The sequence below is a fragment of the Plectropomus leopardus genome, chromosome 6 (assembly GCF_026936395.1).
Source record: "Plectropomus leopardus strain MGB_pleo_1.0 chromosome 6, ASM2693639v1, whole genome shotgun sequence".
NCBI classification, from domain to species: domain Eukaryota; kingdom Metazoa; phylum Chordata; class Actinopteri; order Perciformes; family Serranidae; genus Plectropomus; species Plectropomus leopardus.
This window is the reverse complement of record NC_142181.1, coordinates 20110223-20227495: the sequence shown is the minus strand read 5'-3', so window position 1 is coordinate 20227495 and position 117273 is coordinate 20110223. Positions and strand designations below refer to the sequence as shown.

General features: G+C 40.9%; 5 protein-coding genes across 7 annotated transcripts; 4 read left to right on the top strand and 1 right to left on the bottom strand.

The window, feature by feature from the left end:
- Positions 1 to 18515: 18515 nt before the first annotated feature.
- slc1a5 (solute carrier family 1 member 5) lies at positions 18516 to 29503 on the top strand. The gene is made up of 8 exons (XM_042486299.2): positions 18516 to 19194; positions 24098 to 24140; positions 24259 to 24327; positions 24446 to 24612; positions 25286 to 25519; positions 25702 to 25896; positions 26110 to 26244; positions 27466 to 29503. The coding sequence occupies exons 1-8, from the start codon at positions 18656 to 18658 to the stop codon at positions 27704 to 27706; spliced, it is 1623 nt and encodes a 540-aa protein (XP_042342233.2). The 5' UTR covers positions 18516 to 18655; the 3' UTR covers positions 27707 to 29503.
- A 1457-nt stretch (positions 29504 to 30960) lies between these two features.
- fkrp (fukutin related protein) lies at positions 30961 to 35083 on the bottom strand. Of its 2 annotated transcripts, XM_088078958.1 has the most exons (3): positions 34561 to 34612; positions 34220 to 34342; positions 30961 to 34030 (listed from the first exon to the last, which is right to left on the bottom strand). In XM_088078958.1, exon 3 carries the CDS (start codon positions 33916 to 33918, stop codon positions 32320 to 32322), a length of 1599 nt encoding a protein of 532 aa, XP_087935084.1. In that variant the 5' UTR covers positions 33919 to 34030; positions 34220 to 34342; positions 34561 to 34612; the 3' UTR covers positions 30961 to 32319. The 2 variants fall into 2 exon arrangements, with proteins under 2 accessions (XP_087935084.1, XP_042343046.1); XM_042487112.2 differs by having other exon boundaries at positions 34220 to 35083.
- An 841-nt stretch (positions 35084 to 35924) lies between these two features.
- strn4 (striatin, calmodulin binding protein 4) lies at positions 35925 to 56966 on the top strand. The gene is made up of 18 exons (XM_042486355.2): positions 35925 to 36559; positions 44677 to 44780; positions 44947 to 45023; positions 45149 to 45227; positions 45361 to 45546; positions 46744 to 46921; positions 48090 to 48246; positions 48803 to 48898; positions 49229 to 49347; positions 49435 to 49610; positions 49792 to 49839; positions 49932 to 50053; positions 50147 to 50314; positions 50397 to 50537; positions 50650 to 50748; positions 50837 to 50923; positions 51417 to 51605; positions 53004 to 56966. Exons 1-17 carry the CDS (start codon positions 36248 to 36250, stop codon positions 51584 to 51586), a joined length of 2319 nt encoding a protein of 772 aa, XP_042342289.2. The 5' UTR covers positions 35925 to 36247; the 3' UTR covers positions 51587 to 51605; positions 53004 to 56966.
- Positions 56967 to 58874: 1908 nt separating this feature from the next.
- prkd2 (protein kinase D2) lies at positions 58875 to 101800 on the top strand. Of its 2 annotated transcripts, XM_042486373.2 has the most exons (19): positions 58876 to 59920; positions 89792 to 89930; positions 90268 to 90399; positions 90556 to 90755; positions 92386 to 92569; positions 92679 to 92750; positions 92939 to 92956; positions 93113 to 93272; positions 93828 to 93939; positions 94718 to 94795; positions 94880 to 95198; positions 95548 to 95600; positions 95689 to 95761; positions 96200 to 96306; positions 97848 to 98009; positions 98280 to 98378; positions 98647 to 98914; positions 99446 to 99531; positions 100233 to 101800. In XM_042486373.2, exons 1-19 carry the CDS (start codon positions 59591 to 59593, stop codon positions 100455 to 100457), a joined length of 2817 nt encoding a protein of 938 aa, XP_042342307.2. In that variant the 5' UTR covers positions 58876 to 59590; the 3' UTR covers positions 100458 to 101800. The 2 variants fall into 2 exon arrangements, with proteins under 2 accessions (XP_042342308.2, XP_042342307.2); XM_042486374.2 differs by lacking the exon at positions 92939 to 92956 and having other exon boundaries at positions 58875 to 59920.
- Positions 101801 to 110635: 8835 nt separating this feature from the next.
- gpr184 (G protein-coupled receptor 184) lies at positions 110636 to 115171 on the top strand. The gene is made up of 2 exons (XM_042487281.2): positions 110636 to 111244; positions 113549 to 115171. The coding sequence occupies exon 2, from the start codon at positions 113591 to 113593 to the stop codon at positions 114623 to 114625; it is 1035 nt and encodes a 344-aa protein (XP_042343215.1). The 5' UTR covers positions 110636 to 111244; positions 113549 to 113590; the 3' UTR covers positions 114626 to 115171.
- The last annotated feature ends 2102 nt before the right edge of the window (positions 115172 to 117273 follow it).

Below are 117273 nucleotides of genomic sequence, written 5' to 3'. Positions count from 1 at the left end.
AGAATTTTGCCTTTAATTGCAAGAATCTGTGTCAAGATAAAGGCTATTAATGAAGCCAACTGATGATGATCATGTTCTCTTTGTCAAATGGAAAGTAAACTTGACCCAAGTGCAGTGTATTTTGCATGGAAAAAAAGTGTACTGCCGAATAGTACTTAACTATGTCCCAATAAAGCCAAAACGACATAATGAAACTTAGAAATTGAAAGTTAATGTGTTTTGGGTAAAAATGGCATGGGAGGGTACTGGAACATTTCTAAATTAAATAACTATGACTCTTGGGTTACAAGAAAATAGTGATGAGCCAAAAGATGACATTTTGAAGAGGAAGAAAATCAGAAATTTGTAGGAAAAGTGGCACAGAAAGCTGAAGCACTCATGCAAAACCTGCTTTATGGATCTGCAGAGCGAAGGACAGACACATGCACTAAACTCACAGTCAATATTTGCACATCCAACAGAATAGCTTCATCATATTTGTATACCATCAACTATTTGTAATAAAACAGTTTGAAAGAATTGCATCAGTGTGACTTGACTCTACTTTTAAGATTTGAAAAAGGAAAATGATCTGCTGCCATTTGATGTCATGATTTTTGAAGACAAGATGGAAGGAACTAAAATAATTGCATGGTAGCATTTCCTCAGTTCCTGGTTTTAATGAATACAATTAGTTCTACAGACATTCTCACCATGAATGATCTTTCTGCTCTGCTCAGCATTAGAGCTGCAATGATTCGTCTATTAATTGATCAGCTGAGTGACAGAAATCTTCAACTTCGATCTAATAATCGTTTTAGTAAGTTCCCTGGTTCCGTTATCTCAATTTAGGGATTTGGTGCTTTTCATTTTCTTATGACACAGTTACCAACAGAGACAAAAGTGCTTGTTTGACAGAATTGATGACAATCACACCGTGGCATGCTGACCCAAGTTTCAAATTAATCAGGCAGGGGAGCTAAACACAAACAAACCAAAGCCATACAAAAACAAACACAAGAGGAACAGACAAACAAACCAAAAACAAACAATAAATAAAGAAAGAAATGAGCTCCAGTGAATAATATGGCTGGTGGTTTCTGTACAATGATATAACAGAAATTGGCATTTGTATGTGTTTTCCTTGGCAGTTAAAGAATGCAGAATGGTGAACATTTGCACATCATTTGAGCTTGTGACAAATCTTTCCATCTTCTTAGAGTCTGTTGCAGTTAAATTAACGTAGCTGTTTGCTATGTTTTGTCTATATTGCTTATATTGTCTGTTGGGAGAATGACAGACACATTTAAGGGAAGGGTAAAGCTGAGAAGAGTTTTACTTTTAGTCAGAGAACAATGATATATGACTCATTATAAATGAGTCTTCCCGTAATAATTATGTCATTGGTTTCATTTTGAGACATCAGTGGCAATAGACATTGATAGAAATAGTGTTTTTCTTTGCTCTGCAGTTTTGTGTTAGGAACGTTGTGTTCCTCTGGCCCCAAAGCAAAAATGTGTTATTATGGCTGACTCTCGCCACTCTTAAAAAACCATGATGTGATCATATCCTCCTGTGGAAAGACAAACAGATCAGTAAATCAAGGCACAACAAAGTATTCATCAACCTGCAAAAATGTCAGGATTATGGCTGTCACGTTCAAAATATGTACAGCACTGCCCTTAACGTGTCCTCTAGCCTACTCCTTTAAGGTCACATCTATAGTTGCCATGGTGATGGATCTGCTAGTACGCATACCTCAGAATAATTAAGTGATTTCTGATGGTTGTTACCATCTCTCATAGGCTGTACGTTTGCTATGGTGAAATCAATAGGCTGTCTCTTCACATATCTGCATTAGTAGAGCACAAACAATATGGCGCAGTATTTAGTGTGTATGTATATGTTTTTGCATGCACATGTGCTTGTATGCATTTTAGATCTGACTAGGCACTTTTGTTGACATGCATTCACAAGAGTGTGTATGGTGTCCGTGTTTGTATGTGCATGTGTGCATGCAGAACGACATAGTTAAGGATGGTTGGCTACACACCCTTTATACATGGGTGTGTATGTGTCTCTGTGTCCCAGGGGAGCCGCACAGTGTGGCTGTTCTCACGGGATGGGGTGTGTCTGAACACCTATCCCAGGGGCATCTCCAACACAGGGGGAACAGGGGGCTTAGATCGTCTGACCCCTCTGTCTGACCTCTGCGTAGTCCTCCACCGGGCCCCACGAGCCCTGCCTCTGCTGGCGTCTGTCTGTGCAAGCACCCTCAGCGAGATTCTTTCAGGTCTGGGAGATAGTTATGTCACATGTGTGCCAATTTCTGAAAGACTGTAATATCAGCCGTGCAATATTGTACAGCCACCAGGACAGTCCAAGCTTAATCCTGGTGGGTGTAGTCTCAGACAGATGTTGCACAGGGCTCTCCATGTCAAAACCAGTAAACTCAGAGTTCTTTTTAAATGGGCCTGTAAGGTCCAGTGTGTAGGATTGAAGAGGATATATTGACTGAATGGAATTTAATGTAAAAAGTTAGTTTTCTTAGAATGAGTCACTTATATCTACATAGGGAGCATGAAGTCAATCATGTTGCACCACCATGTTTCTACAGTAGCCCAAAATGGACAACACTGGCTCTAGATAGGACCATTTATGTTTTTGCATCGGCCACAGTAGTACTTGTAGTATTGACCATGTCATCATCATTATGATGCTGATTAAGTAATATAATATATTGTACTTGTCTGCTATATTGCAGTATCATCCTTTATGGTTGTGGTCCTGATGCTGCATTATTGTGACTGTCATGACCTGTTAAAGGTGATACTTGAGATGGTCATGTTATTTGGATATGTTTTGTCATATTTAATTCTCACTGAATTATTACAGGCTCTATGGAATTATGTTGGACACTTATCATTCTGCTCCTGTGGAGCTTGAATGTGAATGTGCGTAGGGGCAAGTCACCTTGTGTGTAGATTAATGTCAGCTGTTGTATGTTTCTGTGTCATATTGTTTTTGCTTTTTTGTTGGTTTTTTTCCTATTTTTTTGCACTTGTTACAGAAATGCCCCTGTGGGATGAAAAAACTTAAATCACCATGTCTGTTTGTTTTGGAGAGAATAATTCTGCTCCAGTGAAAAACTCCTGAACATCTGGATCTGAAGTTCTCAGACAAAAAAGCATGAGCAAACATTAGCAGGTAATGGGGCTGCCGGCCCTTCTGTGATGAGCTGAACACCATAGGAGAAACACTGATTTGTCAGATGAAACTGCTTTTTCAACTGTTTCAATTATCTTAATGTTCTTATTAATTCAGCTTGCAGCCCTATGCATTCAAACTATGATGTTCTAGGCACCCCTCTACATGCAATGCATACATACATTACATACATTACATGCAATGTGGTGTCTTAAAATAAATGCTTGTGTTTACAGGAAACATGGGTGGTTAGGTAACAATACTACTTGGTTGGGTTTAGGAAAAGATCATGGTTTGGATTGAAATTATATTGACTTTTTTTTTTTTACACAGGACAAAAACAGCAGTGTCCTGGGAAAGTCTTGTGTCATTTTTTTTGCCTCTCCATCCACCCTGACCTCCTACTTATGCTGAATTTCTCACTCTTTATACTACATCAGTTGCTCTGGGCATCTTATATTAAAGTGGATGGGTTTACATTGGAGTTAGTTGACAGCCAGTGTGTCTTGTACAGACACCAAGGGGTGTGACAAAATGTTGGTATTTGATGGTCTGAGAGGGTTAAAATGATCATGAAAAAATTAAATTCCTGCTGCTTGAGCCTATGGCTCTTCTTAAGCCAGGCTAATGTTTGATTAGGCAGCAGTTTGCTGTGTAAGGCATGCAAAATAGGAGGATTAAGGCAGTAAGAAACTGGGGCAGAGGAAGGAGATAATGCAGACACGGTAGCCACCTTCACATGGCTATTAAATCTGAAGGCTAGTTACAGTTGGGAGAAGCTTTTTCGTGCCAGCTTTTCAGATCGGGCAAAAACACATTTGTCAGGTGACAGTAGGAAAGTGTGTCAGTGGGAACAAGAGCGGTTTATCTAACCAACATGGCAGCACTGTCTCATCCAATCTACTACTGCAGCTAACGGCAGGAGCCAACAGGCATTATCGGCTACAGTAAGGGGATTAGCCTCTAATGTGGGTGCAGAGTGAGGAGAGAGGTAGTGATATGAGGGAGGAATTGCGGTGAATGTGGACATTGAGCGAGCAGAGATTAAGAGATTTTTTTTTTCCTTTTGCACTGTACTTCCTATAATGATGAAATCCCAGTGAAAACAAGCAAAAGGTGAACCCAGCTTGGGAAAATGATAGCTAGTGTTTGTGTAGCATGCCAGCATATTACCTCCAACTGTGTTTTCATTTAGAGGAAAATCCTTAAAATAAACTGACTCAGCAGTCACCATCAGCATATTGGTTTACAGCCTTACATCCTCAATATTGAAGAGGTATCTGAGGGTGTACTGCAGGATTGAGAAGGGTATGAGCAAAATGAGAAAATATTTCAATTATTAGGGGGCAGGAGGAGAGGAGATAATCAAACATAAAACCTGACTGACCCCAGCCCTGGCTTATCCTATATGCAATGAAATAGAATGGAATAGGTTTTAAGGTAATGTAATCAACACACTCGGAGAATCCTTGGTTGTTATGGCAACACATAACGTCTTCCCTACAAACGCCAGCACTCCCAAGAGGTGTTGATGCTGTCGTCATTGTCATAGAAGCACCGACATTTTTACCTCAAGGGCAAACACTTCCCCTGTTAGAATTCTTTTCACTTTCCCGCTGAATAAGGGGTTAGTCAACACTGATTAAACTGGTTCCTCAAATTGTCATCATTTTCACTGTTTCAATTTGGCCTGTTATGTTACAGTATAAGCTGAAAGGTATTTTAATGCAGTAAGGCAAGGCAAGGCAGCTTTATTTGTATAGCACATTTCATACAACAGGGCAGTTCAAAGTGCTTTACAGAGCAGTAAAATGATATAAAATCCAGTTTAAAATAAGTTTGTAGTTATTAGCGGGTGGAGTAGGCAGTTCATAAAAGGAATGTTTTTAGCTTTGACTTAAAAGTGGTCAGAGTCAGGGCTTGTCTATCATAATTTTGGTAGGTTGTTCCAGGTCTGTGCTGCATGATAAAAAAAACGCTGCTTCACTATGTTTAGTTCTAACTCTTGGGACAGTCAGTAGGCCCCTGATGTCCTGACAGCTCTAGACGGTTCTTATGTCACAAGTATGTCAGAGATATATTTGGGCGTTGAGCCACACAATGATTTATAAACCAGCAGCAAGATTTTAAAATCAATTCTCTGGGTGATGGGTAGCCAGTGTAAGGATTTTAGAACTGGAGTAATGTGTTCATATTTCCTAGTTTTTATCTGCAGTATTAATGTGCCTTCATTTGTATTGTGTTACGTTAATACCTTTTGTGAAGGCCAGGCAACAGCTTGACCAAACACAACCCTTGTGAGAGGAAAAGTAAACAACAGGAACACACCTCCGACTCTTTCATATCTTAAATGTTCCCATGAAGTCTGAACCCTACTCTGGACAGGACCAGTCCCAACCAGCTACTTCTCATGTAAACAGAGCTATGAATATCCACAGTGCATGCTCTTATACCAACAAACAGGCATATAGTACACATGCTGTTCTCACAATGTACTTAAGCAGGCACATGCACAGTGCCAGACCAAGAATAGTCAATACCCTAGGCAAGCCCCCCTTCAATATATGTTATTATTATTATCATTGTAATATTTGTAATATTTATTACAAAAAAAGAGCTAACAAGTAGCTGAGATACAATGAAATAATGCTGTATGTGCAAATTTAATGTTTCTTTTGTCTTTCTCTTTTTTTCCGGTACTGCGACCTGCGACTTTTCGCATTGCATTAAAATTGCACGTTTGCAGCCACCAGGAGTTTTTTTTTTTTGGAGTATTATGCAAGTGGTGAAAATTCACCCAAAAGTGAAACCGATACCTGAAATATAGTGATGTGAACACGGAGGCTCCATGCTCTGAACCATCATGGAACAAAACAGCAATACTCTTTTTTTTTTTCTTTTTTTTTTCATACTGTCATGGAGGCTTATTGCTGCTTCACTCCTTCCATTGTTTACTTTCCAAAGTAAAAGACCAGCTTAAATAACTTAGAGCATTTTGCTAAGAAGCAACTCAACAAAAGAGCTTACATAAGTCATAAATACATATTTTCAGAAGGTACCATGTAGTCTTATGGCTTCTTTTCCTATTTTTGATCTGTCTCTGTGCAGTAGTCACTTGAAGTGGCAGAGGGAGGGATCACACAACCAGCCAGTGATTGTCCTCCATTTCTGCTTCTCAGTAACATTAAAAGGGTCTCAGTGCTGCTACTTGCTCAAGTTAAAATTTGCCTGAACAGTAAAATAGCATGAATTTCGAGACAAATTTTCGATTTGCCTTGCCCAACGTCGTTCACATCTATTCGCTCCTTTGCATTGACTTTGTATGTAAACTTCCAACACAGAATGCTTGTTGGGTGTGATCACACCATTACACTAATGCTCTCCATATACATCCCACTCCACCATGTACTATCAATGCTCTAACATGTTCTGACAATGATGATCCCCCACTGATAGACACATTAAGGTCAACCACATTGCCAGGACTAAACGTGGTGACCCAACTACTGACCTATCATTAGCACTAGATCTTTGGAGCATTTTCCACTTTGTTTGCTTTTGTTGAATGTCCAAATTGCATATGTTGTTTATTAGAAAATCGGCCCCTGCACATGCAGGCATGTAAATAGAGTTGATATGGGTCCAGAAGCCTTTTCATGTGAGCTGCACTCAGTGAACCCGATATGTTATTCAAACTAAAGTGCAGCTGGTTTCAAATCACTACACCTGGCATGTTTTTTCTAGAAGCCACATCATAGAGCATACAAGGAAATGACAGTTGAGCTACTGTACGGGGTGATCAAATAAAAAATCTGAGGTTAACTTATCCAATTATATATTGTGCTCACTGAATCCAGTTAGATATTGTTTTAGTTTTGTGTAGGCTTTTCTACATGTCATACTTTAATGTAAAACTGTCAATAATAAAAAATAATTAAAACTGCAACATTCTCATGCCAGCTACAGTCAGTCATTTTGGAGTCCTCTTCTTCACCAGCTGAGGTTGTTTTAGTTGTCTTGTTTTGAATGGATGAAGCATTGGGAAAACATTTGACCAGGCAGGAGTTTAGTCTTTCCCCTGACATGTACCAAATATTTCAGTTGGCCTCTAATAGCCCCCAGTTTTATGGGTAGAAAAGCAGGATCTGCAGAACACATGTTTTTGTGTTCTCAACTTGTAGACACACAAAACACTATTCATGGAGCAAGTAAACCCTGCAAGGGCAGAGAAGTACTGGTCTCTATTTCAATACTGTTTGCAACTCTCATAGTGAGTCAGCAAAATAGGCTCTTACTGTAACATGATTCATCACGAATAACAAATATGCTACCCATAGAGGGCACTGTCCATAGCAATAAAAACCTTAAAAGTACTATAAGGATACTTTTAATACTGACATTTAAGACTAAAAAGACGCCAAAACAGAACAATTGCGCCTTTTCCCTCGACTCTTTTTGTTCTTTTGGTCCGGTCCTTATCTACACAAAGAAAGCCAGTGAACGAGAACAGAGTAGGAGGTAGAAATCGAGAGACAGAGAGAGTAGGCTGGTGAAAAGAAGAAATTCTGAGCTCCTCCATGCCATAGAGGATCATATGACATCCAAAGCAGGACTTGTGGGTAAAGGAGACAGAACAGGGGGGAGGCGTGGTGAGAAGGGCGTGTTGTTCTCAGCAAATCAGAGCCCTCACTTCAGTCTGCCTTGTCCTGCCCAGGCCTGAATGTTCCCTGTAGACCTCCTGTGGTAAGATTGTGTTCGGTGTGTATGTTTATTCCACAGATTGTGTACCCCTCACATTTCACTCATTTTTATCAAGCTGCTCTGTGACATTACCTCTTCTGGTTCAGTGGCTAGAGATACTCTGGCAAATAAACTGGTTGTTCCAGAGGTAAACTATCTACAATCTGCTCATAAGTTTTCTTACCCTGGCAGAATTTATCATCTATATACCATTCTTTGAAGAATATATGAGTGATCAGGCAAAACACAGTTCTTTGATATTTATAGGAGTCAGGTTAAACTATGAGGTATAGCAGAAAAGCACAATCATTAAACAAAACATTGCAACAAGCAAATGCTGAGATTTTCCCTATTCAAAAGTTTCCATAACCTTACTTAACAGTATGTGTTGCCCTCTTTAGCATCCATGATAACTTTCAGTCTTTTGTAATAGTCTTGGACAATACCCTTAATCTTCTCAGGTGGCAAAGCTGCCCTCAACCAGACCTGAAGTGGCCGAGGCATTGCTCCACAATCCCCACACTGTGACCCGGAACAGCATAAATTCATAGAACAAAGATGGAAGAAACAAAAAGAAGAAGAAGGGAAAAAAATAAAGTGAGGGATAGAATGCGTATGAAATGTATAGCGCCAAGAATTTAACCATGTTTTGTTTAAACCATGTTTGCTACTGGCTAACTTATTTGGTATGTGACAGAAAGTTCATTTTTGGTCTCATCACTCCACTATCCAAATGACTTTATGGGCTGCATGACCGGTGACATTATCGGGAAAAAAATTCCAATTTTCATAAATTTTGTAAGGGGTATATAAATTTATGAGCACAATTTCATTTACACATGTAATTTGTACAGACACAGCAGAGGTAAGACACAAATAAAATTGTAGGAAAAAGAAAGCCAGACAGTTAATCAAAATGATGAAATATAAAATGGAGTTGCGACCATACTGGACTGCTCAACTAAACCAAATAACTCCCTGGGTGGGACAGTGCTACAGACTTGCCTGACTGGAAAGATACAAGCAGCAGTTGTTCATGACTGTAACAATGTCGTCCAGAGCCTTTCTCTTCCTGAGGCTCAGCATGGGAGAGGTGACACTTGAGCTTGGATCGATGCACTGTTTGTGTCCTTGTGTCCGTACATGTGAGGAATGTTAAATGTTGCGTGTATCTCATCCCTGGGTATGACCTTTAGTGTGGCCGTGTGTGTGTGTGTGGGGGGGGGGTTTGACTTACAGGGTGGAGATGAGTAAGGTAGTTGATTTGATTTTTTTCCAGTTCCATCTAAATGTCCACGCCTGATTTAGCTGAAAATGGATAGGATACAAACAGAAAGCAGTAAAGTCTTATTATGAGATGGACATGGAGGACAACAAGACCCAGCAGACTGCTCTGTTCTTCTCTCTGTGTGTTATTGATTGACCTCAGCCTAAAGCAGGTCATTTATTCAAACACACACAGACACAAACATGAGCATGTTTACTCAATGTGATAATTACATGCATGCGCATGTATTGTTTATTGTTCTCATTTAACAGTGTCACAGAGGGAAAGGTGATCTGTGTCCTTTTGAGGCGGAGGCAGGGTGCCAAGCCTTGGCTAAACAGACTAAACATGACCTCCACTAGGTAACACATTCCACCTATTGCAGACAGAGAGGGAGCATGCAGAAATATCAAATGATTAACTGTAAGGAGTGGCAGGGGAAAGGAGGAATTATTTCTGTTTGCATAGGTCTGTTATTTTGGCATAAAAAAGCAAAACTGAAAAATGAGAGGAGGATTTTCTATATATATGAAAATTGATTCAGAGGTCAGAAATAATGTGAAATTATACTGTGTTCCATATCTCATTACTTCTCTGTGTGTAAGGATTAACCAACATCCGCCAGACAAACTTAAAATACATCACTTATGGGTACAAAACACATTTTTAGCATTTCATTAACTGAGCTTTGGAGCAAAAACAAACCCTAGGAAAATGGTCTTGTGGTGGAAGGGGAGGAGCAGCAAGAGATAAACACTGAAAGCTAGAACACAAGGGATACAAAAACAGCTGTCTAACACATGGTTCAGTTCAGACAGGTTTCTCTTAAATAGATGCCTCGTGTGGATGTATGCAGTGTGTGGATAATTAACCTAAAAGTGTTTGACAATGGGGGATGGTCAAGTGAGACAGAATATGTGTCGGGCGTAGGGAGGATACAAAAAGATGCACTACTGTATTGCTGTATGAAGCTCTGCATCTAACTTGTTCTATAAATGATGAACAACAGGCCCTCATATATTTCATTAAGACATTGTGGGTGTGTAGGAATTTTATGTTTTTAAAGGTCCAATGTGCAGGATTTAAGGGGCATATATTGGCAGAAATGGAATGTAATATAACAGGTATGCTTTCTTTAGTGTGTAATCACTTGAAAATAAGAATTGTTATGATTTGATTGCCTTAGAGTGAGCCGTTTATATCTACATACAAAGTGGGTCCTCTGTTACAGATCTTGCCATGTTGTTTCTACAGTAGCCCAGAAAGGGCAAACTACACACTGGCTCTAGGTAGAGCCATTTGTACTTTCGTGTCAGCCATTGTTGTTCTCTGACACACTTGGCATATGAGAAATTTCAGATGATTTCAATGTGCAACCTCAGCCGCTAAATGCATGTGATTGATATGATTGATATTGGCATGTTGTATCTACTAGAATATATTTCTGCACATTCTTGCCGAGCTGTTTCATTTTAGCAAACCATTACATTGTACATATTCTAAACAGCATTTTTTTTTATTTGTTTTTATTGGACTTTTTTCTGCTCGATATGTAAGTTTCTTGTCTATGCACTAACACAAATTCCCTGTATGTGAAAACCTACTTGGTAATATATTGGATTCTGAATCTAATTATAATAATATGTTCTATGAGCTCAAGCGATACTAAAGGAAAAAGGTTGTATGTTATAAAGATAATTAAATGATCTACACTGAAATCATAGTTCATTTATATATGAAGTTAAACTGGTGAGGCAGGCTGGTTTCAGGCAGGGCATGTGAGTCTGATTACACAGTGTAAATCCGTAAATAATTTTGGGAGGCCCCTCCTTGTCAACAAAGGCTCTATGAGATCAGACAGGGTTTAGGGGCCTTCTTGTCACTTCTGGACAACAGGGATAACAGTGGTACTGAATGTAGACATGCTGTGTTTACATGACCCTGCATATTCTTCGTCAACCATGTGGTTTATATACCCGCATTTTTATGATTTTATCTTTTGGAGAAACTTTGTTTTTTGTGTTGATCTATATATCAGAGATCTACACGGTCCCTTAACGGTGACCTTGCAGTTACTGAGAGCCCTTTCGTATTGCACCTCGGTCCTGATAACAGTAGAATGTAGTTACTGGATGGCACCATTAAGATTATGTTTCATTTCTGTCCCTGCCCTTCTAATTTCTTTGTTATTGTTACCTTCCGTCTTTCACCTGTTGTTCTCATGATACCTGAGGCAGTTACATTTTCAATTTATTCAGACAATTTAATGTAGGTATGGCTCTAAAAAAAATGGCAAACAAACCAAACTTTACATTCCAGGTTTTTTAAGACACCACTTGGGGCCCTGGGTAATCAGATCTATTTTCCCCTCTCTACGATGTCCCTGGTGATCTGGTGGTCTGTAAAAGTTGGCGAACCCCAGGAACCGCTGCAGCTGCTTGTGTGAGTCAGGTACAGGCCAGGAGGTCACCACGGACACTTTGGTGGGGTCCATCTCCATGCGGTTGTATGTATGTATGATGTAACCCAGGAAGGTGACAGAAGGGGTGTGAAACTCACACTTTTCAGCCTTTACAAACAGTGAGTTCTCCAAAAGGCGCTGCAGGACTCTCTGAACATGATGAACGTGCTCTTGCTTTGACCGGGAAAAAATCAAAATATCGTCAAGATAGACGAAGACAAACTTGTTCAGCATGTCTCTGAGAACATCGTTATGAGGGCTTGGAAAACGGCTGGAGCGTTAGTGAGTCCAAATGGCATCACCAGATATTCATAGTGTCCAGTGGGAGTGTTAAACGCCGTTTTCCACTCATCCAGGTAGTACCAGGTAGTAAGCGTTGTGGAGATCCAGTTTGGTGAAGATTGTGGACCCCTGCAACAGCTCGAAGGCAGAGGCGATGAGGGGGAGAGGATAGCGGTTCTTTACCGTGATCTCATTCAGACCCCTATAGTCGATGCAAGGTCTGAGAGAACCGTCTTTCTTGCCCACGAAGAAAAATCCAGCCCCGGCAGGCGACGAGGAGGGTCGAATGATACCGGAAGCCAAGGACTCGGAGATGTAGGTATCCATAGCCTCCCTCTCAGGTGCGGACAGCGAGTAGAGGCGACCCTTGGGAGGAGCTGACCCAGGCAGGAGATCGATGACACAGTCATATGGTCGATGAGGCGGTAGAGAAGTGGCTCTAGACTTGTTGAACACCTCCCGAAAATCGTGGTAATCAGAAGGCACCCTGGAGAGGTCTGGAGAGGGACTGAAGTTAGCGGACGGCGTGGGCGTGACCTTCTGTTGGAGGCATATCTGCTGGCAAGACGGACTCCATGACAGAACCGATCCCATGGCCCAGACTATGTGCGGGTTGTGGCGTCGAAGCCAAGGATATCCGAGGATCAGCGGTAGGCTGGGAGACCTCAGGATGTGAAACCTGATGGTCTCTTGGTGTTCCCCTGCCAGGAGCATGGAGAGGGGGGTGGTCTGATGAGTAACTGTTCCCAGGAGATGTCCATCAAGGGCGCGGGCCGGGACAGGACGGGGAAGAGGGACTTGCTCAATCCCCAGCTGACGGGTGAGTTCTTCGTCGATGAGGTTTACATCGGCCCCAGAGTCAACGAAGGTAGCGAGGGTGTGTGATCCCTCTTTCAACAGGAGCTTGACGTGGAACAGAGGGCGAGGGTTAGGGACAGAGTTCTGGGAACGGCTCAGCAGGATGCCCCTCTCTACTGCTGAGCCCTCCCTTTTACCGGGCAGCTGGAGACAAAATGGCCGGCCTGGCCACAATAAAGGCAGAGGTTTCCCCGTTGTTGTCTCTCCCGCTCCTCAGGAGACAGCCGGGTATGGCCCACCTGCATGGGCTCCGACCCCCCTGGAGCGGAAACTGGAGGAAGACCGGGGACCACAGGAGAGCCCGGCTGACGAACCGGAAAGCGATGAGCCCCTCCCTCTTGGCGTCGCTCCTGTCTCCTCGCCTGGATGCGTCTGTCCAACCTCATGGTTATCTCGATGAGACCATCCAGAGAATGAGGTAGATCGAATGAAACCAGTTCATCTTTAATGTACGGGGCTAGCCCGTTGAGGAAGGCGTCGCACTGGGCGACCGAATTCCAATCACTCTGCCGAGCTCGGGTTCTGAACTCAATGGCAAAGTCTGCAACTTACCGATCCCCCTGCCGTTGATTCAGAAGTCCCCCTGTGGCATCGGGGCCCACAGGAACGGGCCCAAATACCTTGCGCAGCTCCTCTGCAAATGCCTGAAATGAAGCACAGGCTGGCGTGCCTCTCTCCCACTCCGCCGTCCCCCACAGGCGTGTTCTACCCGTGAGGTGGTTGATGGCGAAGGCAACTCGGGCTCCCTCTGTGGCAAATGTGTGGGGCTGCAGGGCAAACAGGATCGAGCAGTTCGTGAGGAATGGATTGCAACCCTCCGGATCCCCGGCATAGTGCTCTGGTGCCCCCACACGTGGTTCTGATGCCATGCTAGCGGAACGCCTCGGAGACGTCAGAAGGAGGCTCACTGTCGTCGGAAGGAGAATCATCCCTCGGAGGAGTCGCAGGAACCCCCTCGACGCCCCCAGAACCAGAAGCCCCGGAAGCAGGAGGAGGACGAGGAACAGAGCCGGACGAGCCCCGCCCCAAGGCGGCGCGGGAGGGCTGGTCAGGGTGCTGACGGTGAAACTCCTCCACCAGTTGCGCATCCAGCACCTGTCGGGCCGGCACCCACGACCGTTCCTCCGGGCCTTATCCCTCCCAGTCCACCAGGTACTGTAGGCCCCTTCCTCGGCGACGTGAGCGAAGCAGGCGACGCACGATGTACGCCGGAGCCCCATCGATGATCCGAGGGGGCGGAGGCGGCTGGGAGACAGGCTGTAGAGGGCTTTCTCTGACCGGCTTGATCCCAGAGACGTGGAACGTAGGGTGGATCCACATGGTGCGGGGCAACCGGAGCCGGACAGCCACCGGATTGACGATGCCGTCTATGGGAAACAGGCCCACAAATTTGGGAGCCAACTTCCGGGAGTCTACCCTAAGGGGGAGATCCCATGGTGGAGAGCCACACCTTCTGTCCCACCCGGTAGGAGGGAGCTTGGGAACGGTGGCGGTTGGCAGCAGTCGCATATCGACCCGTGGCCCGCAGCAGTGCAGTCCTGGCTCGTGACCAGGTTTGGTGGCAGCGCCGGATGAAAGCTTCCACCGACGGGTACGCAGTTTCTCTCTCCTGGGCAGGAAACGGGGGGGCTGGAAGCCGTAAGCACACTGGAATGGGGAGAGTCCTGTGGCAGAGCTGACAAGGGTGTTGTGTGCGTATTCGACCCACATGAGCTGTGAGGACCAGGAGGCAGGATGAGTAGAGGCCATGCATCTGAGCGCCGTCTCCATTTCCTGGTTCATTCTTTCCGATTGACCATTGGATTGGGGATGGTAACCAGAAGACAGGCTGGTGGAGGCTCCCAGGAGACGGCAAAATTCTCTCCAGAACGACGACGTGAACTGGGGTCCACGATCAGACACCACGTCGGTGGGAAGGCCATGGAGTCTGAATACGTGGTCCAGCAATAGTCCAGTGGTCTCTTTGATGGATGGGAGCTTAGGTAGGGGCACAAAATGTGCCATTTTACTGAATCGGTCTACCACTGTCAGGATGGTGGTGTTTCCTCCTGACAGTGGCAGACCAGTAACAAAGTCCAGGGAGATATGGGACCACGGACGATGAGGCACAGGAAGGGGTCGTAGGAGGCCCGGCAGGGGCTTGGCGAGGGGTCTTGTTCTGGTTGCAGATGGGACATGCATTCACAAAGTCTCTGGTGTCCTCGTCCAGGGTGGCCCACCAGAACAGTCGCTGTAGGACCTCCTTGGTCCGTGCTATCCCCGGGTGACAGGTGAGTCGGGAGTTGTGGGCCCACTGCAGAACATCCGACCGGAATTCCTGAGGGACGAACAGGCGGTCCTGAGGACATGAGCTGGGCCCCAGCTGGTCCTCCAGTGCAGATTTAATCCGCTCCTCGATCTCCCAGGTGAGGGCGGCCAGGAGATGGGAGGCGGGGAGAATATTGTCCGAGCGGGGGGAGTCCTCCTCCCCCATCAGAAACTGTCTGGATAAGGCATTGGGTTTGACATTGCGGGAGCCGGGGCGATAGCAGAGCGTGAAGTTGAATCGGGGGAAGAAGAGAGCCCACCGGGCCTGGCGAGAGTTCAATCTTTTGGCAGAGCGGATGTACTCGAGGTTCTTGTGATCTGTCCAGACGAGGAAGGGATCCCTGGTACCCTCCAGCCAGTGCCGCCACTCTTCCAATGCCAGTTTCACTGCTAGCAGTTCCGATTCCCAATGTCATAGTTTCTCTCAGCTGGAGACAAACATCGGGAGAAGAAGGCACAGGGGTGCAACTTTTCATCCTCCGCCGAGCGTTGGGAGAGCACAGACCCTACCCCCACATCCGAGGCATCGACCTCCACCACGAACTGCCTGTCCGGGTCAGGGATGAGTAAGATGGGAGCTGAGCTGAAGCGTTCTTTTAGATGCTAGAACGCATCTTCAGCAGCCGTGGTCCAGCGGAACTGGATCTTGGAGGAGGTGAGGGCAGTGAGAGGAGTGGCCACGGTGCTGTAGCCTTGAATGAAACGTCTGTAAAAGTTGGTGAACCCCAGGAACCGCTGCAGCTGCTTGCGTGAGTCAGGTACAGGCCAGGAGGTCACCGCGGACACTTTGGTGGGGTCCATCTCCATGCGGTTGTGGCCGATGATGTAACCCAGGAAGGTGACAGAAGGGGTGTGAAACTCACACTTTTCAGCCTTTACAAACAGTGAGTTCTCCAAAAGGCGCTGCAGGACTCTCTGAACATGATGAACGTGCTCTTGCTTTGACCGGGAAAAAATCAAAATATCGTCAAGATAGACGAAGACAAACTTGTTCAGCATGTCTCTGAGAACATCGTTATGAGGGCTTGGAAAACGGCTGGAGCATTAGTGAGTCCAAATGGCATCACCAGATATTCATAGTGTCCAGTGGGAGTGTTAAACACCGTTTTCCACTCATCCCCCTCTCGGATGCGGACCAGGTAGTAAGCGTTGTGGAGATCCAGTTTGGTGAAGATTGTGGACCCCTGCAACAGCTCGAAGGCAGAGGCGATGAGGGGGAGAGGATAGCGGTTCTTTACCGTGATCTCATTCAGACCCCTATAGTCGATGCAAGGTCTGAGAGAACCGTCTTTCTTGCCCACGAAGAAAAATCCAGCCCCGGCAGGCGACGAGGAGGGTCGAATGATACCGGAAGCCCCCTGGTCCCCCCCAGTGTTGAAAGACAACCTATGCCCCTGACAAAGCTAACATTTTGATGTCGAGAGAGTGCAGTGTTTATCATGTACACCATCTTCTTCTTCTTCTGGTGAGATTCGGGCAGGATGTACTCTAACACTATATTAGTTTTGCATGTTAGCATGCTTAAATGCGCATTAGCACTAAATGCAGAGAGGCTGGTGGGAATGTGATTTTGCAGATATTTGGACAGTCTGGACAAATTATTTCATGAAAAGTCAAAGGATTACCAATTCAGAGGGGGCTTTACAGCATACGATATAGTATGTCTGTTTTCCACATAGCTACTGAGTGGTCAGTTAGACTTCATAAATACGACTAGAGAATATTTAAACCAAAAGTCAAACTTGTTGACATGAGAATCTGTGCTCATATGCACAGCAGCCTCTGGTCAAGATAACTGATTAAGGACTCTTGTCGGTATTGTTTTGTCGTTCTTTTTGCAAGAGATCGGCATTAAGAAGAACAGTCAAATTGGGATTTTAAATAACAGCAAAAAACTCATCTCGTCAGCATGTGCAGCTTGTGTGTGTGTGTGTGTGTGTGTGTGTGTGTGCAGTGTGTGTTTTTATAGATGGGGCCTGCTCTAGAAAAACTCTTTCGGCTCTCATGTCATGTGCCTTCGAGTTAAGCTATTGTCCTTTCTCACAGAGTAATACACTATTTCACAGAATCACAGCAATTCCTCCAATCATTCACACAGTCACAGGGAACAAAGAACAAGAGCTTGAGATAACAAACTGAACAGTGAGAGGACAGCTTCCTACTGGCCTGAGCTCTGGTCCTGTGGGCATTATTTGGTTTTAAAGGTGCTTTTCCCACAAATTTCTACCAGTGGGAGTCTGTTTAAAAGGCGCTTTGATTGTTGTTTGAGTGTAAGCTAACCCCAGGCTTTCTTTGACCCCTACAGACACATTTTAAGCTATCAGACTGTAGTCCTCAGTATTTTGGACAATGAGAGTCTGTCTTTTGTTACAGTCTAATACACACCTTGCCAAAAACGGCAGGGTGGCAGCCAGGAAACCATGATTTTCTAGAAAATTTGAAACCACTCCTTTGTTGTTTGTACCCCAAACTTTCACTCTTAGTCACTTTCATTCTTATTTTTCCCTGAAATTATATCAGAATGAAGATTGTCATTCAAACACACCAGATGATTTATGATTTATTAAATTAATTGGATTGTTGGGCTTGTGGTTCCACATGCATTACCCTTTGATGATATAACTGCAATGGTATTTGTTGAATTGGTACTTGAGAAGCAGAGGGAGGTCTCATCAAATTCCAGTGGCAGCATCCACAGCTGTACAGCTAAAACCTCTGCTATTCAGGAAATGCAACCAGTTTAACCACTACTCTTAAAAAAAAAAGGGCGCAGTAGATCAGCGTTGACAGTGTTCGTTTTTCCCCCTTTATGGAATGAAAATGTTGATTTACTGGATTCTTCTGTGTCATTGTTTGTGTACAGAAGAAAACATCTTATTTGGATCAAGAATGATCCCTCTATGAACTGATGTTCACACGTTCAATATGATTATTTGCAAATTTTATTTATTGTGTACTTATATTTTGAGATTTTTAGCAACTAAATTTATTGATGTTTTGAGAGCTTGCGATTCACTTTTTTTAATGTGTTTTCAGGATGTGGTTTTTATGTAAGCCTGTATAGGTTTCTACTACATCTTTACATTTACTTTCTATATGTTTTAGCCCCATCCGTCTTTGTATTATGTGAAACAAATGAACTAAACTAAATGAGTAAAAGTATAAGTCGACAGAAATAGAAAAACTCAAGAACAGCTACTCCCAAAAATACTTACTTATTGTTACTTTGGTACTACATACTACTGGATGCAACCTAAAAGATGATATACAAACAGTGAAGTTTGAAAGAAGCATGCCTTATTGCATCTTGCGTTGTGCTTAAATGAGTGTAATGGAACATTTGATTTAATTCATGAAAACAAGCCCAGCCCATATGGCACATGGGGCGTGGCCAGGACGGTCGGATAAGTATACAGAGCCGAACAGAAGAGCCTAGCGTAGTAGTGTGAGGGAAGCTGTCAGTGTGCCAGGAATATCTAAAGTCATTCTCACCACAATAACACGCGGTTTTGAAACGAATATTTACACACCTAGGGTAACTCTAACAGCGCGCTATGGCAGAGAAGATGGACATGGAGGAAGGGAAGGCAACCAACGGAGAGGCGCACCTCGACGAGCCGCTGGCGAACGGCACCAACAGCCCCAAGCAGGGCAACCAAGTGCCGCTGTCCGAGCGGGTCAAGAAGATAGTGATGGCGAACCTGCTGGTTATTCTCACAGTAGCCGGTGTTATCATCGGTGTTTTTATTGGACTTGCCGTGCGTAACGCGGAACTTACCAGGACCCAGGTCATCTACATCGGTTTCCCTGGCGAGCTGCTTATCCGGCTATTGAAGATGATCATTATCCCTCTGGTGGTGTGCAGTCTGGTATCCGGCGCGGCCAGCATCGACCCCAAAGCCCTGGGCAAACTTGGTGGCTGGGCCATGCTGTTTTTCCTCGTCACCACTTTAATTGCGTCCTCCATCGGGGTTATAATGGCTTACATCCTGACGCCAGGTTCTGGATCCATAGCCAAACCAAAGGTGCAGGGCTTGGATGACGATGTGCCTGCTGCTAAAGAAGTGATAGACTCATTCTTGGACTTGATCAGGTGAGTGAAATCATCCACACCATCCCAACCACCACCGAGCCCCAAAAAACTCTTTAAAAGTAGTTTAAAGATGACGTGTATGTATGATGTGAGCGCCTTTATGCGAACACAAGCTTAACTAGTTGGATGCCAAAGTTAGACATAAAACATAAAGCCCCCTTTTTGACTTTTTTTTTTTTTTTTACGACAGCCTAAAAGGAGTTAAGTCTTGCTGTAGCAGCCATTTTAGACCTGTCTTAATTTACCTTCAGCTAGGTGTACTGAAGTGCTGTAACGACAACACGCAGTTGCATCAGATCAGGCGTGTCGGCGTATTGCCCGCGAGGCAGAGCGCCTGATGTCACAGCATGTTGCAATACAACCATCACAGCCCTCTTTATTTACTTTTTTTAGAAAAGCTACATTTGAATTACTCTTTATTTCACATTTTGTCCATATAACACGTGGAGTCTTTACTACACGTGCGGGACATTTCTCGGTGTGATGACTCTTCTTGCCCCTGGGACAGCCCTGTTTGTTTAAGTACAATCAGCACATCTCTGCCGCTTCTAATTTTCCTGTAACTGCGCTTTCTTATGACGTTAGAGGATGTTCACGTCATATGAGTAGATTCATACAGACTACAGGATGTACTACGTCCTATGCCGTAGTTTTTTTTTGTCTAAGCTGACACGTGGTAAAGAAAAATGTAGTCAAACATCTTAATAATGTCACACAGCTGACACGTTTCATTTCAGTGTTTACCTTTTTGCACTTAGAGCTAAGGGTGTTTTTTTTTTTCCCACCTGACTGCTCTAGGTTTGTCTATTTGGGAACCAGTAGCTCACACTATGTCTTTTTTTATCCATGTCACACTCATGGGATGTTCATGAGACATGTGCCACCTCATCTGCTTGAGGAGTAAAGGGAAACAGGGTTTTCACACTGGGCAAAGAATTGACTCAGAAACTAAAATGGTCAGATGTGAATATCTTCTGACACTTTGCATAAGATACGTGGTTTTTCTGTTAGACACGTCCTGTGTTACCCAAAAACGCAAAGATGACTTGCTTATCCGAGCAGCAATTCAGTAGATTAGTGTATCATGAAGTTTAATTGTATAGCATTTTTGTACAAACTTTGCCACGTGTGACGATGTGAGCTGAAGTGGCGTGTTTCCCTGACAAAGAGACTGTATTTACTATCAACAAACTCCTTTGAGTTTATGGGTATAACTCTTCAGTAGTCCATTATCGGGTAAGACATGTGCTTTACGTCTGTTTACTAAGAGATATAAACTTGCGTCAGTGTTTCACATTAACGGAGAGTCACTGTTCACAGGAAATCTTTATACTCATGGTACCCTGTTGCATAATTTTCTGGTTACTTTGAGCATTCTTCGGAGCGTTTAGGGCTGCTCTCCATGAATTATGAAACTGTGTTCTAAAAAAGCCAGAGTTTTCCACCCTCTCTCCTCCTCCAGCACTTTGACCCAGCCCTGGAAACACCTCCAAAAACATGTCACGCTGTCCACAGTCAGATTAGACATGCAAGAGCAGCAGGGCAAAACCTACCCACTCACACATGATCATTTACCCTGCATGGTTATTTTTGTTTTTGTTTGTGCTTTGTTTTTTGATCAGAGGCCCATCACATGGCAGTATTGAAGTAGGAACACAGTGTTCTGGTTTACATGATGAGCTATTTGGCATTTTGTCTGGATCATGTTGTTTAATGGCGAGGATGAAAGAGAGAACTCATAATAAAAGGGCAGATTTACTTCTAGAATCAGCACAGCGGTCCAGTTTATTGTTAACTTGATGCTCCTGAATGCAGCATCTAGAATGTATGTTTGTCTAGATTTGTTTATTGTAGCTCGCTGCTGTTTGAAAAAAAACAAAAAAAAACCAGTAAAATAATGTTTATCTCATACAGGACAAATAGCCCCATGTGCATGTACACACACACACACACACAATCCTAATAGGACACCAGGCATACCCTGTGCCTCTCATTAGAGCGAGCCCTCTCAGTTGGTGTCCTAGTTAGTTTTGATAACAAAGACAGTGTGGGACTTTGACTGAACAGCTGCTCATCAAAGCGTAAAACTGGCCCGCTAATTGTTCAAAGACACACTCGCTATTAAATACATATCCGTGGTTATCCACACAGAACACTAACAGACCACATGTTGGCATAGGGATGTATGCGATGGGTTAAACTCTAGCTGCAACCACTCCCACACATTTCTGTTGAAATTTCCTATCCGTCGCCTTTTTTGGTTTCTCTGTTTCACACTGTGGTTTACGTTCAAAAATGGCAGCTTTCAGTCATCACAGTTACTTGCGAATTATTACCTCATGTGGTGTTTCCCCTTAGTTACTGGAAAGTAGACAGAATGTACTAATAGCATGACACTAAGTAATTTCAAAAGAAATTCACATATTGCCTGTTTTTATCAGGTATTAGATAGCTCAGTAGACTGTATTTTATCATTTATTATCCTTCATTTTTAGCATTTTTGTTATTTTATTGATTCAAGCTCAACAAAGGGCAGATAATGGACTGTCAGGTTGATTCTTGTCTCAGCTGAAATCAGGTCTTTCAAGTTTTTTTTAGCTTTCTGAAAACATTGTAAGAGTGTATTCGGGTGGAGTTTTTTTCTTTTACATAGGCTGCTTTACCTTTCAGACCACTTACATTACATTTTAAAGAATTCCACATCAGTGTTGTTGGCAACAAAGTATTTTTGCAACAGCGTAGCAGGAATTAAACACATGGAAAAAGAGACTAGGTATTACACATGTGAACATTAGATCGACTGACTGAACTTCCCCATGTCATTGTACTTGTACTTAATCATGACCCACAGCATCCACCATCTGCCCTTTCCGGTGTCCTGAGTCATGGCTGTTTGGTAAGGCTAAACATTTATTGTTCCGTGACCTGCGCGAGGTCTTATCTGCTTGTTGCTGAGACCTGGTGTAACAAGATTCTTGGCATACGCCAAATCAAGTCACCTCACACTTTCTTAAAAAGAAAGACACACCTTATGCTGTTGACCTTGCATGGACTGTTGTCGCACCACTTTATTCATTATCTTGGTTCTGCTTAAGTCAAGTTTATTTACGTCGTCAAAACTCATACTTTTTTCAGAGGGTTTTAAAATCTGATTTTTGGATGCGATCTTACAGTACTGACTTGAGAAAAATGACTCCACCACGAAGTTGGTTTCAACATGAGCACTGTGAATGAATCACTGATCATCCTTTTGACATTTAATCACAGTTATAATTAACATTTTACTGCAGTTATGGTTTGCAGAAATCCACAGCTGTGTGTAATGAATGCAGCTCTGGCACCACTGATGAACGTCACGATGTGATAGTTGTTGAAACTGACTGAACTGAAATTTTTCTTTAGCATATCTCTCATTGACAGATGGAGGTACACAAGTATCAGTATGCAAACAAGCGTTTCTATATCTATTTATTGCTATTATGGGTGCACATTTGTCTTTGCACCCAGCGCATCTGTCTAAGTGAAACCTTTGTGTCTGTCAGTGAATGCCAGCAAGAGTGTACACGTGTATTTCATTCATCCATTTATTGTCCATAACTGCTTTTAAGGGTTGCGGGAGGGCTGAAGCCTATCCCAGCTGTCACTGGGCGAGAGGCAGGGTACACCCTGGACAGGTCACCAGACTATCGCAGGGCTTACATGTGTATTTTCATTTATGGAAGCTGGATTTTGTACCTGTTTAAAGAATTCAGAGGAAGTGGAAGTGAATCCTCTCAGGTTTCAGCTCTGCATTATCGACTCCATGCAAACTGATAGTCGATGGCAATGCACCATGCAAAACAATGTTGTGCTTCCTTCCCTTAACATCCTGGTTTTAAAATAGTCTTAAAACATGACTCAGGGGGACACAAAATGGATTAAAGGCCTGTGTCATTTGGGGGGTGATAGTATGTAAATCAGGCTCCAGTCTGAGCCTAATGAATTTTAGAACAGTTTCATTAATTGCTAATGATACTAAACTGACACATAATGCAATAGTGTCTCTCTCTTCTGTAGTCATACCAGTCAGTTGAGGAACAAAAGAGTAATACCAGTCCATTTGAATATTTAAATAAAGTCTCATAAGCCAAACAGCCTCTTTGTCACAGCTCTTTGCAGCACAACCAGCCTGTGATCCAGCTGCATGCAGTTTCATGCTGCCCCTTCTGTCACACGGTCACATGGTGTTTAATTCAGATGCATTGGTAAAGGGAATGTCTGGAAAGAGCTAATGAAGTTAATGCCTTATTAAACTCTAAATCCAGTACATATAGGAGTAATGGGGACACACAGGTTTCAGGAGTTCTTTAGAGATTTAATGTACAGCTGGACCTATGTACAAACACAACAGCTATTAGAAAGAAGGGGGGAGAAGGTAAATAGGGGGATTAATAGTTAAATTCTCTCAGCTATTTCCACATGATCAATCTTGTGATTCCATCTGTCTAAGCTACCACTGACAACCGGAGGGTATAGCTAGCTGCTGTCTCTGCAACAAAAAAAAGAATTACCCTTTTTTGGGACTGCATTTTTTTGAGAAGGAAAGTAGTACTTTGCTTTGTATTTTTACTCGTCTGTGTGGTACGCAACTCAACAAAGGTCAGCTCATGGCTTTACAATGTGTTTGCCGTGTCAAAACTGTGTCTGTGGTCTGTCGTTTTGTATCAGTTGTCAGGTTTGCTTTATGCTGTTGTATGTGCAGAGGCCCAAACACTTCCTTTGTTTTGTGCTCTTCAGTTCCAAAAAAATGTAATTTCTCTCCTTCCAGTTATAACCATATTTTTTTCATTGGAAGGCCTCTGATACTCACTGAGGACAGGAGTTGAGTGTATTGTTGAATTTTTGTATTTTTGTCTCTCCACAGGAACATATTTCCCTCCAACCTGGTGTCTGCTGCTTTTCAGTCAGTAAGTACTGCAATTTGAATCTATAATTTTAGATAATTATAATCTGAAAATGTGTAAAAGAAATATATATAGAGAGTAATAAACTAACTAACTGGGCAAACCTTTCTTTCCCATGCAGTATGCAACCAGCTACAAGCTGGTAACCAAGAATGGCACAGATGGAAATCCCAACATCACAGTGGAGAAGGTGAGCAAAGCGAATGGAGTAGCTTTCAACATAAAATACACAATAAATGCAGTAAGGATACACACTTGTAGCTGCTGTGAGTCTGTGTTTCCTGACTGTGTTTTTCAAATGTCTCCAGGTGCCCTTTGGAACAGACCAGGATGGCATGAATATTCTCGGTCTGGTGGTGTTTGCCATTGTGTTTGGTGTTGCTTTAAGGAAGCTGGGAGAGGAAGGAGAGATCCTCATCAAGTTTTTCAACTCCTTTAACGAGGCCACCATGGTGCTGGTCTCCTGGATCATGTGGTAAGAAAGGCCTGCATGTTTCTAGGTTAGGAGGGAAAGAGGGCAACCAGTAATCTGTAACCTATTTTAAATCAAAGTAGAGTTACTTATTACATTTGATTAATTTTGAGTGCTTTTCTAAAAAACAATGTTTTAAACAGGGCAATAAAGATGAAAAGACCTAAAAATAGAAGTAACCCCTTTGTAATCACCAACACTTTTATTGGTAACTGTAATTTAATAACATTTTTTCTCAGTACCTGTAACTCATTATAATTACATTTATTTCGCAATTTAATGTCTATAACCAGTTCCTCTCCAACACTGATTCAAAATTGGTAAATCATTCCTAATAACATTATTTTCATCTCAGTTGCTTGTGACATTGCTTCAATATATGGAGAAAAAAATGCTATATAACATGTGTTACCGGAACCCATGTGTTCCTCCCCCAAAGTTATGAATTCATGAATATTTTGCTGGTCCATGGGCCGCCAGTTGACAATCGCTGTCCTACACACATGGCACACAGGAGAAGTTTTTTTCTTCTGCAACCTTCCTGCTAGATGCTACTAAATACTCCACACCAGAGCTTAAAATGTGTTTAGCATTGAGTACAAGAGCCTGTGCTTCACAAACATAATTATCTCACGATCTGTCCCATCACTTTCCTGAACTACTTGTCTCTCTACAGGTACGCCCCTCTTGGTATCATGTTCCTTGTAGCTGGCAAGATCGTTGAGATGGAGGATGTTGGTACACTATTTGCCAGTCTTGGAAAATATATAGCTTGCTGCATCATCGGCCATGCCATCCATGGCCTTCTCGTGCTGCCTGGCATTTACTTCATCATTACAAGGAAGAATCCGTACACCTTCCTCTGGGGGATATTCACAGCTCTGGCAACAGCCTTCGGTACAAGCTCCAGGTAATAAACTCACAGCTGCTCACCTCTCTGACTCTCCTGCACACACACCTGTTTGTTCTCTCTGGTTGTTAAATAATAAATACTGTGGTTTTCCTGTTCTGAAACACACTTACCTCTCCCTACAAACACCTGTGCATATTCCTTACACCTTCGCACCCTCACACATTCTTCTTCTTTCTTAGCTCTGCCACTCTGCCCCTGATGATGAAGTGTGTGGAGGAAAATAACGGCGTATCCAAGCACATCAGCCGTTTCATCCTGCCTATTGGAGCCACAGTCAACATGGACGGAGCTGCTCTCTTCCAGTGTGTGGCTGCAGTTTTCATTGCTCAGCTGAACAACTATCCCCTGAACTTCATCCAAATCATTACCATCCTGTAAGTCCTAAGGGCACCGAAACACATCCATAGTTACACAACTGGATTTAGTTATGTGCTTGATTGTACAATTGCTTCACTTATCAGACACTGTAGTGCAAAAATAGTTGGTATACAATGAGACATAAAACTGAATGTGTGTGAATATGCTGTTTAAAATTGAATCTGCTTTATCGGTATCTCACTGTGTCGTCTTCCCTCCTAATGTGTTAGTGTGACAGCTACAGCGTCCAGTGTCGGAGCAGCAGGTATACCTGCTGGTGGTGTGTTGACCCTCGCCATCATCCTGGAGGCAGTAGGACTGCCTACCAATGACATCTCTCTTATCTTGGCTGTTGACTGGCTTGTGTGAGTACAGAACTTTTGTTTGCTTTATAAACATGACAGCATGACAGCCAAGTATCCGTAAATGACGCGCTTTGGGTTGGGTACTGTTTACATTTGAACCAGTACTGGTACTGGAATTCGGTACTGGAACCCCGGGGTACCGTTTTAACTGTTCTGTAATAGTAAAAGTGTAAAGTTAAACAATCTGCAGTCACAAAGTGATTTTGCTCCTCTTTTCTATTCGTACATTTGCCCTTCTGTCTGCATGTGTGTGTGTCTGACACCAGTGTCTCGTGACATCACTTGGACTTGAGCTTTTTGACTTGAAAATAATTGATACTTACCGCCCAAAAAGTATATAATTTGAAAAGTGTGTTCTTAAATACGTGAATGTTAATGCTATTTACTCCCAAGTCAACACTTAATTCCCCATATCCACTTTGTTGGAACCAATCTGACATCGTCCAGTCAAGTTTCAGGAGAACCCTGAAGAACTGACACATTAATTGAGTGCCAGTTGGAAAAAAAGTGATATCACAGATAATTTTGTTTGCATACAAAAACTATGCGGTGGTCAACAACGACAAAAAAACTGCGGTATGTGAAATGCCAAAAACTACAGAGACATAACGTCTTCCAACAACTTTGTTTCAACAAATAGATACACATCTTTAAAAACATTTATTATCATCGTAAGTTTAATAACATATTATTCTGTTGTTGAAATGGCATTACATTTGTTGGAGAGCACATTATAGCTTCTGTACGACCCGAAACACGAAGTTCTCAATAATAGACTTGACTTAGGACTTGCCTTTCTTGACTTGGGACTTGAGTGCCAACACTTGAGACTTAATTGTGACTTGCAAAACAATGACTTCATCCCACCTCTGCCGCAAAGTGCTCTGAAGTCAGAAAGCCATAAAGAGTCACGCAGGCGACTCTGTTTACTCGCCCAGCGTCAGGAAGCTCCGCATTGCTTCCTCCTACTGTTTGAAGCCAGTGTTCTCACCTAGATGAGCTCTTAGGTATCAGAATTTGGCACCAAATGATTTAATGTAATTGGTACTCTGTAGACGTGATTTGGTCGGTACCTTCAAGAGTACCAAGTTGCCCAACGCTGGCTATACTCCACGTAATCTCATCTTAATTTACTAAACTCCCTGACAAAGTCGTTATCTTCGGCAGTTATTTTAAAACCCTAATATTAAAACTGTTGCCATCCATTCTGTCTTTCTTTAGTGACCGTACCTGCACAATACTGAATGTAGAGGGCGACGCCTTTGGAGCTGGGCTCTTGCAGCACTTTGTGGACCGCACATCCAAACGAGAAGATGGAGCAGAGCTGAGTGAGGTCAGGCTAGAGGGCGAGCCAGCACTTCCGGCTCCGGAGTACTCACCACTCATTGAGAAACAGGATGGGAGGGACAGTGCAGAAGCAGTAAAGAGGGCTCATTCCAATGAAAAGGAGTCTGTCATGTAATCCAGCTGCTGAATCATCAATGATGTTGACACTCTTGCAAAACTGAAAACTTAACGTCAGATACTATTTTCAGTTTTTTTTTTCTATCTATTTGCGTCAGAAAAACAAAGTTTTCATATTCTCTATCTGGAATCCAATAGCTTTTTAAAAAAATGTTTGTTATTGTAACCTTTTTTTAAAATTTTCATTTTTCAGGTTTCGGTCTTCCCATACAGGAAAAGGATCATTTTTGTTGTGAAATGTATCATCACATGCTCAGTACAAACATACCTATATTTGATTTGTCAAATGTAAAGCAAAAAGCACAAACACTTGTTCTTTTTACAATTCTAGGGCGGTTATGGCTTTTATTAGTCTTTTAGTGTGTCTGTAGTTTTTCTTTGCCAATAGCTGTGTATGATGCCTTCCTCCTGGTGAGAAAAAGCAATAGTGCACAAATTTAATAATATCCTCAGTAGCACACTAAAGAAACGATATCCTTCTCACTGACGTCCCAGAGCTAAATGAAGGAACTTTTTTCTCTAGGACTAAAAGACATGCATAGGTACAGATCGACCTCTGAACATTTCTGCCTCATCTGATGGACATCAGTGCGATGGCGGGCAACACAACCTCAGGTTTAAATATGGCTTGAAGACTGTCCTTTAACTGTTCCTAAATATATTCTGAGACCAAAAATCACACGACTCGGCAAACAGGAAGGAGAACTCCTGATAACACTGAATGACAAATGTAATGTTTTTTTAAAGCAGTCTGTAAGAAGAAGGACGATTTGTTTGATGTTGTGTAAAGTGTTGTGTGACTCGATGTGATGTGTAAGTACCTAAAGTCCTTCCACAACAGGGGTAACTGGACACCAGCAGTAGATTGTTTATTCACTTTTAGGCCTGAACAACTTGAGCTAAAGTAAGCTTGTCTCCATTTAAACCTTTATGTTTCAGCTTTGACGACTGTAAACATGAAATGCTAGTTATAAACACACAAGCCCTCCTTGTATGCTTTTGTTGATGCCTCGAATAATTATTTGTTCAAGTAATATTTATTTCCCTAATCAAAATCCAAAGACTTTTTAGCCAATGTTTTGACATTGACTCCTATTTTTTTTTTTTTTGCCAGTTTCTCGTCTTCTAATAATTGGTTGGTTATAGTTTTTTATAATGTATATTTTTTTCTTATTTTAAACAGACTGTGTGTAAGGTACTTCTGTTTCAGTGATTATTTTGGAGTTTTTGTTTGAACATTGGGCATTTAGGAAACTCGACAAGACTTGAGACTTTGGAGATTGTGCGGTATAGCAGTGATGAGATGGCTGAACCCTAGATTGGTACTGACGGTTATAGTGATACTATGCATCATATAGTTACTGATACAGTTGTACTATTGAATGTTTATCTCTTCCATCCATATCATCTTGAACAGTTTAAAGCACTACCAAATAACTGGGTGTACTCTACTAACGTTATATACAAAGATTCCCAAGTCTGTCTTCTATATCAGCTCCATTGTACTCATTTTTACGGTATTTCCCATAGTCGTCTATGAAATCACTGCAGGCCTGAGGCGTCATCTCTTTCTTTTTGTCATTAGTAGTTGCTAAAAAATGTTTTCACTTCATGCTTTTATGGTGGAAGATGTTATCATTCCTTTCACCATATGGATGTCAGTTTGGTTCAAGCAGAGTATGTTAGTAGTGAGTTTCTTACAATGGGGCTATGTTTCAAAACGTTCCTGGTTACAATCTGAATTTATTGTCTTTACAGTTTAAATAATAAACACCTTTTTTTAAAAAAAATATAATTTGGCTGTTTGTACGAATCATTGTTCAGTTTGTCTACATGAGAACTTCATAGTTACATTATGTTACACAGTGTGTCTACAGGTATCAGACAATTGAATGCTTTTTAATACATTTTCAAGATTTTCTAGACAATTCAACCAGACTTAAGACCAATTGTTCGACAAAAAGCATTGTTATCTTATTCAGGCATTGCAGGTAAGTATTAGGGTAAGTTTTAATTTGTCTTTTAATTTATTCTTTCATTTTAATGTGTTCTTTTACTCTGCCTTGATTGTGTTAAAATCTGTTATTATTGCTATTCCATGTTTGCTGTTTATATTCTTTGAATTGTATTTTCTCTTATTGGTATGGGTTGCTAGTTATTTTGTTTTTTTAGTAATTGTTTCTGCCTCTCTTTATTATTATCTTCTGCCTTCCTTCTGATATGTGTTTTTCCTCAGATCTCTCTTTTAATTCTACCTTAGATTTTGTCTGGTCCTAGTTCTGTGCTAATTTTTAGCTCTTATAGTCACGTTGCCTCTGCAAGAAATACTTCCTGCTTCTGCTATGCTTTGTTTGTCAAAGCACTTTGTAAACTCTGTTCTATATAAACAGTTATTATAAGTTATAATTATTTATAAACTAAATCTACCTACAGGTATAAATAAAGTTACCTTGTTATTATCAATATCAAGTATTTATATGTAGTCCTTTGCAGAGGCAGGTTATTCTGTAGATACATGATTATTAGTTAGTCTACTGTTTTAGGTTCAGTGGCAGGTTTAAAGTTTTTTAACATCAGGAATGTAGACTTTCACACAGAAGAGACTTATTTTGACAAAAACACATTTAAAAAAATGATAAATGTAATTAGATAAAATACTTGAAGATAATTAAGACTTCCAAAATTCAGATGTAAGACTTTAAGGCCTAATATTCAGACATTTTAAGACCTGCAGAAAACCCGTTGCAGCATGTGACCTCCAAACGCGAAACTGTAGCAGCATGCAAGAGGAAGGACATGTTTAAAATGCACTGAGATCCTTTATGTGTTTGCATCTAAAAATAACCTCTCACTACAGAGCCATATATAAACAATGTTAGTTATCCAATGGTGAGCCAGAAGAATGTAGACACACCTTCAGGAGTACAATATCTGCAGCATTTACAGGTGATTGAAGGCTATTGTTAAACAGAGTAATTTCTTCTTGTGTAGTATATGGAAGCCCATGTGCTGCATTCCTGTTCATCCTGTCATAAAATCCCCCACCCCCTGGGCTCCTGCCATATGGCTGAGGAACTCCCACAATGCTGTTGACACAACTTAGTGCATAGGCTTAGAGGAGTTACAAGGCTGTAGCATAAATTGGCTTCTTGTGCCTCCTAGTGTTCAAAAAGAATAGCAACAAAAAGTGCACGTGTTCTGTATTTCCAATGGATTTGTCAACAATCCTCAAAACAAATTATTAGAATCATCATCTGTTACAGTGTCTTTATTTCACCTGTTCATGAATTGGAGTGATACACTGACTCATCACACAAGTGACAACATTACAGGTAACGTGTTGTACCCAGTGAATTTCGTGTGTTTTTATGTGCAACTTCTCTTCTTAAAATGTGTCTTTGAATAATCTGATGAACTGTAATTCCATTTCAGTTAATACATCATTTGTGCTCAGTAGCAACACACATCATTTAGCTTAAGGTTGATGTCAATTTACAGTTTTATATATATATATTTTTGTTTTTTCCTGAATTTAAAGGCATTATTTCATGTTCTTGATATGCCGGCAGGAACAGGATGAATGACAGTGTGTTTCTCATTTCACCTCATGGAAATGTGCTCACCACGCTACAGCTGCAAGGTACCAAATGGCATCAATATACAGTAACATCCATTCATACACAGTAAAACTGAAACAACAAACAAACAAAAAAACTTGTGCAAACTAATGCAACAGTCAAAAAATTCATGAAACACCTCTTCAGGCAAAATTACTTATTTAACACTGATAATTCTGTACAGACCCAAAAATCCTACTTAAGATCATGTCGCTTCTAACAAGAAACCATTAACATTTTAAAGTATTGATCAGTTTTATAGCAGTCATATTTATACTCTACTGTACAATACATACAGATTTAGTACACCATGTAGTAAAATCAGTCTTTCACTCTCTCTCAGAAATCTGAATTGACATGACTTTTCTTGTGCTGTTTTCAGACACCTTTAAGTATTTTTTCCTTTGAACTCTGGGCAAATATGTTGATTTCTTATGATGTATGATAAGAAATATGATGAGTTCCGCGGGAACATGTCCAGAAAACTTGATTTCTAATTTTTGTGATTACGTTTTTTAAATTATGCTATATTATGTGCACTTTTTAAGGTCTTTTCCTTGTTTTCTTTTCTCTTTTTTTCTAATTTTCAGGTTTTTTTAATACTTGAACTAAATTCTTGCTAATTTTTGGGTCATTTCTTTTTAAGTTCCTGTTTGCCTTATTCCTATGTTTTTAAAAGAAATCAAGGCAATTTGCTCAGGTTTCACAGGGTTAAAATATGCTTGACGAAAAAGCAATAATTTATAGAAATAAATCTTTCAAGCATTCATGCCCCTTGCAAATAAAATGTCAATACTTTGACACAGGATAAAAAGGCAGTCCAATGTTAGACTTCACATCCAAATACTGACAACCAAGAAACTCTGACCAGGCATAAGATCACACTGGTGATATTGTGGTGACAGCCAATGCAGTCGTTTTGGCACCAAATTCCAGGCATCATCTTTTAGGCTCTTTTTGGAAAAAAAAAAAAAAAAAGAGTCTCTATCATCCCTCATAATTTGCTTCTGTCCAGCCTCTTTTTTGCAGGGTTGGGATACTGAGGGTTCTCAATAACACCCTCTCCAAACTTGAGCTCCAAGAAAGCTCGCTGGTTGTTGGGACTGTAAGCAGTGATGCCGGCGAAGGACATGGGCACCAGCGGCTGCAGGAAGTGTTCTGGGAACTCCACGTCTTGCTTGTGCTCTGTCCATGTGTCTTTGGTCATGACGCCATTGCGTGGATAGAACGGCCACAGGTCAACATGCAGGTGGTTGGCCTCGCTGTACTGGACTCTGTAGAAGTCTCCTTCCACTGCACGCTCCCAAACGTAGCCGTTAGCATCCACAAGAGAGCCTGAGTCCAAGTTCTTCAGGTGATCACAGTTGGGTACATCCTCCAGGTAGATGCCAAGGTCCACATCATAATCCCACGGGATGATGTCCTGATGGCGCACAGCGCCCAGAAGAGTCCCCCCCTCTAGCCAGTAGCGCACACCGGAGGTCTCCAGGATATTGATAACATACTTGGTGGTTTCCCTGAGAGCACGCAGACAGCAGGGAGGAGTCCAGCGATCCAGATAAAGGTAGTCTGGAGTGTCATCCTGCACCGTGCCAAAGCAGCGAGGCGTCTCTTTACTGCAGCCATACCACTGATCCTTCCCATCAGGCATTAGGAGACGCTTCAGTCCAAAGCTCCGCATGAGCTTCCCGGTGGCCTCCTTCAGCCGAGTGTCGGCCTTCCACTGGTTGTGAGCGGAGCTGAAGAGGGGTCGGTGGTTTGCAGCGAAACACGGGCTCTCCAGCAGCTTGACCTTCCAGCCTCTCAAGGCTGTCTGGACGAAGAGCGAGGAGAAGAGGGGATGCCCCAGAGGGACAGAGAGGTTAAAAAGATCCTCTGTGCGAATGAGGACAACTGCGTCTCCTTGTAAAGCCGTACACACACTCCCGCTGCTCCCAGACGCAGCTGGTGAGTAGGTGGCTGTCCACTCTCTGAGGTTCACCCGCAAGTGGAGACACTGCACAGCAGATCGAGCCAGCACGGGCGCAGCTACCAGCCTCACAGGCCCCCCACCCTCACCTTCCAACTCCCTGATCAGCCTCTCGATCGCCCGAGGCTGCTCCAACTCCACCCCATCTGGCACCAGCAGCACAAACTCCGTCTGGACGTGAAACTCTGGCCTGTGAGCTTGAGGTGGCTGGTCAGGACTTGGGGAGAGCACTAGAAGGCGCGCTCCCTCTGGAAGCACCAAGGGAGGGTACGGAGAGGTGTCAGATACAGCCAGGAAGGGAAGCTCAGGTCTCTGGCGGAGGAAGGAATTAGCCACGTCCCCAACATAGTTCTCAAAGTTTTCAAATTCCCGAAGAAGGACAGTCACACGTGGGCCACGACTATGCCCCTCGGCTCCGACCACTCCAGGCTCACCTCCAGCTCCTACAAGTACCCCCAGGCCTCCCCCCAGACCAGAGGCTGGTAGGGCAGCCCTCCTTGTGCCCCTGCCCAGCTCCTTCCTTTTCTCCATCATTTGTTGCTGGGCCCGGGACACATAGTAGAGGATGAGGAGGTTCAGGATGATGGCACCAGTTAACAGGCCCTGGCAGAGACTGATCCGCATGGCAGCTGGTTACTTTCCAGTTTCTCTCAGGAGAAGCTTTTAATTAAGAAATCCAGTAAGGATGTTAGGTCCCCATTGGCATAACAACACAAGCATAAGAGTTGAAGACAAACTGTGAGAGAGAGAGCGAGAGAAAAAAAAAATGCAGTTTATACATGCATAACAACTGCATGAAGATACTTGACTATACAATACGATCTCATGCTACTTTAACAGCAAGGTTTCCTTTAATTAATAAATGTGACTAGCTGCATTACCAATCAACAAAAACAAGTTGGTGAAATTCATGAACACAACTTACCTTAATTTGGATGCATCTGTTTTCTTCTTTACATTTGCAGCCAGTCACATCATGCATTAGCCGTGTCAGCCCAGTGACCTTGTTGTACTACATCTGGTTTTCATGGTGGTCCCTCTCAGCCAGCTGTGGTAGCACAGGAGCAAACCTGGCTGAATCGGTATAGCAGCAAACACAGACATTAATCTGCATCGTTAGCTAATATTTGTGGGTTTGTGGCTGAAATCAAGTCTCCAACATTTTAAGAAGAAATGTAAAACTAAGCCCACACAGATCGCACCAGAATATGTCATTACTATGCAGTTAACACAAGCCCAAACATGAACCTTACTGCACGATCTTACCATTACGCTAAATCACGCTTGCCGTCTGTGTTGTCCGCAAACAACAGAAAGACTTCCGGCTCGAATACTTCAGAATAAAAGTGCCACCCTCAAAATTGTAACGAAAAAAACCCGATACATTAGCAAGCAAGCAAGCAAGCAAAGATTATTTATATAACGCTTTTAGCAGACGCCAGCCACAAAGTGATTCACAATCAAAATAAAATACAAATTAAAACAAATAAATCAAAAATAAAACCCAGATGAAATATACAGTGACAGCAGATAAAAAAACAGGATTAAAACACAACATGATACCCAAAGTCTGCCTGAACAGAAAGGCAGTATGAACATTAAATCAACTACATTTGAATCATTTTTTTTACATCAATCTCTGCCATTTAAAGAGAAAAAACCCAGCCATGCACCATACAATGTTGTGATTTTGAGAAATATCCGCTTATCTCTCTCACAAATTATTTGTGAAAAAAAAGTGAAAAAGCCCGAAATATATTAGAAATATGTAATAAGGTATTCGCAATTACATACGGCAAATCAAGACATAAAATGTGGATGTATGTAGTCCTTTATTTTATATTATCTTGTGTTCATTATGTAGAGCATTGTGTAAATATTCTATACATATCATATAAGCATACATATCTTTATTCCCATCTTGGTAAAACAAGACGATAAAGTTTACCATGTGTTTATAATGTGTCCACAAATTGTTTTTGGACAACTAAATCCAAGTTTGTTGTATGCAAGTCCAATTAATTATAGACCTACAGAAAAACGGAAATTTACTGTCTCCATACGGAGGAGCATAGGTGCAGACCACAGGTGACTCAATATTCACACATGTACATTTGTCCATAGTCCAACAAATAAAGTAGAAGAGAACTTTTACTTTGCTGAAATTAAAACTATTTCCACCATCAACTGATGAAGAAAACTGCCCAAACTAGTGCAGAAAAATTCACCTGAATGCAGAAAATTACGTGATTGGTGCTAAAAAGGAAAAGACACGCACGTGGGGAAGAACCTATGCATGGATGTGTTATTAATATTTTTAGGGAAGTCGCAGACAAACTCACGGTCGGCTTTTGTCGTGCAGATTTTTAAATGAAACTTTAAACTGGAAATAGAGTTGTGGATAACGCTGGCTGACTTTACTAATCTCAAACATCCCTGCTCACAAAATGGCAGGAAATGAACTCCCCTAGCGACAAGTTCATTGTGTATTACTGCAAACATGGCCCTTTATTTGTCACCCACAGTGGGCATTTCCAGCAGCAAACACAGGGGGGAGGACACAAACCCGGGATTTAAACAATAAGAGTCGCAAACACCATTTCGAAATTTATTTGAAGAGGTGGACATTTAACGGCCATATGTCGATGTTACTTTAGAAAAATCTTTGAGAATGAAAAAATATGTCAAGTAAGGCTCTTTGGCGACTAAACAGGCCTCGATGTTAAAAATATGTATCTTGATGGTGTTTTATCTTGAAGGTTTCAAAGCGGAAGTGTAGTATTTTGCTAGCTGAATAGTAATTTTGTTCTGTGCGTGTGAGAAAAGGAAGAAAAGAGGGTCGCCTATAGCGAGGTGCTGCTGGGTTGGAAGAAGGTACTTTTTTTTATTATTATTGTTCGCGCACTCTGCCCGTTTCCACCTCCTTATCCTGGCGAAAGGTTGAACGGTTAAAATGGAGGCGGATAGATCCGGCGGAGGACCAAACCCGAACTCCGGAGGCGGCAGCGGCAGCGGAGCGGGGCGCAACCCAAACGGGCCCAAAGCAGCACCGGGCCAGGCGACATCAGCTGCGGCGACCGGGGCGATGGCGGCAGCGGCGGCGGCGGCAGCGGCCGGGGCCATGCCCGGATCGTCGCAGGCTCGGGAGCTACAGGACGGGGACTCGGGCATGACGCTTCCTGGGATCCTTCACTTCATCCAGTACGAGTGGGGACGTTTCCAGGCCGAGAAATACCGCTGGGAGGCTGAGAGAGACGAACTCAGGGTAAATGTGTTTATCATTTAGCCTGCGTTTGCAACGTTAAGGCTAGAAAGGATAATGCAGGAGCTGTTTCGGTGTTGCTTTGTGACAGTACACATGCCCAACAAGCAGTCAGTTTTAGGATGCCCAAATGCTAACGGGCTAACATTACACCCTATTATACTGTACTGACCAGGATGTATTATTACTAGGCAGTATATGACAATGAAGAGACTCCATGACCTCCAGCTCACGATCACTAAAAGCCACCCTCAAACAAAAAAATTCAACAAGATATTCATCTATGCATTTTGGCCTCCAAGTGACCAGTTACATTACACTCACAGAGATATACACCAAAGAGTTAGACGATTAAGATCAGCATATGTCAGCCTACAAAGCGTCCTGCAAATAGGAAAGGTAGGTAAACAGAGTTTAGGTGTGGCTACCTAGCAGGTGCACATCAAAAGCATATTGCAGTTTAAGATGGACTGTAACTAGAATGGTCTATTTTTTTGAGTAGTTGACAAGTATTGGGTTTTCATGAGCTACAGGGACAAATTAAGTGATCTGGGGCTGTTATTTTGAGGGTAATGGATGATGATAGTGCCTCCCAGCTGTGATCGTTCTTTCAAATCACAGCATTTGCTAATCATAGTAATATAATTGTCAAAGTGGTGTCTTCACTTAAGGAGATTCCTCAGTAAAATGAGGATTAGTTTATTAAATAGTAGGGGCGGGAATAGCTAGAGAGATATGATACGATACCAGATACGGTGTTATCGCGATGCAAAAGTCACAATACAATGTTATTGCAATTTAAAACATGTTGCGATATCTATTGCAATAAAATAAATATGCCGATTTAATACGTTCTTCGCAACTGTAAATTATGTCCTCAAAGGAAAACTTTGTCAAACATCTGTTTTCTCTAAAAAGATAAAGTTTTCGGTCTGTTCAAAACAGTAATTTTTATTGCAGCTGAATGTATCTAGTGGACTGGAGGGGAAAATATATATATATATATATATATATATATATATATATATATAGTACCAAAAGTTTAATCTGTATTTGTTGTACCAAGAATTTATACAATAATTTAAAAAATACCTGATTTTTCTTCAATGATTTGATATTGGCACACAAAAATATTGCAATACTATGCTATATTGCTCCCCCCACCACCTATAATAAATAGTAAATGTTATTTTATTTACAAGACAATTAGCGCAGTGAGAGAAAGTGACCAGGTTGACCTTTTCACAGACTTCCACTCTCGCCTTGCATACCAGTCTGCTAGCAGTTTTTGTAATAAATCACATTTTACCGCAAAATCTCATCAGAGGAAGTTCTTTGAAGTCTAATTTAACTGTGGTTTTATAGTGACGGTGTCTCTGGTGGCATTTAAAGGAAACCACATTTTGAATTGAGGTCTGTCGTACAGAGGGATAAGTCTTGGTGTAGGAGATAGATGTTAGATGCGTAATAGTGGCTGTTAAGTTTGTGATGAAGTTGTATTTGTCGCTTTCATTCAGACTTTTTAGACTCTTAGATTATCATCAGCCAATCCTACCTCCAGCTAAACTTGCAAATCCTGACTGTAAAAAAAACATGACTCGGCACTTACAAACACGTGAGCGTATGTCCTTAAAGGTCATCAGTGTGAGTTGATGAAATGGCAAGAAAATGTCATTGCCATAGAAATGCCCTTGAGCAAGGCATGGGTACCCTAATGGTCCCAGTTATTCAGAGACGGACAGCAGAAGACAGAGGTTGTACTGTGCAACATACCTTGCATGCATGTGTGTAACCGTGTGAGACCGAGCATTGCTGGGCAAGATTGTGCTTACTCATCTAATTGTTCCAGGTTAGGAAAACATTCAAAGATGTTTTTAGTCTGTATTTGGAATGAAGTGATGAACAGTTCATCTTTTTATTCCCAAACCCATAAGTGGTCTTCCTCCTGTAACCACAGTGTGCTTGTAATCAGCAATCATGGGCTATCTTCTGGAGTTCATGAGCTGCACAAAACCACAGAAAACTCATATTATTATTGCTTCTCCTCTGTCACTCTGCCTCTCACTTTGCCCCCCGACTCAAACCTATGTAGTTATAAAAAGAAGCCTTGATAAAATATGGATGAACAATAACAAACTGGTTGTGCTCGCCGCTTTTATAGTCGTGTGTGGGATAGAGTGGGAGCGGAAGGCAGAAGTGGGCCATCGCTATGTCCAACACACCATTAGTGCTTGTTATGGAACTTTGTTTGAGTATTTGCTGCACATGGTCTGGTTTCACGGGTACAATTAGCACTGCGGCCTGCGCTGAGAGAAAGAGAGGATTGCTGGAGTGCCAGGCTGAAAAATTGACCTAGCTTACATTTTAACACCCACAGGCCACAGGCCTCTGGCTTTTGTTGCCAGAATGCCGGCAGGGCTCTCAACATGCCAGTTAGCATGCCCCCCTGGCCGTGTCCTGTGCAGTTGGCACCGTCCTGTACATGTCTGCTCACATGTCAACTACACATATCAATTTTTGTGGCATTAAGGCTAGCAAGGAAACTGCACGGAAAATATTTGGATGCAATCAGCAGCAAAACCATCACCAATACTTGAGATCAGCGCTATCATCTTACGACTGTGGGACTCTTTCTGTGACCGCGTGGATATCTCTGTTTGTAGCACAGCGCGGATCTGCGAGACTGTGACACATGTGCTGTCTCTGTGAGTGTGTTTTTGGTGTGAAATGCCACCTGTGGTGTCGTGTCTCCGGTGACAAGCAAGGAATGAAGGCGCTCCCTACTCTGGGCCAGGTGGGACATCCCGGCACGACCATGGGGGACAGGTGGCACTGGCCTTGTCTCTCTGTCCTTTAGACACACAAGAAGCATTTCCTGGTGTATTGTTTCCGATGACGCTACTACTGCACAGTGTCAGAACAAGCTTGTTTTTGCCTTGTCCTCATTATAATTTAATAGACAAACAGACTGTGCAGAGGACATCGAACCGAGTCACTACTGTGCAGGGGCAAGGGCAGACACTTAGCTGTTCCTCTTTGTGTTATTCTCAGTTTCAGCTTTAATTTTATCAACAAGTGTCAGTAGTTGTATAGAATAGATTACTGGTGACCCAGATGACATCACTTCCTGTTGAGTGTGGCTCACGGGGCCCCTGGGTACACATCTCTAATTAATAGCTCTGCGCTCTCAGCCATGACACACATATGACATCCATATGTACTGCATTATAACAGTGTGTGTCTCCCACCCACGCACACTTCCAGTGCTCCTGTCCTATGTGCGATTTCATCGTCCTTTTTTTTGTATGTAATTCACTCCTTTTTATTTTATTTCTCAGTTCTTCCCCTGAAATCTTGAAAATATTATGAAAATGACATTCATGACATGCAGTATTTTTGCTTTCCGTTGCTTATCACGCATCTTTTAATCAAACTTAGGCAGCAAGCCCAACTTTTTAGGATGTCACTCTCTAGCCAAAAAGCTCCCACACACACTCGAAGCACTCTGACATGCTCCATCAAAGCGCACTGTCCCAGAAAAGTTCATTGCTCTACTTGTTGGCTCATGGATTCTCCCATGGGGATGAGGGGATGAGAAGATGGAGGGTGGCTAGTGGAAGAGGAAAGCTGCCCTTGACCCTGTTCTGTAGCTACCAGAGGGGCACTGACAGAAAAGGCTAAATGTGTCAGCTCTCCATGCTACGACAAACTCTGGAAAGGTCAGCAGCAGTTGGCCACACAGAGGAAAACCCACCCACAGGAAAGAGAGATCAGATGGCACGACAGGTTTGCTCGCGACAAGGTTCCTTTGTACTTTGCTAGATTTGTTGGTTTACCAAAAATAATACAAAAGAAAATATCAGCAGTGTCAGTGTTAGCAGGGCTATATCAAATGGAATTTTACTTGAGTTTACCTTAATAAATACTATGATGTCTTTTGACCCGCTGCCCCATTTTGGCTCTTATTTGAGGAGTTAATCTCGTGATAAAAACACCTTTAATAGCTTATGAATGGACCGCCTTGTCTCACAAACGAGTAAAAATAAGTACTGTATGTCCTAATCTGAATAAGACAAAGGGCAGAAAAATACAGACCAGTGAAAGCTCAAAACAATACAAGTGTGTATTAAAATGGTTGCTTTTTTTTGTTAATGTATTCTCACGCTTGATAAGAGCGTTTGATTTTGGGACCTTATTTTACATACAAGCTATATTGTATTGAAAACTGCATTTGCCCTATAACAACCAATGTGTGTTAGGTTAATCTTCTCTTAAATGGTATTTTACCCATTGAACCCTATTACCCTTCCACTTTAAAAGCAACATACTGTGAAACGGGAGAGCAAGTACAACCAGGTCAGAGCCAAGAATGAGTGGTTAAGTAATAGATAAAGAATGACATACAGCCATAAACCCTTTGACACACTGATCCCTCTGTTTTGGCTACCTTTATGTGGCTACACGTGCAGCCTTGGCTCTAGCTTGGGCCAACAAATCAGTGTTGGGGATTTAAGGTTTCGGACAGGGCTTGGGAACCTGTCCTTCTAGGAACACAGTGTGACACTGGCGCACACACAGGGGTGTGATGGTTATCTCTGCATGTGAGCAGGTCGTAGCTCGTCCGTGTGTGTGAGTAGGAGTAGAAACATGCGCCCTGCCCCTAAATGATGAAGTACACATTCCTTTTAGAGGTGGAAATTATAAGACTATTGTTGATTTGAATCATTTTGTTGGAGGATTCATGGTCACTGACCATTGACTTTGTTAGTTTATCTTAATTATTGCGTCTCTGTTCGTAAAAGGGCGACATTACTGTGACTGTTTTGCCAACAGCAACTTAGTGAAAACTTCAAGCTCTTTTGAACAGTTTGGTACAAATTAGGGCCATACGGGGCTGGGTATAATTTAAAAAATTGTGATGCCAGTGCCAATATCAGCACCAGTGTTTCTCAAAGGATTAGAATCTATTGCATAGTTGTTGTTTTTTTAAAATCTTGTTTGTGTGTGGTGTGTCACTTCTTTTTTTATCATTCTGTGTCCCCTCTCTAAATTTGTACATTTTTGGGGGTCTGTGAATGAAGCACAGGTGGAATCATTATGACTTCTGTTTTTTACCCCAGCAGCAGTTTGAGGGTGATTACTGTCGATCTGGGCAGATAGGATAAGATAGATGGTAAGAGAAGCAGCTTCTGTAGACTTAAAAACCCAGCACAATAAATGGTTAAGTTTCCCTTTCACTGCATCAGGCTTTCTACTGCTCCATCTGTGCCCAGAGTACACTCTATGTGGTGCAATCAATAACTGAACTGTACACGTGTATATATATATATATATATATATATATATATTTTTTTTTAAAATAGTGTTCTCAATGAAAAAATATAAAATCAATACATCGTGGCAGATGTTTTGATCGTGGTGGGTTGCCACAAATAAATGAATGTGTCGGAAAACCTGGATACCAATGGAGTACTTCATTTGATACCTTTTTTTTTTTTTTTTTTTTAAATTTACTTCATTAGATACTCATTATGTGAGTGGAATCACTCAGTTGTGGAAAATGTCACCAGACACCACAGGACTGTATTATAGCCATAATTTTGAATGTTTTAGTGGCTTCTCAACTGAACAGCTGAACAGCCAGCACCGTCAAATACACTGTGCTCGACTTCACCACACCACAGACTGCATGCGTTTTAACGGCTAAAATCACATGTTGCATTAAATCAAAGAATGCCTGCGGTGATTGGCTGTAAGCAAAAACATGCAAAACCATGCAAATATTTTTTTTACTACATATTGATACAAATAGGATTAAATGCAGATATTGTTTGACTGGAGAAGTTTCTATACTACTTGCTTCTGAGGTTTCGGTCTATACCAGCCCTGAGCCTACATAAAAACTGTTCACAAGTTGAAGATCTCAGCATCCACCTATCTGCACCTAGTCGTCACATCATGATATTTTAAGTGTTTCACCAGGACTATTTATCAGTGCTGAGCTGACAACGGTGTTTTCACTCACTGAAAAGCAGCCAAGTCAGTACACTGAGGAGTCTTTGTTTAAGATTTGTGAGCGGAGGACCTCTTATTCTACTCTGCCTCCTCTTGAATTTGACAGTTTTTACTTAGATTGGCTCTCCTTGACCCACAGCAGGCCTTCACAACAGCACTTTGTCATTTTTGTGGATGCAGGTCAAGCTTATTAGCCTCATTGATAGAAGCAACTGTCTTGCCATTTTACTTTGGAGATTGTTATGTGAGCTGGGATTTGAGCCATGGTTCATCTGTTTTCTGCCATTTATAGTATATAATGTTCATGCTGTTATCTGTTATCTAAACCTCCCACAGTATGACACTGCTCAGCTCGCAAAACAGCTGAGCTCTGCTTGGTTTGTGTTTTAGCATGTTAGCATTCACATCTGATTATGTCCCGCATGGAACATGGAGCCTCTGTTTGTGTGAAATATGCAAATACAGTTGCACATCCATCATAACACGACGGCCGCTTGAAATGCTTCCCAACTAGCCGTTGCAGCTAACCCTATGCTAGCTGTTTATATCAACCATGTAACCACAGCAAATGGCATGTTATTACATAGCTATTTCAACAAGGCAAAGCTGATTTTTGTGTTTCACACTTGTCTTTCGGTTTGTTAATTGCATGCTGTGCTTTTTAAACTATCCTTCCAGAGCTCCATATACATAAACACTGCAAATTTAACTTTGCTTATTTTAAGAACAGAACTTCTCCTCCTGAGTTAAGCTAAACTACATGAAGTCATCTATATTTAACAACCTCTTAGATCATGCCCGCAGTGTTTACATGCTAGCTTTGACAATTATCTCCAAAATTCTCCGGTAAGCATACGAAATCACATTGCATTAATCAGGATTACTCAGCAGCAGCAGCAGTAGTAAGGTTTGCTTGGCAGATTATCCTGTGCTCCACTCGCCCTCCTAGCTGGTTACATGACTGTCTGTGTGTGTGAACGTGTGTGTGTGCACTTTCCCGGGTGATTGACTACCCTCTCAAGTAGACCAAGTGCCTGCCCCATGAGATAGTGTTTTTAGACTGTTCTAGTTTTACAGAGCTGCGTATGCGTGTGGGAGCAGACTCGTGGACACAGACAGGGACGTGCAGAGGAGAAATGGACTGTAAGACAATCGGTATTAATGCTCCAGCACCGCTGGGTACAGCAGAGAGGGAGAGGATGAAAATGCAAAACTATTGTGCCTAACATCCCCTGCATGCAAATCCAGAAACAGGGTAGGCAATTTTAACCAATTTCTAACTAGGATCACTATTTTTATTTCACTGTGGCATTTTTCCTCCTCCAGCCAATAGAGGGCAGGGTGTTTGCTGCCAGATGTGAACCACAGTTTTGCTCAAAAAATGGTATAAAAGACATTATGCCTGAGTCTTCTGTTATAAATCTTTTCCATCCACTCCGACAGCCTTTACACATAGAGTACTTGTATTGCCATATGATGCCTTGCCCAAGGGAAGACCCTGTCTGAAGATAGTCCTCATATCTTAACAGCGTCATCACTCTGCATTCCTTCATTATCACGATTTTTTCTTCTTCTCACGAAACTCTTTAACTGTTTGCCATATGGCAAGAATGGGCAGTGAACATCTATTTCCTCAAGGTAAGAATTTTATCAGCTCAGTGAGGAAGGAAACAAGCGGAAACTGAGAAGGGGAAGCGCACAAAGGAAGGATGTGTCTTAAAAGAAGATATTTGAATTTGGCCGGTGTGTGCCTTGTTTTTCCTCTTCTGCAGATGCGCAGTGAGGCCTTGGTTAGGAGAAGTTAAAAATAAGAGCCCTGTTCCACAACCCTCTACTTATTCCTCGGGATTCTCAGAAGTCATGTTTGCTATGCTTGTCACATCGAACTTTTTTTTCTCCCTTCACAGTCGCTGCTTGTGATCACTGTTGATATCAAATGCTTTACTAGCTTTAGTTGAGGCTGTGCATGCGTTTTTTTAAATCCATTTCACTACAGTTATAAATTGATTTTGCGGTCATATGTGCATGCGAGCGGTTGCTGTTTGTGTGTGCCTTTTTTTTTCAAGGTACTTTGTGTTCCTTACCATCCTGTATGTGTGTTTCAGGCTCAGGTGGCGTTCCTACAGGGTGAGAGGAAAGGACAGGAGAATATGAAACAGGACCTGGTGAGGCGGATCAAAATGCTGGAGTACGCCCTCAAACAAGAGAGGTAAGACTAATGTGAAAAAACTCCTTTCTCTCCCTGGGTCCTCACATCTGTTATCCACTCATCCTGCTGTCCCAATGTTTTGCATGCTTTGGGCATAGTGATTAGTGAAACGTTTCCTTTATTTATCCATAATGCTTCCCTCATGTGGTGTTTTGTGGGGTTGCAGGGCTAAGCACCAGAAGCTGAAGACAGGAAACGACCAGAGTCCAGGAGACAAGAAACCAGAGACAGAGGCAGACCAACGTATGTTTAACCAAGCTATTACATACTCTGCTACTGTTGCTTTACTTTTAGAGCAGCTCAAAGTTTCTGCTTTTTCTGCTCATGCCTTGCTGTTGCATCACTATTGACCAATCTTTTTTCTGTAGTTCCCAATGGGCCGGCTGAGTCAGACTCCGAGCCAGCCAATCAGATGTCCTGGAAGGAGGGACGTCAGCTACTACGCAAGTAAGGCCTCTCTGTCATCACCTCCTTTTTATCTCAGCATCATACTAATGTGCTCCATCATCATTAAGATCTTGTGATCTAGATTAGAGGGATTGATTTATATGTCTTTGCATCCTTTTACCCCTGAATGTAGATATCTTGAGGAAGTTGGTTATTCAGACACTATCCTGGACATGCGGTCAAAGCGTGTGCGCTCCCTGCTCGGGCGGAGCAGCCCCGAAGCTAACGGGCCTCCACCCAGTGAAACCTGTCCTGAACCTGAGCCCCGGGCAGGCGGAGAGTCGTTGTTGGTCAGACAGATAGAGGAACAGATCAAGAGGTGAGACTGCGGAAGCAAACATGCTCTCTCGCTGTTGTTGCTCCACTGATTATCACAGTGAAGACATCCCCAGTTTGTAACATATGCTTAATCATGACAAATAAAACACTTTGTTTTAGTTTGTTTTTCTCCTTTGGAATGAATTACTTAAACTTTTGGGTTTTTCTTTATCTGCTAGAGCTATAAAACTGCACAAGTTTTTCCACCTAATAAAACGTGCCCGAACATGTCATTTCTGACGTCCAAATATAGAAAAGAGGCACAGCGGTTGTCTTTGCCATTTGCTTTTATGCATAAAAATAAGATTTTTTTTGAGATTTGGAGATTGGAGATTAAGATTTTCACTGGTGGCGGACTTGTTTGACTGTGCAAAGACAGACTCTCTCTTTCATTCCTTCCTTGTTGAAACGGTTGGCGTTGCCGTATTTGCAATTATTGAAAAACCTGTTGATATTCAAGGCTGTCATAATGTTCAAAAGTAGGTGCGTTTCTCCTTCTGACCATAAATGTTGGCCGTTCTTTTGGGCATGCATCTCTATGACATACCTTTGCAAATTCATGGCTAGTTGGTTTGTGCAACACACATCCATGACAACGCACAGGGCAGACTGTAAACAGGTCACAAATCGCAAAAAATCATCAATATGTCTATATTAAGGCTGCTTTGTGAGTTTTATTTCCCTGTAGCAGAAATGTAAAGATAGCGAAACAATAGCACATCCTAGTCTCAAAAGCCAACAGAACAAAATGCAGAAAAGATGTCCAAAACGAAGGGCATCCTCCATCATGAGAGCATTGTAAGACTTAAAAACAAAAAACAAAAACTGCAGAAAACTATTAAAGTTTTCATTACATGGAAAATATGTAGCTGTCAGACATATTGGATTGTAAAGATAAAATGTGCGAGTGGAAATACTTTAATATAGATTTATCAAAATTTTAATGGTAATGTATTTCAAAAAAGAAGTTAAAAAAAAGAAAAAGGCACCCATAGTTGTTGCAGTCATGAAACTTTATTAGAACGATAAAAAATAATAGCTATGCTGTAACGTGGCTAAAATTTTCATAGTATGATATTATATAAGTATAATTGGGGTCACCCTGTCTCCCTCTGCAAGGTATTGTCCTAAATAAATTTTTTTGTCCTTTTAACTTGGAATGGAGAAAATAATTTTCATGTCATGCGTGAATTCATAGGAACGCGGGCAAGGAAAGCTCAAAGGAACGTCTGGGTGGCTCAGTCCTCGATAAGATCCCCTTCCTGCACGGCTGCGAGGATGACGATGAAGACGACAGTGACGAGGAAGACGACTTCCAAGGAATGGCCACTGACTGCATCGATGGACCGCGCAAGAACAAGAAGTCTCGTGTAAAGGTGCGATCAATGATTAAAAATGACATTGACCCTTTGTGATTGTCTGTCAAACTGTCAGAGCTAGCATGGAGCCCACACTGTCACTGACTGCACTCGCTGAAGAAATGTTATAGATTTTTGGAAAACCAAAAAAAATTGTTTTTGGGAGAACCAGACAAAAGGGTCAAGCATATCTGTTTGAAGGATGTCATACTCACATAGCAGTAAAAACAGGTTAAAAAGATAATGATAATTAGAAGCTCAAGCCTAACTATAGGCTGCAAATCACAGGCATCATTGGCAATCAAGACAGATGATAATGGCAATAAAGGAAACTTTGCTGATTTTTAACCAGCTATATGTCATCACATAGTGTGCAACTGAACCATATTTGGCTTCTGACTGTGCCACCAGTGCCTGAACCTGCGCTGGCTGATGGGCTGGGAGCTCTGGAGGAAGCCAAACACCTTCATCTGCACACACTGTGATAACACACAGCTGTTTGAATATCTGCAAAGTTTCCCTCTTTCCCTTCACTGGTCCTGTAAAGCAGAGAAATGTATATCTCCTTCTAACCTTACCAGGTATTTAACATTATTATTATATGTGCCCCAGGCAAAATCATCCTGAAAATGAAGAAAATCTGAAGCGATTGCAGTCTTGGAGTTAGTCTATGGAGCACAGATGTGTAGCTGTCTGACCCTTGTCAGAGTTTGGTTTTTCACGGCTGATACCAATAATGAGACCGATAACAGATATTTGGAACCGATATTCATTTACATTAAAAATTAAAATCTTTCTGTCCATATTTAGAATTTGGTATATAACAAACTCCAACACAAAACTTTGATTAGGAAATGTTAAATGTTAAATCTAACTGAAACTTTCAACATCAAATACAGCAAGTTCCCAGCAACTTTTTTTGTAAAGTCAAGCGTAAATTTTAATTAAAAAAATGTATAAATAAGAATAGCTCCCCGAGGTTTTTCAAAGTAAACATTCCTCCCATGCTGACACCTTCTTTGCACTTTTTAATTAATTAATGTTATCCGTGATCATTCAAATATCGGCCTGACCGATACTCTGTCGACCCCCTAGCGATTGGGAACACAAACTGTAACCTGCAAACTTAATTTATGACTAATCACATAATGAACCATTTTCTCTGCTCTGCTCTGTGTCTGATCAGATGGGTTCGGAGCCGATGACCACAGACTTGGACCCGGAGGACGAGGAGGACGAAGACGACTCGGAAGACGCCCTCAGTGAATTTGACTTCCTGGGCTCGGGGGAGGATGGGGAGGGGGCGGGAGAGGCCCGGATCTCAGGGGACGGACGGGAGTTAGGTACGCTGTTGCCATAGCAACATCACCAGCATCAGCACTGCCAGAATCACTGCCACCAGTGTATCTGTCTTTTTTGGTCCCCACCCCACCCCTTCCTCCCTGCTCACCTTTTTATCTTTTACTTCTCATTGTGTCTTGGCATCTCTTCTTGTCAATAAAACCAACCTCTTTTCCCAACCACCTGTCTCTCTGTCCTGTTTCACGAGCTGTCAGTCTGTGACTCTTTAGAGCTGTGTAGCTGTCATCTCTGTCTGTAGATGTAATTTCTCTGGTGCGGGGTCATTTCAGAGGTTATCACGCATGCTGCCTTCTCTTTCTGTATGTCCACATTTCATTCTTTAAGTCACATTTACACTGTAACGCTGTGCTTTTATCTATTCCATCCTCTCAAGTAAAGAATCTTTAAAATTTTATGTTTGTATTTAAAGAATGAAGTCTATCTTCTTGCCTATTTCTACATTTATCTCTCATCTGTCCGTGTGCTGGCCTCTCCGTCCCTCCTCCGCCTCTCTGCATGACTGGATGTTTTGTGTCTCTCTCCTCTTGCTGGGTTCAGAGAACCGCAGGAACAAGTTACAAGGCATGATGTCGGACTTCCCCCCTAAACCCACCCCGCCCCCCTCCGTATCGGGACAGGCTCGCTCTGGGGAAGGTAAGACTCCCCCACCAAATATGCCTCATAGAAAACCATAGACTATCCTCTGCTACCTCCTACTATACCACACACATGATTGAAGCTTAGAATCACAAATTTAGATGCTGTCTCAGTTTTGTTCAATTTTAAAGCCTGCGTAGGGGTAAAGTTACAGAACTCATCCTACACCTATAAATATTTCCTCTGGTACACGGTGTGGGAGTGAGGAAACAAGATGATTCTTGCCAGGGAGATCTAAGATTCACAACTATATTTTACAGTTTCAGCCTGGATTAATAGGGCCATGATGTCCTGTAGTAACTTGTGTTTTCCGCCTCCATCCTGCAGGTGGCGCCCTGGGTTTCTCCTCTGATGTCTTCATTATGGATGCTGTTGGAGGAGGGGACATGAACCTGGGTGAACTGGCTGATCTCACCGTTGCAAATGACAACGATCTCTCCATGGATGTAATTACACATTTGCTTTGGTCTGAGTGTAATCCAAACTACATGAAAAACATATGAATGCTGACACTTTTTTTTTTATTCTGTCAGATGCAGGATAACAGGGAGGAGTTTAAGAAGACATGGAACCCTCGTTTCACGCTACGCAGCCACTTTGACGCTATCCGCGCTTTGACCTTTCACCCCAGCCAGGCGGTGCTGCTCACAGCCTCCGAGGATGGAACATTAAAGCTGTGGAACCTCAACAAGGCCATGCACTCAAAAAAGTAAGAACCCGTTTATCCACAGCAAGTGAAGAACAAGAAATGTGTCTTATATTGCATTTTTATACTAGTTACTTATTCTTAAATCTGTAAGAGCAGTAATAGGACAGATAACTTGCAAATGTAAAATTGAAACCAGAAAAAAAACTAAGGAGCAAATTTAAAAGACTGCGTCCCTCCACAGGAATGCAGCGCTGGATGTTGAGCCCATTTACACATTCAGAGCACACAGGTGAGTTAAGAACAAATCCAAATGACACCTTGTTCATAAACTTGCCAGACACAGATGCAGAGCAAACACTGAACCTCTTTCCTCCTGTCTAGTGGAGCTGTCCTGTCACTAACCATGGGCGAGGACGGAGATTCCTGCTACAGCGGAGGTCTAGATGGAACTGTCAGATGTTGGAAGATGCCAGACCTCAATGTGGATCCGTATGATAACTATGGTCAGGCATCCTCAGCTGCAGAGTAATAATAATATTGCAATTTAGAGATGTATTCCTTTTTCTTTTTTTAAATATGAGTGTTTATATTTGCAGATCCTGGCATCGAGAGCAGCGCACTCGCCGGCCATGAGGACAGCGTGTGGGGTCTAACTTACTCTGCAGTTCACCATCGTCTTGCTTCGTGCTCAGCCGATGGCACCATTCGCATTTGGGACCCTCAGAACTCAGCTCCCTGCCTGTCTGTCTTCAACAAGGAGAGAGGTAGTCATCTGTGTTGATGTGCTTTTTTTTTGTTTTCGCATCGCGTCCATGCCTCACAACTTTGTCTCCCGTATTGTCCCAGAGCATGGAACGCCCACCTCAGTAGCCTTTGTGGCTACTGACCCTAACCAGGTGGTAGTTTCATTTGACGCTGGCGAGACGCTGCTCTACGACCTCAACACAGAGCAGAGCGTCACTGCGCTAGAGACGCAGACCAAGGATGGTAAGTTCTGAACCCTATTTGAGTCTCCACCACATTAAATGAGATAAGTTAATAATGAATATATAAAACACAGTACATTCAAATGGAGTTTTTTTTTTGTCTTCCTTTGCAGGCAGTGAGCTGATCAACCGTGTGGTCAGTCACCCATCTGAGCCCGTCTCCATCACTGCACATGAAAACCGCACCATCCGCTTCCTAGACAACAAAACAGGTATCTTCAGGAAGTCTTTTATTTGTCCTCTGTTCTTTTCGTATTGTTTGAATGCATCTAAATAAACATGCTTTCTGTGTTTTTTCAGGTAAAGTTGTCCATTCAATGGTGGCTCACCTTGATGCGGTCACCTGTCTCACTACAGACCCTAAAGGCACTTACCTCATCTCCGGCAGTGAGTACCACTCAGCTTTACTGTGTCCTTATTCAACTGGATATCTTAGAATCAGGCTTCCTCTTGGATAAAGCCAATTTGTATCATTTTCAAAATACTGTAAACTATGATATAATTCCTCTGCAAACTCTGTTTTCACATAACATCATAGTACTCAGACAGAATTTTGAATAAACAGTTTAATATTGCATTCATTCTGTACTCGGGTGGGCATTTTTCAGGATTTAATTAATGGGTAATGGCAGTTTTTTTGTGAGGTTAAAGTTAGTTATAAACCATCAAACTCATATTTAAATAGCATGAAATGATCAGAACACCTCCGTACATCTGCAGTCTTGGATAAAATTACGCAGCAATGCAGTGCAGAAGAAAATGTGCATTAAATCTAGATTGTAAAACATTATAGAGGATTCCCTTACACTGCACTCCACAGTGATCCTTGCCCAGTGTAACACTGTTGTCTTTGTTTCTATCTTCTCTCTGCCCCCTGCAGGTCACGACTGCTCGGTGCGCCTGTGGATGCTGGACAACAGGACGTGCGTGCAGGAGATCACGGCTCACAGGAAGAAGCACGACGAGGCCATCCATGACGTGGCCTTCCACTCTTCACAGCCCTTCATTGCCAGCGCTGGCGCAGATGCACTTGCCAAGATCTTTGTCTGACAGCGCTGTCGACATTCTGGTGAGATGAAGGGTTATTTTCCCTAAGATCTTTACAGAAAGTCTGTATTGTCAAGTGGGGTGTGGAGTTTGATAGAAGGACATTTAACAGGCAGTTGGGGGGTTAAATGATAGACTTTCATTTTGGTAAACTGTAGAACTAAGAACTTTTAGTCAGGATACTGCTGCTTTTCTTTTAACTACTTACATTTATAATATCTGTCTCTTCCAAGTTCCCTATAAAAGTGTAATACTGAACTGATTGTTGGAATGCACTTTTAATCCGTCTATCTAACATTCATCCATTTGAACAATAAGAAAAAGTTCACCCAAAACTTTAAATCTTAAATGCTGTTCCTTCACATCAAGGAAGGATTTTTGCCTCTTTAAAATAAGTTCAAAACTTCATTTACAAAATATCTCCCTCCACTCTAGGATGCAAAAATGACTCCATGTCTGCAGTTGTCCCTTGTCACAAAAGTAGAAAAGTGAAACTTCTACCATTACCTATCTACCACTGGAGATCTGACAGCTGTTGTTCCCCTTCAAAATAAAGACGAAGGAGCTCAATCAGAAATACAAGCCGTGGTCTGCAATTGTGAAAGTTTTCCCTTCACTCCTCATCCGAAACAATCACACTCTCAAAATGGTCCCACCATGTGCTGCTTTGACTGGGTCTGATCCAAAACCACAGTTCTGTCTGACTTTAAATTGTGGACACAGAGGTGGATCAAATAAGACTGGGCGGATCAGAGGCCTTCGTTCGTCCGTGAAGTGGTGCAGCAATACTAAGTTTAAATGTTAAGTAGTCATCAGAAAAAGCAGTGCTGACAAAACATTAGCAAACTGGTTGTCTGCTGTTGTTGTTTCCGGCTAATCCTCATTACACAAAGCAAAATGGCCATGCGTGTATTGAGGAGATGATGTCGTTATTTCCCCAAACGCTCTGTTTTACATATCCACATGGATACAAATTTAGTGGAGTTTAAAAAACGATCTGCACTTTAGAGGGAGTTTTAAAATTCTTCATTTTAGCGACCGAAAACACAGTTTGCATGTGAACGAGAGGCCAAAATAAAATATCTGTATCGCCTTTATCTGCTGTGAACCTAAATACATCCCCCCTATTATCAGATTCTTAAAAAAATTTTAAAAAAAACCTTTAAGCATCCTGTGAGCTTCACAAAATAACCTCAAGTCTAGCTCTTTTTTTGAATCCTATGAGGCTAAATTTTTTTTGTAAATCTAGGTATCTTAAATGCCTACATTTATTTACAACATCACATTACTCACAAAACATAATTAGATTCATGGTAAGGAACGTTCTGAAAATACAGTTGGACTTTTATATATTTTGCCTTTCATGTCAGTGTCATGAATATTTCTGTTGGTGTAACCTTTTTTTTTTTTGTCCTTTTAGAGTCCTAAAAAAATAACTGGGCCAAAAGAGACTGAAGACTACAGTGGACAAATTTCACCTGCACACACACACACACACACACACACACAAAAACACTTGTCCTGCACCCCACTGGCTGGGTCACCACCACAGGACGTCACCTCCCCTCAACTCCTCACTGTTCTCTGATGCCTCAGTGACTTCTTGTAATACTAATCACAATGCTTTTTTATAAAATCCCGGCTGCTCCGTTTTCGAATGATCATGTTTGGAGTAACACTTTTCTACACTACAGTATTCTGTTCCGCTTTTTTTTCATGCTACAAACACTTATCACAAACCACCATGTGTGTGTTTGTGCGCCTGAACTGCTGACACACTACTCACATTTCAAGGAGAAACCACAGAGGAAACGCTCGCACAACACACAGACGACCGCATTTCATTTTAAATCTTTTTTTCATTTAACGACTCGCTTGTGGCTAACATACATATGTAGGCATGACTATTAGCAGTTAACTTTCCGAGTGTCGGCAGAAAACTGACCAACCTTTCCGTAGGAAATCAGTGTATTACATTCCAAAGACTTCAGGTGGAGTGTGTGGTGTCGTATTCGGGGTTGGAGAATGTTAAACTGTGTGTGATGTGAGGAGGCATTATAAGGTTGCAAACCAGTGTTGAACAAATAGCTTTAATTTCAACTTTATGGCCAAGACACCAAGTCTCACTGTATGTCTGAGTATTATAGCGTCCCCTTGATTCTGCCTCTGTGTGTGTGTGTGTGTGTGTGTGTGTGTGTGTGTGTGTGTGTGTGTGTGTGTGCGTGTCTATGCGTTAGATAAACTGTCACCCTGCTGTACAAGATGAACATATTTCCACAATCACGGTCCATTTTTACAAATGTTACAGTCTAAACTCTGCAGACTGATGCTCTCACACCACATTAACTAGCTAAAGATAGATATAATGAGAGTGCAGTTAAAGTCTGTAGACTTACAGGGGTGGTAAGGCCAGTCTGTATGTTATCAACAAATGATGCTGAATGTGTCATTTGGTGCTTTTTACTGTACAGAAAACGTGTGCGCGTGTGTTTGTATATGCACTAGTTAAATCACGGTGCTATGAAAGACCTTGTCAGTCTTGAGTCAGAATCAGGGACCCGTTTTGTGTTTGTACTTGTGAGAACGAGAGACTGTGTTTCTCACTCATCAGGCTACAGATCTCCACTGAGTGAATCTGCTTTTTAAATGACATTTCATCGTTGAATAATTTCATTAACTGTGGTCACATTTCAGAATTAATGGTCACTGTTAACTTCTCTCATTAGAGGGATGTGAATAATTTTGGGCTTTGATCATTTCAGGCTTGAGGAGTGTACAGAGCTGATGATAATTATGTTACAGTGAGGACCACTTGGACTGAAAACATTTCCTGAGATGAGAGCTGCTCAGATCGTCTTGTTCATTTCATCCTTAAGTCGGTGCCAGTTTGTAGGCGATGCTCGGTTCTGGCTTTTTGTTATTTATTCGGGCTTGAAAAAAGAAAGCTTGACAAAACATTCAGTTATGTGATGAGGTGAGGATCCTTCATCTTGTTTTTGACGTGCATCAGTTGCACAGTAGCACATTACCCAGATGTGTGCTGGGAGAAAAAAAAAGTAGGAAGTCACTTTTGTCATTTCAATAAGAAAAAAAAAAGACAGAATTCATTTAAAGGAATAGTTCCCCCATAAAATGACCATGATTTGGTACCTTGAATACATGAAAAAAAAACTTTTTTTCACATGCTTCCATGGAATACAGCAGACATATTGATTTATTGATTGATTATGAACCTTGTTCAACAACAGCAAAATTACATCAGAACATCTGCTTCCAAACTCTTACACAACTCAGCTTCATTAAAAACCCCTTTCCCACGGCAGAAAAACCCCACTAACACCCACTAATATCTGGTTTTTGTTTGTAAGGGGAAAGGTAACAATCGGCATTCACTGCTGGTGCAAATGACTGCAGTAGTCACGGATATTTATCAGCTCCAGCTCTGTTCTCCGGTGTTGGAAATACAACAGCTAGGAGAACGTGCTAATTTTAGCCCCTGTACTGGCAACATGCAATGACATGCCATCACATAATACCATCCACCAGAAAAAAAAACAAAACCCACACACACAGAAAGGTACACTTGTCTGCTGCAGAGCCATGTACACAGCTCTAATCTACTGGTAATAGGAAAGGAGTCATTGTCTGTTTTTAGTGGATTTTTCCATGTTAAAAATGCCTGCGGATTTTAGATTTTGGAAAAGGGATACAAGGGGTATTTATCCAATTGTACACTCAGTACTTCCCATACAATATGCATTTTCACTAAAAACAGTTAGTATTGGAGTCTGGCTTTAAAAAGAGCATAGATAAGTTTCATTTTCAGTTTAGTTTTAAAAAGTAAAGTTTTAGTTCGGTCTTACTGCACAAGTTTTGTGTGAGTTTGTAAACTAATGTTTTTATATGGTTTTGCTGCTGTTGAATATGATCCCCAATCAGTTACTAAGTTGATATGTTGACTTTTCCATGGAGGCGTGCAAGTAACTTTGTATTCACGAATTCAAGGCAACATGGCATGACCAACTGATAAAAAATTGTCATTTTATGGGTGAAGTATTTCTTTAAGAAGTATTCGTAACATGACTCTGCACCTAATCTGTCATGCCCATTTGTTATGGTTCTGCTTTTTTGAACATAAACCAGAGAAAAATTGGCTTCAGTGGAAACATTGTTCCTTAGAGACAGGTCTCTGTGTCCTGCATTTACACTGATACCTGCAGGACACATGTTAGATTGATTTGGGTAAAAGCTGCCCCTTAACAGCTGACCTGACTTGAAATTACTTGACCGGTAGTTTTATCTTTTACACTGAGAAGATAAAATCTGGTGTTTAATCAGTTGGTTAAGGGGTACCCTCCACCTCTTGAAGATTACAGGGTTACTCTCGGGGTCTGAGGTCAGATCTAAGGGTTCAAAGTAGCCTAGAGGTAAATAGTCTTTACCTTTCCTCATCACTGGGGACACTAGCATTCATAGTTCAGATATTTCCTCCTGAAACAGGGTGGTGGACTGTGGACATTATTGTTCTGCTGCTGGACATAACGTCCTGGTATCACATTTAACTACTATTTGGCTCCACTTTGCACTACATCTAATAGTAGGAGCTTTTGGTGAGGAGTGGTTACAGACAGGGTGCAGAAATAATGTTTTGCAGGTGTTTCTTATACAATCTGAAGTAAATACTACAAGAGCGAAACCTGTTGTGGCTCACAACTTTATGAGCTACTGATGGCCAACTTTCTTTTCACTCTGATGTACTACGTTCCCTCTCTGGGAATAAAGACAAATCACTTTGACACATCAAAAAAGGAAAAAAAAAGAAAAAAAGAAATCGAAACAGAGGTTGTAAATGATGACTAGAGATGCCATTACGTGCTGTAAATGTCCATCATTTCCTTGTTTTCTTTTTTGCATTTCTTTTCTTTGATTATGAATATGATTATTAAGATGTAAGAATACTGTAGTATCATAAGTGAATCATTCTTCCTTGCTAGGCATAGAACTTGCTTGTGATTGATAATGGCAATGTATAACTTGTAAAAAAAGCAAAACGATTAAAAAACATGAAAAATGAAGAAAATTCGTTAAAAAAATCTGTTACCAGTCAGAGGCCAAGGTAAAGGACTCTCATTTCTTTGTGTTTTTATTTTTTTATTAGCAATTTATCACTGTGTGATATTTTGTACATCATATTAAGCTGTATTCAAACTATTTCCTCTAACTACAAGGGATAAGAGACCTGCTTTTTATTAATTTTGTTTTATTATATATTTTTGAACTGCATTCTAGCTTGTATCAAATGACTCTCTCTTTTTGTTTACGGGTCCCCTGTTGTATGTCATTAAGGAAGAAAAAACAAAAAATGAAGATTTTGTACAGTGAATTCTGAGTTGTGTTGTCTTTCTTGCCTCTTGCTAAGAGATAGGCCTACAAAAACAAGACAAATAAGTATCATCTCTAACATGTCTGGATAAAAAAAACCTAGAGGTACACTGATGGAATACTACTAAATATGGGGTATACTCTAAATTAAGTTGAGACAGGTTAAGAAAAAAATGGTGACAAAGTGGTGCATCAGAAAAACTGGTGGATTAAGTGGATGCTGCACTTCCCATAATACAACTTGTTAGTGTCATAGTTGGACCCTTAATGCCGGGTAAATTTACACATTTGTCAAGCTCCAAAGCCACAGGCTTTAATTGTTTGTAGCTCAGACTAAGATAACCTTTATAGCATTATCAGCATGGTTTTCTCAGACTTATGAAAGGTTCCTAATGGCAGCAGAGGACATGCACCTGTTGCAAATAGTTAAATAAAGTCAATGTTATTTTCCACTTTGGTTTTTCAATTGCATCTCACAATCTTTCTTTGCTCAGTTGAAGTTAAAAATTGTTACATGCTAAGTGCCGCTAAGTTCTACATACTAGTCCTTTAAATGGAGCCCTCCAAAATCACATTTAATGACTGAAGTCAGCAAGGAAGATACTTTACAGTCTAGCTTGGTTTTTTTGTTAGTCCTTCTTTTGTTTGTCTCAGCTAAAGCACTGTGTCAGCAACTAACCAAGAATCATTAATCCAACCAACCATCAGCTTTAATTGTGCTGCACTGTGGTTGACTCAGCACTCAAGTTCAAAAGGAGCCTTTTCTTCACAACATCATAAACTCTTCACTTTATAAATGCTGTTATTTTATCCCATGGGATAGTAAGATTTGTAAAATCTTATTTTTTAACTACTGCTTTATCTTTTAGTTGACACACACAAAAAAAGATCTGACAAATATTTGGCAAATGTTGATATTTTATTTCCCCGTTAGTGGAACATGCTTAACATCACCACATTACTCCTGAATGTGATCATTTTACTTGTGGTTTTACTGTATGAATCTCCTGGTGAAAAGACAAAAAAAGCTACACTTTGGCCTCACCTCTACCTGGAAAAGGATCATTCAGGAGCCATTTACACCAAACATCGCCTCCTTGTGGTGGAAAGCAGAACTCTGGCAAACATTATTTGCAGCTGCTTGAGTTATGAAGGTCTCTTGTCATATCAGCATAGTGCAGCTGCCTGTACTTAACTCGTTTTAATGAATTGGAAATTGTGAAATAGCTTCATAGAGAGAAGCATAATGTGATGGCCCTTGGAGGAAAGTAAGATGAACTTAATGTGGTTAGTGAGTTTAAGCATAACTATCCAGGGAGGTGTTTGTGACCAAGGGTAATACGTTTTTCTTCTCATCTGCATGCTTTCAAAATAAGAGTAGATTTCTGGAGCAAACTCACAGTCATGCTGATGACTGTGGTAACCCAGCCTCAATTCTAAGTATACTGTATATTCGGGTGTGTGCAAAGTACCACCCTCCTTGCCCTGAAAGTTCCCTATTTTTCAGTCAACTTTGCACAAAACAACTCTGCAGTAGGTGTGATCCTATTCTACAGCCTGCCTGAGGTGTGTCTACTAAAAATGCAAAGAAAAAAGGTGCTAAAAAGTTTAAAAAAAAAAAAAAAATTCAGGAAATAGAGTTTAATGTGGTAAAAAGGAAGAGATGGGAGGGTTTTTGAGCATGGAGCTGCCCCCTCAGGCTGTTTAAGAAGATCTATGCTGGCTTGAGATCAGGGAGGCAGCAAACAAGACAAATAACCCCAAAGCAAGGAAGAGAGGCAGAGAAGGAGGAAAAGGGAGGAGGGAGAGGCCATGGAGTGGGGAGTCAAAAGGGCGGGAGTGTCTGAGAGGCTATTGGCTTCAGGCAGTGTCAGTCATTTCACTTCCTCTCTGGCTGTGGCAAGAGCACAGATGAGAGGACAGGAGGGAGGGGGAGAGGGAGGTACCCTCACACAGCTCTCTCTCTCTCTCTCTCTCTCTGTGCTTTTTCACAAAAAAGACTGAAGTGGGGCTGAAACTGAAACAGGGCAAGTACTCGTAAAAGGAGTGCAGTCTCTTGCTCTCCTTCATTCTCACAGTTTCCTGTTTAAGGAGGCCATTTTGTAACTCAGCCTGGAGAAGAGGCACAACAAAGTTTGGCATTGTTTTTATTTTTTTCTCTCCCACGGCCGGGAGTTTCACAATCGAGTTTGGACTTTCTCCCCTGCAGAGCAACTTCTTTGGACGACAGAGGGGAAGGAAGGAAGAAGGAGGAAGGCAAGCAAGAAGCACGAGAGAAGTTTGCTCCCTCTCACTGTGTCTTTCTTTTCTGCGTCTGTCACAAACATTGCACATGCTTGTCATGCCAGGAGTGTGAAGACTAGAGAGCACAAAAGAAGAGGCAGAAGGGAGGACAGAAACACCACTTCCTGGATAAGGATTTCGTCCTTGATCCACTGGGAGGGGGTGGACACAGGACACAGAGGAACCAGGGGCTCTTTGCTCAGTGTGTGTCCATGTGTCAGTGTGTGTGCCCCTATCTCCTCCACTGAGACAGTTCAAATGAGATTTCTGAGACTGCACCTGGCTGTGTGTTTCTGAGCGTGTATTCTGAGAGCTCCAGGCAGCTAACAAACAGGACTCTGAATGGCTAACGCTAGCCCTTGTATGTCTTCAGGGGCCATGGCCCAGGTGTTCTTTCCTCCTGGGGGCTCCTCACCACCGGGCTCAGCTGTGATGCAGCAGGGGACCCCCATATCCATGCCCTCCATGCCCGCTGCTCAGGGTGGTTTTCCTATGATGGACTTGACACCTGGACAGGGTCCTGGCGGGGCTTTGATACCTTCACTGCCTCCCACTCCAGCAGGAGTTTCCTTCATCATCCAGATCGGCCTGACCAGAGAGTCTGTCTTGATGCCCCAGAGCGCTGACCTGGCCTATGTGAAGCAAATTGCCTGTTCCATTGTTGACACCAAGGTAGGACATGTGGTTTTGTGTATGTGGGGTCATATGTGTGAACCGGGGAGGGTGGCATGTCAGGTAAAACTGAGAGTAAGTTGTCTCCAGATGGAAGCTGTTGATGTACAAGGCTGTCGTGCCACACTTTCATATCTGTTTGTTTTTTTTCTTCTCTTTCGCTCTCCTTTTCTGTGTCTCAGTCTTGCACAAAAGCCTTTGTTTACGCTCTGCTATTCTCACAAGTAAATGAAGGGATTCTACACATTCAAGCACATAAAGTATTTGAACAGAAAGCTGTGACAGACTGAGGAAATGTACAAAATGTCACAGTTTGCTCTGCTCTAATCACAGCAATTAGCATTTTTTCTCCTGTCGCACAGTTGGAAGTGAACACTGTGTTCAATTAGGCTTTGTTATGTCACATCCAGCACTGCAGACTAGCAGATGGATGTTTGATGGGCTCAGTTTTTGAGACAGTTGGATCTGGCTCTGGTCACATGGGCCAACACATCTGCTGAACATGAAACAGGAAATGTAAGTCCATAATTGCAGCAATTAGCATGACTTTTTACCTTATACCATGTCTCAACATGCAGCAATGTCCAATTGCTTAGGAGCACTGTAACTTTCTTTTCGATCAGTAAAAGCAAGGTGCAAACATGAGCTACAGAGAAAACGCAGATGTGAGATCTGAATTTGATATATGTAATCCCAGTGTGCTCCCTCAGTGCGATGTGAATACTAAAATCAGTTTTTCAGTCCTTAGGGAGAAACTTTACCGCCTTGCTTTTACTTGTGTGTGTGTGTGTGTGTGTGAGTGTGTGTACACAAGGGTTGGGGGGAAAAATTAATACAGCATTGTATGATATTTTGTATGGCAATATTGTATCAATACAAGGACAAAAAGTATTGATTTTTTCATTATGTAAATGAAGGATTTTTTTACAAATTCAAATTAAAGTTTTGATCACCTACGAAAACAATAATCAACAGCTTTTTCAGTCCTTTAGACAAATTTTGCTGCAATAAAAATAACTGAAGTTAGATATCCAGATTGAAAACATTATCTTATTAGATAAAACAGATGTTGACAAAGTTTTCCTTTGGGGCGATTATTCGCAGTTCATAAAAAATGTAAATAAATCTCAATATATGTTTTTGCAATACTCAGTATATTGCAAATTTTTTGAAATCACAATATTGTATCATCACCTAAGTATTGTGATAATTTCCGGGGGCCTCTTGTGATTTTCAGCCCTCCTGTGATTGCATAATTTTGTCAAGTATTCTACAACTTGAAGTTGTTCTGTTTTCTACATTCGCAATGCTGTCACTTTGTTTTGTCAACTGCAGTATAACATTTCTACTCAAAATGATGCACCTGTATTGAAAATGTGGCATTCAGCATTCCAACTTTATAAAATAATGATTGAAATTGATACGTTAGCGTATTTTCCAAAAATGAGCAAGGCTATCATTCAAATGCTTTGCAGCCTCTCGGCTGTGTTCAACATTACCGGTTCTCCTGCACAAACTGCTGAGTCTCCATGAGAGGTTTTTATAAGGTCGAATGAGTAAAAGATGTACGGAAATAATGACTTCAAACTAATTCTGTACTAAACTGAAAACTTCAAAACAAACATGTGCAGGGTTGGGGAAGAGGGGTGAAATAGTGACACCCTCTTTGCAACAGGAAGCAATGAGTGCTATGGGAAATATGGTCTTCACAGTATTTGAGAACCACCAGTCATTCAACTATATAGGGCAACAAATGGTCTCCATATATATGCAAAGTAGAAAACACACAGAGGATAACATTATTCAACATTGTTGTGGTAGTTTAAGAAGGCCATGTGATGTTATACGCCAGTTAGGCTGTTTTGATTAGCAGATTTCCACAGCCTGCTCAGAGCAGCTTTGTAAAACTCCCCACAGTTGCAAATCTTCCAGGAAATACTGCTGTCTCCAGCCAGCTTACCCTCTCTGCTAATCTGTTCCTGTGCACAGCAGTCTTTGTTTCCCCCTCTCATATACAGCAAGTGGCTCTCTGGTTTAATTTGGTGAGATAATGCAGGTGCACTGAGCATGTGATGCTGGATCTCTGACATCACTAGCTTTAGTGTGGCATGCTCCCAGCTATGTTTCCATATGATTTGAACAGATGCGGTTTGAACAAATAAGAGGTGTTGCTTAACAAAATGTAAACAGCAGCTGCATGTCTCTGCCTGTCCAGTCCTCTCACAGCTTCATCTTCTTCTCTTCCTCTTTTTTGTATTTTCTGTGACAAACCAAAAACTCTCCTGTGTAATGCAAGAGCATGTTGTTGTTGGGAGTTTTTCATTTTCAGTAAGATTTTGATGCCTTTTATTTTAATTTCCCTCGTTTTTTCAGAGCTAGCATAATGTTCAACTCATTGCCATTAAAAAAAAAAAACACCACAAAATGTAGAGATAAAGATTCATGAACCCTAATCAACCAGTTGCCTCTGTGATTTAACAATACCTGCAGCTGCTAAAAGTCATGTTAAAAAAGATTTTTTGCTGTTTTAAGTGCATAGATTTTGTTTTACATTTGAATCACATGGGACCAGAACAAAGTTGCAAAGCTAATAAAAGCCATGTGCTGCTGCTGCTGGGAGTTTTTGCGTAGGTCACCATGATTAATCAGCAAGGGCTAAGGCGCCTCTACGTTTAGATTTGAAGTTCTTTCACTACCTTTTTTCCCTTGGTGAATCACTTTGAAAATTTGCAAGAAAGAAAATGACTTCATTGAACCTCTGAAAAACAATGGCAAAACAGCTCCCGTCTATGATTCTATGACACGACACACGCTTAAACAAATTGGCTGATTGTGATTTTTATGTATAGTAGAGCTTGCGATGATGCAGTACTATGTGGGAGCCTGTGTGTGTGTGTGTGTGTGTGTGTGTGCATACAGGGATTTTAAGTAACTTAACCCTAGCAGTGACATGCTGCTGTGAGGAAAAAGAGTTGGATGCAGGGCAGAAAGTCAAGAGGTCAGTCTGACATGCAGGTTGCACTAAGGGTAACTAATAAACAACCCAGGCAACAGTACAGTCGAGTGTAATGGTGACAATCCCATAGAAATTCGAACATGGTGACACCCATCTAGACTTAACTGTTTTAGTGTTTTAGACACAGAATGGAATGTTGATTTGTCTGCAGAATTCTATATATACGCCAGTTTGTGGTCCTCGCTCCACAGCATCTAATTTAGAAAAAGACACCCTTGTCAGCAAAAGAAGAGAAATAAACTTTCTGCTATGGTTTGGTTCTTCCTGCTCAGCATTTTCAGTCCCACTGTTTCAGCAACGGGACAGTCAATACACTGACCCCAAATATGTTAGGCTGAATTATGGGGAAATGTGTATAAAATGATGCACGAAAACAAACAAGGGTTATAATTTGGAGTATTTCTCTCAGTATATGCATTGTAGCTTTAACGAGGAGCTGGAACAAGATAAAAAAAGAATATATCTGATCAAATCTGCAACGATTATTGACGATTTATTAGGCAACTATTTTGATATCAGTCGTTGCAATCAAAAAAGTCAAACATTTGCTGGTTCCAGCTTCTTAAATGTGATAACCTTCTGCTTTTCTTTACCATGTATGATAGCATATGAAGAATCTTTTGGACTGTTTTTGAACAGAAGAAACTATTTGACGACATGACTTTGAACTCTGGGAAATCGTAATGAGCATTTTTCACAATTTTTTGACATTTTATTGTCTGAATATCTAATCGATTAAGTGTGTAAATAGTCAGCAGATTATTTCATAATCAAATAATCAAGATTATTTGATAATGAAATAATGAAATAATAAAAATAATCGTTGCTGCCTTATATGTGAAACAATGAGTGAAAGTACAATGATATGAATTTCCCAACTTGAAATATATTTAATGAGAAAAGTGAAACGAAACCGAATGTTAAGGGACTTAACAATTATTTGAATGTACATAGACTGATTTAATTAAAAGTAACCCACCAATGTATTAAACATTAAGACTGAGCTGATTGAAGATAACTGTACTCTGACTACATGCAGCTTTTCTGTGTGGAATTTGCATGCACTCCCTGTGTTTCCTCCCCTTCCAGAATATATGAAAGATTTGTATTAGGATACTTTAGCCAGCTAGTCTTGATTTTGACCAAGGCCCTGACTTTAGCCAACAATAGCTGTCCACTGTTCCTAAATTGTATTGATGGGTCAAATGTAGAGAATGAATTTTCATAAAGGAATGAATTCAAGTATAATATACATTTTTGAATATGCAGTAATGGCTGATGTTTCACAGGCTTCCCATGGTCATGAAAAAATTGTGAAATTTTAAAAGCTGTTTTCCAGGCCTGGAAATACTCTGGAATAAACAGGAAGTTTTGGAAAAGGATTTGGGCTATCGTTAAAATTTTGTCCATAAAATTCCCAAAGCATATCAAACATCATGAAAAATATGTTGCATTTAAAGTTGTAGTAGTACAACAAGTGTTGTGCTGCAGGACCATGGATTGGATTAGCATTTTTTAATCCCCCAAAAAGGGGCGCAGCCTTGACATTTTGTGAAGTACCTGCATGTGTTGGTCTGGTCTGTTGACGTATGCAACTATTTAGTGGCAGGAATGTCTAACTTTCAAGTAAAGATAGAAAATAAGAGCAGTTTGCTTATTTGCAAATTCCTCGGAAGTGCGTGTTTCTAGGCTTAGCCATTTAGAATTACTCAAAGCCATGGAAATGGGGTAAAATATTATGGAAAGCTTTTGAAAATGTATAGGCAAAAATGTGTGGGAACCCTCATTCCACTCTCGTTTTTGTATTTAACCTAATGCAATCCTTTGCGGTGTGGAATTCAGAAGTGTTTTTGTTGAGAGCAGTTCAGAGGGATGAGGTGATCATATTCAGAGTCATTTTTATTCCTTGTCCATCCCTGACTTATTTTTAAAATCAAGCAGGAGAAAACCTTTATTCCCACAAACAAAAAGACACTCAGAGCCTGATCTTTCTCAAGCCTTGTTAGGGCAGTCACACACACTCCTGGCAATCCCCAAAATCCCCTGGATACAGAATTCCTGCCCTGCTAGGCGCAACAGCTTTAGGTGGGAGATTTGGACAATTGACAGCTTGTCCTTGTCTGGCTAGCCGAGTGCGACACATGAGTTGGACTGTGAGTGCACGCATGAATGCCTGCATTGGTGTGTTTAGAGGGGTATTGAAGGCAGTTTGGTACCCCACACCCCCGCCCACGGCCATCTCTCCCATCCCAGAAAGGGTGAGTCACCGATTCTGTTTATTCACAGGCTCCCTTCTTGTGTTCCATTGACACGTTTTTCCATTCATTTCTCTGTGGAGGAGCAAACACTCCTCTGGCTTCAACTTCCAGCAAAGCTAAAGGGGACCTATTATGCTTTTTTTAATTTTCTGTCATAGCCTATATATAATGTTACAGTGTTGGATATTCATATTAAATGTGGCCAAAGTTCCAAAAAATGACCTAAACTTACAAAGTAATCCTTGTGAGCAAAAACTTCAGTTTTCCTACAGTTCTAAATATTCTTGCTATTTTTCTACTTTTAAGACAAGGTGACAGATTTTTTAATGGTCATCTGCTCCAGACACACTACACTGCATTTACACTGAGTACCCTAAACTGCTACATGTAGCTACAGGCTAACATCAGGCAAACATGTAATCTTGGTTGCTGATGTTGTCAGTTTCTGCCAATTTATTATCATATTCCTGCTGGAATATGTCTGATTGGGTTTAGAAGCTTTTATTGGTGATTTCTTAGGGGAGAATGTACTGCTATACGCAGTCATTCCTCAGCTGCAAGTACACTGCTACATGTAGCTTCATGTAGACGCCAGGCAAACATTTCATCTTGGTTGCTGATGTTTTTAATTTTTCCCAGATTTGGGGTTTTATTCCTGCTGGAACTTGTCAATTTGTGTTTATTTTTGATTTTATTGATATTTTTCACAGTAGAAAGAAACACTATTCTCTGTTGCTGTCATTCCTCAGTTGCAATTATGTTGCAGAGCTCATAGATGTATAAAGAGATCTGGATACTGCATTGAAGGCGGGACCATGTCCATTCCTTTGAAACTTTACATTGTCCGGCACGTAGAGCAAGCCCATTAGAGACAGGGTGCCCAGTAGCTCAGTTTGAAGAGCGGGCGCTCCATGTACAGAGGCCACGGGTTCAATTCTGGCCTCGGCCCTGTGCTGCATGTCATTCCCTCTTTCTCCCCCTTTCATGCTTAAACTGTTCTTTCATCACATAAAGGCAAAATAAATCCCCCAAAATAATCTTTTTTTAAAAAAAGAAGCCCATTCGAGACTTTCAGTGACTGAATGGCTAACTTGCTGTTTAGCGCTCTTTAAAGTTGATTGCGAATAACGCAATAACATCGAACAGCTTTAGACTTTTGAAAAGTTAACAGTCTGAATGGATAAAATCCAAATAGTGAAACGAGTTCTGTCAACGGGGTTTTTGCACTCAAAAAATGTATCTGTTGATTTATAGACGTTTCTTTTATGAAGGACGTCTATGGAAAAAACTTTTTTTGGCCCAATGACATCACTTGATGTAATTTATGTTTGGCCACTATGTGAAATTGGTCTCAAAGCCCAGCGCTATTCCTGGGAAGTTGGCAGAGTTGCAGCATAGATATGTTATAGGGAGTTGCTGAGTTGCTGAGTTATGGAAGACCCAGAAGATCTGACCAATCAGAGCAGGCTAGATGTTTTTTTTGGGGGGAAGGGTTAAAGAGACAGGAACTAAAATGGAGCGTCTCTGACAGAGGGTGAAAGTAGGTGTTTCAGCACAGATAGTATGAGGAAAATAATTTATTTTGGGTTTCTAGTGCATCCTTAAAGATCAAAAACACAAGTATGAACCAGAAAATGAGCATAATAGATCAGCTTGAACAACAACTCTTGTCTCCTGGTCTGAGCATTAAACCCAGTCTCGCAAATCAGAAGTCAACGTCTACCTTTAGCTACAGTATCTAGACTCCACACTTCCCACACCTCTCTAAAACCTAGCTTGGCTGTATACCTGGCATTAGTGCTTGCCAAAATCCCATTTAGCCGGCTATAGCTCCAGCTGCCCTGACCCACCCCTCCTCCTGATGGAACAAGAACTAATGGTGTGGCCTGGAAACCAGAGGTCTGTCTCCATTCAACCGTGATGTAGCTCTGATGTGTTTGCTCTTTTGCTGGACAGGCCTCACTGACCCTCTTCTTTTTTTCCTGTCGCTATTTCCTTTCCTCATTTCACAAACTTGTTCTTCCCAATCAACAATGTTCTTATTCTTTAATTTAAAAAATATGGCCTTCGATGTCATTCTTTAGTGTTTCCTGAAAATATATACATTCTGAAAATGGTTATTTTTCATTATAATGAGTGATTATAATGTTGGGAAAAAATCAATATTAAGAGAAATTCTGTTGGGTAACAGTGTTCTGTCTTTTTTCACCTGCTTTCTCTTGTCCTTTACTGTCTCCTTTTATTTCCTTATCCACCTCTCTTCTTTGTTCCTTCGGATAAAAAGCTACTGACATTATTTTCTTCTCATTGTCTTTTGGAGGACTACCGCCTACTCTTCCTCCTCTCATGCTTTTTCCTTATACCTCCCCTTTAGATCCTGTACTTCCTCTCTTTATCCGCTCATCTCCGGTCCCTTCTGCCCGCCTTATCGTTGACTTCCTCTAAAGCCCTGCGTCCTCTTCCTCCTCACATCACACCTACCATTCTCCCACTTTCCTCTCTTTGCCCGCATTAACCTATAGAGCAACTGCCTTCCCTGTCAGCCTCACCTTTTCTGTAGGTGTTTTTCCTCTTAAACACATTCAAGTGAGCAGAGAAATATAGCAAAATTCACACGTTTGCCTGGTTGTACAGGGCAGGACGATACATGTTTGGAGTATGTATAAGTGTTAGTAGTAAGTGATGAGTCAAAAATCCCATACACCTACCTTACCTCAACTACAATGAATCATGTTTTCCACTGAATATTACACATTGATGACAGTTTAAGCCAGGCGTCACAGTTTAAAAACATAAGGAGCTACAGAACAGTACAGTTAAGATACTATATGGTCAAGGTTTGACTTTTTATCCTTGCCCCTCTTTGCCTGCCTAGTTTGCCAAAAGGTGTGTCATCTTAACGGTTTTTATTCTACCAACACTAACAAGTTGTTGTATTTCATCATTAATGACATGCACAATTTGTCTTGATGTCATTGGGTGTGTTACAATGTGTGTGTGTTACCGTGAGAGCACAAGTGAGAACCTGCTGAGTCCTGTCAGTGCTCACTGTGGTCACATTACTGGATTGTTGAACATGTCTGCAGACTAATCTGTGATGACACATTTAACAGCCAGCGAGCTGTGTCGAATCCAGCATATGGATGCACAGGCAGCACGGCACTGTGCTTAGAATTCATTTATATTGTAAATATTGCTGAACAGTCAGTCTTTCATAATAGATGTCTGTTTCTTGTTTTAGTAGAGTAACGTCTACAGTAACAGCAACCTGCAACTTAATTTTCAAGTTTTCTTTAACAATGATTAAACAGTTGGAAATAGGACCAGAGTTTCTTTTGTTTTTTAGTTTTGGTGGTAAAAAACACAAAGGAATTTCACACACACACACACACACACACACACACACACACACACATAGAGCTGTGGTAGTGGAGGGTCCCTTCCCTGGCCATTGTTTCCACCTCCGTTTTGGAAGGGTCTGTTTCTTTATCTCTCTCCCTGGAGAAGCAGTTTGGCATGGGAATGGGATCATACGCACCACCTCCTGTTTACCTCACTCTCCTGCACATGCTACATACACGAACACAGTTTGTAAAGTAACAGTTGGCCCTGATTTCCAGATAAAGGCGCAGTGTGACAGACAAGGTTGTGTTTGTATGAAAACAACACAGTTCTGTGTTCAGCTGTCCCACTGTAGGTGAGGACTGACTTATTTTGGTCTGAATTACAACCTTCAGCCATGCTTTTGTCCTCTGTACTGATCTAATGTCATGAGGGAGTTTAGTCTCACTGCTTGAAATATTAAAAAGCCTCCTGTATGTGTCGGAGCTACTGAGCAAATACACTCTGCTTATCAGCTCAAACCTTTGTTGATCAATGAATAAATGCCAGTCAATTAGTGAGACAGTGGCAGGTGGGCACACCAGTGAAAGAACAAACCACACTTTATCTGCATGACATTTGATGATTGAGTGAAGATAACACAGGCGCTGCTGACCAAATGCAGCAGTGTTAGTTAAACACTCCAAACTTAACAGTAGGTGTATCTACTTAAGAAAATCATGTCTATTTTCAAAAAAGGGTAGACCCGCAGCAATATGTATCACTTCTGCTTACCCATAAACTTTGCTCTCACTAGTGTGTGTGTGTCTCTTTGCTACATTTGCATGGTAGCGGAACAGCTTTGCATGACTGACCTTGCCTGGTGTCTCCTGGCTGTTAGTGGCTGCAGGGGGAAGCTTAACCCGTACAAGGACATTTGATTATTCAAACACACACAGTCGTCCGGAGCCCTGCGACAGGGATGTGTATCAGCCCGAGAGGCAGGTAGTGGAATTGGGATGATGGAGATATTAAGGATTTGAATCTTGTTTGAATTAGCTGAAATTGTGATCCTGAAATGAACATTTGTTTGAATGCACAACATGATAGAATCTGTAACACAGGAGAGTGTATAAAAGGATGAGTTTGGTTTTTTGCAGCTTGGCCATCATTTCTACTGGTAAAATTATACTCACCAGGTAAATGGCTAAAAACTAAAAACTGGGACCATAACAGCATCTCTAAAAACAAGATTGATAGAGAAAGAAGCGATCATTATACATGTTTTAAACAAACTCCTTGTTTGGTCAAACTTATTTAGAAGAGAAAAAGAAGGTTGGCAGTAAAATATTAGACACAGTCGACATCAAAGTTTTGAGACTGACTTTCTGTTGACCATGAACCTTTTTGTGGATTTTGTGTAGACTTTAGTGGCATTTAGCGGAGGAGATTGCAGATTGCAGCCAGCTGAAACATCTCACGTGTGCCAATCATGAACTTCCGGTTAGGATTCCCTCAGTGTTCATTGTTCAGGTGGTTTTACTAAGAGCCCAATTCTCAGCAGAGGTCTCATTCTTTCCAAAATAACAACAACACATGAACAACAGGTGATTTAAACCAGTAAAAATACTAAATAAAGAAGTTTCATTATAAAAAAATAGTGTTTTCCCATGCTGTTCAGCTTGTTGTGGTGGGGCTGCCAACTATGGTGGCTGACACAAAAATGCAAAAATGCAGCTGTCTTCATTTAGAGCCAGTGTTTGGTTTACCTGTTCTGGGTTACTGTAGAAACACGGTGATGCTACATGGTGGACTCTGTGGAAAAGAACCCGCTATTTATTGAGATATGGGGGTTCATTCTAAGGTAACAAAAGGATGATGATTCTTATTTTCAGATAATTGTATACATACTCATCATATTATATTTCATTTCTGCCAATATATCCACCTAAATCCTACACATTGAACATTAAAGTTAATTTTAAAATGGTAAAATATCTAATAAAAGACGCTGATGAAACCGTTTACATGACTGCAATCATCAAATGCTATTTCAGTTTTATTGTTTGGGTTTACTCTGCAACAGCTTGGTGTCATTTGCATGTGATTACATCAGTGGATGCCCTATTCAGTGATACAGCGCTCTGGTAGGTTGCATGTTGCACAGATTGTCAAGACTTTAGAGGCAAATTTGTGATTTGGGGCTAAATACATAAAGGCGACTTGACTTGACCTTTGACCCACAGCACTTGCCACAGTTTTGTGGACTTTGCAGTGCACACAGTTTTGACTGTGCAATGAGGAATTCTAATACATGGTTTGCGTGCTCTAAGTTTCAGTTTTCCAGTCAAAATTAACAGGTGCTTAGCCAACACTTGAGTGAACTTTGTGTCTTCCCCCATTCATTTCAATAAAATTGATTGTCGTGTTCCCGGATCCCAACAGTTAATTTTAGAGTACAATACATAATTTCTGGTTTCCATAGCCAGTTGAAATGTCCAAAACTTAAAAAAAATGAGACTCAAGTTGCAATAAAGCAGTTTTTTTGTCATTTGTGTGTTTCTAGAGCCCATTCAGCCTTTTGGGCTCCTGCATTTCTTGTTCTAAGCCAAGGAGACCTTATGATACTAATCTGGCGATTAGCATCGGTAAAAACGGTTTTGTGCTGTAATCCAATTGGGAGCCGCAGTGCAGAGCTGAGCAGCATTTGGTGGCATGTGGAGAGTTTGTACCAGCCAGTTAGAGAGAATTTCTTCTCATGTCAGAGAAACAGCACAACACAGGGTTCTTTGAGAGAAGGGGGTAGCACTGGAGATCAAGGATAGATAAACACACACACACACACACACACACACACACACACGCATAGTTTCATGACACTCGGAGAGATTGAAGTTAGTGAGGCCTGTCTTGTTATTTATTGCCTGAAATAGCTGAAAACTGACTGAATTATAAGTTGACGAGACTTTTTTCTTTGGGCTCATTTAGTGAAGCTGAAAGCATCCTGGTTTTAGTTTAGATTGTAGAGAAAAATCATTTCAACTGAAGTCGATATAGATGCACAGTAAGGTATCTTGCACAACCACATAGAAAAACAGGGATTGCTACAGGGCATGAAACCATTTGCTGCTATAATGCAGGTGTGTGAAACGTGTGTATGTCTGTGTGAAAGTGTGACAGCAGACAATGGGCTCAGTGTGAGGGTTAACAGGGTGGGTTGGGTTGGTCTGGGGCACTAGTGTGCAGTGTAGTGTGTGTTAGTGATGCCCAGACGTGTGTATGTCTGCATGCAGGGGACGCTCAGTTATGAGGGGAAATGGGCAAAACCACAGTCTTACCTCAGTAGATAAACACATGACATCAATATTGAAGACTGGTCAGTGGAAGAAGCAACTGGAAAATACTGTTAGACCTTTAGTTGTTAACATGGGGTGTGTTATTCACCATAATGACTTAAATTCTGCATTATATGGTGATCACACTCCCATGATATACAATATAAGGATCATTATTCAAATGCAGCGTACACTCTAAGCCCAGTTTCAAGCAATAGTTAGATAATTTGGAAAATACTACTACTAGGGATGTAACGATTCTTTTAAATACAAAATAAGATTACAGAAAAATATTCTATCAATTATTTCAAATAAAAAATTTACAAGATATTGCACTTTGTCTTCTTTTCTGTATCATATTAAAGAATCCTTTATTATTTCTGAGGTAGGGTATAAATGCAAACCACAAACTATGCAATGAATGCATTTCTGGACATTCACAATGTCCCCTGCTGTTAAAAAAATAGAAAAAAGCCCTTACATATGAGACAGAGGTGGCTGGTATGGAAGGTTTGCTTTAGCTAGAGGGGAAAGCAGGGTGGGCGAGTTTGAAGAACTAAGTTGGCCATTTCCGACTCATGAGTAAGAAGTTGAGCACCCTTTGGCTCTTGTACTCGTTTGGGTGAGCGGGGTTGCAAATGCGCCTATCAGTGTGGTTTGGCCAAGTAGTTTTTGTTAAGGAGTAAGGTGTGTAGGCGGTGCTGACCGGAACTCGTCAGTATGATGCCAGTTCACATGCTGCATCATGTTCACTGTACTATTTGTGTAGTTCAACACCCTCTTGCAATATTTCCAGACTGTTCTTTTTCTGTTATCTTCTCGTCTTTACTTCTTTCACGACCAGAAATCCACTCCCATTCATTGTGTAGTTGGAAGCGACTGATTTCCCGTATAAAGCATGCTGGGATACCTGCGACGTGAACCGAGCTGGTGGCGCGACCAGAAGGAGTGACAATTTCAAAAATTCAAACGTATCTCACATCAAAACAGCCACTCAAGTTGCTGAATTTCTGAACAGCTCTGCGTAAATTCAGGAAAATAACTTAGGTCAAACTTTCCGTGGTAGAGAATGGGGTGGGGGATTGTGGATGGATACAAGCGACCAGTTGGGCAGGGCAGACGTGAATGGAGAAGATGAAATAACTTCAAATCAGTTATAAACTTTACTATATTTATATAGCCATGAATAGAACATAGTCTATATTTCAGTCTTCTTCTTCGTCTGTCTCTAGCTGTGTTCTAAAACCGTCCCCTATCACAGATATAGTGCAATAGTGTGTTCGCCAGTTGTAGGGGTTCAAATTCTCAGTTGTTAATTTCATCCATTATATAGTGCACTATAAAATACCCACAATGCACAGCAAATTGAGTGTACATACGATGTACCCTACATTTAACTCCCGTATACCACAATGCAATACAGCTGTGTATTTCCGGGGGGAAAAAAAATCCAATGTAGTGTCCGAAATCTTGTTTCTTTATTCCCTATAAAGTGCACTATTTAATACACACTTCATAGTGAATAGTGAGTGAGTGAATGAGAGGACAGTTTCGAACACAGCTTCTTTGTCTCCACAACTGACAAGTTCTTTGTTTTTCTCTAAACTTGATTTACACCAAAGATGCATAACAATAATAATTCATGCAAAATATACAAAAGGGTAGTACAACATTTGAACAAGCCAGGGGTCTGATGTCCATAGTTTTTCCTCTGTTTCCGCAGAAGAAGCTGGTTTGACCACGCATGCGTAGATCAGATCTGGCAGGGTATAAAACATGATAAAACACCTGTTTGTCTAAGTGAGGCTGCTGTAAGTAGCTGTCCAAGATGGCGGACTGCTTGCGAACGCACAGAACGAATTGGGTACTGACTGACTTCACTGTAATACATTCAGGGTACTGACAGGTTGCATTTAGTGGGGCAGCACGTTGGCGAGTTGTCTCTAGTCTGGGCCATGAAATAGGACGTTGAACACATGTGGCACATCGAGCAAGCGAAGTCAAAAGCAGATTCCACCCTCTGCTGTTCAAAAAGCGTATCGTGGTTCATTTTTTATTTCACCGGTTTGAATCTCACATTTTTTGTATCGATTTTTAACCGCCACGCAATGCATCGTTACATCTCTAGCTATCACTCTCATGTTTGTCTGTTAGAAGTGAAGTGAGAGCCAGAAGACTCCAGCTTAGCATAGCACAAAGACCAGAAAAAGATAAACATCTCGCCAGGTTCTGTTTAATGGTAACAAAATCCATCTGCCAGCAACCCTAAAGCTCATAAATAAGCTCCTTCTAACTTTCTGCCAGAAAAAGAATAAGCTCATTTCCCAAATTGTGGAACTGTTGTTTTAATGCTCAGTCATGTATGCAGATGTGGTTGCAGTTGTGCAGAATACTAAAAAGGTGGTGCCTCTTTTGCATGTGTCTGTGTGCATGCAGTATTTATGCAGAAGAAGATGCTTTAGTGGATTTACAAATTACAATTTCAAGAGGACCATGGTTAAGTAAAAGTTGAAGCAACTCAGTTCCAAAAATGTAACCACACATTTGTCATATGACCGGAGTTCAGTGTCTAGCCTCCAGCATTTTTACTCCCCCTTTCTTTCAATTAGGATCTGAAGCAGAGCCACATGTAGGAAAGGAGATGAGTGAAAAGAGGGAAAGAAAGAACAGCATGTGGAGAGGAGAGTGGAGCGGGCATAAAGGAAAAGGGGGTGACTCAGAGTGCAGTAATGCACCTATTGTGGCACTCAGCATGCAGCGTTTGTGCGTCCATGGAGAATTTGCTTCTCATTGGAGAACTTCTTAAAGTAGATTTGTCAGTATATCAAAGAAAAAGCAGATGATTATTAACGCTGGCAGTAAAGGGATGAAGGGCAGTGCAAAGAGTGGATCAGTAAGGTGTCAACTGCCAACCCAATTACCAGAATAAACCGAAGCATTGTATATTTCTGCAAATCACAGATATGTTACATTTGATGTTTGGTATATTAAACTTCATATGTAGTGGATATTTTGAAACTTTACATCTCAGTTTTCAATTTTATCTTGTGACAGTGATGTGGCCATTGTGTGGTGGCACAAAAACTACTTGGTTGGATTTAGAAAAACATCATGTTGTGCTCGGTTGGTTACCACAAACACAGCTGGGAATATGTTGTTAAAAAACTAATTTTTTAAATTTTTGTAACAAACGTATAGAAATGTTCTCACATGTTGTTAAAAAATGTCCGGCATGGTTGCAGCAAACACTGCTGGAAATGTGGTGTTAATTTTTTATTTTTATTTTTTTTTAAATTTTGAAACAAATAGGTTTAAATCTTTTCATGTGTCGTTAAAAAAAAAAACTGGTTTGTTTGCTATAAACACTGAGTCAGTAAAAAACACCTGTACAGAAATTAAGCTCTCATGCTTCAGATGTTCCATGGAGGATTTTTCTATTTAATCTAATTCAGAAAAGTTTTAAAGTTTTTGTTAATGCGTAATGATGTTAATGATAGTTTAATGTCATCTGATGACTTTAAGCGAGTTTTGGAGCTAGTGCTATAGGTGTCGTGCCTTCCACCATTCCCTCCACCTCCTTTTGAGAAACTCATGTTCAGATTACTTGATAATCCTAATATCTGGTAATCTAAACAACACTACTTTAGGAATGTTGATATGGTACATATGAAATGTAGAAGTGCAACTTAACCATGGAATGCAGAGACATGCAATGCCAACACGTTACTCTGGTGACTGGGCTGTTTCTGGTGCCAAAATGTATCTCTAATATATCTGGAATAAAGGCTCCAAGATGTCACCACAGGCCTGTGAAGCACCTGGGTTTACAGTAGTCATTCTCAGTTTCTATCAATGTCACTCATTTGATTATTCTTGTTGGTGTTTCATTAGATCTGAGGGCATCATTGCCACTACAGGGACTTTTTCTGATGTCAACACAGAGGCAGATGCTTCACTGGGAAATTAATTGTCATGGTTTAATTTATAAGCAATCATGCAGAAAAGACTGCCTCCCTTTCCTCATATTTCAGCATGATTGTCACTTCGAATGAAAACAATAATTTCCGCCAGTTCTCCAGAGACAGTATATTAATCAAGGTACAACTGGCAAAGCTAGTCTGTGATATTTATCTGGAATTTCCTCTGACAGTTTCTTTGCTGCAGTAAGCACATTATGTGTAATTACGTGCATTTAGAAGTTGCATGTTACAATAATCAAAGTTAAGATAAAGTTTTTTCCATGTCACTACAGTGATGAAATTGAGGAACTGATAAAATGAACATGTGATGGAAATGGAAGATGGAACATATTTTTTGGAATAAATTATGATAATGAGGGACCTGCTTTCACTTCTTCTTTTATATCCTGTATTTGCGGTGCACCATATGGTACAGAAACCATACAGCAAACATATACATAATAAATTAAATAGATTAAATAAAATTGTAACGAATATACAGTACATGCCATTATGTCATTTAATCATTGCATTGTGTATTTCTTCAACTTCTTGACCATCTCTATAACAGTGTGGTAGTGTATTGATTTTCACTTTCTCTTTTGACTTATTGGATAATAAGTGAAAACTTATACAACATTTGGTTTAAAATGTACCTAAAATCACTTCAAAAAAATCCATTTACTGCTTTTCTTCTAACTACCCGATCTGTATGCATGTATTTATTGATTAGCAACCCCGCTTTAGGACTTCCAAACAGTAGCATACAGTGTCGACAACCATCTTTTGACTGACTCTTGACTCTAGTGCAGGTATACGCAGTGTGCTCATCTCTGCATGAGAAAAAAATTTGCAATAAATTGCCCTTGTTTTCAATGTTAATCATGCATCACTGCATAGTTTTACAAGTATTTTCTAGAACTGGGATGCTTACTTAAACCTTACTTAAGCCCTTTGCTCCTCCGGGGAGCATAGGCCATTGACAAATATCACTTGGTCGCTCCGTGTTTTTTTTCTAGGTCTCCCTGGTTCAGCCCACTCCTCAACATTTCTGCCTGGACACCTCTACTCCGGCTGTTCTTGGGGCGACCTCTTGTCTTGTTTCTTGTGGGCTCCATTTCAGGGTTTGTCTGGTGATGCTTGTGGCAGGTTTTCTGATGATGTATCCAGTCCGACTCCACTTTTTCCTTAGAGTTTGTAAATCAAGAATTTCGAATTTGTTCTTTTCTTTACTTTGTATCCCCAACAGATGTTCCTTATTCTCCTGAGACAGTTGTTAGTGAATGATAGCAGACGTTTGTTGTGTGTTTTGTTGTTCTGTATGTCTTTGATCCATACAGCAACATCAGGAGTTAAATATGTATCTTGGTGTTGATAGAGATGTGTTTTGAGTTCCTTATCTTCCTGAGCATGTTAAATATCACCCTGGCCTTATTGCTCTTCATGTTGGCTTCTGTCCTTCCGGTGGTGTCCACAAAACTGCTCAAGTATGTGAACGTTTCCACCTCCTCTAACTTTTTTGGCTTAAAGGCCCTGACGCAGCATGGTGATAATTGGCAATGGGTCAACGTCAGGTTGTCAGTGAATGTCTGTCGCCCTAGTCTTTGCGGTGTGTCCCGCATAGTTGGCACCAATTGGCCCTTGTCTGCTTTTGTTGGCCTATTTAACGTGTTGGCTTTAGAGACGGTGAAGTCTGTTGGTTAAAAATTAGTAACAGTTCATAAGTGTACACAGAAAATATCCTTTATTGTTTTAACATCGGGTTGTGTTATTAATGTGCTATCTGGCTAGCTACCTGGCAAGCATTTTGAATCTGTCCTGTGGGTCTTGCAGTTTCTCTTTTAGAGTGACGAATACAGGCTACCGCTGCCTGCTGCTATGGATTGTTATTTCCTCTGAGCATAATTTCAGCAGACAAGGTGATGTGTTTTGCAAACTTGATAGGCTTTTTCAACTTAATGACACAAAATTAATATAATGTATAGTTCATGTCAAAGTCAAAGTCAAAGTCAGCTTTATTGTCAATTCTGCAGTATGTACAAGACAAACAGAGGATTGAAATTACGTTACTCTCAACTCTCTGTGACAGAGAGTAGACATAAATATATATATATTTAAAAAGAGATAAATAAAACTGTACAATTCAAACAATGACACATTAAAAATAGACAAGGCAAAGTAATAATAGTGCAAATGTATATGGTAGTGCAAGAAGAAAGAAAGAAATTAGCTTATCGGCTGGTGGTGATTAAAGTGTCTGTGTGTTGTTTTTCTGAGGGGAAGAGTTGTAAGTATACTTCATAGACAAGTAGTTTCAGCATCAGCATTTTGTTTCAATCCATCTGTATTTCCTCTTTACTCGTCACTCAGACGTACCATTTCTTCCCTCATGAAGGCCTGTTTTCTGTCTCTGACTCTTGTCATGAATCAGTGACTTGTTCATTGCCCAGAGTGGATTGAATCCAAGGTTCCTATCGGCTTACCTGCTCAGGAGCAAGCCAAGGAAAGACAGAGCGGTGGAGTAGGATGGGTGGGGGCTGATGGAGACAGGAGCTACTACCAACAAAGGCTGCTTCAGAATAGCAGTGCGTGTCTCCTTTATCCCCAGACCCCTCTCTCATGCCTGGTCACGGCTCTCGTGTTACCACCCCGTCCTGCTTGATGCTTGGAGCAGAATGAGATGCTTTGTCCCTGCGCTGCTGCTTGAGACTAAGCCTCTTCCACTTACCGGCTACCCCACACACACACACACACACTGTACAAGACTCTTTATTTCTGTCTCTTTTCTATGAACTTTGTCCATTGCAATCAACTGTATGGTTAACTACTCTCTGTCTTTGACCAGTTCTTTGTATGCATGCTTGATTCAACGGCTCTTTGCATGAATCATGTCCAGTTTACCATGTATTTTTTTATATGCATATTTGTGTGTGTATTTCTGTTTCTTTGGGTCGTGGCTTTATCCACGTTAAAATAATTATGCATGCATGTTTGTGTGTTATTAGTAGGAATCTATTTGTGCATGCATATTTACATACACATCACTGTTGGATGTTTCTGTGCCTGTGGGTCATGTGTTTGTTTTTTTTTTTTTTTTTTCATTTTGCATTTTGTGTGTATGGGTCTTACACCCCCGCTTTAGTCCCGCAGGTTTACACAGTTATCTCTGGTATGTAGAAACTAGCAGGTCAGGAATGTAAACCTGATTATGTCTCTGCACACGCACACGCACACACATAGAAAACATGTAAATGATTGCCTTTACATGAAAATGTAAAGGCAAAGTGTATTGTAGTCATGCTCATTACGAAAAAAATCCCGAATTACACCTTTACACAACAAGATGTGAAATGCAAAAACACTTGTTTACTTTATCTCTCTTTCATGCTGGGAAAGTCATTGTCTTTGACCATGCAGACTGGCAAACCAGAAGCCTGAAAACCATAAAGACTTGCATTTTAATAATTAAAACTGCCTTTATATCCCCAACGGATGTCGCATTGGTTTAGACTTTTACAGCATCCCTTCCATGTTTAATGTCCTTCCCCAGTATCAGGTTTCAACAGGAAATACATTAAATCCAGGAAGAAAGAAGCTTTTGCATGTGGCCTTTACGGATTTTCATTATTTCCATTGACAAATTATATCCTGATGCTGCACGGGCTCTTAATCTTCTTTTGAACCTCTCACCACATTTGTGACTTATGTCTCCTATGCGGTTGTTGTGTACGAGTTTGCGTACGTCTTTGTTAAAGGAGTTGACGATGATGAACAGCCACGAGAAACAAGAAGGCTCAGAACATCCACCTCTAACTGCCGATGTGTTTAGTATAAAGTGAACTCACTAAGTTAATCAACCCTCAGTTGAGTGAACCAGTTATGGTTTGTGACATGTGAAAGTGTGGTAAACTGCATGTCACACAGCTTTTCAGCTGTCGTTCCTTGTGTACACACTTTCTGAGTTGATTCATCGTCATTGTGTTTTCCTTCTTTGTGACTGCCCAGCCCAGCGCTTCGCTGACATCATGGGTATTACCCAATTCCTTGTGCTCTTGGCACAGAGCTGTCACTCAACTGCTGTGATTTCATGCATTGTGTTATAAAAAGTGTTATATAAATGAAAATATCATGCCCTATTTTCTCAAAGCCAGCATGAGCACAGACTCTACAGGTGAGTGACGGCACAGGGAGGGCAGGGTAGGCTGTCATATGTGTCGTCTGCTCCCTCTCTTCGTCAGAGTGTGACCTCACTGGGGTTAAAAATAGAACGTCGGATCTGTAACATGTTTGTTCCATCGCTGACACTGTCAGCACAAAAGGAAAAATTCCTGCGTTGCGCCAAGTTGTTGTCAGGAGCTAATGAGGGCAGATGGTTGACGTCTTTACATGCCCGTTGCCATGACAACCCCTCATTAAACACCTCATCACTTTCAGAAAGGTGGAGTGGTTCTTTCTGAGTCTCGTGCCTGACATTTTAACTGGGATAGAGGGAATTATGGTGCGACAATCAGGGTTTGTGTCTTAAGGAGAAAGTAGGTGAGGAAGCACACAGACACAGACACACACACACACACACACACACACACACACACACACACACACACACACACATAAAGTAATGTGCAGGTGCAATACAACCGTCCAGCATGATCCTTTTGAATGTGTGTGCAGGAGGCTGTGTGATTTGTTACACAGTAAGACGTGGATGTTTAAACAATGTCTGTTGTTTGAAGGGATGCAGCGTGTTTCCTCTTGACTATAAAATGGCTGGATCAGGTTCCTGTTGTGATAACCAGCTTCTGTTGCAGAAACACATCAGCGTGGAGGACCATGTAGGGCTATAGAGGTCACACTGTTTACAGAGCTGAGCCTGCAGTGTCACACACGGCACGTTTTGTGTTTTATCCATGCAGATTCTCAGTTGTTCAGCAAGTGTTGTCATCATTGCCATTTGTCCTGAGTGATTCCACAGATGTGCAGTGTTTCTGTAAAGTAGTGCACTGTGTAAACAAAAATCCAGGTCCTGTTATTCTGTAACATGTCAGCCCCTCAGTTGTTCCTCACTGCACTATTAAAAAACAAAGCCGCAACTGTGCAGAACAAGTGGAACATTTTTTGATGCCATTTGGGTCTTAAAGGGATAGTTCTGATCTACTGGAGTGGGGTTATATAGGGCACTTATTCATAGGCAGGATAAAAACATACTGTAGATGTCAGTTGGCAGGCCCCCAGTTTGGAAAAGTGGCAGTAGTGCCAAAATGGAAGGTAAGCAATGTAGTGTTGTGGATTGGGGTCAGCAACAAAACACATTTTAGGCAGCTAAAAAAGTCCCACTGTAAAAAGTCTGCAAACCAATATAAGTGTTTAAGTTAAGTTAAGTGTTTTTTTTTCAAAGGAGCCTGGCTCTGAAGATTGGAATTTAACAGCTTCTGTTCCCCATCAGAATTTGCTGTCTGATGGAAAAGTTTTTTTTTTTTAAACACTTTTTTAGGCCCTTAAGGTTTTCTTAGGCCCTTTTCAAGTGTCTAAAATATTTTTTACTGCCGACCTCATCCAAAGCAGTACATTGCTTAGCTGTTGTGGTGGTACTCCAGCCTGCTTCTCCAAACTGGGGGCACTCCAAACCGCATCTACATTGACTATCGATAAATACCTCCAACAACCCGCTTAAAAAAATCTGAACTATTCTTTTAACTACCACTTGGACATATAAAATGATAATTCAGTCAACGTACCTAGGATGTGGCAGTTGAGCTGTGCTTTCAGTTCCATATTTAAATTATTCTGCCATGTTATTGTACCAAAACTTCTTTCTTTCTTTACACATACACTGATCCAAAAAATGAACTCCATTAACATCATGAATAGCCAGTATTATAGTTTTTTGTTTTTCATACTTTCATCACAGTGTGTGTGTGTGTGTGTGTGTGTGTGTGTGTGTGTTTTCTGTTGCTGTGGTTACTTATATTTAACATGCCGTTACTCTTCTTCCGCAGACCCACATCGTATGCTTATAGGTATTCTTACTTTACACCTTAGAAGTGCTTAACCCACATTCTCAAAGTTGCAGTTTCCTGTGTTGTGGAGGTAACTGATAATCACAACTCTACAAAAAATACTGCTACTAATACAATTAGCACTAAGTAGAAATATTGGTATACGGTGTACTGAATGGTACTGACACAGAACAATATAGCAGTAAAAGCCTTGTTTGCCTTGTTTTCTCCTGAGGCGGTCAAAAGTCCTTTCTTTGTCAGTTCATGGACCTCATGCAGTTTAACTTTATGTGGGGCAAGACGTGTCAACATGTTGACGTTGAAGAAACCAACAACAACCTCTAATAGCTGATAGAGCACTTTATAGAGTATAACTTATATCCCTATCATGAGCCTGTGGAATCGTAACGTTCCACGTTGTAAAAGTTCATTTTAGCCATTTTGTATCTTCACAAATGACTAAAACTAAACTAAGGAGCAAAATTCATTTGTAAGGTTGCATGAATGCCATAAATGCATTCAACAAAATACCGCCTTCTCTGCATTACTGATGAGTGACTACACAAATTTGTTGCGTGCCTAAATGGCAGACTTTGGTTGGATGGCACTGAAGCTGTTGCATCAGTCGGATTATTTGTAAGTGTACATGCACTCTTGTGTGTTTTGTGCGGCTTGGTGGTCGAAGGTGGCTCCTGCTGAGCTGCTGGAGGGGAAGTGATGGGGAGGATGAAAAGCAGAAGTGAGCGGCTTTCTCAGTAGGACATAAAAGTCTTTGTGTTCTTCACACATGCAGCATCTTTATATAAAGAGGGTCTATATTTAGAAGCTCTGGTCTTCAGTCGCTTGACAAGCCCTCAAGGTCGAAGTGAAACCGACTCATTTGGACATGGACGCTGGTGCTTGTGTAGTAAGCGTCAGTGCTTGTCTGAGGTGGAGCTAAGAAATGTTGAAAATACTTCTGCTCTTTTTCTTTCATGTCCTTTCAGTTAAATTTCTTACATTTTGTCTTGGTTGCCTTTTTGATAAATAAAACCATCAATCATTCACAAATTTCAGAGAAGTTCATCTAATTTCTCAAAAACATACAGCAAAGTTAACTGGAAGAGGAAGGAGGAATTAGGTCATCGTTTCAGATTCTGCTGGTTCCAGTTTGTCTTCTCTTCGGGCAAATGATCTCAATCACCCTGTTCTTGTGACCTGCATCATATGACCAGAGGTGGTTCAAGAGGTGAAAAAAAAAAAAAAAAAACCCAACAGATCATGAGCACAGAGGAGAGGAAATGGCAGCCAGCGTTGTGGCATCGTGTGTGTCTGCGTGTTTGAATACAATGTTTTTGAGCTCAAATTTCACTCACAAAGGCCTTGTTCCATGACATCACGCTGATATGATGAGAAAGGTGTTTTTGTGTTTGCAGTGTATGCACAGAGTGATGTCACTTGTTTTGTCTGTTTTTGAGTGTTTGGATCCTTTTGTGTGAGTGTGTGTTTTTAACAATGACTGGTTGAGTAATATTTGACCTTACTGATGTGATTGACAGTAGCAACAGCACACAGAGACCCACAGCAGTAAAAACTGGCAGTTGATGAGATGGTGATGAGAGATGCAGCATCACTTAGATAGGTGCTTAGTCACTTTTCGCAAGGGCCAACTAATGTCAGTGGTGTGGGACACAACTCAAAAAATTGGGTGACAGATATTCACCGACTGCCTGACATTGACCAATGGCCAACTGGCGGTTTGATGTTTCATGGCCCTTAATCCCATCGGTCCCAGTGTACCGCCTACTCTTTAAATGAGGATTGCACTTGAATCGAGTGGTTTATCACACAATCAGTCAAGATGTCATTGGCTCTGGTTCTTGTGATCGAATAATAATGTGCCTATTAGTTTCAATAAATTGTCAAAAAATCCTAAAAAAAAAGAGGAAATCACAGTTTCCTTCAGCCCAATGTGATGTCATTTAATTGTTTTTTTCCAACCAGCATTCCTGCACTAAAATATATTTCATGTACTATCATATGCAACAAAATAATAACAGCAAATCCTCAAATCTGAGAAATAATATTTGAAAATTTTCCCTAAAAATGACTGAAGCGATCAGTCGGAAATATCAAAATATGTTGCTTGAACTAATCAGCTTTGATACATCCATATTTATATCTTTAAGACACTTTGATGTTTTTTTTCCACATAGCTCTGTTTACATGTGTGAGTCAACCAAAGCCCCCCTCATTTCTATGAGAACCTCAGTGTACTTGCAAAATTTCTCCTGGGTTTTTCTTTTAATTTAATTTAATTTTTTTCAATTTATTCATTGAGTGCGGTGAAAAAGTGTAGCTTCTGAGTGAGATTTTTGGCGGATGTATGCATTGTGCAACAGGAAGCCTAACAAACTAATGAAATATTGCTCAATTTTTTATACATATACATTAATACACAAGAGTTTGACAGCGTGTTTAACTAACAGTGGTAGCATGCTAGCTGTGTAACATTTGCATGCATAGTGGATCATGTCTGTGAGCAAAATATTTCACAAAACTGGCTCTATACATGACCTGACATTTCTATCCATTTATGAAGAGATGCGTTTATTCAAGATCATTGCATTCAAGATGCATATAGGAAATTAAGTACAACAAAACCAGTTTGTGGCTTGAGACTGAAATATTTTTTTAGGAAAAAGAAATTGAGAATTTTAAAAGTCCTTGTCTCCTTGAGCATAGTGCAACAGAACTAAGAAATGTATGCAGTGCAGTCTACGTCTGCGGAAAAGTCAGTTCATCATGTCCCAAAGAGAACAAAACATTGAACCTTTGAATAAAGGTTAGTTAAGTCATTGGCAAAGACAAGTGCCGCTGGCTGACATTAACATTACATCAGCTTGCAAGAGAGGGAGTAGACCACAAAGAGGGCAATGTTGGTAAAGATCAGAAAAGATGACAGAATGCTTTCCCTTCTGCATCCGTCTCCTTTTTTATATTGTTCCTTTTTCAAAGAGGCTCATAAAATATATACTCGAACAAAATTAGACGCTGATATCTGATAAGGAAAGCTCGGAAGAAGAAAAGTGAGGAGAGGTTGATAAACAAGGCACTGAGGAGGAAATTAAGAGTGATAGGAGAAAAAGAGGGAGGGGATGGAGTAAAGAAAGCCTAGTCCATAATTCATTTCACTAATAATGGCTTCATTGGCCCGAAGCGCTGCAGGAATAGTGCAGGCAACGCGGGGCAACCTGATCCTTGGTAACCCAAAGAAACCGGCTGGAGACACAGCCCTGTCTCCAGGCAAACCACCCTACACTATACTACAGTATGTATGATAATACAGCCAGCTCTTTGTCCACAGACTCTGCACATACACACACAATAACCCTCACCTCTACCCTTTACACATATACAGTGTACACACAAACATATAGAGGTGGTTATGTAATTACAAGACAAATGATGTCATTTTTCACCATGTTGACATACAGACAGAAGTGATGTGTGGGTTTTGTGCTCTTCCCACCCTGTACTTTCTCTGAGAACTGGAACATGGAGAGAAGAAAAGCAGAAAATGGTCATTTTCTCTGAGGCAACTGTGGTTTGGAGGAGTTGGGATATTGTGCTTTTCAGTCGAGCTGTAAAGACTTGTGGTCTGCACAGACGTGGCAACTGCAGTTGCGGTCGGCACATTGTGTATGTTTTGGAGAGAAGGCGCAGGATAATATGACCTGCCTTGTTTCTTGAGTTGCTCAGGAAAGATGTGAGCATTAACAGTAACAGTGTGGGGTTAATGGCAGAGAGGCTGGCATCAAACAGTGCTGTGGGGCTTACAAATGACTTAGGCGAGGGTTGTCTGTGGATTTGGGCTGAGCTGGGAGTCTCCTCTGATCTGGGCTCTGTGGGTGTTTTCTAATTACAAGTGGCAGCAGTCGGTCTTATTTGTGGCAGTCCCAGGTACCAATGCATGCAGTCACTACATGATTCACTCCTGTCAGAGAGCTTGTGGGTTTTTCAAGTCTGGTCTTGGTAAAGTTTGGAGTCTCTTCTTGTTAGTATCTGTATCGTCTAATTGACCCGAAGCCAGAAACATTTCTGTAAACGCCTGTTGTCGCTAAAGGAATTGTTCACCAAAAAAACATATTTTCTCTTTAACCGCTAGTGGTATTTAGACATGCAGATAGTTTTGGTTTTATCTGGTCATCTCTGCCTCCACCCCAGTATAATGAGGAGTATTGGAATTTGTGTTGGTCACAGGATTGAAAAATTGCTGAAATTAACAGCAGTCTCTCTCTCCAGAAAAAGTATTGCCGTTCTGGATAATCTCACTGAACTGTTGTCAGCAGAACTGTTATCAAAGAAATGAAATGTGTTTATATGAATGTTTTAGGTATGTTATTCAGGATTATTCAGACTGATGTGTTGCTGATTTTTGAAGGACATGATGCTGCTGATTTTTTTAAAGTCTGTGAATACCACTAATTAAGCAAAGTTCAGGCAACCCAACTCAAATCCCTGCTACACTTACATGTCACTCTCTCACTGAAAAATATATTTAACGCACCCTATCAATCATGTCAGTGTACTTAAAACCATCTGTGCTCTGCTCAATCTTTCACCACTGACATGAAAGCTTGCTGCCACTGCTGCTGCCACCGCTGCTGCTGTTCATGTAGCATTTCAAAAGCCCGATCTCCACCCCAGCAGCCATCTGTAGGCCCTGAGTCGTCATTCCCCAAGTGGAAGAATTGTCATCACTCCCTGCTGTGCTCAGCTCAGCCCACTCCAAGTCAGAGACAGTGCCGTTTCTAACGCAGAGACTGTTTAGACCTAAACCAAGAGTAAACAAAGTCATAAACAAGACTAGAGTATCAAGGCCGAAACCAAGACCGTGAAGGGTTTAGGCTGAGTCAAGACCAATGACATATTTAGGCCAATGCATACAGGAGGCACTCCTGAAATTCCTATAAAAAAAATAAAAACCCACAATTTTATGTTGTCAAACTGTTAATATGAGTGTATGCATGATTGTGTCATGACAAATGTCTTCATAAAATAACCAAAAGGTATTTCAGGTGAATTTTTTGTTTGGAAATTTTCCTTTGTTTTCTATGAGCAAACAAAACAAACAAAAAAAAAGAGTAAGGAGCTGAAATCAATTTAAACATCTTTATTCAACACTTCTTTCTACATGGGAAATTTAATGATATCACAGCAGGAGTGGTTTTGAAATCCAGAGTCTTCTTTGTCTGAGGCTGAGATGAAACTGAGTTAAAAGGCGATCGATTCTGAGATGAGATCTTGAAAAAGTGGTCTCGAGACCAAGACCGATCTTGAATTCAACAAAATAGGGTTGGACCACAAACATGTTTGACCAAATTGTAGGACTTTGTGATATTTAATAACCCAGTTGTTTTATGACTTGAGGTGTTATGGACAACAAAGTTAAAATCACTAATAATCATGTTTTGTTTTTTTTTTGTACTTGAGCACCACAGATTATAAAATGTTCTGTGAAAACACACTGGATAAAACTTAAAGTGTAAATCACTAACAGATAATACTGCACTGACAGTGATTTAAAAGAATAGTACTTCTTTTATTTAATTCTGTCCTTTTACTGTCTGTAATTATCCTTTTGGGGTTTCCTTTGCCATGTTTGTGAATCAGCTTTGCAAAATAAGTGTGCTGAACAAACAGGGGTATTATTAAAATGGTTGCACTGCGAGGACTTGCTTTCACACCTCTTTACCTCTGCCATGGTTTGCGTTACACCTTCCTGTAATTATCACTTTGGTCAGCGTGACTTTGTATCTGGGATTTGTTTTATGAATGTAATTTGCTTATCAGGTTAAGAATCCTCTGCAGATTGTGAAAAAAGGCCACGGTGTGCTTTTCATGTCCTGTAGTTGACTGTGAGGTCAGCAGCAGTAGCCCGCTGCTGGGGCGCTGCTGGGGCGTGGCGGACTCATTGTGTAGCTTGGCAGTGGTACAAGCCAGGCCTGGATTTCAGATGTGGTGATGTGGAGAGCTTGTTGGGAAACTGAGAGGGAGGCTTGTGTGTGTGTTTTTAGGAGAAAAGAAGGGTAATGGGGAAGGGTGTGGGGTGTGTGTTGCTGTTTGTGAGGAGGGTGTGTCTGTTGGTAGTGAGGAGGAGGTGTATGTGTGTCATTGTGTCGTTCCAAGGTGGAGACCACGGTTCCCCTTCCTGTAAGTTGTTAGAGCCCGGCCAGATGGTGAATCTTGACTCCACTAAGGGAAAAACAACAACAAGATAGACGGAGAGGATATTTTCTCCTTCTCCTTCTTCTCTCTCCTTCTGGTTTGATTCAGTTTTTCCGCTGTATTTTTTATTAAAAGACACGTTTTAAAACTCAGTGAATGTCTTCCTCTATTTCTCTCTCTCATCTTCAGATGTGTGTGTGTGTGTGTGTTGCTGTGGTGTCCTGTGTGGTGTGGCCACTGAAGTGAACCAGACGATATTAACTATTCAGGAGAGCAGGGTTTCCCTATGACAGCCTCCTTTGCTCTACTGACTTCTGACTGACACGCTCATCTCTCATATCTTCTTTGGAGGACCTTCATGGAAACGCCCGTGTGTGTTTGTGTGTGTGTGTGTGTGTGTGTGTGTGTGTGTGTGTGTGTGTGTGTGTGTGTGTATTTGTTTATGAGTGATAGGAAAATAGGATAGAGTTTCTCCGTCTTGCTTTCCACACTGACCAAGTTGCTTGATTTGTGTAAGTCAACCAGTGGTTCTTGTATATCAGCAGTTACACTTGTGTGTATGTGTGTGTGTGTGTGTGTGTGTGTGTGTGTGTGTGTGTGTGTGTGTGTGTGTGTGTGTGTGTTCGTGTGTGCGTACGTGCACGTGGCTGTTTGTGTTGGCTGCTATGTATTCCATATAAACATTCCTGTTTTGTATTCACATGTATCATATTCACAGTTCTAAATATGACGTTTGTCATGTTACAGCAGGTGGTTGTTGCACATGAAAATGGCAGAGAAATGACTGTTTAGGATGTTTTGAGTATAGTGTGGAGTTTCTTATTGAAGTTCTAAAATATCAACCTGTTATAAGCACTCTACCCCCAGCTTGAAAATAAGGAAGAATTGTTAAGTTGTTTTTTTTTCTAGTATTTGACATTAGGCTGGTGCGGCACAGTTAACAAAGACAAGGTCTAAGGTCCTGGTAATTTAAAGGTATACTATTAAGCATTCTGAGTTAGAGATTCTAACCATGCTCGCCAATGAGAGTGAAAGTCAACATTAGAGCCAACAGCAGATTCACTCTCAATTGGCCTTTTGCTTTCCTATATTTGTGTTTTTCGGCACTATATGTTTCTTGGATGCCCACTGCTGATATACTAGTACCTGGTCACTACCTCTTAATAAAGCCCCAAACTAACTTGAGTGCCATGGGGTAAATGCCCATAAACATCCCAAGCACAGAAAATAAGAAGAAAAGTAAAAAATACACCGCCACCCACTTATAGAGGGCCATAAGTGATGATTAAAAGGAATTACTTCAGTATGAGTCCTTTCAATTTGTTTTTTTTGGTTTTTTTTTTGCAAGTCTGTTTAGCGGGATTGAGTTTTTTGTATATTTTTAAAAAACCCAGAGTTGTGTATGTGTATGGGCTCTTGTTTTATACATATATATATATATATAGACTGAATGAAAAACACAAATCTCATGTCATGTTCCAGCCTTAAATGTGTTTGATGGCTTGTTCTCTGTTGTTGTAGGGTGGTTCTGATTGTGTATTTGCTCTTAATTTTATTTGGAATGAATCATTTTCTGTCACTAACAGAAGCCAAGTGAACTGTTAATTTTACTCGGCCACCTGCACACATACGTTTTTTTTTGTTGATAGTTGATATAAACCCTTTAATTTATTATATGAAATGTAACTACAAGCCTTTCAATGTATTTCCCTCTGCCTTTTGTACTGTTGATCATCCTAACCCGCATTTCCATTTGTTTTTTTTTCTGTGTTGTAGTTCCCAGAGTGCGGCTTCTATGGCATTTATGACAAGATTTTGCTGTTCAAGCATGACACAGCCACCAATAACATCTTGCAACTGGTTAAAGGTGCCAGTGACATCCAGGAGGGAGACCTGGTGGAGGTGGTGCTCTCTGGTGAGTAACCAGCTCTTTTCTCTTTTCCTATGGTTATCATGTGCTATTAAGGTCCAAGATAGCTAAATGACCTTCCTTCTTCTTTTCTCTGCCATTTCCCTTTCATTGCTGTCATTACTGTGCATTACAACTCTTGAAATAAGTCCCTATCTGCTTATTTTACTACCAAAGGTATCTTACACTGGCCTAATCTGATCTTTCATTGTTCCACTGTCAGGAAGAGATCTATATTTCCATCCTGTTTCCATCTCATCCATCTAATCATTCTTTATTCTGCCCAGTTAGTATTATGATTGTATCTTGACATCCACTGTGACCACACTGTTATCTCTTATAGCGGCAGCCACCTTTGAAGATTTCCAGATTCGGCCACACGCACTCAACGTGCACTCATACCGGGCCCCAGCTTTCTGTGATCACTGTGGAGAGATGCTGTTCGGACTGGTCAGACAAGGACTCAAGTGTGACGGTGAGGAAAAAAAAAGGAGATGAAGTGTGAATAAAAAAAAAAAAAAAAAAATGTTGAAATGAATTGTAACACTTAACAATGTGCTCCATCTCCTCCTCATCCCCGCTCTGCTGCCCTTCTGCTCCCTGGTTCTTTGATCCATGCTGCCCCCTAAAGGATGTGGACTGAACTACCACAAGCGTTGCGCTTTCAGCATCCCAAACAACTGCAGTGGAGCTCGGAAACGGCGTCTGTCCACCACCTCTCTGAGCAGCAGCCAGTCCCTGCGTCTCTCCACCACTGAGTCGTTGTACAGTGTAGGGACGGCCTCCACCTGCACAGAGGACGCCAGCCTCATACGCTCACACACACAAATGGTACTGGTAGATTCATGCATTCAGTACTCTGGTCACTTTTAAAGTTAAGGAGGCCTTCAGAGGATAACTTTCATTTAACCACATCAAGCGGCTTTGCTTTAATTTAATGTCGCAAAAACTGGGTAAACCCACTTTAAGATAAGACTGAAAACATATTGAATAACATGTTTGTGGTAACGGCAAAACCACTACCAACCTCCAGAAACAATGCTCTGGTTACTCAGGATAATCCTCCTAAATTATTGTCATCAGAAGTTCTTTCTGTGAAGGGCATATGAGGTGTTGAGATGGATATCTCATCAAACTAAAACTGCCTGCTTGATGTTATGTAGCTGTTTTATTTGGGCAAATGCTTAAAGCAAACTGATCATCTTACAGCAAGAAACACTACTGCTGTTTGGTTTCTCCTACTGATTTACTCTAAATACAAATCAGAGAGTAAACCATTTATTTAGAGGGGAAACATATGCTCAAAACAAAACAATTGGTATTTTTATATTCAAATGACAATGTGAAATGGGTTGCTGGTATTGATGAACCCAGAGAATTGTTACCCTAATCTGCAGCTCCCTCAGTTGTACGGACTTAGCTAAACTTAAACTCTTTGTTAGCTGTCTGGTCTGAAACTTTACTGTTTTGTTTCACTCTCACTGCTCTCAATAGTGTTATTTGAAGTTGCTGCAGGCAGCAGTTTTTAGTTAAGCTTTAACAATGCACAGTACTCTGCCTGCTCAGCATTAAAGAGAAGACAGATACTATTAGTGACTAGCTGGTGGAGCATTTAGTAGCTAAGGAGCCAAATCATTTCCCTATAGAGAGCTAAAACAGAGTGAATATTAGACTCACAACCATGCGGTGGACAGAAACGGGGCCCCTAGTGAATTACAATATTGCCCCATAACTGCTAGATGTAAGCTCCTGTTTGCTAACAAGATTAATATAAGTGATGATATATCAGTGTTGTGTTCATAACTTGTTCTCACTGCCCCAAAGTGTCCAAGCTTAAGGTGGTACCTTTTATGAATAGAACTTTTTAAAAAAAATATTTGCTGAAACTATCACTGCATTCAAAAAATATTATATGAGACAGACATGTACAACAAAACATCAACAAAAAATGTACCTCTTCCTTTAAATGGCATTTGTCAGAATCTGTTGTGGCACACTGAAAACTGCCAATCGGAACCGAGGAGTCTCTAATGCAACCGTCAATCATGTCTATCAAGGCTCGGAAAGCTGCGTCCAAACTGTCAAACTAGGCAGCGCTGATCAAATATGAATCAAGAGTCTGTTACCGCAATGCCTATTTCTCATCGCAAATGTTTCATCGGCATATTTTAGTGTACTGTCCAGCTATGAAATAAGAAATTTTGTGATCTGGCTGCCATGTTGAACAAAACTCAACTGAAGCATGAACCACAGCCCACCTGCCCTCACAAACTTAATCATTCAACTGCTAAACAGTACAATCAAATATATCTAAAAATAAAGGTGAGAAATTAAATAAAAAATTTAAATTTTAGTAATTAACTAGTTTGGTAGATATTTCCCTTGTTTGCAAAATTAGTTGACAGTGTTTTATTAACCCAAACACAATTTAATAAATCTTTGTTTCTTTCTGTTCTGCTAGCCACGGACCCCTAGTGATGCTCGGCGCTTCTACACGGGCCGACCAGTTCATTTGGACAAGATCCTGATGAGCAAGGTGAAGGTGCCCCACACGTTCGCAGTCCACTCATACACACGACCGACGGTGTGCCAGTACTGCAAGAGGCTTCTTCGTGGACTGTTCAGGCAGGGCCTACAGTGCAAAGGTGAGTACAGACTAAGAGAGAGTAACTTCTGGATATCCAGGGTGATGCAGGATATTAGCTGAATCAAAATCGGATTTCACGTGATCAGAGTTTGTTTTATTTCTCTCAGACTGCAAGTTTAACTGCCATAAACGCTGTGTGTACAAAGTTCCTAATGACTGCCTCGGGGAGACCATCGGAGGTGAGACAATATTGAAATCTAATGTTTTTATGACTCTGTTAACCCTGCATGGATTTGACAAACATATTACTTAATCTGCATGTTTCCATTGCCCAAACTACAGTAGGTTACTTTAATAACCATACATGATATAACACATTGTCTAACAAGATTGAAACTCACTGGCACTAATGTTTTTATCTTCTCAGACAACAGAAGTAACTGCGGTAAGTATAACTGCTACTCTGTATTGATGCATGTGGAGCTAGTCTTCTATTAGCAGCAGTAGAAAGTAGGAGTATTTTTTCCACAGCATTTTTAAACACAGTCACTTAAAGTTAAGTTGCACTCAACCCCACTCTCTTCCTCTTCTTTTGCCCCAGACATGTTGAGTTCAAGTGCTGACCCTGAGGTGCCCATGGACTACAGCGAGGGGTACGACGCCTCAGACAAATCTTCCATAGATGACTCAGACGAGGCCTGCAGCATCCCTGGATCCTTTTCTCCTGACAACAACCAGGATGGAACCAGCGGAGACCAGAGGTACGAGGAAAACATTTGGAGAAAAAAAGTCCCCTTAAGGAGCAGTGTGTAAGATTTAGGGGACATTAGTGACATCTAGTGGTGAGGATTGCAGATTGCAACTCACTCACACTTCTCCAGGTTAGATTTCTTTTAGTTTTCCTTGTTCAAGAGGTTTTAAACAGGAGCAGAATAATCTGCAGAGGTCTCTTTCTCTCCAGAACAAACAGACCATGTGAAAACACTGATTAAAACACTGAATAAAGCAGTTTCACGATAAGCGTCAGTATTTTTCCAAATGCTGTTCGGCTCATCGCAGTGGGGCTGCTACAACAGTGGCCAACGTGAAGACACAAATGGCCCTATCTAAAGCCAGTGTTTGGTTTGTCCTTTCTGGGCTACTGTAGATATAAATAGCTCCTTCTAAGGTTATGAAAAAAGGATGTTTATTTTTAGGTTATTATACACTAAAGACATTATACCTTTATATCTTATTGGATTTCTGCTAATACTTCCGCCTAATTTCTAAACTAAATCACACATTGTAATCACTGAGTTCTGCCCTTCTTCTTCCAGTGTTTACATCCCGTTAATGAGGGTGGTGCAGTCGGTGAGACAGACGACTCGACGATCCAGCACGGCTATCAAGGAGGGATGGATGGTTCACTACAGCAATAAGGACACACTGGTACAAACATTTACCATAATTCCCATGCCGCCTTTTCTCTGGGTGTCTAAACCAATTCTCTTGCAAAGTGTCTGTCATTATTGTAGGGGCTAGACATACAGATACAGGTCAATCCATTCTAGATGTACTTTCTTGGCTTTCTTTTCTCTCATTTACTGCCGCAGGTTTGTTTTGTTTACATTCCACTCACGCAGGGCCATTAAGGACCTTCTTGTATAGTAGCTCCTCTCTCAACTGTTAAACTCTGAATCACTTGGGTTTACGTAATATATTACTTCCTTTTCCTCTGATATTTTAGCGTGCATGTGTGTATGTGCATGTGTTTGTGTGTATGGATGAAAAAAAAGTAAATGATGAGGCTGAGTCTTCCTGAAAACATAACAGCACTCAGGAGTTGATGGTAAATTAAAGCTAAAAGCCAATTTCCTGCCTTTTCTTTCTCCTAACATGTTTTCTATATTTGACCTCGAGGAAACTTTGCTGCCTCTTTAGTCTTGTTCTTGCTTGCTTTTCCTCTCTGGCTTCACTAACACTCCCTTTCTTTCTTTCTGTTTGTCTTCTTTCTCTTTGTTTTCTCCTTCTCATCTTTCAGCTTGTGCTCATCCTTCTCGTCTTCTCTGTTCCTCTGGATGTTCAACGCCAAACTTGAAATTCATTCATATTGATCCCCGAGCTTTGCCCTGATTCATGCCCCATCCCTCACCCTCTGTCATCTCTCCATTAAACCCCTCAACTTTGTTTTTTCCGCCCCATCCCATCCTCCTCCAACCCCCAACAGAGAAAGAGGCACTACTGGCGTCTAGACTGCAAGTGCATCATCCTTTTCCAGAACAATACCACCAATAAATACTACAAGGTAAATAACGTTTACTCCATAGAAAGCTTTGATCGCAAGTTATTTATTTGAAGTGAGCAACCTCACTGACCTGTCTTCTTGTAGGAGATCCCTCTGTCCGAGATCCTGGAGGTGCGTCAGGCTGGCAACTTCGCTCTTGTCCCGCCTGGCACAAATCCTCACTGCTTCGAGCTCATCACAGGCACTATGTGCTACTTTGTAGGGGAGGACCCCAACACCCTCCCTCCTCTGTCCCCCAGCAACCCCCAGACTCTCCCCCAGACCCCTCCCTCCCCCAGCCAAGTAGCTCCCAACAGCGGCATCGGGCGTGAGGTGGCAAAGGCATGGGAGAGCGCCATTCGCCAGGCTCTCATGCCAGTCATCTTTCAGGACGCACCACCAGCTGAGGGGAACACAACTCACAGTAAGTTGAATGCAGGTGGTTTGTTTTTGGTTTATGATATCTACTGAGTGGCACATGACTGCTTGAGATCAGTTTATGTGCCACAAGTCAATGGACCAAATATGAAGAAAAAAAACATGCCAATTCTAGCTAACTGGAAGCTCTGCTCTTTATTTAACTATTTACCAAAAACACCCTGATGGAGGCCCTGTCAAACGAAGAACAGGGTCTACCAGTAAATCAAGTTGCTACATGCTCTGTCTTGCTACGATGAAGCAGAGATGTTTTTATTTTAGTTTAAAAGAAAATACTATACAGTACATGTGCAATGTGTATAACCTTTTTATTGTTCCTGGTGCTGTATTTTCAGGACAAGCTTCTATCAGCATATCTGTGTCCAACAGTCAAATCCAAGAGAATGTGGTATGACTTTTTGTTAATTTCCTACTCTATTTAAATAAATTATACATTGAAGACGATGGTGATTGTCTGAAATATTGCTGTGTTACAGGATATTGGTACAGTATACCAGATTTTTGCCGATGAAGTGCTGGGATCGGGACAATTTGGAGTGGTGTATGGAGGTATGTAGATCCATGTCCAGTGATGCTGATTGAGCTCTAGATTGGCTTATTTTGTGAAGGTCAAAATGATTAGGTTAAAATGGAAATAAACAAGGTTTTCACTTTAACTTGTGAAGAAAATGTTGATTGTGGGGAATGAGAAGTTGTCTGTTTCCACATCTTTCTTATGTGGCAAACACAACACAGAAAAATACATCACAAACTGAAAGTATGGACTATACTGGTTCCTTTGTGTGTCTTCAAAAGGGGAACTCCACAGATTTCACACAGTCGGAGTCAGACAATGTTGTAAGAGTTTGATGTTAAATCAGTGGACTGTTTTTTTAAGTGCACACACTCTAAAAGACAGGGTCCAATATCATATATATCATACATCCACATATGTGAGGTAAAGCTCATGGCCACATCTGTGACTAACACTTCACATTTATTCATCAGGAAAGCACAGAAAGACAGGGAGGGATGTGGCTGTCAAAGTCATCGACAAACTTCGCTTTCCCACCAAACAGGAGAGCCAGCTGAGGAACGAGGTGGCCATACTGCAGGTAAACACACTGCAGCTGTGAATGGGCGTCATTTAATGATGACACCGTAACAGGTGCCTTCCCTGTACACTGCATTTTGTGGTTTATGTTTGCCCATGCATGAAAAAGGCTGACAGTCACTCCAATATTGGTGTTCACTGTGACATTTATAAGAGTTGTATTGACTCATTTTTACAGTAAGTCTCAAATGCGTAATTCATTCAAAGATGAAATCAGGAACTATTTCTAAAAGGAAGTCCATCTAGCCATTTCCTCTATATTTTTTTGTTTGGAACAGATGATTAAGTGTCTGAACAAACAAAAACAAAACAAAACGCTGGAAAAAGGAGAACCCCACACTCATACTATTTTTAACAGGACAAAAGTATAAAAGCACAGAGATGAGCAGTTCGGGAAACTTTAGTCAGGGTAACCCTTTAGTCAGGGTTAAAAAAAGCCAGATTGCCATTTAAAAAGATCACGAGGTCCTATATCTGATAACTGCCTTCTACAGTTGTAGCATAATGATGAATCATCATTATATTCTGTAATATTATTAACAAAAATACCTTAGATTGTCCATTCATTTTATGTCTTATGTTGTGTTTACATTCAGTGTTGGACTGAAACAGATTGATCATTCAAACAACTTTTGTGAACATATTTTCTTGATCAACTACTCCACTTCATTTTGTCATGGAGAATTTGTTAAATCAGACTTATTTACTCACTTTATGCCCTTCACTTTTGTTTTTTGTATTTTAGTTACTATATGGGGGGTATTAATTGTTCATACTTTAAAAGTGTGGAGAATTTCTAACAGAACTACATGTAAAGAACCAACAAACAGTTAATCAAAAGCTTTAAAATTTAGAGTTTTATAAATGCTTTTTATTACAGTAGATTTTAGTACAAAATAAATTCCTGAGAAAAAAGGCTGAAAGGCAGCATGACTGAAGAGGAACTTATAATAGAATAGAATAGAAAAGAATAATCTATGCTTAATAACTTATAGACACAAATGCATTTCAGTGTCCAGTTCTTTGTTCACCAGCAGATGGAGACAGGAGCTGTGTTAATCGGTCTAGTTGCCATCTAAGCTTGATTGCAACTCCTTCACTGAAAATCAGTCACTTATTTTGCCTGCCAGACTAAAGCCCTGCCACATTCACCAGCTTCCAAGTGACATACACTTTAAAAATAGAGCCTTTCTGAATCATAGAAATTTGCCTTCTGGAGAACATTTTGTGGCATTTTTAAAGCAGAACTACATAATAATCCATTTTCTGTTCTCCCTGCTGTGATTCACATTTCTCTCCTGTGGTTTATCATCTTTTGCTAACTCTGTCTCTTTTTTTCTGTTCACCTCAAACTCTCATGCTGTTCCTGTCTCTCACGCTGTTTAATCTGCTCTTTCAATTCTCACTCTGTCTCTGGCCATTCTTGTCTTTCACTGCTCTCTTCTTGTTTACTATTCTGTCCTCCCCCTCTTTATTTAAACAAATCCCACATTTCCATATCATCCTGTATCTCCTCTTCTTCTTCACTGGTCCCTCTTCTAGAGTTTACGTCACCTGGGCATTGTGAATCTGGAATGCATGTTTGAGACCCCGGAGAAAGTGTTTGTGGTGATGGAGAAGCTTCATGGTGACATGCTGGAAATGATCCTCTCCAGTGAGAAAGGCAGACTGCCTGAGAGGCTAACTAAGTTCCTCATCACACAGGTGTGTATGCTCCCCAGCAAAGAAGAGATCCGTTGTGTGTATCAAATATCAGATATATGTTACGACATTTAAAGCATTGCTGTTGTTGTTTATGTGGGTCACTTACTGACAGTGATGCTGCAGTGTCTTGCTGCACCTTTGTTTTGGTCTGCTTGATGTGTATTTTATGCGTCACAACGTATCTTTGACAGTGTGTGTTTGTGTCAGGCTTTGTAGTTACTTCAGGTTAATTCATATCCTGTTTGTGATTGTGGGTGTGCATATGTGCAGATTCTTGCGGCTCTGAGACATCTACACTTCAAGAACATTGTTCATTGTGATCTGAAACCTGAGAATGTGCTGCTCGCCTCTGCTGATCCCTTTCCCCAGGTACACACACACACACACACACACACACACACACACACAGATATTCATAAAATACATGGACTAAAACACATTCTAATGCAGCAGCTGTTATAGTTTTCACACTCTGTCATGAGTGCATTATAGTACTTACATTGCAGTTGCTCAAGCATGTTTCCTCACATCTATTTATTATTCTTAAATGCCTATTTGTCATTTCACCACTTCTCTATTTTTTCACCCTACCCAAATACCTCCCTGGCTCCTACTACTCATTGCTCCCTTCTGTCAGGTCAAGTTGTGTGACTTTGGTTTTGCCCGTATCATCGGGGAGAAGTCTTTCCGTCGCTCGGTGGTTGGCACCCCGGCCTACCTGGCCCCAGAGGTCTTGCTGAACCAGGGCTACAACCGCTCACTGGACATGTGGTCGGTTGGCGTCATTATGTATGTCAGCCTGAGTGGGACATTCCCCTTTAATGAGGATGAAGATATCAATGACCAGATTCACAACGCAGCATTCATGTACCCTCCCAACCCTTGGAAACAGATCTCCAGCGATGGTAAAAACACAGAGAGGGAGGGACAACAGGAGAGTTTAATTGTCAGACACGTCTAGGGATGCACTTAGTTGCCAGTTTATTAGGTACACCTAGCTTAAGCTAATGTGTGAAGGTTACTGGTGTCCAAGGTTAAAGGTGTCCAAATTCTTGTTGAAACTCTGTTAGAGAGATTTTGATCTAACTGAATGATCTTTTTGGAGGATGTAGTTTTGTGTAATTCAACAGCACCACAAACTACATCCTCCAAAATGATCTTAAAGAGGAATCATAATCTCTCTTAGTATAAATGAGGAAGTTAAAAATAAACTGTCAGAGCAAAACAAGCCATGACAAATTTAAGTTTATATTTCACAATTAATGTTGTAATAATGCTCTGGTCTGTGATAAGCCACCTATTCAAGAAACATGTTTCCTGCTCACTGCTTTGTATTTCTACCAGAATGCTGTACATAGATAGAATAGTTCAAATGATCTTATTACTGTCAATAAGTTTCAATTAATACACCGATTTGTATACTTTTGTGTTTCCAGCAACTGACTTGATAAACAACCTGCTGCAAGTTAAGATGAGAAAACGCTACAGCGTGGACAAGAGTCTCAGCCATGTATACTTACAGGTAGCATATAGAAACCACTCGAATGCACACACAAAAGTGCACATAAATGGTTTCAAGTGTGACACTTTTTTTATCCTCAATTTAAATCTCAGAAAGAAGTTTTTTTTAAATGCAGCGACTGCGAGTAACTTTACTTGCAGAGCGCTACCTCATAAGAACTTCACCTTTTATGACTGTAAACACTTCAATAAAATCTGTGGCCATTACAAAAACTGGCAAATATAAACACCAGGAGTCTGCACTCACAAATAAAGTGAGACATAAGCTCTAAGCTGATATTTAAGAGCTTTATTGAGGACAGATAAGAGGTAAAAGTGATGTTTTCATCTTCTGTATTCTTCTCAAACGTCTATTTCAACGCTAAAAAGTTAGCAGTGGGAAAAAACATACACCAGTCTGCTCTCTGTTGTTGTTTTTGTTGCAAGAGTGTCAATGCATGAATTAAGCTTGATTGTAATGGTGGCCCTAACTTTAATGAAAGCGTCATATCATTTTCTCTGAAGCAGTCAGACTAGTCTAGGGTCACTCAAGTTCTTACTTATCTACACACACACAGACACACACACACACGGTCTAATGTGATTACTGGTTGATGTGTTCTAAACACATAAAAGCCAATTTAACTCTAATCAAATTTAAAGGTTCCTGAAACTAAAACTGAAATTTCATCTCTGTGTTTATTCCCTTTTCTCGTGTCTCAGGACTATCAGACGTGGTTGGACCTGCGGGAACTGGAGACTAAACTCGGCAGGCGTTACATCACCCACGAGAGTGATGACAGCCGCTGGCAAATGTTTGCTCATGAACATACTTTGCCTTACCCGGCTCACCTTGTGGCTCCTCCTCCCGCGCCGGCCTCTGATAATGAGGAAGGTGGGGAGGATGCAGATGTGCAAGGTCTCACCGAGAGGGTCAGCATCCTCTGACCAGAGAGAGACTGAGGACTAAATGGACCGAGTCCATTTAGGAGGTAGGAAAGAAGCAGGGAGAGGAAGGAATAGTCGACCATAGCCTGAAGGAGACATAAAGTTTTAGGGTTCTAATAAGAATAGCGTCCAGCTGTTAAGACTTTCACAGCACAGCGTGTCTCTGCCAGCATTCAATTTTTACAACAATAAATCCTCTTTCTCTCCTCCAGCCTTAGGTCATCAAAACTCCCTTCTGCTTTTTCACCTCTGCTGGTATTGGCCCTCTTTCATCCTTTGACACATCAAACTCTTTTCATGATAAAGGCTGCTCTTCTCTGTTTCACATCCTTTGTGCCGCTGATGTGAGCAGTCTTAACAGGTGATATTGGAGTCAAACTTTAAATCGGAGTTTCATGCAAGAATGAGGAGCAGCATGTTCTTCTCCTCTCACTGCAAGATGCCACAAAATAGGGCAGGAAATGCCACCTCACCACACACAGTACAGATAAGAATATGGCGTAGACAATTGAATGTTTTTCTAAAAATGAGACTACCTCTCATGAAAAAAAAGAGGCAACATTTGTTATTGATGTCATTTAATGTGACTCACAGAAATTAGAGCCCCTTTTATGTCTTTGATAAAGAGCGGTTCAGACTCTTTTCTGTGCTTTACGGTGACAAAGAACTTCCTCTGTGCTGGTAATTACTAATGTGCAGACATGGAGTCAAACCCATCTACTTTCACAAATGCATCCCCATAAATGGAAGTCATGTAGTGAAAAGTTATTGATCTGGTGACAGCAAATCCTCCAGTAATTACCACAACTTTTAAGCCACAATAGACTCTTAGAAAATATATGTGATTAAAGATGTCTTTGCGGGTTTAAATGAACTCTAACATTGGGCTGTTCATTGCCTGAGTTTGCCACTCCTACCCATTTCTGAAGTGAAAAATATATTCACACGTGTGTGTACATAAGCGTCAAATACTGCCAGTGGAGACAGTACTGTTTAAACTGAGCAGGAAAACGGACACCTCTTTTAAACAACACAGTTCCTCGTTTACTCTTGTTAAGAAGAGCAGACCTCTTCCTATGATTTAAGTGCATAGACAGTCGGTTTGGGTTACTAAACTAGGTATTGGAGAGTGTATGTAGTTTGATTATTGACTAGCTGCCCTGTTAATATGTTGCATGTTTCTGCAAAGTAGTAGAATTATCTAGATACAATATAAAGCATACTGTAGTTATGATGGTCTATAATACACGTGTAACCTTAAGTTTATGCAGTTGTCAAATATGTATCACACATTTGAAGGATAATCCCAGCCTTGGTAATAGATAATACAAACCTAAACAATATTCTTTTTTTTTGTCTTGGATGTTTCATTTATTCATCCGTACATAAATCATCAACATTTGCAATTTTCAGCTCCTTCAAGTAGAGAGAATGCACACACAAAACTGAGCAGCCGTGGATACTTTTCAGCCATTTACAGACAATTTGTTTATCATGCCGAAGTGCCGGCAACAGCTGTGGCTTGAAGTGTTATGTTTTTGGTTTGTATGTCTGTACGTGCATCTGTCTGTCTGATCGCTCATTTCTGTCATTCTTTTGAACACAATATCTCAAGAACAACTTCAGGGAATTGCCTTAAATTGGGTGCAAATGTCCACATGGACTCAATGATGAAGTAAAAAGTTTTCAGTGGTCAAAAGTCAAAGGTCAAGGACACTGTGACCTTCTCATTCTTGTGAATGTTATATCTCAGGAACACCTTCAGGGAATTTCTTCCTATTCGAAACATAGTTTCACTTGGACTCAACCGATTAGATTTTGGTGATCAAAAGTCGAGATCACTGTAACCTCATGTCTGTCCCATTGTTGTTAATATGACATCTTAAGGAAGCCTTGGGGGAATTTCCTTAAATTTAGCACAAACATCCACTTGGATTTAAGAATGAACTGATTAGAATTTTGTGGTCAAAGGTTAAGGTCACCATGACCTCACAATACATGTTTTTGGCCATAGCCGAAGAATTCATTTGACGGTTATGACAGAATTTCGCACAAATGCTCAATAGTGTAAAATGATGAAGTGATGACATTTTATGACCAAAGAGTCAAAGTTCAGCTCCACCTTGACAACATAATATTCAGCAAAAACATTTTTCTGGCCATTATTCAGCATCATCACCCATAAACAGAAGGAGAGACATTTGGTCAGATACTGAATTGGTGAAACTAATCTTGGTTGTCCACATTGAAACTGTGATCATTGTATAGATCCTTTGTGCTGCCGGGTTGAATGTGTGTGTGACGCATCCATGTTTTAGAATTTGTAGCTTTGTTGTAGCAATTAGATTTGAAGCACTGTCAACTGTCGTGGCTACATGGGGGTTTGGCCAGACATGTAAAATGTATCTTAACTAGTTCGTGAAGGTATACAACTGCGGGGCTTTAATTCTTAATGATATTTTTAGTAACGAATGACCGTTACTGTATTTCAGGTTTTCATTAGTGGAAAAAAATATTGTAATAACGAGATTTAGGAGTAAGAACGGCTTGTTCTGCAGCATAAATACTCTTCCACTCACAGTCTGACAGATTGTTATTTGGCCCTATTTGATCCTATAATGGATATGACGACTGTAATTTCTGTTTAAATGTACTGACATTAGAGGCCGGCTAATGCAAATATAACAGATGCTCATAATAGGAGACAACAGATTTATGTATGGGTTTGAATACAAACACAAAAAAATAATACACAACTGTCAGAGGACAAAGACCTGAATCTTTTACACATATTACATCTCACAGACTGAGTGGCACTCAAGAGGACACTGTGGCTATAGAGGCAGAGGGAGTGAATTTTCCATTTTTTAATAAGTGCACTTCAGCCACCTCGTCTGTTGAAAGCACATCCTTGTTTCATCCTGCAGTACATCCACCATTGTTGCCAAATGATGCAAAATGATACTTCTTCTCTCTTTCTGTCTCCTTTACTGTCTTTCATATGTGGGCATTGGGCAGGATTATCCATTTCATCAGCTACACTTTCCCAGGCTGTCTTTGCACTGGCAAGAAGCTGTGGGGACCCCTTACTTAGTGAGAGATCCAAACCTCAGAGAGACTCCTACCTGGCTAACAGCAGCAATTAAGTCTCTATTTAGTGTTAATCTAATTCTGCCAAAGCAATGTTCATCTAATTTGCCAGAAGAGGGAAATATCTCAAGAAATTTGAGTTTCCCTCTGAAAGCTGAAATGTATGCAGTCTTGTGAGTGACAAATATGTACCCTAACCCTATTAAATATAAAATATAACCACTTACCCTATTAAGTGATCTGTAGCACGTGCTCTGAAGTGCAATGCTGTAAGTACAGGTGGGACATGCTCAGCTCCACCTTTGCTATTTAAACTGCATAAACCAACACGTGTGGAGCAAAGGGTTTGCATTTAGTCCTTACTTATTTAGAGGTGTGTTTAAAATGAAGAGGGCTTAAAATGAGCTTAACCTAACTCTAACACTAACCAAACATCATGTCATCTCCTCTAGACCAGGATTTTGTCAATCGATGGCACAATCGCTTTCTGCTGCCTCAAAATAGCGATGTGCTAACAATGCACCTGACCATACCTCATTTTAAAAGCTACACAACCACGGGCACATAATTGTGTGTATGGTGTTGTGTACCAATGTACTTGTGCTCATCTATGTGCTGTGCATAGATGAGCGCAAGTACATTTGCTACTTAAACAACATGGGCACTGGCCTTGAAAATGACAACTGCCTCGGTCTGAAACTAGCAATGAAAGTTGCACTGAGCTGTATGCTGGGTGTAAGGTAGGACTCTTGGTGCCTTAGAGAATATTTTTAGTCTATGTGGGATTGACTCAGAGTAAACTATCGTGGCCATGCTCATGGCAATAAAGGAACAGTCACTGATGTGTTTTCAAGTGTACTGGGACAATAGACCTGTATGCTACAGAGGATTAAGATATATCAGGCTCCCACACAAAAACAACTTGTGAATGAGATAAGTTCATTGTTGGTTTTATTGTCAACAATAAGAAAAATATTGAATATCACCACAACAATCTTAAAAAACAAACAAAACAAAAATCACTTTAAATGAAACATTTAGTGTTAAGTTGTATTAAATTAGCATGGCTTAAAGATAGAAAAAGCAACTGATTACTTGTTTTTTTTCCACAGCCAGTGTTTCATATTAACTTCTGAAGAAAATGTGTCACCAGTAACGTAAAATATTGAAATTAAATAAGTCAGCAGTTGATTTTTATCACTCACTAAATTCCTCTGTTGTCATGAGCAACATCTGATTTTGCTTCAAGAAAGTATTGTAAATCTGGATTAATAGAGTTTGTTGAAAACCTTGTGGGAAAAAAGTAAAAGAAAAAAAAAAAGGGGGGGGTTGACATGATGTTGCCCTTATCAAGTTACCTCAGCTCAGTCACCATGCTTCCTGAGATATTGTCAGTGTTTAATGATTACAAAAGAGAAACCTTGTTAGCTCTGAAAATGTTTTTCTTTAACTGTGTAACATGATCGCAAATTCTGATTGCACTTTCCTCATCAGCCATTGTGAGTGCAGAAAAATTGACCTGCAGTTTGGCCATCAAGTGCATTAAACGGCTGTGCCAGCTGCTGAGCTTGACCTTGCGCTCTCTTAATGAATTTGAAAGGGAACAACTCAACAGTGAAAAACAATTTGCAAAATTGATGAAAATTGCAGAGCTATTCCAGTTGTCAGAGAACTCTTTTCACATCACACCAGTGTTCACTTGGTGTGCAGCATAAAAATCTTACCATCATACCGATCCCAAAATGAAGAAAGTGTAAAGTATCCTATTCACAGAATGGTTTGTTAAAGGCTAAAGACATGCTGTCTGTGTGGACCAAGCAGGTAAAACCATTTTGTAGGATAATTAAATTAAATGTCTAACTAGTGCAGTTTGTCTTTATTTTGCCCTTAATTTTATTAGGTAAAATATGCATTTATAAAATAATATTTACATTAGAATTTTGCAGTTTTAAAATTCTAAGATTATTCATCTCAGTAGGACCAACCTGGTTAAATAAAAATAAAATAAATGAAAAGTTTTTTTTCTCATGGCAAATTTATCTGTTGCAGTCTGGTGAGCCAACTCTCACCCTGGGATTTCCCCCTCGCACTCTGCGTCATTCAGAGGTGACTAAAACGTCACTTGTCAGAAAAACAAGTTTGTTTTGCAGGTCAACACAAGTCACTTTCTACATGTCAATTTCACACTTAGGCATGGAAAAAAGAGACGATGTGAAAGGTAATTTTCACAAGCCCCACCATCTTAAAAATGTCAGCACATTTCACAACTCTTGAACTTAGACCTATCACACAATTTCTATCTTCAAGTTTTGCTTTTGAAATGTCAAACCAGAAACCTAATGAGAGGTTTGCTTTAAAGAGGAAAATGCAGCTCAAAGAGGTGACTGACTTGCAGGGGTGAGACAGGGGTGAGACTGTAGTCATAGTAATGCTTTGTTACCTGCAAAAGCCATATGAAGTAAGTGTTTCAATCAGCATACAAAATTTCTTAAAGTAAAGCGGTGTTTTACAGCAGTGTACTGTTGTCGTTAAAAATGTTGATACACAGGGTTACATTTACTAAACATATCATAGTGTGCAACAACAAGCATAATCTGACTAACAGGAAGCAGCAGCACTCAAGAATAACAGTTGTGCAGCACACACTTTAATGCAAACATAATGTCTGTGCTGCACAGTCTATCCATCATCGTAAAGCCTTCCTGCTTCCTGAAGTTATACTTAAGTTGTCAATTGTTTATCAGAAAGTCATGTGCAGTACAGTATACCTTCCCTCAAATTTGAACATCTAAGCTACGCAGTGTAATAAGTACATCTGTAATGATGACGGAAAAACATAATGACATTTAGCTACCTACATTTAAAGAATGTAGGGTCACATTTTATGCCTCTACGCCGGCAGGCTGGAGGCATCATGTTTTCTGGTTGTCTTTCCATCCATCTGGTACGTTCTTTTGAACGCAATTTCTCAAGAATACCTCAAGAGAATTTCTCAAGTTTTGCACAAACATTCACTTGCAACGATGAGCTGATTAGATTGTGGTAGTCATAGGTCTTAGATCAAGGTCACTGTGACCTCATTGGTCTCATTCTTGTGAATGTGATATCTCAAAAACAGCCTGAGGGAATTAGTTCAAATTTGGCACAAACATCTGGGTAGACTCATGAATATACTGATGGGGTTTTGGTGGTCAAAGATCAAGGTCACGCTGACCTTACAATCATCTCATTCTTGTGAAAGTGATATTTCAAGGACACCTTGAGGGAATTACTTTAAATTTGACACAAACGTTCACTTGGACTCAACGATGAGCTGATTTGAATTTGGTATTCAAAGGTCACGTGACCTTGCCACCATCTCATTCTTGTGAATGCAATATCTGAATCTTTATTCAAGTGAGTTTCCTCAAATTTGGCACAGATGTCCACTTAACAAGAATGAACTGATTAGAATCTAATCGTCGAAGGTCAAGGTCATGGTAACCTCATACAACATGTTTATGGCCATGACTGTATAGATCTTCTGTGTGTAAAGTATCTGTTAACATAGACATGGACGTAAACTGTAAGTACAACATGAGTGGTGAGCGGAGGCATACAACCGTGTGGCTGTATATCTAGTTTTTAATCCTGAGACAATACTCACATGCTCTTTGAGTTATTAGTTTCTGTAATATTTCTTCCTCGTAATTCTGATTGTTAAAAGATCCCCTCCTAATACAATTTCAGTGTAACAGAACAAACGGTTTCCTTCTTGTATAATCACCTGGCACAGCTAAATGAGGAAACAGTCTGTGGCTGGCCAATAGGGGATTTTGTACTAAAAAGGCTATAACTCTGTGAAATACCCATACAATTAAACCAACACATCCACAAAATGATTGTGTATATCCATTAGTCATGCCATTTTACCTTGAATTTGTGAAGAAAAATTTCTGCTATGCCTACAAAAAGCAAACATATTGATTTATTGATTAATTAGGGATCATGCTCAGCAAAACTATATCAATATAAATTATTAGAATATTTACAAACTCCCACACAACGCTTGCATTATAATCAAAGTCTAATGTATCCAGTCATATAATCAGTTCTTCCAAAAACCCATGCATTTCTTTTTCACTAAAATCTTATCAAAAACCAAACCAGAAGTGAAACTTACCTACGCAAACAACTCCAAGAGTTTTCTGAGAAAAATACAAGTGTTTCAGAAGTACTGCGCACACAACTGGATAAATGAGACTTGGGTTATACTACAGGAGTGTGAGAATTTGTAAACTGACACTTTGATATAGTTTTGCTGTTGTTAGGGCGGTCTGCAATCAATTAATAAATCAATATCTTCGCTGTTGTCTACGGAGCTATGTAAGAAAAAAAATTCTTCACCAATTCAAAGTAACACAGCATGATTAATTGATAAATAAATGGTCATTTTTAGGGTGAGGCACTTATTGAAACCTCATACTAACTTAAGGTGAACCTGGTATATCAATTTTGTTGTCCAGTTCCTCTTAAAGAAGGAAGGGGTCTCTTCAGTATGTCCAGAAGGAATAGCGTCTGATAACTCTTTCAGTGTCCATATGGCCTTTGAGTATTGACATGGACTATACAATGTTGCCACATCCCGTCAAGTTAATGTTTGAACTTTGAAAGGAAAGCCAGATTTTGTTTTGTAGTTGTAGTTGTTTTAGGATTCTGTACACTTTTCTGTTATCCTGTAATTGTGTTCCTTGGAAAATGTCTGTGTATGTTCTCCGAGGTTTCTTTTAAAGTGGCATCTGGACTTGTTAAGGTTTCTTGAGGATGTTTCACCTCTTCTCCAAAAGGCTTCTGCAGTTCTAAAAGTTTACTGGCTGAGGATTATAGTATCTTGGAAAATCCACAGTTTGATTCATACATACATATGAAGTTTTGTAGCTTTAAGTCTGGCTAATAAAGACTTGAGAAATGATTTCAAATAATGAATATGCTGCAACCAAAGCCCCTCACCTTACAAAGCTCAGCATACATTCAGTCTTTATGCTTCATTGATTTACAATTCTTTCTCTCTATCGCAGCCCCCCACCCCCACCCCCAGCTTCCTCTGACCAGCTAATTATGGAGGTCTGCTCTTGTAGTTAAACCAATCAAAATTTGCCACAATCTCTAACACCGTATTATGTTGTTGCTGTCCAATCTGTTCTCCTCTCTGCTGCTGTCAGCTTTAATTTTAGGCAAAAACGTCATGCTCTCCTCTCCCTTTCACCTCCAGTCATCGTATCCAGTTTTCAGATCGAGCTCATCAAAAGTCCACGCCTCATCACATCTACATCCACAGCACCCTTTTTATATCAGCACCACTACTACCAGGGGCGTAGCACCAAATTCTAAGCCCCACGCATAAGCAGTCTTTCTAGATCCACATTTTACTCATGCACCATTTTAACTTTTTTTTTTGTAAAGTCAGTTTGCTTTCTTTGTTTTTCCTAGCTTTCTTGTTTTGTATAGAACCTTAATCTCCCTTTCTTGGGGAAAGACACAGACAGTATACATCAGTGGTGCTCTAGTGGCAAATGCAGTCACCTAGTGCTAGGCTGGACTTAAAGCACTTTGGGCCTTTATGGGGTGAGAGGTCCCTCAGAAAGCTTCTGTTATACAATGTTCAGCCTTTTAACCGATTTCTTCAGCCAATTTTAACCCTATTAAGCCTTAAGCTAAATAATAAAGCTTAATAATAAAAAAAATAGGGGGAAATGTAAAAACAAATGTAAAAACAAATAGAAATGGGTGGCTTATATTTTGGGTGGAATTCCTGGGATTGTGTTTTGTTGTGTGCTGTGGCGGGGTTCCCTTTTTTGGCTGTGTTGCAGGGGCTGAGCGTGGCTTCCAGGTGTTGGAGCTCACGGTGCACTTCCTCACCTGCATCTCATCAGTTATCAACCCTGGCTTAAAGTCTGCTGCTTCACTTGGCCCCGGTGCCAGATTGTTACCTCCTTACATGTGATTAGGCCGCTTCACTTTTTGGAAATTCGCATTGCAACTAGTGTCAGTGCTTAGTCTACGAAGACCTTCTTGTTCTTGCTGTTTTTGTGTGTTTTTTCCATTGCCTTTTCCTGTGAGTTCCAGCTCCTCGCGACCGCCACTCCCGTTCAAAATCAAGCCATTCTGCTCAGGTTTTACTGGGTTAATTTACCCATGGCTCCAATAACTACATAAGATTTTAAGCAATGAAAAAAAAAGTTTCTATCGCACGCTTTTCGAAGGGCTCCCCCCTCCCACTGGGTCCCTGGGTCCCACTATGACACCCCTGAACACAGTTCCTTAATCTACTATAGTTTCACCGCCCCCTTCACATAAGTGAATCATGATGGGGTCTAATGACCAAAGACTGGTCACATGTCCCATGCTTTTGTGCACATGTAAGTAAATACATATTCAGTCACTCAGAATAAGTATCTCCTGATTTAACTCAGATAACCTAGATTGACCTGTTGGCTGAACTACAACAGTAACCCACAAACACATTTACTAACCCCCTGCTTTCGTTTTTTCATTTCAGAGCCAGACTCTGAAACCCTCACTCAGTTTCTATAAATGCAAGAAAAAAAAGGTGATGAGTGAAGGCGGAGGTGAGATAAGAAAGCCCCTTTTAAAATATTTTATGGTAAGCGTCATCTGGAAATAGTATGAAGCATTTCCTCTTTATAACCTTCCTCCCCTGTACCCCCTTCAGCTATATCTGTAGGTATGCATCCTTGCTCATAGGAAAATATATAACATTCACAGCTTGTGTAAATGTTTATTCAACACATTAACAGACTGACTGCAGGCACCCATCAAGGATTCTCTTCATTCACATGAAAAGAGCCTCAGATGTTGCACTGACTGGCTTATTCTGGGCAAATTACTGTATCTGATAACCAAACTGTTCATACCACTGCCTGGTACAGAACTCATAACATGTAAATCTGCTCTGCTCACATCCATACTTCAGGCTTTTTTGTCTATAGCAGTGAAACGCTTAAAGTGCTTTAGTTTCATTACACTGAGAACAGAACACAAGTTGTGTGACAATGGGAATTTACTTTGAGGAAAAAGAATGTTTTCAGTTCCAAAGAAGTAAAACAAAAGACACATCATAGTTAATAATTACACAAGTTCACCACAAAAAGCACATCTGTGCGAAAGTTGACTGTCTGCTCACACAGTTTCAGTTTCCCCTGTATACGGTTCTTTCAACATTTTTTTTTTCTGCCTCATAGGAGTATTAACATCTGCATCATATCTGATCCACCACAGTCTGGTGTGTCTCCCCACCCCTGAAGTGCACTTCCTCCGTGCACGTGTGCAAAACCAAACCTCCCTCCTCCTACATGTGTCTTCCCCTTTTTGCACTTCATCTCATCCCTTACCCACTCATGCTGACATTTCAACTGTGGCTGTCAACGGCAAGTCATCTGACAGTAAACAGAGAAGACGATTAATCTGTGGTTATTGTGTCAGCTGATGATTATCGAGTAATATTCGAGAGTACCATGTGGGACTATAGAAGCTTGCCTGCATGTCAGCACCTCTGAAGAGTCTCTTCTCTGAAGCTCGTCCTGTGACCCTCCTCGACTGATCAAACTTGAAGCAGCTCCGGAATGTGTCTGAAACTTTTCATCCGCTGGACAGCTTTGCTTAACAATTAAGACACACCTCTTACCAAAAAACAACAGGTAAGGTCATCATTGATTACAGTTTTGGATGTAAGATGTTGAGAAATTATACTAGACTTGAAAAAAAAAAAGTGAAACAGTAAAACACATGAGGAATTTTTTTTAATGTTTCACAGGCAGGGTTTTTGAGATATTAATTTGGAACCTCACTTTGTTTGCTAGTTTTCTTTAAGTCCACAGTCAACTATTGTCAGGGGAGAGATGGTATGCTTGACGCTGCGTGGCAGAAATAATTAGGCTAGAAATGTTGATTCTCTGCAGGGTTGAATTTTTCCTGCTGCTCTCCCAGTGGTAGTCACCTCAAAAGGCTGGAGAGTACATTTAGAAAATGTCTGGCAAGCTGAAAAATCACAAGAATATATTGCACAGGTGGACTGTGACAACTTTGAAGCATAGCTTTGGTATTAGGGAGGTAAGCAATAAAACCTAAAATAAATCATATTTTTTCCATCTGCTTGGAAAGCAAACAACATTCCTCTTGAGGGAAGAGGCTGAAGTTCCACTCTTTCAAAGCTCGACTGGTGACAAGGCTGTGTAATAACAAGGCTTAGTTCGGTTTATGATATTAACAAACACATAGTTGGCCCCAGACGAAGAGCCTGTAGCTTGGACCAGCAGTGTACAATAGACATGTATTAGGATTATGTGATCAAATACAGAAACAATGCTTTAGAAGATATAAGCCTATATTAAATGTGAAAAGTAGAGATGAAACATTTTTACACAGTTTGGGCCCATTGTTAGTTAGAGGGGAAGATGTGTGGTTAGTCATAGCAACCAGACTGATGACTAAACAACACCCTACAAAAAATTTTAGAAAGGTTCTCAAATTCATGAGCAAAACTTTCCGATACTGCAGACAGTGCAGTTTCACAACCCAAATTATTTAAAACATAATTTATGAATAATCCATTAAATCAAACCTATTTCCACATGCGCATACACACAAAAAAGCAAGCACACACACACACACACACACACACACACACACACACACACACACACACACACACACACACACACAGAGAGAGAGAGAGAGAGAACACATTATTGTTCACTAAGGATGGTCTGTCTCTAAATGGCTTCTCCATTATTGAGTTTGGATGGAATAGCCTATCTCTGCCCAGACGTTAATGGCATTAGATGCTTCCTGAGCCTATAAACACAGCAGGGCCGAGCCTAAGCGATACAACAGAAGGTAGAGAGGAAACAAATACCAAAGAATGACACTGTTATGCAGAAAAAAGGCACAAAGACGCAGATCACAGGTTTCATTTCCTTGAGCTGAAATCTCAGAGACACAGGAAATTGACAGAATAAAATCTCCATATTAAAAAAAGCTATTGGGGGCTCTTTTACATAACAAATAGCAGCCACATAAATGTGGTAAATTATTCCAGGGAGCTACACTGTGGCTTTTTCATTAACCATTCTGTGATGACATTTAGCTGTGCGGCCAAACCTTTTTGGCCTTTCTGTGCCATTTTCATCAGGAAGCATCCAGACTATTTACTGGGATGTGTCTGTCTAACAGACAGGAATCACACCCACAGCTCTGTGACGAACTGGGAATGATCACACGTCCATAGTGTAAATCAAGGAAGGAATGAAATGATGAATTCATACAGGGCATTAAGAACACATTACGTATTCAAACCAAGCCACGTTTAAATGCCTCTTGTCCTGGAGGCTGCTACATCGGACATTAAACTGGATCGTCAGCCATTCTCTGTAAGGATGTATTTAAATTTGCAATAACTGGTTGAGTCTGTTTGTTTCAGCAGAATCATAAAGATTTAAGTTGATTTTCACCGACTGCAATAAAAAAAAAATGCTCACTTTGCAAGTTCCTGTCTGCCACACAGATTCAGACCATTCAGGGAAATAAGTGCAGCAATTTATGGACAGTTTAACATAAAGCAGCATCAACATAGGGCATTAGTGCTTAAATGCTTTCTGTTTCCATAAAACCAGGACTAATATGAAAGAAAATGCATGAATTGTTTTCTCTAGGCAGAGCAGTTGAAGCATTGAGGAGGGAATTTTGGCTCTCAGTTTGTACTGTGGGTGTAAACTGTTATCGTCAGGGAGCACCTTTGACTCTGCCTAAGCACCATATGCTGCACAGCCAAACTACCTCACCTCACAAGCATCAGAGGACAACTGAATGGTTTTATCTTTTGAACTCACTGAAGCATGAAATAGGGTGGGGAGTACAAAATGTCTAAACTGTACAACAAATTTTATGGTATCGTAAGCTTATGCATCCTTGTCAACTCATCTAATTTTTTTTTTTTTTTACAGTTAAATTTCTGAACAGGAAACAGAAAGAAGCCTTAAAGAAGAATGAATGTCACAGTCAAACTACAAACCACAAACCTTACTTCGGTGTGTGTAGATATTGGTGACAGTGTAATCAGTGACTTCCTGATGTCCGTTTACATCCTGGCTTTCATCTTTGGTTTGATCTTCAACGTGCTCACCCTGTGCCCCATTTTACAACAAGTGAAGCGCCAAAACGTTCTTGGCATCTTCTTGCTCAACCTGTCCATTTCTGATATGCTGTTTATCTTCACTATGCCCCTTTGGATCAACTATTACCGGCAGGACCACCACTGGAAGCTAGGTGTCATGTCCTGCAATGTGGCTGGCTTCTTCTACTACTCCAACATGTACAACAGCATTTACCTGCTGTGCTGCATTTCTGTGGACCGCTGCCTAGTGGTCACGTACCCACTCCGCTCCAAGACCCACCGCACATCACGGTACGCCTGGGCACAGTGCGCCACTGTTTACATTGTAGTGATGGCGCTGCACATCATGGTGCTGGTCAATGACAATCTTACTGACGCCCATGATGAGGTTAACAACAATGACCGTTGTTATGAGACTTACCCCATGCCAAAGCCAGTCGCTTTGTTCAACCTGCTCAGAGTGGGTATCGGCTTCCTGCTGCCCCTGGTGGTGTTGGCAGTGAGCTACTGGAGGGTGCTGGCCACTGTAGGACAGAGCCCCGGCCTGAGTGCTCAGGCTAAGAGGAAGGTCCGCCTGCTGTCTTTTGGGGTGATTGGCATCTTCTCATTTTGCTTTGCTCCATATCACATTCTCCTGCTCATACGCTCACTGGTCTTCTACAACAGTGATAACGTGCATCGTGAGGGAAGTTACTGCCAGTTTGAACAAAAAATGCACTTTTTATTCTCATGTACGCTGGCCCTGTCCAGTCTGAACTGCGTGGTGGACCCTGTGCTGTATGTGCTGGTCAGTAATGGAGTCCAGGAGGAGGTCAAGCTGTGCTGGAGGAGGCATAGAGGGACACAGACGGGGGACTGTGCTCTGACTGCATACAACAGAGGAAAGGCTAATAGTAACTTAATATAATAGTGAGCTGAATGTGGGTGGATAAATGCGCTTGTGCCTATATGTGTGTGCATGTGCATACATGATTATGCATAATACTGTAGCTGTTTAAACTTAGGTTTTCAGAGTGAGTGAATATTTATATATTCCATAATCAACCCTTCATGTACAGACAATCAGATGAACTTTGAGAAAACCACATTGCTGCCTTGTTTTTTTTCTTTCCTCATTTCCAGTAAGGCAAAGAGAAGGGGTTGAGTAACATGCATCTCAGCGAATTGTAATTGGATTGTATTCCCAGGTTCTGCTTTCCTAAGAGATCTTCAGTGGCAGCCCCCTGTGATGTGAGGTTGGACACTGCTGTAGTTGAAGAGCACTTATGTTTTCCTTCCAATCTAAACGAGGATGTGGTGATTGTAATTGTGTGGCCCTGGTATAGCTTAAAGGGGAATTGATTCCACAGCATGCCACCCCCCCTATTTATCAGCATGAACATGTGCCTTTATTGTCTAACCATCAGTAAAAGATGTTAAATGTAAATCCAAATAAAGCGGTGGTTTGACTAGATGCCTGGCTTTTTGGTTGTTTATGTAGCAAAAGTGTGACAATCAATTTGCAGTCGCTGTTTATACATTTCCACAGGGAGGGAAGTCCTTGAGACGAAAAGCCCATGCAGGCACTTTGTCATTAGTATCACACATAAATATAATAATAGATCCAGCACAGCTGTGTGCTACACAGGCGTCAAGTGGGTGAAGGCCTGTAATAAGGAGGTGTGTGTGTGTGTGTGTGTGTGTGTGTATAAGAGAGAGAGAGAGTGTTTTATTTCCCACAATGTCTTGGAAAGTAAATTAAAGGTAAAATTAAAAATCAAATAATGGATGGGAAAGTGACTCAGCAACATTAGGGCTGTTATTGCTTTCTGTCACATATTGTCCATTATTCATGCAGTGGCACTCTCATCCATCAATAGAGCTTTAGTACATACTGATACATCACTAGCTGAGCGCTCGGCATAAATCGTTATAAACTCTGAGGTTGTCAAGGTTTGAACAACATGTTATCTTTCTTAAATGCTCTTACTGCTGAGTTCTTTATACAGGACACAGCATTTACAGCCTTCTCCAGAAAATTACACTCAGACCACTAAAATATTTCATCTTTAATACAGCACACTTAAGTGGAAATGTAAGTGCTGCCTGGATGAACGTATCCTTGTACAACCGTCTGTATGTGCCCCATGAATGGTGGCCGCACACTATGTACTTCACGAAAATTTATGTATTAGGTTTAGGAAAAAAACATTGTGGGGGTGTTTCTTAAAATACGTCAAAGTTCACTTATATTTACATAGGTTATGAACACCAGTCCTTTGGTTGAAAGTCCTGTGGTTGTTTGACCCATTCAACACTGAAACCTGCCCCACTTACTCAGACTTTCACTCTTTACACTTACTTCTTTACTACTGTCAGCGTGTTGGTCATGTGATCACAGCCTTTCTGATTTCATGGGTTATACACAAGTTATTGGCTCATCATTACATGGGTTACATACGAATTCTGGTGCACGACTTCTTTCCAGTTTATAATGAATGGATTTTTTAGCAAAACAAATTATATATGTTGCGAGTGAACTCTGTATTATTAAAGTGTTTGTTTACCATGTTGATAGAAACATGATCTGTTGGTATACCGTTTTTTCAAAAAGCTTATTGCTGCTAAGTGTTAAAAACTCATAAGGATGGTGATATTCAAAAGTTTTTAAATTTCAACAAAATCACATAAAAAGAACTAAACCAATGAACTGGTCAAAACTATTGTTTGTGTAGTCAAAGCCTGACAAAGTTTATTCCTCTGTGCGAAAGACCTTTATTGTTGTCCCAAATCTATTTAAAAAACTAAAAATGTCCCTTGAATATAGTGAATTTAGGCATTATAGTTTATTTTGGGTCCACAATTCCACTTAAATCGGCCTGCTGCCAGGAATACTCACTCAAGCATAGCGTGTGTTCATCCCCAGCTGAAAATGCTCCCAAAAATAAACACAACATTTACTTTTGTTTGAGTAATGAAACTGCAGTGTTCACCTGTTTTAGGAACTTACTTTTAAGAAGCAAATTAAACTACATGTGGGTCACCTTTCAAGATGTATTCCTTTAGTATGGGCCTCAGACAGTTTAGGGAGGTTGAAAAGTTTGAGAGATAGACAAATGAATTGTTAGTTTTGGTCCGTTTTGTCGACAAAAAGGAAAATATAGAGTAATTCCAGTTTTTTAAACAAGCCACGGCTGGTGATACGACACATCAGATTCTTGATTTTTATCAGATCAAGTGGCAGATCTTATATGAGGGAGTCATCATGGAATAAAAGCCAAAGAAATTCATATGAATTCAGAAGAGGATCTCTCATTCTATTATTTCCCTTCAACTCTATCCAAGCTGGAGGCAATTTGAAGAAGCACTACTTGAAAAAGTGATTTGACTCCATATTTGCAAATGTTAAAAGGCAGTCAAGTTGGAAGAAATTACCCAAAGCTGCAGTTCATCATCCTGTGGCATTATGCCCCAAGATATTACAGATCCATTTTCTCTAGACACAGCTTTTAATGAGCCAACTCAGGATTTAGCCAGACTCCTTGGGCAACCAATATGGTTTTATTGATTTGCTGT

What these genes read in the sequence shown, in the direction of transcription:
- fkrp (XM_042487112.2), bottom strand. Translation starts at nt 33,918, where the DNA reads ATGCGGATCAGTCTCTGCCAGGGCCTGTTAACTGGTGCCATCATCCTG.
- prkd2 (XM_042486373.2), top strand. Translation starts at nt 59,591, where the DNA reads ATGGCTAACGCTAGCCCTTGTATGTCTTCAGGGGCCATGGCCCAGGTG. An exon ending in CTAAGTTCCTCATCACACAG is followed by an intron (nt 98,010 to 98,279) that starts GTGTGTATGCTC and finishes GCATATGTGCAG; the next exon opens with ATTCTTGCGGCTCTGAGACA. An exon ending in GAAACAGATCTCCAGCGATG is followed by an intron (nt 98,915 to 99,445) that starts GTAAAAACACAG and finishes TTGTGTTTCCAG; the next exon opens with CAACTGACTTGATAAACAAC.
- strn4 (XM_042486355.2), top strand. Translation starts at nt 36,248, where the DNA reads ATGGAGGCGGATAGATCCGGCGGAGGACCAAACCCGAACTCCGGAGGC. An exon ending in TACACATTCAGAGCACACAG is followed by an intron (nt 49,840 to 49,931) that starts GTGAGTTAAGAA and finishes CCTCCTGTCTAG; the next exon opens with TGGAGCTGTCCTGTCACTAA. An exon ending in TGTCTTCAACAAGGAGAGAG is followed by an intron (nt 50,315 to 50,396) that starts GTAGTCATCTGT and finishes GTATTGTCCCAG; the next exon opens with AGCATGGAACGCCCACCTCA.
- gpr184 (XM_042487281.2), top strand. Translation starts at nt 113,591, where the DNA reads ATGAATGTCACAGTCAAACTACAAACCACAAACCTTACTTCGGTGTGT.
- slc1a5 (XM_042486299.2), top strand. Translation starts at nt 18,656, where the DNA reads ATGGCAGAGAAGATGGACATGGAGGAAGGGAAGGCAACCAACGGAGAG. An exon ending in TCATTCTTGGACTTGATCAG is followed by an intron (nt 19,195 to 24,097) that starts GTGAGTGAAATC and finishes GTCTCTCCACAG; the next exon opens with GAACATATTTCCCTCCAACC. An exon ending in CCAACATCACAGTGGAGAAG is followed by an intron (nt 24,328 to 24,445) that starts GTGAGCAAAGCG and finishes AAATGTCTCCAG; the next exon opens with GTGCCCTTTGGAACAGACCA.